The 144,179-nt window shown below is 39.0% G+C and overlaps 3 protein-coding genes and 1 pseudogene across 15 annotated transcripts; 1 reads left to right on the top strand and 3 right to left on the bottom strand.

Annotated features, from left to right (window-relative positions):
* Positions 1–3,253: 3,253 nt before the first annotated feature.
* LOC308630952 (UDP-glucuronosyltransferase 1A8-like) lies at positions 3,254–25,569 on the bottom strand (annotated as a pseudogene). The gene is made up of 3 exons: positions 25,260–25,569; positions 4,400–4,947; positions 3,254–3,262 (listed from the first exon to the last, which is right to left on the bottom strand). The product of its transcript is annotated as a UDP-glucuronosyltransferase 1A8-like (transcript).
* Positions 25,570–38,141: 12,572 nt separating this feature from the next.
* On the bottom strand, positions 38,142–39,065 carry LOC308630951 (UDP-glucuronosyltransferase 1A8-like; the record flags this gene model as incomplete). The annotated part of the gene is made up of 1 exon (XM_081261759.1): positions 38,142–39,065. One exon carries the CDS (start codon positions 39,063–39,065, stop codon positions 38,142–38,144), a length of 924 nt encoding a protein of 307 aa, XP_081117885.1.
* Positions 39,066–61,728: 22,663 nt separating this feature from the next.
* Positions 61,729–65,852, bottom strand: LOC308630950 (UDP-glucuronosyltransferase 1A9-like; the record flags this gene model as incomplete). Its single annotated transcript, XM_081261758.1, has 2 exons — positions 61,729–61,821; positions 64,998–65,852. The coding sequence occupies 2 exons, from the start codon at positions 65,850–65,852 to the stop codon at positions 61,729–61,731; spliced, it is 948 nt and encodes a 315-aa protein (XP_081117884.1).
* Positions 65,853–74,374: 8,522 nt separating this feature from the next.
* On the top strand, positions 74,375–141,991 carry USP40 (ubiquitin specific peptidase 40). Of its 12 annotated transcripts, none has more exons than XM_081260963.1 (33): positions 74,375–76,891; positions 78,235–78,452; positions 81,055–81,122; positions 82,290–82,403; positions 84,196–84,360; positions 86,179–86,325; positions 89,673–89,816; positions 91,941–92,069; positions 97,330–97,425; positions 98,331–98,438; positions 99,989–100,289; positions 103,185–103,266; positions 104,751–104,922; positions 107,850–107,934; positions 109,060–109,130; positions 109,794–110,116; positions 112,421–112,544; positions 113,900–113,957; positions 116,459–116,512; positions 117,488–117,576; positions 120,339–120,425; positions 125,430–125,466; positions 127,239–127,303; positions 128,995–129,069; positions 131,518–131,638; positions 133,724–133,818; positions 135,185–135,303; positions 135,981–136,046; positions 137,056–137,266; positions 137,411–137,506; positions 138,779–138,873; positions 139,648–139,792; positions 141,750–141,929. In XM_081260963.1, exons 2-33 carry the CDS (start codon positions 78,254–78,256, stop codon positions 141,777–141,779), a joined length of 3,771 nt encoding a protein of 1,256 aa, XP_081117089.1. In that variant the 5' UTR covers positions 74,375–76,891; positions 78,235–78,253; the 3' UTR covers positions 141,780–141,929. The 12 variants fall into 12 exon arrangements, 7 of the variants coding, with proteins under 7 accessions (XP_081117089.1, XP_081117090.1, XP_081117088.1 ...); XM_081260964.1 differs by lacking the exon at positions 74,375–76,891 and adding an exon at positions 77,034–77,267; XM_081260962.1 differs by lacking the exon at positions 74,375–76,891 and adding an exon at positions 77,034–77,495.
* Positions 141,992–144,179: the final 2,188 nt, after the last annotated feature.

Raw genomic sequence — 144,179 nt, 5'->3', positions numbered from 1 at the left:
GCAACAAATCCTCTGAAACGGAAATGAGGACAATGACTCCATTCACAATATCCCCCCAAAAAATAAAATACTTGGGAATCAACCTAACAAAAGAGGTGAAAGACCTATACAATAAAAACTACAGAACCCTAAAGAGAGATATAGAAGAAGACCTCAGAAGATGGAAAAATATACCCTGTTCATGGATAGGCAGAACTAACATCATCAAAATGGCGATATTACTAAAAGTTCTCTATAAGTTCAATGCTATCCCAATCAAAATACCAACAGCATTTCTTATAGAAATAGATAAAACAATCATGAAATTCATATGGAATAATAAAAGACCCAGAATAGCAAAAACAATGTTAAGCAGGAAATGTGAATCAGGCGGTATAGCGATACCAGACTTCAAACTATACTACAGAGCAATAGTAACAAAAACAGCATGGTACTGGTACCAAAACAGGCGGGTGGACCAATGGTACAGAATAGAGGACACAGTAACCAATCCACAAAACTACAACTATCTTATATTTGATAAAGGGGCTAAAAGCATGCAATGGAGGAAGGATAGCATCTTCAACAAATGGTGCTGGGAAAACTGGAAATCCACTTGCATCAAAATGAAACTGAATCCCTTTCTCTCGCCATGCACAAAAGTTAACTCAAAATGGATCAAGGAGCTCCATATTAAATCAGAGACACGGCGTCTGATAGAAGAAAAAGTTGGCTATGATCTACATACTGTGGGGTCGGGCTCCAAATTCCTCAATAGGACACCCATAGTGCAAGAGTTAACAACTAGAATCAACAAATGGGACTTACTCAAACTAAAAAGTTTTTTCTCAGCAAAAGAAACAATAAGAGAGATAAACAGGGAGCCTACATCCTGGGAACAAATCTTTACTCCACACACTTCAGATAGAGCCCTAATATCCAGAGTATACAAAGAACTCAAAAAATTAGATAATAAGATAACAAATAACCCCATCAACAAATGGGCCAAGGACCTGAACAGACACTTCTCAGAGGAGGACATACAATCAATTAACAAGTACATGAAAAAATGCCCACCATCGCTAGCAGTCAGAGAAATGCAAATCAAAACCACCCTAAGATACCATCTCACTCCAGTAAGATTGGCAGCCATTATGAAGTCCAACAACAACAAGTGCTGGCGAGGATTCGGGGAAAAGTGTACACTTGTTCATTGTTGGTGGGACTGCAAATTGGTGCAGCCAATTTGGAAAGCAGTATGGAGATTTCTTGGAAAGCTGGGAATGGAACCACCATTTGACCCAGCTATTCCCCTTCTCGGTCTATTCCCTAAAGACCTAATAAGAGCATGCTACAGGGACACTGCTACATCGATGTTCATAGCAGCACAATTCATGATAAAAAGATTGTGGAACCAACCTAGATGCCCTTCAATAGATGAATGGATAAAAAAAATGTGGCATTTATACACAATGGAGTATTACTCTGCATTAAGAAATGACAAAATCATAGAATTTGGAGGGAAATGGATGGCATTAGAACAGATTATGCTAAGCGAAGCTAGCCAATCCTTAAAAAACAAATGCCAAATGACTTCTTTGATATAAGGGGAGTAACCAAGGACAGGGTAGGGACGAAGAGCTTGAGAAGAAGATTAACATTAAACAGGGAAGATAGGTGGGAGGGAAAGGGAGAGAGAAGGGAAATTGCATGGAATTGGAAGGTGAGCCTCAGGGTTATACACAATTACATATAAGAGGAAAGGAGGGGTAAGAGAAAAATAATACAAGTGGAAGAAATGATTTACAGTAGAGGGGGTAGAGAGAGAAAAGGGGAGGGGAGGGGAGGGGAGGGGAAGGGGGATAGTAGAGAATAGGATAGACAGCAGAATACATCAGTCACTAGAATGGCAATATGTAAATCAATGGAAGTGTAACTGATGGGATACAGCAATTGGTATACGGGGTAAAAATTGGAGTTCATAACCCACTTGAATCAAACTGTGAAATATGATATATTAAGAACTATGTAATGTTTTGAACGACCAACAATAAAAAAAATTTAAAAAAATAAATAAAATAAAAAATAAAAAATAAAATGCCAAAAAAAAGAAGGAGATAAAAATGCTTATGCAAATAAAATGAAATTTTTTTACTGATGGACATTTAAAATATCTATAGAGTAATGCAAGGATACCGGGAGGAGGAAGGGAGGGAGGGAGAGGAAACCAACTGGGGAATGAAATGAACAAATTATGTTTTGAGCATGTGTGACTATGTAACAATAAAGCCCACTGTTCTATATAGTTACAATATAACATTTTAAAAAGTCACCTCAAAAATAAATTCAAATTAGGCAGATTCAAATATATGCCAATTCAATGAAACCATTTTGTGTTACCAGATACATATTCTTCCAGGTGATTGGACAATGCTGATTAGTGAAAGTAATTAAATATTAACACCTAATTGTATCTCAAAACAAAAAAACCTCTGAATGAGTAAAAAGGATACATCTTCCTGAAAAGCAAGAAAAAAAAAGTGCCAATGTTCTCAAATTAATGAAAACATTTATTTTAGCCTTAAAACAAATAGTTTGGTTTTATTTTTTGGACCTTGACAAAACAATTTAACCTTTTATGAAGCAGCATACATAAGGACAATCACCTAGGAAATTTAGAAACACAGATAGTGAGCCACACATATTTGAGCTTACCACAGAGCAACTTACTGAGAACACAGTAGTGCCGAATAAGCAGATAAGTCAGTGGAAAAAAACTGAGAGTGCCGATACAAATGCAAAGAGCATAGAAAATAAAATATATATATATATATATATGCAGTTCAGTGCAATGGATGAAGAAGGGAATAAGGATCAAAAGGAGTTGGGACATCAGGCTATCGGTTGACACAACAAATAAAATTAGATGTTTGCACTGTGGATTTAAAGGCAAAAAGAAAAAAAATAGCAATACTGGAAGAGTTGAAAAATTAAAACATGATGTGGAAAAATGGTTCTACATTCCAGGTCAGGAAAGACATAAATGAGTTGGGATCCAGATCTCTTAAAGAAAACCTTTACAATTTAACTCCCCAAAATTGAAAATCCTCCATGGCAAAAGATGAAGAACAGCTCCTGAAAATTTATTCATAGCAAATATTTTAAAGGGGGATTAATGTTCACATAGAAGATTTAAAGAACTAGTTGTAAGAAGACAGACGCATTAAAAATGACCAACAAATGTGAGCATGAAATTATGAAGAAATGCAAATGCTCAACATATCTGTGGAAAGAGAAAGCAAAAACCAAAGCAGTTACACTCAATGTTTTGCCCAGAAATTTGACAAAACTTAAACTTAAAGGTTGAATATCTGGAGCTGGAGAGGGCATGTAAAAGCAACAGCTCTCATACACTGCTGATCAAAGAGGGGAGTTCCTTAAGACTCGAAAGTTATTTAAACATAACATGAGATAGCATCTAACCAGCAGCTCTACTCCTAGGATGTTCCTCAGATATAAGGAAAACAGCAAGAATAGGGAAACACAAGAGCTGGCAGAAAATATTCTAGAAAAGTTGAAAAAATAAAACATGATGTGGAAGAAAAAATAAAGGAATGCGTTTTACACATTTACAATGTGGTTTACAGTCTTGTTCAAAGATGTGGGAAAAGTTTAAATATCTATCACTACTGGTTGATTCAAAAGAAAAACTGTTTAAAGCTTTCAATGCAATTACTAAATGAACACATTATAAGTATTAGATTGTGAGCACGACAACAATACATTGCCAAGTGAAATACAAGGTAAAGAACTCATGTACACTTTATTATTAGATATACTTATTTATATTTTAAAACCTTTATTTTTATTTATCCATTTTTATGTTATGCTTAGGATAGAAAACAGCACCTCGCACCTGCTAGGCGAGCACTCTACTTAGGATCTCACACTGCATCTTGCACATGCTAGGAGAGCACTCTACTGCTGAGCCACAACCGCAGCTCCATTATTAGATATTACTTAATAAAATATTTGTAAGGTTTGCTTTACATACATGAAAACATATAAAATAATTTCAAAAAAAAAGAAAGCAGGCATAAAAAACTGCTCAGAACAGTTTCCTATAAAATTGGCTAAAAGGAATATCTTGCAGGTGTTTCTTGGGGTTTTTCTGTGGAAGATTTAGAGATTAAGCTGAGAAATGACACAAATCCCATTACTGATATGCACATAAATATCAATGAGGACAGCTTTATAAAACTTGCTAATCCACAGTTAATGAATAGAAACAAAACAATTGTTAACCCAGGAAAAAATTACAAATACAATGGATATTAATAAAGAATCACAGCTCAGGAAAGAATCTTTCTTAACGCCCAAAGCCAGGGTTCCCTCAGTGTGCTAAGGGAGACACACGTACCTTGGCCAGTGGCTTCCCCTGGTGGCAGTTGATTCCACCAATGAAGATCATGTTGGGCATCACAGGTCTGGGATAGTCTAAAACAAAGTCAGTTCGCAGCAACCAAATGGATACTTGGCTGAAGAGATCATATGGTGTGACAGGGGCTTGGAGAATTTCAGAGGCGCTTTCCAAGGTGGTTTTCAAGAAATATGAGCAAAATAAACGCTCCGCTAAATGGCTTATAAGGTTCTCTACTCTCTGCTTAAAAGTCATGGCATCTGAGAACCTCATTAAAAATCTGGGAATGTAGGACAGAGGACTGGGGCACTGAGCACCTTCTTCAAGGTAATGGCAGAACACTCCCCTGGTGAAGACCACAGATGGGAGTGAAAATACTTGGCAATAATTAGACCACACATGCACGTCAAAAGCATCCACAAACACTGCATCAAAAGAGCTCTCCTGTAAGTATTCTACTAACTTCTTGTCATTAAACAAACTCCTACAATGGGTAAAATGTAGTTCAAAAAAACCATTGGATGAACCAAATAATGTAGACAATAAACGTTTGTCCAGATTTTTCTTTTTTTTTTTTTTACATTTTTTTTATTGGTTGTTCACAACATTACAAAGCTCTTGACATATTATATTTCATACATTAGATTGACATGGGTTATGAACTCCCAATTTTACCCCAAATGCAGATTGCAGAATCACGTCAGTTACACATCCACAATTTTACATAATGCCATATTAGTGACTGTTGTATTCTGCTACCTTTCCTATCCCCCTGATTATTTATCGCATTACATAGTTCATGATATATCATCTTTCATACATTAGACTCAAATTGTGCTTTGAACTCCCATTTTCACCCCAAATACAGATTGCAGAATCACATCTGTTACATATTCGCATTTTTACATAATGCCATATTAGTGACTGTTGTATTCTGCTACCTTTCCTATCCCCTACTATCCCCCCTCCCCTCCCCTCCCCTCCCATCTTCCCTCTCTACCTCCCCTGCTGTTGTTCAATTCTCTCCCTTTTTTTTTTTCCCTCCCCCTTGCCCCTCATAACCTCTTATAATTTTATGTATCCTTGAAGGTCTCCTACCATTTCCATATGCTTTCCCTTCTCTCTCCGTTTCTCTCCCCCGATTCGTCTTTGTTTACTGTAGTCTTTTCCTCATGCTCTTTCTTCATGTTCTGTTCTTAGTTTTTCTCTTTATATCAAAGCAGACATTTGGCATTTGTTTTTTAGGGCTTGGCTAGCTTCGCTTAGCATAATCTGCTCTAATGCCATCCATTTCCCTGCAAATTCTATGATTTTGTCATTTCTTAGTGCTGCATAATACTCCATTGTGTATAGATGCCACATTTTTTTTATCCATTCATCAATTGAAGGGCATCTAGGTTGGTTCCACAGTCTAGCTATTGTGAATTGTGCCGCTATAATCATTGATGTGGCCGTATCCCTATAGTGCGCTCTTTTAAGGTCCTCAGGGAATAGTCCGAGAAGTGCGATAGCTGGGTCAAATGGTGGTTCCATTCCCAGCTTTCCCAGGAATCTCCATACTGCTTTCCAAATTGGCCTCACCATTTTGCAGTCCCACCAGCAGTGTACAAGTGTACCCTTTTCCCCACATCCCCGCCAACACTTGTTGTTGTTTGACTTCATAGTGGCTGCCAATCTTACTGGAGTGAGATGGTATCTTAGGGTGGTTTTGATTTGCATTTCTCTGATTGCTAGAGATGGTGAGCATTTTTTCATGTACTTGTTGATTGATTGTATGTCCTCCTCTGAGAAGTGTCTGTTGAGGTCCTTGGCCCATTTGTTAATTGGGTTATTTGTTATCTTATTGTTTAATTTTTTGAGTTCTTTGTACATTCTGGATATTAGGGCTCTATCGGAGGTGTGGGGGGTAAAGATTTGTTCCCAGGATGTAGGCTCTCTATTTACCTCTTTTATTGTTTCTCTTGCTGAGAAAAAACTTTTTAGTTTCATTAAGTCCCATTTGTTTATTCTTGTTGTTAACTCTTGGGCTATGGGTGTCCTATTGAGGAATTTGGAGCCTGACCCCACAATTTGTAGATCGTAGCCAACTTTTTCTTCTATCAGACGCAGTGTCTCTGATTTGATACCTAGCTCCCTGATCCATTTTGAGTTAATTTTTGTGGATGGCGAGAGAAAGGGATTCAATTTCATTTTGTTGCATATGGATTTCCAATTTTCCCAGCACCATTTGTTGAAAATGCTATCCTTCCTCCATTGCATGCTTTTAGCCCCTTTATCAAATATAAGATAGTTGTAACTTTGTGGATTAGTCTCTGTGTCTTCTATTCTGTACCATTGGTCTACCCACCTGTTTTGGTACCAGTACCATGCTGTTTTTGTTACTATTGCTTTGTAGTACAGTTTGACCTCTGGTATCGCTATGCCTCCAGATTCACACTTCCTGCTTAGAATTGCTTTTGCTATTCTGGGTCTTTTGTTTTTCCATATGAATTTCATGATTGCTTTGTCTATTTCTACAAGAAATGCCATTGGGATTTTGATTGGCATCGCATTAAACCTGTAGAGAAGTTTGGGTAATATCGCCATTTTGACGATGTTAGTTCTGCCTATCCATGAACAGGGTACATTTTTCCATCTTCTGAAATCTTCTTCTATCTCTCTCTTTATGGTTCTGTAGTTTTCATTGTATAAATCTTTCACCTCTTTTGTTAGGTTGATTCCCAAGTATCTTATTTTCTTTGAGGATATTGTGAATGGAGTGGTTTTCCTTATTTCCATTTCCGAGGTTTTGTTGCTGATATACAGGAATGCCTTTGATTTATGCGTGTTGATTTTATACCCTGCCACTTTGCTGAATTCATTTATTAACTCTAGCAGCTTCTTTGTAGACTCTTTTGGGTCTGTTAAGTATATTATCATGTCATCCGCAAATAGCGATAGTTTAATTTCTTCTTTTCCTATTTTTATGCCTTTAATTTCTTTTGTCTGTCTAATTGCTCTGGCTAGTACTTCGAGAACTAAATTGAATAGAAGTGGTGATAGAGGGCATCCCTGTCTTGTTCCAGATTTTAGAGGAAATGCCTTCAGTTTTTCTCCGTTTAGGATGATGCTAGCCTGAGGTTTAGCATATACAGCTTTTACAATGTTGAGGTAAGTTCCTGTTATCCCTAGTTTTTCTAGTGTTTTGAACATAAAGGGATGCTGTACTTTGTCAAATGCTTTTTCTGCATCCATCGAGATGATCATGTGGTTCTTGTCTTTAAGTCTATTGATGTGGTGAATAGCATTTATTGATTTCCGTATATTGAACCATCCTTGCATCCCAGGAATGAATCCTACTTGATCATGGTGCACAAGTTTTCTGATATGTTTTTGTATTCGATTCGCCAGAATTTTATTGAGAATTTTTGCATCCAAGTTCATTAGAGATATTGGTCTGTAGTTTTCTTTCTTTGAAGTATCTTTGTCTGGTTTTGGGATCAAAGTGATGTTGGCCTCATAGAATGAATTTGGAAGAGCTCCTTCTTTTTCTATTTCTTGAAATAGCTTGAAAAGTATTGGTATTAATTCTTCTTTGAAGGTTTTGTAGAACTCCGCTGTATAGCCATCTGGTCCAGGGCTTTTCTTAGTTGGTAGTCTTTTGATGGCTTCTTCTATTTCTTCTTTTGTTATTGGTCTGTTTAAATTGTGTGTGTCTTCCTGTCTCAATCTGGGCAAATCATATGCCTTAAGAAATTTATCGATATCTTCATTATCTTCTATTTTATTGGAATATAGGGTTTCAAAATACTTTCTAATTATCTTCTGTATTTCTGTAGTGTCTGTTGTGATATTGCCTTTTTCATCCCGTATGTTAGTAATTTGAGTTCTCTCTCTTCTTCTTTTCGTTAGCATGGCTAAGGGCTTGTCTATCTTATTTATTTTTTCAAAGAACCAACTTTTAGTTTTATCTATCTTTTCAATGGTTTCTTTTGTTTCAATTTCGTTGATTTCTGCTCTAATTTTAATTATTTCTTGTCTTCTACTATATTTGCTGTTGTTTTGCTCTTCCTTTTCTAGGTTTTTGAGGTGTTGTGTGAGTTCATTTATCTGTTGTTTTTTTCTTTTTTTGAGGTAAGAACTCCAAGAAATGAATTTCCCTCTTAAAACTGCTTTCATTGTGTCCCATAGATTCTGGTATGTTGTGTCTGTGTTGTCATTTGACTCTAAGAATTTTTTCATCTCCTCCTTTATGTCTTCTACAACCCATTGATCATTCAATAATATATTGTTCATTTTCCATGTGATGTATGATTTTTCCTTCCTTCTTTTATCATTGATTTCCAATTTCATTCCATTATGGTCAGATATGGTGCATGGTATTATCTCCACACCCTTATAATTACTAAGAGTTGCCTTATGGCATAATATATGGTCTATCTTTGAGTAGGATCCATGTGCTGCTGAGAAGAACGTGTATCCACTTGATGATGGTTGATATATTCTATATATGTCGGTTAAGTCTAGGTTATTGATTGTGCTGTTGAGTTCTATAGTTTCTTTATTCAGCTTTTGTCTAGAGGATCTGTCTAATGGCGAGAGCGGTGTGTTGAAGTCACCCATAATTATTGTGTTGTGGTCTATTTGACTCTTGAACTTGAGGAGAGTTTGTTTTATGAACGTTGCAGCTCCATTGTTTGGTGCATACAAATTGATGATTGTTATGTCTTGTTGGTGGATGGTTCCTTTTAACAGTATATAGTGACCTTCTTTATCCTTCTTGATTAACTTAGGTTTGAAGTTGATTTTATTCGATATGAGTATGGCCACTCCTGCTTGCTTCCGAGGGCCATATGAGTGGTATGATTTTTCCCAACCTTTTACCTTCAGCCTGTGTATATCTTTTCCTATCATATGAGTCTCCTGAAGGCAGCATATTGTTGGATTTGTTTTTTTGATCCAGGTTACTAGCCTATGTCTCTTGATTGGTGAATTTAGGCCATTAACATTTAAGGTTACAATTGAGATATGATTTGTATTTCCAGTCATGCTTCTTTATTTATTTATTTTAGTTTGGCTAGTTTTGCTTTTTGGTTGTTTTCCTCCCCCTTTACTGAGATACCTCCTGCTGTTAGTTTTGGGCACTATTTATCAAATCCTCTTCTTGTAGTGTTTTGTTCAAAATGCTTTGCAGAGCTGGTTTTCTTGCTGCAAATTCTTTTAGCTTTTGTTTATCATGAAAGATTTTAATTTCATTGTCAAATTTGAAGCTCATTTTTGCTGGATATAGTATTCTTGGTTGGAATCCATTATTTTTCAGCGTTTGAAATACATTATTCCAGGATCTTCTCGCTTTCAAAGTTTGTGATGAGAAATCGGTCGTTAACCTAATTGGTTTACCCCTGAAAGTAATCTGCCTCTTTTCTCTCGTAGCTTTTAATATTCTCTCCTTGTTCTGTATGTTGGCTATCTTCATAATTATATGTCTTGGGGTTGGTCTATTATGGTTTTGAATGTTTGGGGTCCTGTAGGCTTCCAGGATTTGGCAATCCATTCCATCTTTCATCTCTGGGAAGTTTTCTAGAATTATTTCATTTAATATGTTGTCCATTCCTTTGGTTTGAAACTCTGTGCCTTCTTCTATCCCTATGACTCTCAGATTTGGTTTTTTTATGACATCCCATAACTCTTGAATAGATTGTTCGTGGGATTTAAGCATCTTTTCTGTGTTGACTATATTCTTTTCAAGTTGATAAACCTTGTCTTCATTATCTGATGTTCTGACTTCTACTTGATCAAGTCTATTTGTAATATTCTCGTTTGAGTTTTTAATTTGGCTTATAGTTTCCTGCAATTCTAGGATTATTGTTTGATTTTTTTTTAAGATCTCTATCTCCTGGTAGATCTCGTTCTTTGCCATTTGAATTTGTTTGTTTAATTCATTTTCAAAATATACTTTTATTTCTTGGACTTGCTGTCTCATGTCTTCTCTAATATTCCTTTCCATTCGAGTTAGGTATCCCCTGAGTTCTTTCCATATCCCTGTTTCTGAAGTTTCTATGTCCTCTTGTAGAATTGAGTTGTCTTGCATTGTTTGAAATCCTTTTTTCCCTTGTTTTCTCATGTTGTCCACGTTACTTTCCAGTTCTTTTTGATTGTCGTGTTTCTGCTCTCTTCTATAGATTTGTTTTGTTTCTGTATTATTCTGATGTCTCTCCTTTGTGTTGTTGAACTATGCCTGCTAACGTGGGTTCTGCTGGGAAGGAATTCCGACGTCCGAGCTCCAGTGACGACACTACTCTGCTATGACGGGCCCCAGTCTCCTTGCCGGGGTGCCCTAATGGGGGGGGGGGTGACTGGACTGTCTCTGTTTGGTTTCAGCACCCGGTCGTGGCAGGCAGGCAGACTCCCGCCGCCCAGTATCTCAGGCCGTGGGCAGGTGATCCATCGCCAGCGGGAGGGCGTTCTCCTACCGCCCAGTTACCCTGGCAGTGGATGAACTGTCGCCGGCGGGCCTGCAGTTTACAGCTGCCCAGTCACGAGAGCCTTGCCTCTAGTCTCCTGTTCTCTCCTGCTAGGCTTGGGTTCTCCTGCTAGACCAGATTTCCCCTCAGTGATGGTTCTCGGCAGTTCAAGCTATACTCTGGGCCTGTTTTGTTGCAATCTGTTTTGTTGCTGCAATCTGTCGGAGAGTGGCGGTGGGTACTTCAGCCCTCTAAGATGGTGGCCGCTGTTTGCCTTAGCGGAGTGTCCCTTGTGGGGGGCGGGGCCTTACCGGCTTCCTTCCCCGACTGCAATCCCGAACTCAGCCCGGGGGTCAGTGCGGGCTTGGGCTTGGCTGGTGGGATACCACCGTGTCGCAGCCACTTAATTCCCTGCTGACTGGTTAACCCCTTCTCTGCGGCGCCACGCCTTCTGTAGCCTCGGGGCAGGCCGCGCGTATCAGACAGCCTGGATCTCCGGGGTCACACCGTTGGCTTTTGGGATCCCCGGCACTCTATGGTTTTGATTTTTTCTGCTTGCCCCTCCCCCAGCGCTGGCTAGGCAGCTTTTGTTTTGTCCACTGATGGGAGGGGGTGTTGAGCGTCAGGTGCCTCTAGCTCCCCTTTAGTCTTTATGCAGGCTCACTCTGATACTGCCTCCCCCTGAAAAGCTAGGAGAGATTTTATGCGAAATCCCCCTAAGTTAGGGGGCTGGGCTGGGTCACACACACCTGTTTTGTTGCTGCAATCTGTCGGAGAGTGGCGGTGGGTACTTCAGCCCTCTAAGATGGTGGCCGCTGTTTGCCTTAGCGGAGTGTCCCTTGTGGGGGGCGGGGCCTTACCGGCTTCCTTCCCCGACTGCAATCCCGAACTCAGCCCGGGGGTCAGTGCGGGCTTGGGTTTGGCTGGTGGGATACCACCGTGTCGCAGCCACTTAATTCCCTGCTGACTGGTTAACCCCTTCTCTGCGGCGCCACGCCTTCTGTAGCCTCGGGGCAGGCCGTGCGTATCAGACAGCCTGGATCTCCGGGGTCACACCGTTGGCTTTTGGGATCCCCGGCACTCTATTGTCCAGATTTTTCATTTGAGTCTCAGCGAAAACTTTGAACATATGTTGCAACTCCTCCATAGTGTAAGAAGTTAAATAAGTCTTCATGGTAAAATTCAATGTCTGTCCCAGTTGCCAACTCACCTTTGGCATGACAGCAACCACCTCATGTCCTCTGTGGACTAGTGTCTCCACAACTGACCGCATGGTAAACCAGTGGATGCCATCCATGGGCACCACCAGCAGCTTGCCTGCCTGGGCAGAGCCAGATACCAGCAGCAGACACAAACACAGAGGAAGGGCAGCAGGCAAAAGTCCAGGAGCCATGGGATAGCTGAGCTCCCGCAATCCAGCAGCTTGGACACAAATCTCAAAACCACAACAGGCAGAAGTACAAGCATTTTATGTACAGCAGTAATCCTGCATTCATCAATTCGTAAAGATATTTATACACTGCCAATGATTTACTCAGATAAGCAATGATTAATGAGTGACCTGTGTCTACATACCTAATGGGTATCCTTTCCAGAGAAGAATAGCTTATCATAATGTCAGGGGAGAATCACACCTCATACAGCAATGTGAGAAAAGAAACACAATATAGAGCAATGACTTTGGACTTTACAACTCAAAAAGATGAAAGGAAAGTAAATATGAATAGAGGCTGAATTGGGGTATTTTTTCCAGAAGCAAAATTTGGTTTTATCTTCAGATTGCCAAAGGCTCTTTTCTCAGAAACATATTGGCAACCCAGCTTCAAAGAAAACACTGAAGGTCCTCAGTCCTCCTCAGTGGCAGGAGCTTTATTCACAAACAAAACTGCCCTGGATCAACCTTTCTACACTTCCTGTTCTGTTTAACCCAGGTTTCATGATCCATTTCCAAACCTTCTGAGGCCTCTAAAATGGTACAGTAGCATTCAGAGCACCGTGGACCATGACAGGAATTTGTTTTATGGTTATGCTCAGGTGTAAGTATACAATTAACATTAGGTTTACCCTTTGAGTTTGGATACATATATTTGTGTAAATGAGTATATACACATACACACACACACACACACAAAACACACACACGTATATATTTGCCAATATGTAGGGTTAGGTTTAGGGTATAGGTTAGAATTATAATAGCGTTTTTCTTACTTGGTTTTTTTTTTTTAATTATAGGTGACAGTAGAACATATTTTGACAATCATACACACATGGAGTATAACTTCTTTCTTGTGGTTGTACATGATGTGGAGCACACTGGTCATGTATTCATATTTGAACATAGGAAAGTTACTTCTGATTCATTCTACTGTCTTTTCCATTCCCATTCCCATCCTCATTCCAGAGATTTGATCCTCTGTGGCTACCATCTTTGGTAGCTCACTTTCCCTTGACACCTCCAGAGCAGTAGGTCATCACCTACTCAGTGCTGGCCTCACCATAATGCTGATGCCTCTGGCTTTCTGAATGATTTCAGGTATGGCCAGAGATTCACACCTCTGCCATGGGCCCACGACCCATGGCCCTCCTTCAGGGATCAGTGTGCTTGTGTCCCACACTCCACTGAGCACTCCTGTCGCACAGGACAGACATTCTTCATGTTCTCACCCTCCTCCCACAGGACCCACACCATGCCCTGCACAGAGAAAGAACACACGCACAGTTAGTTGTACTGGACTCGACTGCACTGGGTAAAGAACATTCTATGGAAGGCCTTCGATGTCCTCCCATAAAAGGAAAGCAAGCGCAGGCTCCATTTTCTTCTTTTTAGTGTGGAAGCTCGATCCATGTGATCGGCTAGCCCATCCTGTCCCAATTTTAAAAAATATTTCCTGTATTCTGTTGGTTTCTTTCATCACTCTATTTTTTTGGCATATAGTACTCAGCCAGCCCATTCCACCGAGGGGAACACCATTACCACCACCGGCGCAGCACATGGGCAGGGAAGAACTAAATATACAGCTGAAAGGTTTGATGCTGTTGCTTTCTCTGTGCCCAGAGACACACAGGTAACACAGCTGAGGTTTGAGTATCCACTATGCCTCCCAATACCTGCTGTAATCCAGAGCTAGAAGACCCAGCAAGAAATCCCTCCATCTCAAACACCTTAAAAAAGGCTAACTTCAGATTGCTTAATGCTAGTTTTTTTCTCATTTCACTAGTATTATCCTCTGTTTTGATTTGATAGCACTCCCCTCACTATTTGATATTGCACCCCTTAGTTCAAGTTTATGCATGCTTTTCTTTAATGTAATGTGCTACTTGGAAGTCTGTGTCATGCTCTCAGCATACACTGAAGATGAGAGAAGCTAATGAGCAGAAACACCAGCAAGCTGCACATAAGCCTCTGATGCCAGGATTCAGAGAGATGAAGACAGGTAGGCACTAAGGTAAGTGGAGACTCCACCTGGGCTACCTGTTACCAAAGAATCACAGGAAAGAAAACAATTGAGGTGCTCCCTGGAAGGATCCTCAAGGTCTGCCGCATGTTTCTTCACCCATCTTAGAGACTGGACGGCTGTCACGAGCCATCCATGGGATGTGTGTGTGGAATATTGTGCATAGTAGCCAAATGAGGGGATAGGCCTGGCACTGGGAACTCCCTGTCAGGGACTGATCACGTGATGCAGGTGAGCCTCCTCCTCTAGCTCTGCCTAAGACCCTGAACAGCACCTGAGATGGGTGTGACTTGCCAAGATGTCAATCAGTCTGCTGACCACAAGACATCACAAAGAAAGACTCCATCCTGGAAACCTTATTCCTGCCTCTGATGTCCCCACTATAAAACAAAGGGAGTGAGCTCAGGCTCTCTTTCCAGCGCTTTTTCCAGCATGGAAGCTGACCCTGAAGGTCGAAAAACCCTCCCCACCCCTGATTTGAAAATCATCTCTGTGTTGTGTGGCTTTTGCTGTTGCTTTTTCAGCTTAATGTTGCAGCCACCCGCTTAAACCCAGTTTGCATGGGTCGAGGACTAGAGACGGCCAAAGTGACGATGTTTACTATGAGTAAGAGGTAAAGCAGGATCCACAGAGGGATGTGGAAGAGCTGGTCTCCCCCTAAACAGACTGCATACAGAAGGTGCTCTAGGCTAGAGCTGGAATGCCCCCAAAGGCCCATGTGTTTGAGGACTGGTCCCTAGTGTGGCACCACTTCATGTGGGGGAAACTTCAAGAGTGGGGTCTACTGGGAGGTCTTTGTGTCTTGGAGGATCTGCCCTTGACAGGACAGTTGGGCCCCAGCCTTCCCTACCTTTCTTTCATGGCCCAGTGGCCACCAGGTGAACAGCGCTGTACCACCACATGCTCCCCACATAATGTGCTTCCTCACCACAGGCCCAGAAGCAATGGGGCCAACCAATCGAGACTCGGGTGTCCACATCTCACCTTTCCCACATTGATCTTCTCAGGTTCCTGCTGCCTTAATGGAAGCCTAGCAAGGAAATTCAGGCCCTGGGAGGCAACTCCCCTCTGCCTGCTTTTGCATGCTGGAGGCCTCCACAGAGCTGGGAGTACAGGAGACTGGGCTGCAGGCCCGCTGAGGTGACAGAAGCAACTCTGCCTCAGGGACACCGTCAGTGTGATGACCAGCCCCCTCCTGAGGAGGGAAGAAGTGGTGAAACCCAGACTCTTGGGCCACCTGGGGTCCGTTGCTCTCCCTTCTGCCAATATCTCCAGGACAAGATGACTCTATTTCCTGGGCTGGTGTCTGCTTGGGAGGAACTCGTCACCACTTAGAGCAAAAGGTGGAAGAGTGATGATTCCCTGAAGGCTTCTTGTCACCGAGCTTCCTGATGATGATGGCCAGCTTTAGTGGCTCCTGTAACAATGACCAGGTGTCCCCCTTGCTGGGAACTAAAGGGTCCCCTGTGACTCAGGACTTCTAATGTCTGTGGAAATCTGGGAACATTTCAGGACAACCACTGTGAGTTGTCACCTATGTGCAGGAGAGACTCAACACCATGTTCCCAAACAGAGTAACAAGGAAAACACACAGCTGATGCTGGACTTAGTCCTGGTGTCTGCTAGTCATTCAGGACATGTGACAGGGTATCCACGAATTTAACCAGGGACTCTCGTCACGTTTATTCCTCACTAGACCTCGGTCACGCAAACCCTCTGCTTGGGTCTAAAATGGTGCCACTCAAGGCAGCTGTCCATCTCACACTGCTGGCTCAGTGCTCTGCCCACCCACAGGTACCAGGGCAAACACTGCAACACTAGACACTCACAAAAATTGATGCTGCCTTGCCACGCAAGCCCCTCCTAAGGGGTCTTGCTTTTTATTTTTTATGTCTTTGCTATATTCCAATTTCTAGAATTCCTCTTACCTTTCATAAAATTAAGCATCCATGTTTCTTGCATTTTTCCTACTGTTCCTTCATTTCAAATCTTGAGAAGCACTGATGCTAACAATTTAATTTCATGATGCTCTTTGAATGGGACGTGCTAACAGACAAGATGCTGTGCATAGCTACAGTCCCTTCAAGGGTCAAATGTCCAAATCATCATCTAAATTACCCAGTGGCAACAACCTCTTCCCAACCACCCTTGCCTCGCCACCTGCCCCACCGCCAAAATATCTAGCAAAGTCTACGGGAGAAGGGGCCAACATACCCTGCAGGTCCTCACAACACACTGGGGTAAAATACCCTTGGCAAAACATTCACTGTTTTCGTGATTTTATTTTATTTTATTTTAAATATTTATTTTTTTGTTTTAGGTGGACACAGAATCAAACCCAGTGCCTCACGCATGCTAGGCAAGCACGCTACCACTTGAGCCACATCTCCAGCCCTGTCTTAGGGATTTTAAAGTGAAGAATTCTGTGTCTTTCTGGACAGTCATGATGCTGTGAACCACCACACCCCAGTTCTAGATTCTCATCACCCCAAAAAAATCCTTTGAAGCAGTGACTCCCATTCCCTGCCCCCTCAGTCTCTGCTGTCTCTCTGAACTTGCCTATTCTGGGTATTGTATAAATGAGATGGATGATACATTTGTGGCCTTTGGTGTTTGACCCCTCACTTCAGGTGTTTGCAAGTTTTGTATATTTTGTAGCTTGTATCCATATTTCTTTTCTCTTTGCAGGTGAATGCCGGTTAATGTGGTTCTCTTGTTTGAATGCATCATGTTTTTAATCTGTTCATCCACCAAGATATTGGTGGGTTGTTTTGCCTTTTCACTGCTTTGAATGATGCTTCCATGAACATTCATGCCAGTATGTATTTTGGTACCTGCTTTGAATCTGGGGGCATAATCTTGGGAGTGAACTTTCTGGGTCAGATGGCATTTCTGTGTCTCACCAACTAGGGAACCTCCAACTGCTTCCACAGTGGCTCTACCATATTACATGCCTTCCAGCAATCCAGGAGGGTTCTAATTTCTCCAAATCCTCAACATTTACTTTAACTTGGTTTCGATTCTAATTTGATATTTTGGATTTTATAGTGTTTTCATCATAATAGGATTTTTAACTGCAACATAATTTCTTCTTGCATTTCTCTGTTCCTGAGCAACTTTCCTTATATTTGTTATACACTTCTATAATCTATTTGGAGAAACGTCTACTCAAGGTCTTTGGTCTTTTCTTAATTAAACTATTAGATTCTTTGATTGTTTTAGAGACTAGAACATTATCAATACACACGATTTGTATTTTCTGCTCTTCTGTGGGTCTCCATTCTACTCTCTAGGGTATGATATTTGATTCTCAAAACTTTTTCATTTTTGCAAACTGCAAAGTATCCATATTTATTGTTGCTCTTACTTTTGCTTTTGGTGTCATGTCTGAGAAACCATCGCCAAATCCAGTGCTTTCTTCTAGGACTTTTATGGTTGTCGTTTTCCTGTTAATGTACTATGATACACTTTAAGTTAATTTGTATACATGGTGTTGCCTAAGGGTCCAAGATCATTCCTGTCTCAGCAGAATCTGTTGAAGAAACTGTTTTTTCCTCTTCAGGGGTCTAGCACTGAATTGGAGTCAACATACTTTATATACAACCAGAGATATGAAAAATCATGCTGTATATGTGTGATAAGAATTGTAATGCATTCTGCTGTCCTTTTTTCTTTGATTATTGATTTTTTTGTTTTTTTAAATTAATGACAGCGGAATGCATTTCAATTCTTATTACATGTATAAAGCACAATTTTCCACATCTCTGGTTGTGTATAAAGTATGTTGACACCAATTTGTGTCTTCATACATGTATTTTGGATGATGATGTCCATCATATTCCACCATCTTTACTAATCCCCTGCCCCTCCTTTTCCCTCCCATTCCTCTGCACTATCTAGAGTTCATCAATTCCTCCCATGCTCCCCCTCCCTACCCCACTGACTCAGCTTCCTTTTATCAGAGAAAACATTCAGCATTTGTTTTTTGGGGATTGGCTAACTTCACTTAGCATTATCTTCTCCATTGCCATCCATTTACCTGCAAATGGCATGAATTTTTCTCTTTTATTACTGAGTAATATTCCTTTGTGTATATATGCCACATTTTTTTAATCCATTCATCCACTGAAGGGCATCTAGGTTGGCTCCACAGTTTAGCTATTGTGAATTGTGCTGCTATAGACAGGGATGTGGCTGTGTCCCTGTAGTGTGCTGTTTTTATGTCTTTGAAGTATAAACCAAGGAGAAGGATAGCTGGGTCAAATAGTTGTTCCATTCCCAGTTTTCCAAGGAATCTCCTTACTGCTTTCCATATTGGTTGCACTAATTTTCAGTCCCACCAGCAATGTAGGAATGTGCCCTTTTCCCCACATCCTTGCCAACACTTATTGTTGTTTGTCTTCATAATAGCTGCCATTCTGACTGGAGTCAGATGATATCTCACTCTGTTTTGATTTATATTTCTCTAATTGCTAGAGATGATGAAAATTTTTCAAGTATTTGTTGATTGTATATCTTCTTCTGAAAAGAAGATATACAATCAACAAATACTTGGCCCATTGTTGATTGGGTTATTTGGATTTTTGGTGCTTTGCATTTTGAGTTCTTTATATACCCTAGAGATTAGTGATTTATCTCATGTGTGATGGGTAAGAATTTGCTCACAGGGTGTAGGCTCTCTGTTCACCTCACAGATTGTTTCTTTTGCTGGGAAGAAACTTTTTAGCTTGATTTCATCCCATTTATTGATTCTTGGTTTTAATTCTTGCACTATAGGGATCTTATTAAGATAGTTGGAACCTAATTCCACATGATGAAGATTAGGGCCAACTTTTTCTTCTATTTGATACAGAGTCACTGGTTTAATTCCTAGGTCCTTGATCCACTTTGAGTTGAGTTTTGTACATCGTGAGAGATACGGGTTTAATTTCATTTTGTCACATATAGATTTCCAGTTTTCCCAGTACCATTTGTTGAAGAGGCTACCTTTTGTCCAATGCATGTTCTTGGCAACTTTGTCTAATATAAGATAATTATAGTTTTGTGGGGTAGTCTCTGAGTCCTCTATTCTGTACCATTGGTCTACCAGTCTGGTTTGGTGTGAATACCATGATGTTTTTGTTACTGTGGTTCTGTAATATAGTTAAAAGTCTGGTAGAGTGATGACACCTGCTTCACTCTTCCTGCTAAGGATTGCTTTAGCTATTCTGGGTCTCTTATTTTTCCAGATAACTTTCATGATTGCTTTCTCCACAATTTATTTCAGGAAACACAGAAAGAGGCAGTACTTTCAAATTCATTCTATGAGGCCAATATTACCCTGATCCCAAAACCAGGCAAAGATACATCAAAGAAAGAAAACTCCAGACTAATATCTCTTATAAAAATAGATGCAAAAATTCTCAGTAAAATTCTGGCAAATTGAAAACAATAACATATCAAAAAGATTGTGCACCATGATCAAGTGGGTTTCATCCCAGGGATGCAAGGTTGGTTCTACATACAAAAATCAATAAATGTAATTCATCACTTCAATAGACTCAAAGATAAGAATCATATGATCATCTCAATAGATGCAGAAAACGCATTTGACAAAATACAGCACCCTTTCATGTTCAAAACACTAGAAAAACTAGGGATAAGAGGAACATATCACAACATCATAAAGGCTATCTACGCTAAGCCTCGGGCCAGCATCATCCTAAATGAAGAAAAATTAAAGGCATTCCCTCTAAAGACTGGAACAAGACAGGGATGCCCTCTTTCACCACTTCTATTCAACACAGTTCTTGAAATGCTGGCTAGAGCAATTAGACAGATGAAAGAAATTAAAGAGATATGTATAGAAAAAGAAGAACTTAAATTAGCACTATTTGCTGATGATATGATTCTATACCTAGAAGACCCAAAAAGTTCCACCAGAAAACTTCTAAAACTAGTAAATGAATTCAGCAAAGTATCAGGATATAAAATCAACACCCATCAATCAAAGGCATTTCTGTATATCAGTGACAAATCCTCAGAAAGGAAAATGAAGAAAACGACCCCATTTACAATAACTTCAAAAAATTAAGATACCTGGGATTCAACTTAACGAAAGAGGTAAAAGATCTATACAACGAAAACTACAGAACCCTAAAGAGAGAAATCAAAGAAGACCTTAGAAGATGGAAAGATCTACCTTGCTCTTGGGTAGGCAGAATTATATTATCAAAATGACCATACTACCAAAAGCACAATACAGATTTAATGCAATTCTGATCAAAATCCCAATGGTATTTCACTGTCATTAATTTTTTTAAAAAATCAATTAAAAAACAACTGAATGTATGTGGATTTACATCAGGATTCTCAATAGTATCCTGTTTGTGTGCAAGAGGCAATTTATTTGTGCTCTGGAAATTAGAGTGTATGCAAGAACTATTGATGTTGCTGTGCAATAATGATATTTTAATAATATATTTCAGTTTTTTCTACTACATGAGTTTTAGGTTGTCGTGAATTTCCTTTACAAAAATGTCAGTCTAAGTGGTTTTTAAAGAAAGAAGAAAAGCATACAAATGAATTATCAGAGAAAATAATATATTGCAAAAATATTGAAAATTATTTTACTTAAGGATAGATATAAGAGAGTTCAACACAATAGAGTCTCTCCTTTGTGTATGTTTGAAAACTTCGGTAAAAAGTTGAAAAATATTATCTCACAAGAAGCTAGGGATTTACACATGAATAGCTATATTTAAAACTGGATTTGGGGAATAGAGCCAGAATATGAGAGAAATCAGGGAAGCACAAACCTTTTATGATGGTGTAACTATATCCCAGCCCCAGTTCACCAGAGCTAAAAGTGCCCTGAAAGTATAGAGAAGGACCCCAGTCATCAATTCTAATGAAACTCACCAATAAATGCAAAAGACTAGAAGTGATTATTTTTCCCATTAAAACTACTTTAGTTCTCCTGAATGATGATCTATGAGCTCTCAAGTGTTCAGTCACACCAATGCAATTCCTCTGAAGAGACTCTTGGATTTTGGGTTATAAGATGCCATCGTTAAAATTCCCTCCGTGGCACTTGAACAAGGCACACAAACCCATGCCCTTGACACACACACAAACATAGGTACACAATCACACATTCAATCACCAATGCTCCTTTTCACTAGACAGATGCAGTTCAGACCATGACCCCTCTCCTCCAGCAATACAAACACTGAATGCTTTCCTGAGAGACACCTACTCCTCTGAAACAAGGATGCAGAAACACACACATTTCATAGCTCTTTGGATGAAAGTTTACACTTGTACATGTGCTGTACCCAGGATCTTAATCAAAGGGCCCTCTGAAAATTTTGCTTTATGTTATATTCATAAATGATACATGAATACATAATCTTCCAATATGTGAAAACTCGTGCACACACACACATCTTCTATGCACATATAAAACCAAATATTTTATTTACTCTTTAAAACTATAAGTGTATTGTATAAACCAAGCATATTAAAAACTCTGTGAAGTTCCATATGTTCCATATTTTATAGACATTTCTATTTGATGGTGATATAAAATCCTATGCAGCTCTGTATCTCTAAGCCACTCTGGTGACACCATGGGCCATGTCAATCTCAGTGTTCATTCAGGAAATCTAGGGTGGAGGACAGGGCATGCAAAGGGCCTGGGTGTTGCTTGGAACTGTACTGATCTAGGACAAAGGGGAGAGAGCTTTTAAATGGATCAGCTTTTTATGGTCCTGCCACATGCATCTCCTTGCTTGGTCTTAGCAAGAGCAGGAAACCATGCCTGGCTTTGACTCACCTACAACTGTCGCCTCCCAGCCTTTTACAAGGAGCATTATATTGTGTTTCTACCAGCTGGTCAAAGAAAATCTTAAAAAAAAAAAAAAAAAAAACCCTGCCAAATGCAGAAAGCTGTGTATGGTTTTCACACCCCTAACACTGTAGTCTCCCATCCTTTTAGAATGAGAATTCTTTCACTATCCCATCAGTTGGCTAAAAGGAGACTTTTACTAAATACCTGTGAATATATAAGAGAATGGAACTGTTACAAACTCTACTGAACATGCAACAGATGAAACACCCATAGTCCATCCCTAATAAAATCATACACTGAGATAACATAGCCTGCTCCACTATAATCTAGTTACACTACTTTTGTATTCATCAAGACCTTTTCAGTTGCAAAGAATTGAATCCCACTTTAAACTGCCTAAATCACAGTGTTTTTCAGGTATTGGGTCCAATAAATATACATGGTATTACACAGATAATAAATATTGGAACTGAAAAAGAAAAAATAGGAATAAGCTGGACATAAAGTTGCAAAAAATTGTTCTTTAAACTTCAGAAAATGAAAATTGCCTTTTCTCAAAAAATGACTAAACAATTTTAAGAAAAAAGATGTTATGTAAATAAAGTACCTGATAGATATTTTAAAAGACATATGCACAAGTAAAAATAAATACATATTCTTGAGTGAAAAAAGAAAAACTAAACTTTTCAATCTTTCTCACATAAGTGAAAATATGTAATGTAATATTCACTGAAACGTCATAATTACTTTCATTTTTCAGAGCTCAACAAAATGACTTTAAATTTTATAAAAAAAAGAACACGTTATGAGAATCACATGATAAATTAGAAATATGAATAGGCCTATAAGCCTTGTCCACCCAAGTATTCAAATCTTCTTAATCAAAACACATTCTGCAGCATAAACGGAAAAATGAGGCAGTGGAATAAAACAGTTCTGAGCACACACCAGCACACAGAAAATTACAATAATATGTATATAGAGTAATTAACGTGACAGATAATGGAATTAGTATTAAAGTGAGTGCTGATAGTAGACTATTATATAACAAAATGAAAAATGCTCTTAACACTGGAGAACAAAAAGCAACAAAACATAATCTGGAAATAATGTGTCCATGAGTCAGATTTGGAAAAACCTAAAAGGTTGAAGTAGAGAAAATTATACGGAAGAGTTAACCAATTGGAAAAATATTCATAGCACATATAAAAGAGCTGTGCTATGTTCCTAATAACACAGGGCCACATTCGTGCCACATAAATAGACACACACACACACACACACACACACAACAAATGAAGAACAGAATTACGACCAAAAGAAGTTGGGACACAGGACTATCCTTAGAGAAAACTAATACAATTAGATGTTTCGACAGTGTACTTAAAGGTCTTTTTGCAAAAAGAAAACAGCAACACTGGAAGAGTTGAAAAAAATAAAACGATGTGCAAAAATGTTTCTACATCTCAGGTAAGGAAAGACACAAACAAATTGGGATCCTGAACTCTTAAAGAAAACCTTTATCAGTTTGACTCCCGAAATCAAAAATCCTACATGACAAACATAAAGAACAGCTCCAAAAAATTTATTCATACCACATACTAAAAAGCTGGATTAATATCCAAATAGAGAATTAAAGAAACTAGTTCTAAAAAGACAGATAGCCATATTAAAAATGGCTAACAAATGTGAATAGTAAAATCCCAAGAAATGCAAATGCCTAACATACTATGGTAAGAGAAAGCAAAATCCAAAGCTTGATATTCCATCCATAAAATTAACAAAACTTAAAATTATAACATCTGGAGCTTAGAAGGTATGTAAACGCTACAGCTCCCATACACTGCTGATCAAAGAGGAGGGGTTGCTCAAGACTCTGAAGGTTAGTTAAGCATAACATGAGCACAGCAACTAACCAACAGCTCTACCCCTAAGACACTCCTAGGATACAAAGAAAACAGCAAAAGTAGGGAAACACAAGAGTGGAAAGAGAATACTTCAGAATGGTTACTGCAGTCTTCTTCAAAGAGGCAAAAAGCAGAAAAAACCTTTAAATATCTATCACCATTGGTGGGTTCAAAAGAAAAAGGTCCTTAAAGCTTTCAATGCAATTACTAAATGAACAAGTTAACTTTGTAAGTAATGAATGGAGAACATGACTACAATACATTGCCAAGTGAAAATGCAAGGTAAAGAACTCATGTACAAAAAAAAATGAATTTAAAAAAAGAACTCTTATACACTTCACTATTAGATATTATTGAATAAAATAGGTATAAAATAATAGGTATATAATAATATAATAGGTATATTATTGAATAAAATAGGTATAAAATAATAGGTATATAAAAAAATAATAGGTATATTATTGAATAAAATAGGTATAAAATAGGTATAAATATCAATGAGTCCAGCTTTATAGAATTTGCTAACCCACACTTAATGAACAGGCACCAAACAATTGTTAACCCAGGAAGAAATGCCAGATACGATGGATATTAAAGGAATCACAGCTCAGTAAGGGTTCTTTCTTAACGCCCAAAGCCAGGTTTTCCACAGTGTGCTAAAGGAGACACAACATACCTTGGGTAGTGGCTTCCTCTGGTGGCAGTTGATTCCACCAATGAAGATCATGTTGGGCATCACAGGTCTGGGATACTCCAAAACAAAGTCAGTTCTTAACAACCAAATAGATACTTGGCTGAAGAGATCACCTATTGTGACAGGTGTTGGGAGAGATTCAGAGGCAACTTCCAAGGCAGTTTGGAAAAAATAAGGGCAAAATAAATGTTCTTCCAAGTATATTAGATGATTCCTTACTCTCTCCATGAAACTCAAAACATCTGAGGACTTCGAGAAAAATCTGGGAACATAAGACAGAGGACTGGGGCACTGTGCACCATCTTCAAGGTAATAGCAAAACACTCCCCTGGTAAAGACCACGGATGGAAGTGAAAAGTATTTGGCAACAACTAAGCCACACACATCAAAAGGATCCAAAAACACTGCATCAAAAGCGCTTTCCTTTAAGTATTCCACTAGCTTCTTGTCATTAAACAAACTCCTACACCGTGAAAAAGTGATGTCAAAAAATGCTTTGGATGGACCCATTGCCAGACCATACATACTTTTTTCTGTAGTTTTCCACTGAATGTCAGCAAAAATCTTGAATTCTCTGTCCAAGTCCTCCAGAGTGTAAGAAGTTGAATACGTCTTCACCGTAAAATTCAGTGACTGTCCCAGTTGCCAACTCACCTCTGGCATGACAGCAACCACCTCATGTCCTCTGTGGACAAGTTTCTCCACAACTGACCGCATGGTAAACCAGTGGCTGCCATCCATGGGCACCACCAGCAGCTTGCCTGCCTGGGCAGAGCCAGATGCCAGCAGCAAACTCACACACAAAGGAAGGGCAGCAGGCAAAAGAGCAGGAGCCATGGGATAGCTGAGCCCCCAACAATCCAGCTACTTGGACACAAAGCTCAAGGGATACAGTAGGCAGAAGAAGTCCAGGTACTTAGATACCAGAACAATTCATGTGGGTGTGCTCATCAATTTGTGAAAATGTATTATGCCTGCTGTCAATCATTAACTCAGAGGAGACTTGATTAATGAATAACATCTGTTGAACTACACGACTTATATGTTCTCAAGGTTTATTATCTTTGCCTCCTAGGAGCATCATGCCCTGTATCACAATGTGACTTTAATAACAGAATTACTAGGCAATGGATTGGGACTTTGTCATCTGGAAGGATTAAAAGGCAAACCTCAATAAACATTACATTTTAGAATTTGTTCAAAGTAAAACCCAGACTTTCTCTTCATAGCACCAGAGACTCTTTGCTCAGAATGAAATGGGAGATCCAGCTTCAAAGGAACTCCTGGAAGGGCCTCAGTCCTGACCTGCTCCCGGCCAGTGAATGTGGTTCACCACTGAATGTGCCATGGACTCACACTGCTGCTGTCTCTTCAACTTTCAACAGGAGTCATGCTCCATTCCCAAACCCTCTGAGGCCTCTGAAATGCCACAACAGGATTGAGAGCCCGCTACATTTGACCCTATGTGGCCACCATCTATAGGAACTCGCTTTCTCTTGACTCCTCCAGAGCAGCAGGTTATCACCTAGTCAATGCTTGCCTCAGCATTATGGAGAAGACCTCTGACTTCCCATATGATTTCATGTCCCAACCAGAGACTTAGAGATCTGTTGTGGATCCAGGACCCATGAGCCCTCCCTGAGGGATGTAAGTGCCTCTCTCCCACACTCTAGTGAGCATTCTTTGTGGACACAGGACACACAGTCTCCATGTTCTCACCCTCCTTCCACAGGACCCACACTGTGTCCAGCCAGAGAAAAGTACACAGCAACAGTTTGTTCCACTGGACTCAGCTACATTAGGCCATTTTACATACCTTCACAGGTGAGCACAGTGGCATTTCTCCAATAATACCACAGGGAGAGTCAAGAGAGCGATTCCACAGCCAAACTAGGGGCATCACCCTTGTTAGGAACACACTGCTTTGGCAACTGTCATGTTACATCATTGTCTTTAGAGACTCAGAAGGAGGAGAGTGACAACAGCAATACGTGTGATCTGGAGTCTCAGAATCCACCTCCACACAGAAAGCTCAGTGAACAATCATCCTCAGACCAGGACATCTTTTGACACTCCAACACTTGGGCATAAGCCTGAGGCCACCCAACCAGTCTGCAGAACTGAGTCACACTTGGCTTGGAAGGGGAGGAAGAAGGTCTCACTCTGACAACGCCAACCCTCCTCCTTCCCCAGACATCCACACCACCACACAGGATGCTCTCCCTGGAGCATGGCTCCACAGAAGGAAAGGAGACCTGCGGCCATCACCCAGCACCCTAGCATTCCATGATCCCTCCAGGACCCCACTCCACTATCACCTCAAAGGCAACCCTGGTGGAAATGGCAGTGAGGAGGCGGTGATCACGGTGACCAGCGTGTGCACCTTGCTGGACCTTCAGTGTTGCTGTCAGCTAAGATGCTTCAACACAGAGACAGGCGAACCTCAGACCAGCAGAGCTGGTTGCCATAAAAAGCCCAATGGGAAGTTCAACCTAGCTTTGGTCCTAGATGGTTCCTTTCCTGCCCAGCTCAAAGTTCATCACATTCACCTCACCAACACAGGGATGGTCCCACTTTCTGGATTCCAAATTGTCAAAGGGATTACAAAGCCTTCAATTAGAAAGTCAAACAGTATCCCTAATCAGCAAAAAATCAGGGCCAATGACAGACCTCTCATAGAGAGATTCCCATCTCTGTGCATTTAAGACAAGTGTGGAGTTAGGCCTGCTACACCTCCAATACATCCAGCCACAAGGTACCCAAGGCTCCCCTCTGAAACAGAAGCATTCCTGAATTGTGCATGAGCATAGCCTCAGGCCATACCTTTCCTAAGAAAGGACTCTGAATAACCTCAGAACCCAGCCTGCACCCTCTGCCCAACAGCAGACCCCAAAGGCTAGAATGGCCACCCAGGTTATATATCATATAATCATCCTCTCCAGAAGCCACTGCAGTACTCAGCCAGGAGCCCCACTTGGTAGCACAGTCCAGATAATTGCTTCAAGAGAGAGTGGAGCTCAGCAACTACCACCCCTGGTGTCAGAACAAAGGCATGTGGCTCACATGACTGAAGAGTGATCAACAGGCCTGCCCACCTATTGTGGTAACTAGCTCATCCTCTAGAGTCACAGTGTAGGGAGCCAGATTAACATGACCACAGCCATCTTCATTCATAACCTGGCCTGATGAATAAACCTATCCAGTCCCTGCACAGTTACACTGCATACCACAGAAAAACAAAACCACTATGGTGTCACTGGAGTGGGTCATGGAAGACCATAACATTGCCAGAGGCAAGAACGTGCCTGGCATCTTTTATTCTAGATCAATAAAACTTCAAGGGTCAAATGTCCAAATCATCATCTAAATTACCCAGTGGCAACAACCTCTTCCCAACCACCCTTGCCTCGCCACCTGCCCCACCGCCAAAATATCTAGCAAAGTCTACGGGAGAAGGGGCCAACATACCCTGCAGGTCCTCACAACACACTGGGGTAAAATACCCTTGGCAAAACATTCACTGTTTTCGTGATTTTATTTTATTTTATTTTAAATATTTATTTTTTTGTTTTAGGTGGACACAGAATCAAACCCAGTGCCTCACGCATGCTAGGCAAGCACGCTACCACTTGAGCCACATCTCCAGCCCTGTCTTAGGGATTTTAAAGTGAAGAATTCTGTGTCTTTCTGGACAGTCATGATGCTGTGAACCACCACACCCCAGTTCTAGATTCTCATCACCCCAAAAAAATCCTTTGAAGCAGTGACTCCCCATTCCCTGCCCCCTCAGTCTCTGCTGTCTCTCTGGACTTGCCTATTCTGGGTATTGTATAAATGAGATGGATGATACATTTGTGGCCTTTGGTGTTTGACTCCTCACTTCAGGTGTTTGCAAAGTTTGTATATTTTGTAGCTTGTATCCATATTTCTTTTCTCTTATGCAGGTGAATGTGGTTCTCTTGTTTGAATGCATCATGTTTTTAGTCTGTTCATCTACCGAGATATTTGTGGGTTGTTTTGCCTTTTCACTGCTGTGAATGATGCTTCCATGAGCATTCATGCCAGTATGTATTTTGGTACCTGCTTTGAATCTGGGAGCATAATCTTGTAAGTGAACTTTCTGAGTCATATGGTATTTCTGTGTCTCACCAACTAGGGAACCACCAACTGCTTCCACAGTGGCTCTACCATATTACATGCCTTCCAGCAATGCAGGAGGGTTCTAATTTCTCCAAATCCTCAACATTTACTTTAACTTGGTTTCGATTCTGTTTTGATATTTTGGATTTTATAGTGTTGTCATCATAATAGGATTTTTAAGTGGCAACATAGTTTCTTCTTGCATTTCTCTGTTCCTGAGCAACTTTCCTTATATTTGTTATACAGTTCTATAATCTATTTGGAGAAATGTCTACTCAAGGTCTTTGGTCTTTTCTTAAGTGAACTATTTGATTCTTTATTTGTTTTAGAGACTAGAACATTATCAATACACACGATTTGTATTTTCTGCTCTTCTGTGGGTCTCCATTCTACTCTCTAGGATATGATGTTTGATTCTCAAAAGTTTTTCATTTTTGCAAACTGCAAAGTATCCATATTTATTGTCGCTCTTACTTTTGGTTTTGGTGTCATGTCTGAGAAACCATCGCCAAATCCAGTGCTTTCTTCTAGGACTTTTATGGTTGTCGATTTCCTGTTAATGTACTATGATACACTTTAAGTTAATTTGTATACATGGTGTTGCCTAAGGGTCCAAGATCATTCCTGTCTCAGCAGAATCTGTTGAAGAAACTGTTTTTTCCTCTTCAGGGGTCTAGCACTGAATTGGTGTCAGCATACTTTATATACAACCAGAGATATGAAAAATCATGCTGTATATGTGTGATAAGAATTGTAATGCATTCCGCTGTCATTTTTTCTTTGATTATTGATTTTTTTGTTTTTTTAAATTAATGACAGCGGAATGCATTTCAATTCTTATTACATGTATAAAGCACAATTTTCCACATCTCTGGTTGTGTATAAAGTATGTTGACACCAATTTGTGTCTTCATACAAGTATTTTGGATGATGATGTCCATCACATTCCACCGTCTTTACTAATCCCCTGCCCCTCCTTTTCCCTCCCATTCCTCTGCCCTATCTAGAATTCATCAATTCCTCCCATGCTCCCCCTCCCTACCCCACAGAGTCAGCTTCCTTGTATCAGAGAAAACATTCAGCATTTGTTTTTTGGGGATTGGCTAACTTCACTTAGCATTATCTTCTCCAATGCCATCCATTTACCTGCAAATGGCATGAATTTTTCTCTTTTATTACTGAGTAATATTCCTTTGTGTATATATGCCACATTTTTTTAATCCATTCATCCACTGAAGGGCATCTAGGTTGGCTCCACAGTTTAGCTATTGTGAATTGTGCTGCTATAGACAGGGATGTGGCTGTGTCCCTGTAGTGTGCTGTTTTTATGTCTTTGAAGTATAAACCAAGGAGAGGGATAGCTGGGTCAAATAGTTGTTCCATTCCCAGTTTTCCAAGGAATCTCCATACTGCTTTCCATATTGGTTGCACTAATTTTCAGTCCCACCAGCAATGTAGGAATGTGCCCTTTTCCCCACATCCTTGCCAACACTTATTGTTGTTTGTCTTCATAATAGCTGCCATTCTGACTGGAGTCAGATGATATCTCACTCTGTTTTGATTTACATTTCTCTAATTGCTAGAGATGATGAAAATTTTTCATGTATGTGTTGATTGCATGTCCTCTTCTGAGATGTGTCTGTTCAGGTCCTTGGCCCATTTGCTGATTGGGTTATTTGGTTTTGGGGTGTTTTGTTTTGTTTTGTTTTTTGGTGCTTAGCTTTTTGAGTTCTTTATATACCCTAGAGATTAGTGATTTATCTCATGTGTGATGGGTAAGAATTTGCTCACAGGGTGTAGGCTCTCTGTTCACCTCACAGATTGTTTCTTTTGCTGGGAAGAAACTTTTTAGCTTGATTTCATCCCATTTATTGATTCTTGGTTTTAATTCTTGCACTATAGGGATCTTATTAAGATAGTTGGAGCCTAATTCCACATGATGAAGATTAGGGCCAACTTTTTCTTCTATTTGATACAGAGTCTCTGGTTTAATTCCTAGGTCCTTGATCCACTTTGAGTTGAGTTTTGTACATCGTGAGAGATACGGGTTTAATTTCATTTTGTCACATATAGATTTCCAGTTTTCCCAGTACCATTTGTTGAAGAGGCTACCTTTTGTCCAATGCATGTTCTTGGCAACTTTGTCTAATATAAGATAATTATAGTTTTGTGGGGTAGTCTCTGAGTCCTCTATTCTGTACCATTGGTCTACCAGTCTGGTTTGGTGTGAATACCATGATGTTTTTGTTACTATGGTTCTGTAATATAGTTAAAAGTCTGGTAGAGTGATGACACCTGCTTCACTCTTCCTGCTAAGGATTGCTTTAGCTATTCTGGGTCTCTTATTTTTCCAGATAACTTTCATGATTGCTTTCTCCACAATTTATTTCAGGAAACACAGAAAGAGGCAGTACTTTCAAATTCATTCTATGAGGCCAATATTACCCTGATCCCAAAACCAGGCAAAGATACATCAAAGAAAGAAAACTCCAGACTAATATCTCTTATAAAAATAGATGCAAAAATTCTCAGTAAAATTCTGGCAAATTGAAAACAATAACATATCAAAAAGATTGTGCACCATGATCAAGTGGGATTCACCCCAGGGATGCAAGGTTGGTTCTACATACAAAAATCAATAAATGTAATTCATCACTTCAATAGACTCAAAGATAAGAATCATATGATCTTCTCAATAGATGCAGAAAACGCATTTGACAAAATATAGCACCCTTTCATGTTCAAAACACTAGAAAAACTAGGGATAAGAGGAACATATCACAACATCATAAAGGCAATCTACGCTAAGCCTCGGGCCAGCATCATCCTAAATGAAGAAAAATTAAAGGCATTCCCTCTAAAGACTGGAACAAGACAGGGATGCCCTCTTTCACCACTTCTATTCAACACAGTTCTTGAAATGCTGGCTAGAGCAATTAGACAGATGAAAGAAATTAAAGAGATATGTATAGAAAAAGAAGAACTTAAATTAGCACTATTTGCTGACAATATGATTCTATACCTAGAAGACCCAAAAAAACTCCACCAGAAAACTTCTAAAACTAGTAAATGAATTCAGCAAAGTATCAGGATATAAAATCAACACCCATCAATCAAAGGCATTTCTGTATATCAGTGACAAATCCTCAGAAAGGAAAATGAAGAAAACGACCCCATTTACAATAACTTCAAAAAATTGAGATACCTGGGATTCAACTTAACGAAAGACGTAAGAGATCTATACAACGAAAACTACAGAACCCTAAAGAGAGAAATCAAAGAAGACCTTAGAAGATGGAAAGATCTACCTTGCTCTTGGGTAGGCAGAATTATATTATCAAAATGACCATACTACCAAAAGCACAATACAGATTTAATGCAATTCTGATCAAAATCCCAATGGTATTTCACTGTCATTAATTTTTTTAAAAAATCAATTAAAAAACAACTGAATGTATGTGGATTTACATCAGGATTCTCAATAGTATCCTGTTTGTGTGCAAGAGACAATTTATTTGTGCTCTGGAAATTAGAGTGTATGCAAGAACTATTGATGTTGCTGTGCAATAATGATATTTTAATAATATATTTCAGTTTTTTCTACTACATGAGTTTTAGGTTGTCGTGAATTTCCTTTACAAAAATGTCAGTCTAAGTGGTTTTTAAAGAAAGAAGAAAAGCATACAAATGAATTATCAGAGAAAATAATATATTGCAAAAATATTGAAAATTATTTTACTTAAGGATAGATATAAGAGAGTTCAACACAATAGAGTCTCTCCTTTGTGTATGTTTGAAAACTTCGGTAAAAAGTTGAAAAATATTATCTCACAAGAAGCTAGGGATTTACACATGAATAGCTATATTTAAAACTGGATTTGGGGAATAGAGCCAGAATATGAGAGAAATCAGGGAAGCACAAACCTTTTATGATGGTGTAACTATATCCCAGCCCCAGTTCACCAGAGCTAAAAGTGCCCTGAAAGTATAGAGAAGGACCCCAGTCATCAATTCTAATGAAACTCACCAATAAATGCAAAAGACTAGAAGTGATTATTTTTCCCATTAAAACTACTTTAGTTCTCCTGAATGATGATCTATGAGCTCTCAAGTGTTCAGTCACACCAATGCAATTCCTCTGAAGAGACTCTTGGATTTTGGGTTATAAGATGCCATCGTTAAAATTCCCTCCGTGGCACTTGAACGAGGCACACAAACCCATGCCCTTGACACACACACAAACATAGGTACACAATCACACATTCAATCACCAATGCTCCTTTTCACTAGACAGATGCAGTTCAGACCATGACCCCTCTCCTCCAGCAATACAAACACTGAATGCTTTCCTGAGAGACACCTACTCCTCTGAAACAAGGATGCAGAAACACACACATTTCATAGCTCTTTGGATGAAAGTTTACACTTGTACATGTGCTGTACCCAGGATCTTAATCAAAGGGCCCTCTGAAAATTTTGCTTTATGTTATATTCATAAATGATACATGAATACATAATCTTCCAATATGTGAAAACTCGTGCACACACACACACATCTTCTATGCACATATAAAACCAAATATTTTATTTACTCTTTAAAACTATAAGTGTATTGTATAAACCAAGCATATTAAAAACTCTGTGAAGTTCCATATGTTCCATACTTTATAGACATTTCTATTTGATGGTGATATAAAATCCTATGCAGCTCTGTATCTCTAAGCCACTCTGGTGGCACCATGGGCCATGTCAATCTCAGTGTTCATTCAGGAAATCTAGGGTGGAGGGCAGGGCATGCATAGGGCCTGGGTGTTGCTTGGCACTGTACTGATCTAGGACAAAGGGGAGAGAGCTTTTAAATGGATCAGCTTTTTATGGTCCTGCCACATGCATCTCCTTGCTTGGTCTTAGCAAGAACAGGAAACCATGCCTGGCTTTGACTCACCTACAACTGTCGCCTCCCAGCCATTTACAAGGAGCATTATATTGTGTTTCTACAAGCTGGTCAAAGAAAATCTTAAAAAAAAAAAAACCCTGCCAAATGCAGAAAGCTGTGTATGGTTTTCACACCCCTAACACTGTAGTCTCCCAGCCTTTAGAATGAGAAATCTTTCACTATCCCACCAGTTGGCTGAAAGGATACTCTTACTAAATACCTGTGAATATATAAGAGAATGGAACTGTTACAAACTCTACTGAACATGCAACAGATGAAACACCCATAGTCCATCCCTAATAAAATCATATACTGAGATAACACAGCCTGCTCCACTATAATCTAGTTACGGTACATTTGCCAACACTATTACTTTTGTATTCATCAAGACTTTCAGTTGCAAAGAATTGAATCCCACTTTAAACTGCTTAAATCACAGTATTTTGCAGTAATAGAGTTCAATAATATACATGTTATTACACAGATAATGAATATTGGAACTGAAAAAGAAAAAATAGGAATAAGCTGTATATAAACTTGCAAAAATTGTTCTTTAGAAAATGCTCGGACTAACCCCCAAAAACCTAAAATCAGCATACTACATTGACACATCCACATCAATGTTTATAGCAGCATAATTCACAAAAGTAGACTGTGGAACCAACCTAGATGCCCTTCAATGGATGAATGGATTTTTTTAAAAATGTGGCATTTATACACAATGGAATATTACTCAGCACTAAAAAATAGCAAGATCATGGCATTTGCAGGGAAATGGGGGGCATTAGAGCAAATTTTGCTAAGTGAAGTTAGCCAGTCTCTAAAAAACAAATGCCAAATGTCTTCTCTGATATAAGGGGGGTGACTCAAAATGGGGTAGGAAGGAAGAGCATGAGAAAAAGATTACCACTAAATAGGGAAGAGATGTGGGAGGGAAAGGGAGAGAGAAGGGGAATTGCACGGAAGATGGAAGGAGACCCTCATCGTTATACAGAATACATGTATGACGATGTGAGGGGGAAAAAAAAGAAGTGTGTCACATTAGATTGGGAGGAGAGAAGTGATGGGAGGGGAGGGGAGGGGGTGGGGGGAAAGGAAGGACAGCAGAATAAAATAGACGTTATTATTGCTGTGGGTATATAGGAGATTGCATGACCAATGTGATTCTGCAACCTGTACACTCAGAAAAATGAGAAATTATACCCCATCTGATTCAAATGTATGATATGTCAAGATCATTGTACTGTCATGTGTAACTAATTAAAACAAATTTAAAAAATAAATAAAGTTCAGAAAATGAAAATTGCCCTTTGCACAAAAAAATGTCTAAAAATAAATTTTAAGAAAAAAAGATGTTATATAAATTAAGTACAGGATGGACATTTAAAAAGACATATGTATAAGTAAAAAGAAATACATATTCTTGGGGAGAAAAAGCAAAAATAAACTTTCCAATCTTTCTCACATGAATGAAAATATTTAATGTAATATTCACAGAAACCTCATAATTACTTTTATTTTTCAGACCTCAACAAAATAACTTTAAATTTTATGAAAAAGAACACGTTATGAGAATCACAAAATAATTTGGAAATATAAATAGTGACTATAGGACTTGCCCTCCCAAGTATTCAAAAGCTTCTTAATCAAAACACAGTACTGCAGCATAAACGGAAAAATAAGGCAGTAGTATAAAACAGTTCTGAAGCACACACCAGCACATAGAAAATTACAATGATATGTATACAGTGTAATTAAAGTGACAGATAATGGAACTAGTATTAAAGTGAAATGGAACCACTATTTGACCCAGCTATTCCCCTTCTTGGACTATTCCCTGAAGACCTTAAAAGAGCATACTATAGGGATACTGCTACATCGATGTTCATAGCAGCACAATTCACAATAGCTAGACTGTGGAACCAACCTAGATGCCCTTCAATAGATGAATGGATAAAAAAATGTGGCATTTATACACAATGGAGTATTACTCAGCACTAAAAAATGACAAAATCATGGCATTTGCAGAGAAATGGATGGCACTAGAGCAGATTATGCTAAGTGAAGCTAGCCAATCCCTAAAAAACAAATGCCAAATGTCTTCCTTGATATAAGGAGAGCAACTAAGAACAGAGCAGGGAGGAAGAGCATGAGAAGAAGATTAACATTAAACAGGGATGAGAGGTGGGAGGGAAAGGGAGAGAGAAGGGAAATTGCATGGAAATGCAGGGAGACCCTCATCATTATACAAAATTACATATAAGAGGAAGTGAGGGGAAAGGGAAAAAACAAGGGAGAGAAATGAATTACAGTAGATGGAGTAGAGAGAGAAGATGGGAGGGGAGGGGAGGGGAGGAGGGATAGTAGAGGATAGGAAGGGCAGCAGAATACAACAGACACTAGTATGGCAATATGTAAATCAATGCAAGTGTAACTGATGTGATTCTGCAATCTGTATAAGGGGTAAAAATGGGAGTTCATAACCCACTTGAATCAAATTTTTGAAATATGATATGTCAAGAGCTATGTAATGTTTTGAACAACTAATAATAAAAAAAAATCCTAAGGGAAAAAATAATAAAGTGAGTTCTGAAAGTAGACTATTATTTAAGAAAATAAAAAATGCTTTTAACACTGGAGAACAAAAAAACAACAAAACATAATCTGTCCATGAATCAGATTTGGAAAAACCTAAAAGGTTGAAGTAGAGAAAATTATAAGAAAGAGTTAACCAATTGGAAATGTTGACAAGATAAACAGTAGATTCAGGAAAAATACTCACTGCACATATGAAAGAGCTGTGCTATGTTCCTAATTTCACAGGGCCCCATTATTGCCACATAAATACACACACACACACACACACACACACACACACACACACACACACACTTCAGTGCAATGGATGAAGAATGGAATTAGGATCAAAAGAAGTTGGGACACAGGACTATCCTTGGAGAAAACTAATACAATTAGATGTTTCGACAGTGTACTTAAAGGTCTTTTTGCAAAAAGAAAATAGCAACACTGGAAGAGTTGAAAAAAATAAAATGATGTGCAAAAATGTTTCTACATCTCAGACTGCGAAAGACACAAACAAATTGGGATCCTGAACTCTTAGAGAAAACCTTTACTAGTTTGCCTTCCCAAATTAAAAATCCTACATGACAAAACATGAACAGCTCCAAAAAATTTATTCATACCACATACTAAAAAGCTGGATTAATATCCAAATAGAGAATTAAAGAAACTAGTTCTAAAAAGACAGATAGCCATATTAAAAATGGCTAACAAATGTGAATAGTAGAATCCCATGAAATGCAAATGCCCACATACTATGGAAACAGAAAGCAAAACTATAGCTTGATTTCTGTCCAGAAAATTCACAAAACTTAAAATTTATAACATCTGGAGCTTAGAAGGTATGTAAAAGCTACAGCTCCCATACACTGTTGATCAAAGAGGAGGGGTTGCTCAAGACTCTGAAGGTTAGTTAAGCATAACATGAGCACAGCAACTAACCAACAGCTCTACCCCTAGGACGCTCCTTGGATACAAAGAAAACAGCAAAACTAGGGAAACACAAGAGTGGAAAAAGAATACTTCAGAATGGTTACTGCAGTCTTCTTCAAAGAGGCAAAAAGCAGAAAAAACCTTTAAATATCTATCACCATTGGTGGGTTCAAAAGAAAAAGGTCCTTAAAGCTTTCAATGTAATTACTAAATGAACAAGTTAACTTTGTAAGTAATGAATGGAGAACATGACTACAATACATTGCCAAGTGAAAATGCAAGGTAAAGAACTCATGTACAAAAAAAAATTAAATTAAAAGAAAGAACAGATGTACACTATATTATTAGATATTATTTAATAAATAGGTGTAAAATTTGCATAGATATATGCATACATATACAATAACTTCAATAAAAAGAAAACATGCATACAAAACTGCTAAGAATACTTGCCTGTAGGATTGGCAAAAAATATAATAATAAAATGGTTCACATCCTAATATGTTTCTCAGGGTTTTTCTGAAGCAGTAATAGAAAGAGAGCATAAAAATGACATGAATTGGGGCCTGGGGATACAGCTCAGTTGGTAGAGTGCTTGCCGAACATACACAAGGCACTGAGTTCAATCCCCAGCAACACCAAAAACAAACAAGCAAACAGATTAAAAAAAAATGACATAAATTCCATCACTGATATGCACATAAATATCAATGAGGCCAGCTTTATAGAATTTGCTAACCCACACTTAATGAACAGGCACCAAACAATTGTTAACCCAGGAAGAAATGCCAGACACGATGGATATTAAAGGAATCACAGCTCAGTAAGGGTTCTTTCTTAATGCCCAAAGCCAGGTTTTCCGCAGTGTGCTAAAGGAGACACAACATACCTTGGGTAGTGGCTTCCTCTGGTGGCAGTTGATTCCACCAATGAAGATCATGTTGGGCATCACAGGTCTGGGATACTCCAAAACAAAGTCAGTTCTTAACAACCAAATAGATATTTGGCTGAAGAGATCAACTATTGTGACAGGTGTTCGGAGAATTTCAGAGGCGACTTCCAAGGCAGTTTGGAAAAAATAAGGGCAAAATAAATGCTCTTCCAAGTATATTAGATGATTCCTTACTCTCTCCATGAAACTCAAAGCATCTGAGGACATCAAGAAAACTCTGGGAACATAAGACAGAGGACTGGGGCACTGTGCACCATCTTCAAGGTGATGGCAAAACACTACCCTGGTGAAGACCACGGATGGAAGTGAAAAGTATTTGGCAACAACTAAGCCACACACATCAAAAGGATCCAAAAACACTGCATCAAAAGCGCTCTCCTTTAAGTATTCCACTAGCTTCTTGTCATTAAACAAACTCCTACACCGTGAAAAAGTGATGTCAAAAAATGCTTTGGATGAACCCATTAGAACACTATACATACTTTGTTCTGGAGTTTTCCATTGAGTATCAGCAAAAATCTTGAAATCTCTGTCCAAGTCCTCCAGAGTGTAAGAAGTTGAATACGTCTTCACCGTAAAATTCAGTGACTGTCCCAGTTGCCAACTCACCTCTGGCATGACAGCAACCACCTCATTTCCTCTGTGGACGAGTTTCTCCACAACTGACCGCATGGTAAACCAGTGACTGCCATCCATGGGCACCACCAGCAGCTTGCCTGCCTGGGCAGAGCCAGATGCCAGCAGCAAACTCACACACAGAGGAAGGACGGCAGGCAAAAGAGCAGAAGCCATGTGATAGCTGAGCCCCCAACAATCCAGCTGCTTGGACACAAAGCTCAAGGGATACAGTAGGCAGAAGAAGTCCAGGTACTTAGATACCAGAACAATTCATGTGGGTGTGCTCATCAATTTGTGAAAATGTATTATGCCCGCTGTCAATCATTTACTCAGAGGAGCCTTGATTAATGAATAATATCTGCTGACCTACGTGACTTATGTGTTCTCCAGGTTTAGAATAGCTTATAATCTTTGCCTCCTAGAAACATATGCCCTGTATCACAATGTGACTTTAATAACAGAAAAACTAGGCAATAGATTGGGACTTTGTCATCTGGAAGGATTAAAAGGCAAACCTCAATAAACATTACATTTTAGAATTTGTTCAAAGTAAAACCCAGACTTTCTCTTCATAGCACCAGAGACTCTTTGCTCAGAATGAAATGGGAGATCCAGCTTCAAAGGAACTCCTGGAAGGGCCTCAGTCCTGACCTGCTCCCGGCCAGTGAATGTGGTTCACCACTGAATGTGCCATGGACTCACACTGCTGCTGTCTCTTCAACTTTCAACAGGAGTCATGCTCCATTCCCAAACCCTCTGAGGCCTCTGAAATGCCACAACAGGATTGAGAGCCCGCTACATTTGACCCCATGTGGCCACCATCTATAGGAACTCGCTTTCTCTTGACTCCTCCAGAGCAGCAGGTCACCACCTAGTCAATGCTTGCCTCAGCATTATGGAGAAGGCCTCTGACTTCCCATATGATTTCATGTCCCAACCAGAGACTTAGAGATCTGTTGTGGATCCAGGACCCATGAGCCCTCCCTGAGGGATGTAAGTGCCTCTCTCCCACACTCTAGTGAGCATTCTTTGTGGACACAGGACACACAGTCTCCATGTTCTCACCCTCCTTCCACAGGACCCACACTGTGTCCAGCCAGAGAAAAGTACACAGCAACAGTTTGTTCCACTGGACTCAGCTACATTAGGCCATTTTACATACCTTCACAGGTGAGCACAGTGGCATTTCTCCAATAATACCACAGGGAGAGTCAAGAGAGCGATTCCACAGCCAAACTAGGGGCATCACCCTTGTTAGGAACACACTGCTTTGGCAACTGTCATGTTACATCATTGTCTTTAGAGACTCAGAAGGAGGAGAGTGACAACAGCAATACGTGTGATCTGGAGTCTCAGAATCCACCTCCACACAGAAAGCTCAGTGAACAATCATCCTCAGACCAGGACATCTTTTGACACTCCAACACTTGGGCATAAGCCTGAGGCCACCCAACCAGTCTGCAGAACTGAGTCACACTTGGCTTGGAAGGGGAGGAAGAAGGTCTCACTCTGACAACGCCAACCCTCCTCCTTCCCCAGACATCCACACCACCACACAGGATGCTCTCCCTGGAGCATGGCTCCACAGAAGGAAAGGAGACCTGCGGCCATCACCCAGCACCCTAGCATTCCATGATCCCTCCAGGACCCCACTCCACTATCACCTCAAAGGCAACCCTGGTGGAAATGGCAGTGAGGAGGCGGTGATCACGATGACCAGCGTGTGCACCTTGCTGGACCTTCAGTGTTGCTGTCAGCTAAGATGCTTCAACACAGAGACAGGCGAACCTCAGACCAGCAGAGCTGGTTGCCATAAAAAGCCCAATGGGAAGTTCAACCTAGCTTTGGTCCTAGATGGTTCCTTTCCTGCCCAGCTCAAAGTTCATCACATTCACCTCACCAACACAGGGATGGTCCCACTTTCTGGATTCCAAATTGTCAAAGGGATTACGATGCCTTCAATTAGAAAGTCAAACAGTATCCCTAATCAGCAAAAAATCAGGGCCAATGACAGACCTCTCATAGAGAGATTCCCATCTCTGTGCATTTAAGACAAGTGTGGAGTTAGGCCTGCTACACCTCCAATACATCCAGCCACAAGGTACCCAAGGCTCCCCTCTGAAACAGAAGCATTCCTGAATTGTGCATGAGCATAGCCTCAGGCCATACCTTTCCTAAGAAAGGACTCTGAATAACCTCAGAACCCAGCCTGCACCCTCTGCCCAATAACAGACCCCAAAGACTAGAATGGCCACCCAGGTTATATATCATATAATCATCCTCTCCAGAAGCCACTGCAGTACTCAGCCAGGAGCCCCACTTGGTAGCACAGTCCAGATAATTGCTTCAAGAGAGAGTGGAGCTCAGCAACTACCACCCCTGGTGTCAGAACAAAGGCATGTGGCTCACATGACTGAAGAGTGATCAACAGGCCTGCCCACCTATTGTGGTAACTAGCTCATCCTCTAGAGTCACAGTGTAGGGAGCCAGATTAACATGACCACAGCCATCTTCATTCATAACCTGGCCTGATGAATAAACCTATCCAGTCCCTGCACAGTTACACTGCATACCACAGAAAAACAAAACCACTATGTTGTCACTGGAGTGGGTCATGCAACACCATAACATTGCCAGAGCCAGGAACGTGCCTGGCATCTTTCATTCTAGATCAATAAAACTTAATGCATTCTTGCTTGGGTGAAGGCCACCTTGCTTGTGACCACTACTATATAAGTCCACTCCCTGGGAATGAAGTTGCAGGGATCTACTGGTCTACTGCTTCCCTTGACCAAGAATTTGTTCAAAATTCCCCATTATTCTCAAAGCTTCAATTCTAATTTTCTATGAAACTTGTTGGTCTCTTGACATCTTCTGCTTATGGCTGAGATTTCTTTTCTTTTCTTTTTTTAAGAATTTTTTTAAAAATACTTAGTTATAGTTGGACACAATACATTTTTTATTTTTTATTTTTATGTGGTGCTGAGGATCAAACTAAGAGCTGCTGAGAGCCATAGACAAGTAAGAATGATGCATGGCATTTTTGGTTGAAAGGTGACCCTGCTCAGGGATTAGGGTGGCTCCAGATTTAGGGTAGATCCTGCTGGATTAGGATGGCTCCTGGTTTAGGGTGGATCCTGCTGGATTAGGGTGGCTCCAGGTTTAGGGTGGATCCTGCTGGGAATAGGGCATATCCTGCTGCCTCAGGCATCCACTCCCTGAGTTCCCATGGAGTTCTCAAGGGGTTCTGAGAGTATTGGTATGCAGAGCCTGGGGGAGGGAGAGTATTTTTCCCAGAACGTGCATGTAGAGTGCCCGTGAGAGTTCAGGAATAAAGAGTTGCTGTTTGAATCTACAAGGCTTTCTGGTGGCGGTTATTTTGTGCCCAGCCAGACTGCAGCAAAAAGCCACAGCCTCAACCCCATGGCTGATAGTTCTTTATGTAGGATAACCCTAGAACACCCAGGATAAACTAATAAGTAAATGAAGAGCTATGCCTCAAGAGAACCAGTGGATGTCAAAGCAGGCAGTTGTACCCTGAAATGCATACACACAAATGGGAAATAAAAAATATTTAAGTAAATGAATCATGATAACTCCCAAAAAACTAATAAAGTTGCAATCATTGATACTAAGGAAATGAAACACTAGATCATGGCTGAAAAAGAATTCAGAATAATGTTCAGAAAAGTCAGCGAATTACAAAGTCACATGGGTAGAATTTTTTGGAAAATTTGGGAAACACAAAAATAAAATAAGAAGTAGCAAAAATTTAACATTTAAAAAAACAGAATTCCAACAATATGTCCAACACAATGAAAACTAAGTGAAAGTTGAGGTAGCTATAAGTTTATCAAGCAAAATTGACTTTAAGCGAATAATTGTACAGGAGACTCGAGATGGCAGAACAGTGAGGCCAGCACTACTTTGCTCCTTGACAGAAGTGCAATTAACAGATACCTCTCTGCATGGAGGAATTAGAGGTCTTCTATGATGCCAGACTCTTGATATCACCATTATTGTTAGAGAGATTTGACACCATGTTCCCAAACAAAATCCCACTATCATCAATGTTTCCTTCTCACAAAATCGATGCTGTTAAGACTATGACACCTATTCTTCAGCAATACAAATACTGAATGCTTTCCCAAGGGACATCTGCCAATTTCAAACACACTCCATAGGTCTATGGATGAAAATTTTTACAGTTATACCGGTGCTATACCCAGGCTCTTAACCAAAGGGCTCTCTGTGATCTTAATTCTTCTTTGAGAACTGTGCTTACTATACATTTATATTTATAAATGTATATAGTCACCCAATCTATTAAAGTTTGAATCCATATATGTCCTTTAATACATATATAAAATCAAATATTTTATTTTTAAGAAATGAATGTTATAAAAAAACCAAACATATTTGAAACTCTATATGGTTCCATGTTTTATAGGCATTCCTAAATGATGGTGACAGAAAATCATATACAGATTCTGACTTCCTAAAACCCTCTAGGTGAGCCACCCTGACCTTGCTGTGGGTTCAGGAAAGTGCAGGGCCCCACCCCAGGGCAGAGGGCAAGAGCACAGGCAGTGCCTCCTGGTGACTGGCACAGTGCTGATAGAGGGTGAAAGGGAGAAAAGCCTGTTGAATGACTCCACTTGTTAAGATCCTGCAACATGTATCTCCTTGCTTGGTCTTCCCGAGAGCAGAAAGATATACCTAGCTTTAACATGCCTGAAGGCACAGTCCCCCAGGCTTTTAGAATGAGCATTAGGTCATGATTCCACAGGTGAAGAGAAGAACCTCTCCAACACCTGCCAGCCTGGGAGAGAATAGGGTTATGCCTCAAAGTATACTGAACAGGCCAGAAGACAGAACTACAGATAAAAAGGCACAGTCCATCCCTAAGATGCTGAGATAATGTATGAATTGTTCCTCACGAACTTAGCCACCATGCATTTTCCAAGAACATTAGTTTTGTATTTGTCAAGATTACTTCAGTTGCAAGTGACTGCATACAATTTTAACTTGCCTGGACCACTAATGTACTCATGTGTTTCAGTGAAGCAAAATAAGTGGTGAAAATACCAGCAGGGAGAATGATTTGCAGATGTTGTTCCATACCAAATCAATCTTACAAACTAAGAAAAAATATAGGAATATAGCTAGATATTAAGTAAATGCACAAAACTGCCCTTTAATTACAAATAAACAGTTCAAAATAAATAAAACTAGCACTGTGCACAAATAATAAAATGCCTAGAAATATACTTTAAGAAGGAGATAAAATGCTTATGCAAACAAAATGATTTTTTTTTTTTACTGATGGACATGCCTGTCGTCCTTCATTCTAGCTCAATAAAACCTAATGCTCAAGGGATACAGTAGGCAGAAGAAGTCCAGGTACTTAGATACCAGAACAATTCATGTGGGTGTGCTCATCAATTTGTGAAAATGTATTATGCCCGCTGTCAATCATTTACTCAGAGGAGCCTTGATTAATGAATAATATCTGCTGACCTACGTGACTTATGTGTTCTCCAGGTTTAGAATAGCTTATAATCTTTGCCTCCTAGAAACATATGCCCTGTATCACAATGTGACTTTAATAACAGAAAAACTAGGCAATAGATTGGGACTTTGTCATCTGGAAGGATTAAAAGGCAAACCTCAATAAACATTACATTTTAGAATTTGTTCAAAGTAAAACCCAGACTTTCTCTTCATAGCACCAGAGACTCTTTGCTCAGAATGAAATGGGAGATCCAGCTTCAAAGGAACTCCTGGAAGGGCCTCAGTCCTGACCTGCTCCCAGCCAGTGAATGTGGTTCACCACTGAATGTGCCATGGACTCACACTGCTGCTGTCTCTTCTACTTTCAACAGGAGTCATGCTCCATTCCCAAACCCTCTGAGGCCTCTGAAATGCCACAACAGGATTGAGAGCCCGCTACATTTGACCCTATGTGGCCACCATCTATAGGAACTCGCTTTCTCTTGACTCCTCCAGAGCAGCAGGTCATCACCTAGTCAATGCTTGCCTCAGCATTATGGAGAAGGCCTCTGACTTCCCATATGATTTCATGTCCCAACCAGAGACTTAGAGATCTGTTGTGGATCCATGACCCATGAGCCCTCCCTGAGGGATGTAAGTGCCTCTCTCCCACACTCTAGTGAGCATTCTTTGTGGACACAGGATACACAGTCTCCATGTTCTCACCCTCCTTCCACAGGACCCACACTGTGTCCAGCCAGAGAAAAGTACACAGCAACAGTTTGTTCCACTGGACTCAGCTACATTAGGCCATTTTACATACCTTCACAGGTGAGCACAGTGGCATTTCTCCAATAATACCACAGGGAGAGTCAAGAGAGCGATTCCACAGCCAAACTAGGGGCATCACCCTTGTTAGGAACACACTGCTTTGGCAACTGTCATGTTACATCATTGTCTTTAGAGACTCAGAAGGAGGAGAGTGACAACAGCAATACGTGTGATCTGGAGTCTCAGAATCCACCTCCACACAGAAAGCTCAGTGAACAATCATCCTCAGACCAGGACATCTTTTGACACTCCAACACTTGGGCATAAGCCTGAGGCCACCCAACCAGTCTGCAGAACTGAGTCACACTTGGCTTGGAAGGGGAGGAAGAAGGTCTCACTCTGACAACGCCAACCCTCCTCCTTCCCCAGACATCCACACCACCACACAGGATGCTCTCCCTGGAGCATGGCTCCACAGAAGGAAAGGAGACCTGCGGCCATCACCCAGCACCCTAGCATTCCATGATCCCTCCAGGACCCCACTCCACTATCACCTCAAAGGCAACCCTGGTGGAAATGGCAGTGAGGAGGCGGTGATCACGATGACCAGCGTGTGCACCTTGCTGGACCTTCAGTGTTGCTGTCAGCTAAGATGCTTCAACACAGAGACAGGCGAACCTCAGACCAGCAGAGCTGGTTGCCATAAAAAGCCCAATGGGAAGTTCAACCTAGCTTTGGTCCTAGATGGTTCCTTTCCTGCCCAGCTCAAAGTTCATCACATTCACCTCACCAACACAGGGATGGTCCCACTTTCTGGATTCCAAATTGTCAAAGGGATTACGATGCCTTCAATTAGAAAGTCAAACAGTATCCCTAATCAGCAAAAAATCAGGGCCAATGACAGACCTCTCATAGAGAGATTCCCATCTCTGTGCATTTAAGACAAGTGTGGAGTTAGGCCTGCTACACCTCCAATACATCCAGCCACAAGGTACCCAAGGCTCCCCTCTGAAACAGAAGCATTCCTGAATTGTGCATGAGCATAGCCTCAGGCCATACCTTTCCTAAGAAAGGACTCTGAATAACCTCAGAACCCAGTCTGCACCCTCTGCTGAATAACAGACCCCAAAGACTAGAATGGCCACCCAGGTTATATATCATATAATCATCCTCTCCAGAAGCCACTGCAGTACTCAGCCAGGAGCCCCACTTGGTAGCACAGTCCAGATAATTGCTTCAAGAGAGAGTGGAGCTCAGCAACTACCACCCCTGGTGTCAGAACAAAGGCATGTGGCTCACATGACTGAAGAGTGATCAACAGGCCTGCCCACCTATTGTGGTAACTAGCTCATCCTCTAGAGTCACAGTGTAGGGAGCCAGATTAACATGACCACAGCCATCTTCATTCATAACCTGGCCTGATGAATAAACCTATCCAGTCCCTGCACAGTTACACTGCATACCACAGAAAAACAAAACCACTATGCTGTCACTGGAGTGGGTCATGCAAGACCATAATGTTGCCAGAGCCAGGAACGTGCCTGGCATCTTTCATTCTAGATCCATAAACCCTAATGCATTCTTGCTTGGGTGAAGGCCACCTTGGTTGTGACCACTATATAAGTCGACTCCCTGGGAATGAAGTTGCAGGGATTTACTGGTCTACTGCTTCCCTTGACCAAGAATTTGTCCACAATTCCCATTATTCCCCAAATCTTCAATTCTGATTTTCTATGAAACTTGTTGGTCTCTTGACGTCTTCTGCTTATGGCTGATATTTCTTTATGTTGGATAATCCTCTAATACCCAGGATAGACTAATAGGTAAATGAAGAACTATGCCTGTATGAGAACCCTATTGAAGTTCAGAACAGGAAGTTAGCTGTACCCTGAAATGCACACATACCAAAGTTAAACCAAAAAAATTTTTTTGAATAAGTGAATCATGAACACTCCCAAGAAAACTAATAGAGTTCAAATTATTGATATTATAGAAATGAAGATCTACAAAATATCTGAAAAAATCAAAATGATTTTTAGAGATGTCAGTGAACTACAAGTTATACGGCTGAAATTTTCATACAGTTTGGAAACACATTAAAATAGCAAAAAGTTGCAAAAGAAAGAAAGTAAATGAAAGAGAACCAGCTAGAATTCCTCAATAGGAATGACACCAAGACTAAAGTAAAAATGCAAAAGGGAGCTTCAGTAGCAAAATTGTTCCAGAAGAAGAATAAGTGATCTGGAAAACTGAACATTGAAATGATCTAATGAGGGGACAAAAAGAAAAGAAGAATGAAGAAATCTTACTGGTCTTGGGACACCATGGAAATCCTATAGATCTTAGGACATCATAAAAATCTTTTTGTTATAGTACTTGCTGAAGGAGAAAAAAAGATTACTGGTCATAAAGCATTGATAAAGAAACATTGGCTGGGGCTAGGTTTGTGGCTCAGAGGTAGAGCACTTGCCTAGCACCACATAAAAATAAATAAATAAAGGTTATGTGTCTAACTACAACTAAGAAAAAAAATATTTTAAAAAAGGAACATTGGCCGGAATCTGCTCCAGTTTGAGGACAGATTATCTACACAGGTACAGGAAAGACCTAACAATATGCTTTATATAGGAGAATCACCTCACTTTTAAGAACACACAGTGATGGAAGTAAGAGGATGCAAAAAGAATTCTACACAATGAAAACTAAGCAAAACCAGGGGTAGCTTTATGTCTATCCCACAAAATTGAATTTAAGTGGATAATTGCAGAGGCTGAAGATGGCAGAATAGAGACACCAGCATTAATTTGCTCCTATAAGGATAGAAACAAAGCAACAGGTATATAATTGTAGAGTTAAATGGCTGTGGGAGAGCACTGGAAATAAACTATTTCAACTTCTAGGATTTCTCTTTCCTTTAATGAAATTATGTATCCATAATGAATTGGAATTTTTCTTTTTTTATTGGTTGTTCACAACATTACAAAGCTCTTGACATATCATATTTCATACATTAGATTGAAGTGGGTTATGAACCCCCAATTTTACCCCAAATGCAGATTGCAGAATCACGTCAGTTACACATCCACAATTTTACATAATGCCCTATTAGTAATTGTTGTATTCTGCTACCTTTCCTATCCCCTACTATCCCCCCTCCCCTCCCCTCCCATCTTCTCTCTCTACCCCATCTACTGTAATTCCTCTCCATGTTTATTTTCCCATTCCCCTCACAACCTCTTATATGTAATTTTGTATAGCAATGAGGGTCTCCCTTCATTTCCATGCAATTTCCCTTTTCTCTCCCTTTCCCTCCCATCTCATGTCTCTGTTTAATGTTACTCTTTTCTTCCTACTCTTCCTCCCTGCTCTGTTCATAGTTGCTCTCATTATATCAAAGAAGACATTTGGTATTTGTTTTTTAGGGATTGGCTAGCTTCACTAAGCATAATCTGCTCTAGTGCCATCCATTTCCCTGCAAATTCTATGATTTTGTCATTTTTTATTGCTGCATAGTACTCCATTGTGTATAGATGCCACATTTTTTTATCCATTCATCTATTGAAGGGCATCTGGGTTGGTTCCACAGTCTAGCTATTGTGAATTGTGCTGCTATGAACATCGATGTGGCAGTATCCCTGTAGCATGCTCTTTTAAGGTCTTCAGGGAATAGTCCGAGAAGGGCGATAGCAGGGTCAAATTGTGGTTCCATTCCCAGCTTTCCCAGGAATCTCCAAACTGCTTTCCAAATTGGCCGCACTAATTTGCAGTCCCACCAGCAATGTACAAGTGTACCCTTTTCTCCACATCCTCGCCAGCACTTGTTGTTGTTTGACTTCATAGTGGCTGCCAATCTTACTGGAGTGAGATGGTATCTTAGGGTGGTTTTGATTTGCATTTCTCTGACTGCTAGAGATGGTGAGCATTTTTTCATGTACTTGTTGATTGATTGTATATCCTCCTCTGAGAAGTGTCTGTTCAGGTCCTTGGCCCATTTGTTGATTGGGTTATTTGTTATCTTATTGTCTAATTTTTTGAGTTCTTTGTATACTCTGGATATTAGGGCTCTATCTGAAGTGTGAGGAGTAAAAATTTGTTCCCAGGATGTAGGCTCCCTATTTACCTCTCTTATTGTTTCTCTTGCTGAGAAAAAACTTTTAAGTTTAATTAAGTCCCATTTGTTGATTCTTGTTATTAACTCTTGTGCTATGGGTGTCCTTTAAGGAATTTGGAGCCCGACCCCACAATATGTAGATCGGAGCCAACTTTTTCTTCTATCAGACACAGAGTTTCTGATTTGATATCAAGCTCCTTGATCCATTTTGAGTTAACTTTTGTGCATGGCGAGAGAAAGGGATTCAGTTTCATTTTGTTGCATATGGATTTCCAGTTTTCCCAACACCATTTGTTGAAGATGCTATCCTTCCTCCATTGCATGCTTTTAGCCCCTTTATCAAATATAAGATAGTTGTAACTTTGTGGATTAGTCTCTGTGTCCTCTATTCTATACCATTGGTCCACCCGCCTGTTTTGGTACCAGTACCATGCTGTTTTTGTCACTATTGCTCTGTGATATAGTTTGAAATCTGGTATCGCTATACCGCCTGATTCACACTTCCTGCTTAAAATTGCTTTTGCTATTCTGGGTCTTTTATTTTTCCATATGAATTTCATGATTGCTTTATCTATTTCTACAAGAAATGCCGTTGGGATTTTGATTGGCATTGCATTAAACCTATAGAGAACTTTTGGTAATATTGCCATTTTGATAATGTTAGTTCTGCCTATCCATGAACAGGGTATATTTTTCCATCTTCTAAGATCTTCTTCTACTTCTCTCTTTAGGGTTCTGTAGTTTTCATTGTATAAATCTTTCACCTCTTTTGTTAGGTTGATTCCCAAGTATTTTATTTTTTTTGAGGATATTGTGAATGGAGTGTTTTTCCTCATTTCCGTTTCAGAAGTTTTGTCGCTGATATACAGAAATGCCTTTGATTTATGCGTGTTGATTTTATATCCTGCCACTTTGCTGAATTCATTTATTAGTTCTAGTAGTTTCTTTGTAGACCCTTTTGGGTCTTCTAGGTATAGAATCATGTCATCTGCAAATAGTGATAATTTAAGTTCTTCTTTTCCAATGTTTATGCCTTTAATTTCTTTCGTCTGTCTAATTGCTCTGGCCAGTGTTTCAAGAACTATATTGAATAGAAGTGGAGATAGAGGGCATCCCTGTCTTGTTCCAGATTTTAGAGGGAATGTCTTCAACTTTTGTCCATTCAGAATGATGCTAGCCTGAGGCTTAGCATAGATAGCTTTTACAACGTCAAGGTAAGTTCCTGTTATCCCTAGTTTTTCTAATGTTTTGAACATAAAGGGATGCTGTACTTTGTCGAATGCTTTCTCTGCATCTATCGAGATGATCATATGGTTCTTATCTTTAAGTCTATTGATGTGGTGAATAACATTTATTGATTTCCATATGTTGAACCATCCTTGCATCCCAGGGATGAATCCTACTTGATCATGGTGCACAATTTTTTTGATGTGTTTTTGTATTCGATTCGCCAGAATTTTATTGAGGATTTTTGCATCTAGGTTCATTAGAGATATTGGTCTGTAGTTTTCTTTCTTTGAGGTGTCTTTGTCTGGTTTCGGAATCAGGGTGATGTTGGCCTCATAGAATGAATTTGGAAGAGCTCCCTCTTTTTCTATTTCCTGAAATAACTTGAAAAGTATTGGTATTAATTCTTCTTTAAAGGTTTTGTAAAACTCCGCTGTATACCCATCCGGTCCTGGGCTTTTCTTGGTTGGTAGTCTTTTGATGGCTTCTTCAATTTCATCCATTGATATTGGTCTGTTCAAATTGTGTGTATCCTCCTGACTCAGTCTGGGCAAATCATATGACTTAAGAAATTTATCGATGTCTTCACTATCTTCTATTTTATTGGAATATAGGTTTTCAAAATAATTTCTAATTGTCTTCTGTATTTCTGTAGCATCTGTTGTGATATTGCCTTTTTCATCCCGTGTGTTAGTAATTTGAGTTCTCTCTCTTCTTCTCTTCGTTAGCATGGCTAAAGGTCTGTCGATCTTATTTATTTTTTTGAAGAACCAACTTTTAGTTTTGTTAATTTTTTCAATAGTTTCTTTTGTTTCAATTTCATTGATTTCCGCTCTCATTTTAATTATTTCTTGCCTTCTGCTACATTTGCTGTTGTTTTGCTCTTCCTTTTCTAGGGCTTTGAGATGAAGTGTGAGCTCATTTATTTGTTGGTTTTTTTCTTTTTTTGAGGAATGACCACCAGGCGATGAATTTTCCTCTTAAAACTGCTTTCATTGTGTCCCATAGATTCTGATATGTTGTGTCTGTATTTTCATTTATCTCTAAGAATTTTTTGATTTCCTCCTTTATGTCTTCTGTAACCCATTGATCATTCAGTAACATATTGTTCATTTTCCATGTGATGTAGGATTTTTCCTTCCTTCTTTTATCATTGATTTCCAGTTTCATTCCATTATGATCAGATAAAATGCATGGTATTATCTCCACCCCTTTATATTTACTGAGGGTTGCCCTATGGCATAATATATGGTCTATTTTTGAGAAGGATCCATGTGCTGCTGAGAAAAAAGTATATCCATTTGATGCTGGTTGATATATTCTATATATGTCAGTTAAGTCTAGGTTATTGATTGTGATATTGAGTTCTATAGTTTCTTTATTCAACTTTTGTTTGGAGGATCTGTCCAATGGTGAGAGAGGTGTGTTGAAGTCACCCATAATTATTGTGTTGTGGTCTATTTGATTCTTGAACTTGAGGAGAATTTGTTTTATGAATGTCGCAGCACCATTATTTGGTGCATAAATATTGATAATTGTTATGTCTTGTTGGTGAATGGTTCCTTTTAACAGTATATAATGACCTTCTTTATCCCTTTTGATTAACTTAGTCTTGAAGTCGATTTTATTCGATATGAGGATGGCCACCCCTGCTTGCTTACGAGGACCGTGTGCGTGGTATATTTTTTCCCATCCTTTCACCTTTAGCCTGTGTATGTCTTTTCCAATCAGATGTGTCTCCTGGAGGCAGCATATTGTTGGATTTGTTTTTTCAATCCATGATACCAGCCTATGTCGCTTTATTGGAGAGTTTAAGCCATTAACATTCAGAGTTACTATTGATATATGGTTTGAACTTCCATCCATGTTTGATTGTTTATCCTTTTTTAAAAAAAATTAGTTTGTTTCTCCATGATTATCTTTCCCCTCGCCCTCTGTCTTTACTGAGGCACTTCCCACTGATGGTTTTGGTTATTGTTTTTCATTTCTTCCTCGTGTAGTGTTTTGCTCAAAATGCTTTGCAATGCTGGTTTTCTGGCTGCAAATTCTTTTAACTTTTGTTTATGATGAAAGATTTTTATTTCGTTGTCATACCTGAAGCTTAATTTTGCTGGATACAGAATTCTTGGTTGGCATCCATTGTCTTTCAGTGTTTGAAATACATTGTTCCATGACCTTCTTGCTTTCAGTGTCTGTGATGAAAAATCCGCTGTTAACCTTATTGGTTTACCCCTGAATGTAATCTGTCTCCTTTCTCTTGTAGCTTTTAATATTTTCTCTTTGTTCTGTATATTGGATATCTTCATAACAATGTGTCTTGGCGTTGGTCTACTGTGATTTTGTGTGCTCGGTGTCCTGTATGCATCTTCAATTTGTATATCTGTTTCCTTTTTTATTTCTGGAAAGTTTTCTGTAATTATTTCATTCAGCAGGTTACTCATTCCCTTGGTTTGAATCTCTGTACCTTCTTCTATCCCGATGACTTGTAAGTTTGGGTTTTTTATGTTATCCCATAACTCTTGGATGTTTTTCTCATGATTTTTTACCAGCCTTTCTGAGTTGGCTAGACTCTTTTCAAGATGATATATTTTGTCTTCATTATCTGACGTTCTGGCTTCTACTTGCTCCACTCTGTTAGTGATACTCTCAATTGAGTTTTTAATTTGGTTTATCATTTCCTTCATTTCTAGAATTATTGTTTGATTATTTTTTATAATCTCTATCTCCTGATAAAGATGCTTAACTTCTTCTTTTATCTGTTTATGTAATTCATTCTCAATGTGTTCTTTCACTGCTTGAATTTGCTGTCTTGTATCCTCTTTAAGGTTCCATTCCATCTGTCTAAGGTGTTCCTTGAGTTCTTTATATGACCATTTTTCTGATGGCTCTAGGTCCTCCTGAATATTTAGGCTGTCCTGCATTGTTTGTACTCCTTTTCTTCCTTGCTTTTTGAAGCTGCTCATGTTACTTCTTGTTCTGTTTGACTGCTGAGTTACTGTTTACTCCTATAAATTTATTAGATGCTTGGGAGGAAAGGTATTAGAAGGGAAGGGAAGAAGTCACTAAAGAGAATGAGAGTAAGGAGGTAGAATTCAAGGAAGGGGGATAAGAAAAATGAAAAGACAAAAGAAGAAAAAAATAGGAAATAAAAAAAATTTTTAAAAAATAATAATAAAAAAAATTAAAATTAAAATTAGAAGAAAAAAAATTTTAAAAAAATTGTAAAAAAAAAATTAAAAAAACAACAAGAAAGAAAAATGAAAATGAAAGAAAAACCCAAATCAAAAAAAAAAAGAGAGAAAAGAAAAAAAGGAAAAAAAAAACTAATAAATGCAGTCCTAGAGTTTGATTAACTTCTCTTCCAGTAGGTGGCGCTGTGCCCACCAGGTCAAGTTTCTCCTGTTAATACGAGGGAACCAATCACTGTGCAGCAGCTCCTCCCAGACTGGGCGAGTCTCCAATCCTGAGTGCCTAGGGCCTCCTCTTGTGTCTAGTCACTTCCCACTTTTCCTCTAGCCAGGCCCCTCTCATCACAATACTGGCTACATGCTAGGTCTGCTGCTCCCGGGACCCCTGTTTTCATGAACGACTGGGCACACTCTTCCAGTTTGCCATTCCCTCAGACCCTAAGTTTGTAGAGCTTGGGGCTGAGAATCCTCAGCAAATTTTACTTGCCCTCCGGTAGCCACTCCCCCGGTAGCTGGTGCAAGAGACCTCAGCAGTCAGCCCTGGTGGGAGCGGTAGTCCCGCGCCGCAGGTCCCGCACCACCTCTGATTCCCTCGGGCTGGCTGTAGCACTCACGGGAGAGCTGGGAGGGGCCCTTACGGGAGAGCTGGGAGGGGCCCTTAAGGTTTCCCCGATGTGTGGAGAGGGAAGGCTAGGGGATTACACACCTGTAGCCGCAGGTTTCAATGAAGTTATCTCCTCCACCGCAGTCTGATGACGTCAGTTCTCTGCCATGGTGGTGTCTCTTGCAAATGGCGACAGTTCGTTTCCCTTTGCCGGGCGACCAATGCAACGGGTGGGTCCTTACTGTCTCTCCCGAGCCCCGTTTCAAACCTGTGGCCACTCTTATGAAGGCTCGGTAGGCATTTACCTCCGTAGGATGAGAAGGGCTGACCAGTTGTTTCAGCCGGATGGATTAATGCTGAGTCACAGCTGTTTGTCTGCGGGAAGCAGTTGAACGGGAGCTTGAATTCAGCCGATCAGGGCTCAGTGTGTGTTCTCGGATCACTTAGATTTTAAATTGTCACTCATCTTATCAGCTGTTTCATTTAACTCGGCAGCTCACTCGCGCGGTGAAGAGTCTGCTCTGTGGTGCTCCGTGGGAGGCGGTGGCGGCGGCAGCGGCCTTCGGGACCCCCGGGGAGGGGGTGCGGGCTGGGGGAGGGGAGGCAGCGCCTCGGGGCCGTGCGGGCCGGGTACCGGACACGCGGGAGAGCGGGCGGGGTGGGGGAAAGAAATTGAGATCTAGATTTAGGGACTGAGCTTGGGAGGAGAGACAGCTGGGGAGAAGCAAAGCGGAAAGGCGGAGAGGAGAAGGAGAAGGGGCCGAGGGAGCCAGGCAGCTGGGGCTGCAGCCTTACTGCTCGTGCTGAAGTCGTGATGGACTCACTCCACCTTGGTTGGAGTCGTGGCGGATACACTCCACCTAGGCCCCCCCTTTCTTGACACGGTGCTGGGTTTTTGTCGACAGATCTCCTTTAATGATCTTTACCTCATCTTTTCAGACGCGGCGGCGCGGAGCACGGAGCGGCTTACTCACTTCCCGCCGCCATCTTCCCCTGAATTGGAATTTTTCCTGCTGTTTCTTCACAATAGATATATTGAGACAAACTACTGTGAAGTGTGTGATTCCACGAGGAATGTATCTTCTTACCTTTGTACAGAACATATTATCAGACAAGATGCTAGGGTCATATATCTCAAATCCTCTTCTATGTTGCCCAATGGTAACTACCTCCTCCTAGCTGCTCCTGTCTCACCATCATTCCCCACCACCAACAAAGCCAGTCAATCTAGTGGGGGAAGGTGCCTGCCTACCCCACCACTGTAGATCCTAACCTGTCATCCTACACCTGGGCTCCAGCACAATCCCAGTAGTTTCTACCCTTCCATCCCAACCCTGGGAACTGAAATATGAACTGGACAGTTATTCCTTCAGGGTAATCCCTGAGGTTCCACTGTGCAGTTTATCAGGCAGACCAGTATAGCTTTGGAAAAGATGTACAAGATTCCCTTTACCACCTCCTTCCTGGGAGAAAAAAACTCAAAATTCATTTGTCAGATCTGTTTCCTTTCCTACTCCTTCAAGCATTGATTAAACATATAAGTTCCTCTCTCTACTAGTAACTGGGCTTTATCTTCCTGGCCAAGATTATGCTCATATTTTAAAAATTTTTAGTTTTTGATGGACCTTTTTAAAATTTATTTATATGTGGTGCTGAGAATCAAACACAGTGCCTCACACATGATAGGTAAGTGCTCTACCACTGAGCCACAACCCCAACCCCAGGCTCATATTTTTTTTTAATTTTCAATTAATCCTTTCATCATGAAGAAAGGGAGAATCTAGAATTATGCCCACAGGCATTTTCTGTTCTTGTTGTTGTTAAGTAAAGCATCACAGATTCTGCTCAGCCCCACTCAGGAGATAGAATTTGATCCTGATGCTCAATGAAGTGTTCTATTATCTCCAGAGACTAGAAACAGGTCAACCCTCTCACCCCGTAAAATCTAATCCCACACAAATCATAGGAACCCCACTGCTCCCTTTCCTGACACTGAAGGTCTCAGAAGGTAGATTTGAGCTTTGGAAAATCAACTGGTTAAAAGACAGGTCATTGGCAACGATTTCTACCAACACTGTCTGCAGGTCTCTTTGGATTCTTCATGGAAGTGCTCCAATCTGCTGGTCCAAGATTTTGACATGAAGCAAGTGTCTTTCTTCCTCTCCAAACAACTTTTTGCAACCAAGTCATTTGGCATACCCCTTTCCTAAAACCATGTTTACAATCATCCAGCAAACAGGGTACCAGCACCACGCAGGTACTTATTGCCATATAAAGCCAACTGTGGATCTGGCCCTCATGGAGTTAGAGCACTAGAACCGGTGAAGACATTCTGCAGAGAGCTGTGAAAGAATTTATTGGTTTTCATTGTGATAAGTAGTATGAAAATGTGCACAAGGCACCATGAGAATCTGCCACTAGAATGTATAGCCCTCTCTGGGGATTGTGGAAAGTTTCCAAAAGACATAGTGTTGGAACCAGAGTCAAAATAATAAGTGAATTTAGGTCAGCTGTGAATGGGGAAAGGGGATTCAGAGAGTGAGCAGCAGGTATGACAGCTGCAAAGCAGAGTGGAATATGGTGATCTGAGAGACCAGAAGGAGGCAGTGTAGCTGGAGCATAAGGAGGGGCACTGATGAGCTAGAGAAGCAGGCACTAGAGTGAGGATCACGTAGGACACCAACCCAGGAGAAAGTGAAAAGTTACAGCATTTTTAAAATTTAACTCATTTTTTAAGGTGATCAGGCACACATTATTCAAAGAGAACATGGTGATAGGTCAGGGACCACTGCAATAGGGTCCTATAGAGGGGAGTGGGGGGAGATCTCAACTTCCACTTTTTAAAAGGATAGATGCCATGAAACATTTTTTTAAATTTTTTATTGGGGCATTATAATTATACATAATACTAGGATTACTTTGCCACTTTCTAGCAAGCACATAACAGAATTTATCAATCACATTCTCCAGTACCTTCCTTTTCCCTCCCCCTCCTCCATCTCCTTGGTCCACTTGCTCTACTCTACTGATCTTCCTTCCATTATTATTATTATTCTCTCATATGTGAAAGCTAGAAAGAAAAACTTAAAAGGAATTCTCTTAAAAAGTGGATGTCAAGAAAATAGAAGGTCCCCCATAGAGTAGTAGAAGGGGATCAAGAGGGAAGGAGAGGGGGCACAGAGAAGTACTAAAGAATAAAATCTAATCAACAAATGGGCCAAGGACCTGAACAGACACTTCTCAGAGGAGGACATACAATCAATCAACAAGTACATGAAAAAATGCTCACCATCTCTAGCAGTCAGAGAAATGCAAATCAAAACCACCCTAAGATACCATCTCACTCCAGTAAGATTGGCAGCCATTAAGAAATCCAACAACAACAAGTGCTGGCGAGGATGCGGGGAAATGGGTACACTTGTTCATTGTTGGTGGGACTGCAAAATGGTGCAGCCAATTTGGAAAGCAGTATGGAGATTTCTTGGAAAGTTGGGAATGGAACCACCATTTGACCCAGCTATTCCCCTCCTCGGTCTATTCCCTAAAGACCTAACAAGAGCATGCTACAGGGACACTGCTATATCGATGTTCATAGCAGCACAATTCACGATAGCAAGATTGTGGAACCAACCTAGAAGCCCTTCAATAGATGAATGGATTTAAAAATGTGGCATTTATACACAATGGAGTATTACTCTGCAATAAGAAATGACAAAATCATAGAATTTGGAGGGAAATGGATGGCATTAGAGCAGATTATGCTAAGTGAAGCTAGCCAATCCTTAAAAAACAAATGTCAAATGTCTTCTTTGATATAAGGGGAGTAACCAAGGACAGGGTAGAGACGAAGAGCTGGAGAAGAAGAATAACATTAAACAGGGATGATAGGCGGGAGGGAAAGTGAGAGTTAAGGGAAATTGCATGGAACTGGAAGGTGAGCCTCAGGGTTACACACAATTACATATAAGAGGAAAGGAGGAGTAGGAGAAAAATTATATAAGTGGAAGAAACGATTTATAGTAGAGGGGATGGAGAGAGAGTAGGGGAGGGGAGGGGAGGGGAGGGGAGGGGAGGGGAGGGGGGACAGTGGAGAATGGGATAGACAGCAGAATACAACAGTCACTAGAAAGGCAATTTGTAAATCAATGGAAATGTAACTGATGTGACACAGCAATCTGTATACGGGGTAAAAATGGGAGTTCATAACCCACTTGAATCAATCTGTGAAATATGGTATAATAAGAACTATGTAATGTTTTGAACAACCAACAATAAAATAATTAAAAAAAAAAAGAATAAAATCTTCCAAATTATGCTTTGTCCATGTATAAGCATACCACAATGAATTTCAATTATATATATATTTATAATGTATAAACATGCCACAATGAATTCCAATTATATATGTATAATTGTAATGCTGTGATATATTAAAAGAGTTAGAAGAAATGAGGTAATGTGGAAAAAAATGTTTGCATCCTGATTCAAACAAATGAACTGTTACAAGGCACTATTTTCCTCTTTTTTCTTAAACTGGGGTAAAATACACTTGGCAAAACATTCACTGTCTTCACAATTTCAAAGTGAAGAATTCTGTGGCATTCAGAACAGTCATAATCTGTGCAACCACCACTCTCTAGTTCTGGGATATTCGTCACCCAAAGGAAATCCTTACCCATGAAGTGGTAACTCCCCATTCCCTGCCCCCTCAGTCTCTGCTGTCTCTCTGGACTTGCCTATTCTGGGTATTTCATAAATAGAATAATACATGTGTGATCTTTGGTGTTTGTAAGACTCATACTTTGTAGCACGTATCCGTACTTCATTTCTGTTTGCAGGTGAATGCTGTTCTCTTGTTTGAATGTATCATGTTTTTATCTGTTCATCCTCTCAGATGTTTGTGAGTTGTTTTGCCTTTTCACCGCCAAGAATAGTGCTTCCATGAACATTCATGTACAAGTATGTATTTCAGTACTTGCTTTTAATTTGGGGGCATATACTTGGGAGTGGACTTCCTGGGTCTTAAGGTATTTCTATGTTTCACCTTCTAGGGAACCACAAACTACTTCTGTTACAGAAAATTATGGCAATGGAAAGAGACAAGCGCACTTGGAGATACAGAAGAGTCAGGTTTATTCAGCACTGGTATGGGCTCAGTGGAGTCTTCTCCAAAAGCTGAGTGCAGCTCTTTGTTCTCTGAACCTTTTATATAGTACAGACTTCTGCGTTTCAATACTTTTTCATGCAAGTAGCCTTGATCCCGCCCTCTTTCTCCAGGCAGCTCTGGTTCCTCTCGCAGCTGCCTAGCAAGCTTGATTACAAAGCAGAAAGGAGCAGGTCCCAGCTATCAACAGAAATGAAACAGGAGTTGCCACTTCACTTCCACAGTGGCTGTATTAATATGCCTGCCAGCAATGCACCAGGGTTCTCATTTCTCCACATCCTCAACACTTATTTTACTCTTTTTTTTTTTTTTTAGTGTTCTCACCCTTGTGGGTAAATGATATCTTATGGCTTCTACTTACATTTCACTAATTACTAATGTTCTTGAGCAACTTTTCTTATTATTTAGTTCTACAACATATTTGGACAAATGCTGGCCCTTTACCCATTTTTTAAATTGGGTCATTTCAGCTCTCTGGTTTAGATACTAAAACTTATCAGATACTTGATTTGTAAGTACTTTCTTTCCTTCAGTGAGCTACCTTTTCACTGTCCTGTGTGTGGCACTTAATGCAGTACAGTTTTTATTTTGACTGAAGTGGAAATTATGTTTTGATGTTTTTCCTTGCACTTTTTGTGACATACCTGAGAAAACATCATCAAGGTCATGAGGATTTAACACTATGTTCTCTTCTAAGAGTAAAGTTTTACCTTTCCTGTTGAAGGCTTAGATTCATTTTAAGCTAATTTTTTATATGGAGTGAAGTAAGGACCTAACTTCATTCCTTTTCATGTTCATACTCAGTGATTCTGACAACATCTGTTGAAGAGACTACTGTTTCCCAGTTCAGAGGTCTTGACACTCTTGTTAAAAAAAAAATTAGTCAAATATGTGTGGATTTACTTCTGGATTCTCAGTAGTATCCATTCATCAATGTCAAACAGACAATTTTGAGGTCCTTGAGGCAATTTGGTTATACAATGGAATATAGATAATATTTGAGAATTATTGATTTTGCTAAATGTAATAAGGATATTGTGGTTATGTAGGTTATGTTTTTTTTCCATTTAAGAAATAATTTAGTATTTTATAAATTTCCTTAACAAGAAAGACAGCAAAAAAAAATTTTTAGAGAGAGGAAAGTAAACAGATGAACTGGTTGGTATAGCACAGTATTAAAAATTATTTTATCTAAAGTTGGATATGTAGATGTTCATGAAACTTATAGCTCCTTTGTGTATGTTTAAAAAGTTTACCAAATGTTAAAAAAAATAATCTTGGTAAGAGGCCCTGGGCTAACACATAAATAGCTAGATTTGAAATTGGATTTTGGCATGGAACTAAAATATGGAAGAAATGGGATGAGCACTCTCTTACTACTGTGTAACTGCATCCAAGCCCCAATTTTCCAGAGCTATAACTACCCTGAATTACATAGACTGAAACTGATTTCCTCCCAATGGGACTGCATTGCTCTGGAACTCACCAATAATTCCAAAAGACTGGGAATAATTGCTTTTTCCCCATTAAAACAATTTTAACATTCTCCCAAATGATGATCTGTACCTTGTTAAAGAAGTCAATGAAATCCTTGGTTATAATTCCTCTGGATAGACTCATGGAATTTTGTTACAGGACACCATTATTAAATCCCCTATGTAGGACCTTAGACACACAAACACGTGTCTTTGAAGCACATGCACACGTACATAAACAACAACACACACTGACATAGAGTTTTCTTCTCAACAAATAGATGCAACTCAGACTATGACTCCTGTTCTCCAGCAACCCAAACACTGATTTTCAAGAGAAAGCCTACCTGCCTGAATCAAAGATGAAGAAATACAGATGGTTCATTGTTCTTTAGATGAAAATTAATATCTATAGTTGTGCTACATCCAGGCTCTGAGTCATAAGGCCCTATGAGATCTTAATTTCTCTTTGAGAATCATACTTACTTTATATTTATAAATGTATACAGTCTCCCAATGTATACAAGTTTGCATCCACACATATCCTTTAATACATTAGAAAACCAAATGTTTTATTTTTAATATGAGTGCTATATATAAAATCAAACATATTTGAAACTCTATATGGTTCAGTGTTTTATAGGCACTTCTAAACAATGGTGATATAAAATCATATACAAATTCTGTCTTCCTAAAACCCTATAGGTGATACCATGAGCCATCCTGACTTCACTGTGGGTTCAGGAAGGTGCAGGGCCCCACCCCAGGGTAGAGGGCAGGAGCACAGGCAGTGCCTCCTGGTGACTAGCATAGTGCTGATAGAGGGTGAAAGGGAGAAAAGCCTGTTGAATGACTCAGCTTGTTAAAATCCTGTAACTTGTATCTCCTTGCAGATACCTGTAGAGAAAACAGGACTATGTTACAAAGTTCAGGACTTTGAACAGGCCAGAAGCCAGAACCATGGATAAAAATACATAGTTCATCCTTAATAATATGCTGAGATAATATATGAAGTGTTCCACAAGAAATTATCACAATACATTTTCCAAGAAAAATAGTTTTGTATTTGTCAAGATTTTTTCAATTGCAGATGACTGAATACCAATTTGATGTGCCTGGAGAAATACACCCATGAGTTTCAATAAAGCAAAATAGTTGGTGAAAATACCAGTAGAGGGAATGACTTGCAGATGCTATTACATACCAAATCAATCTCAAAAACTAAGAAAAACATAAGAATGTAACTAGATATTAAATGAATGCACAAAAGCTGTCCATTACCAATAACCACCAGTTCAAAAGAAATTGCTCTGTGCAGAAATAATAAAATGCCTAGAAATATATTTTAAGAGGGAGATAAAATGATTATACAAATAAAATGAAACTTTTTGCTCATGGACATTTAAAATATCAATAGAGTAATGCAAAGGAACCAGGGTAGGAAGGTAGAGAGGGAAAGGAAATGAACTGGGGAGTGAAACTGACCCAATTATGTTATGAGCAAGAGTAATTATGTAACAATAAAGCCACAATTATATACAGTTTTAATACACCAGTAAAACTTCACCTCAAAAATAAATTCAATGTAGGCCAAATCAATGAAACATATGTATAAACAGATATATATTCTTTCAGATGTTTGAACCATGCTATTATTAAAAATAATGTAAACACCTAATTGTGTATCAAAAAACACTCTGAATGAATAAAAAGAAATACATCTTCCTGAAAAGCAAGAAAAAAGAAAAAAAGTGCCAATCTTTCTCAAATTTATGAAAAGATTTAATATTAACACAAATGGTTTGTTTTTATTTTTTGGACCTTGACAAAAACAATTTAAAATTTTATGAAGCAGCATTCATAATGACAATCCCCAGCAAAATTTAGAAATACAGATAGTGAGACACACATATTTAAGTTTACCACAGAGCAACTTAGAACACAGTTGTGACACATAAGTAGATAATTCAGTAGGGAAAAAACTGAGAGTGCCAACACAGATGCAAAGACCATAGAAAGTTAAAAATAAATATATATGCAGCTCAGTGCAATGGATGAAGAATGGAATTAGGATCACAAGAAGTTGAGACATCAGACTAACCTTTGAGAAACAAATAAAATTAGATGTTTGCACTGTGTAGTTAAAGGTCTATTTGCAAAAAGAAAAAAGTTAGCAACACTGGAGGAATTGAAAAAAATAAAATGATGTGAAAAAAATTTTTCTACATCTCAGGTCAGGAAAGACACAAACAAGTTGGGATCCAGAACGCTTTAAGAAAACCATTACAATTTAACTCCTCAAAATCGAAAATCCTATATGTCAAAAGATGAAGAACAGCTCCAGAAAATTTATTTACAGCACATATTTAAAAGCTGTGTTAATAATACCCAAATAGAGGATTAAAGAAACTAGTTATAAAAAGACAGATAACCATATTGAAAATGATTTAACATATGTGAATATGAGTCTGGCGCAGTGGCGCAGGCCTGTAATCCCAGTGGCTCAGGCTGCTGAGGCAGGGAGATTTCGAGTTCAAAGCCAGTCTCTACAAAAACAAGGCACTAAGCAACTCAGTGAGACCCAGTCTCTAAATAAAATATAAAATAGGGATGGGGACGTGTCTCAGTGGTAGAGTGCCCCTGAGTTTAATCCCCAGTGTGCATCCCCCCCACCGCAAAAAAGATTGTGAGTATGTCTACCACGCGGCCTGCGCAGTGGTTTCATTAATGAGGTTCTAGGCATAAAGTTAGTTAGAAGAGATCGAAATAAAACACACAGACAGTACCTTATTTATATTGCTAGGTCCGAGAAGGCTCACCTCTCTGGTTCCCACCTCTAGCCGCCCAGCAGGGCAGCAAGGATTACTCAGGGCTAGCAAGAGAGAGAGAGAGAGAACACGCCTGGGAGTAGCCTTTTATTTGGGAAACAAGAGATTCAGGGGAGAATTCCATCCAGTGAAGGTTGAGGGGGGGCTGCACTCCAAGGTCAGGGTCAGTGATTGGGTCCCCGGGGTCAGTGGTCAGGCACACCCCCACACGGATGGGCTCTCTCATCAGGAAAAGGTCGGGAAAGCTTCGACAGAGCCAAAGCGCCTCAGGCCCTTAACGGGAGTCACCCAATCACGTGTTAGAATGGCTTCCCACAAGTATGAAATTCACAAGAAAAGAAATTCAAATGCCTAACATATCCATGGAAACAGAAAGCAAAAACTGAAGCATTTACACTCAATAGTCTGTCCGAAAATTGACAAAAGTCACAACAGCTGGAGCTGAAGTGGGTATGTAAGAGAGTTCTCATATACTACTGATCAAAGAGGGGGGTTGCTTAAGACTCTGAAGGTTATTTAAACATAACATGAGCACAGCACCTAACCAGCAGCTCTACTCCTAGGATGCTCCTGGGATACAAAGAAAACAGCAAGAATATGGAACATATGAGTGGGCATAAAACATTCTAGAATGGTTACTATAGTCTTGTTCAAAGAGGCAAAAAGCAGAAAAAATTTAAATATCTATCACTATTGGTTTATTCAAAAGAAAAAGGTATTTAAAGCTTTCAATGCAATTAACTAAATGAACATGTTACCTTTATAAGTATTGGACAGTGAACATGTCTACAATACATTACCAAGTGAAACCTGCAAGTACACTTTATTATTAGATAATATTTAATAAAGTAGATGTAAAGTTTGCATTACATATATGAATACATATACAATAACTTCAATAAAAGAAAAACATGCATACAAAACTGCTCAGAACACTTTCCTATAGTATTGGCAAAAAAAATCATTAACATACTAATGTTATTCTCAGAGGTTTTCTGAAGCAGTAATAGAAATGAAACTTAGAAATGACATGAATTCCATCACTGATATGCACATAAATATCAATGAGGCCAGCTTTATACAATTTGCTAACCCACACTTAATGAATAGGCACCAAACAATTGTTAACCCAGAAAGAAATGCCAGATATAATGGATGTTAATAAAGAATCACAGCTCAGTAAGGGTTCTTTCTTAACGCCCAAAGCCAGGTTTTCCGCAGTGTGCTAAAGGAGACACAACATACCTTGGGTAGTGGCTTCCTCTGGTGGCAGTTGATTCCACCAATGAAGATCATGTTGGGCATCACAGGTCTGGGATACTCCAAAACAAAGTCAGTTCTTAACAACCAAATAGATATTTGGCTGAAGAGATCACCTATTGTGACAGGTGTTCGGAGAATTTCAGAGGCGACTTCCAAGGCAGTTTGGAAAAAATAAGGGCAAAATAAATGCTCTTCCAAGTATATTAGATGATTCCTTACTCTCTCCATGAAACTCAAAGCATCTGAGGACATCAAGAAAACTCTGGGAACATAAGACAGAGGACTGGGGCACTGTGCACCATCTTCAAGGTGATGGCAAAACACTACCCTGGTGAAGACCACGGATGGAAGTGAAAAGTATTTGGCAACAACTAAGCCACACACATCAAAAGGATCCAAAAACACTGCATCAAAAGCGCTCTCCTTTAAGTATTCCACTAGCTTCTTGTCATTAAACAAACTCCTACACCGTGAAAAAGTGATGTCAAAAAATGCTTTGGATGAACCCATTAGAACACTATACATACTTTGTTCTGGAGTTTTCCATTGAGTATCAGCAAAAATCTTGAAATCTCTGTCCAAGTCCTCCAGAGTGTAAGAAGTTGAATACGTCTTCACCGTAAAATTCAGTGACTGTCCCAGTTGCCAACTCACCTCTGGCATGACAGCAACCACCTCATTCCCTCTGTGGACGAGTTTCTCCACAACTGATCGCATGGTAAACCAGTGGCTGCCATCCATGGGCACCACCAGCAGCTTGCCTGCCTGGACAAAGCCAGAAGCCAGCAGCAGACACACACACAGAGGAAGGGCGGCAGGCAAAAGAGCAGGAGCCATGGGATAGCTGAGCCCAGAACAATCCAGCTGCTTGGACAAAAAGCTCAAGGGATACAGTAGGCAGAAGAAGTACAGGCACAAAACATACAACAAGAACAGGCATGTATTCATAAACTCACTTTAAAAATATTATACCTAGTGCCAACAATTTAAGCAGAAGAACAATGATTTATTAGTCACACTTACTGAATTACCCTTTTGTTTTCTTTCCAAATAAGAATAGCTTATCATATTTGCACAGGAGAAAAATCATGCACTCTAAAGCAATATAAGCGTAGAACAGAATTTAAAGCTGTGATTTTGGACTTTGTAACTCAGCAAAACTATAAAGGAAAGTAAATTTGAATAAAGAATGCTTTTTTGGTTTTTTTTCCAGAAGCAAAATTTGGACATCATCTTTAGACTACAAAAGGCTCTTTGCTTAGAAATTGGCCACCCAGTTTCCAAGAAATAATGGAATTGTTGTTCACAACTAACTCTGCCATACCTAGGTATTCTTGCTTGTCTTGCTCTCTTGGTAGCAGGATTCATGTCCATTTCCATATGCTCTGAGCCTCTGAAATGCTGAAAAATACTGATAACCCACAAAATGAATGATTCCAGGGATTTGGTCCTATATAACTGATGAACCCAGTCTAATTCCATCTTAAGTTTGGGAGCCATCTCATCACAAAGTTATGAAAAGTTAATTTCTATTTTACTATAAATTATTGCAATTTGTTAACCAGTAAACAGCGGTAACAAGTATTTCCCATTCCCTTCCCTCCTATCTCCCCTCGTTCCTTTTCTCTATTCTACTTACCTCCCTTTGGTTTTCATGAGATTCTACCCACCTTTCTTTTCCTTTTTCCTCTCTAGCTTCCACATGACAGAAAATATTACAGCCCTTAACCTTCTGAATTTGACTTATTTCACTTAACATGATGGTCTCTATTTCCATCCATTTTCCTGCAAATGCCAGAATTCCATTTTTCTTTAGGGTTGAATAAAACTCCATTGTGCATCTATATAGTACATTTTCTTTATCCATTCATCTGTTGATGGACACCAAGGCTGGTTCAAGAGTTTGGCTGTCATGAATTGTGCTGTTATAAACATGGGTATGCACGTATATCACTGTAGTATGATGACTTTAATTCTTCAGGAATTGAAGAGAGAAGTGGTATAGCTGGATCGTACGGTGGTTCCATGCCTAGTCTTTTGAGGAGCCTCCATACAGATTTCCATAACAGTTGTACTAATTTACAGTCCCACCAACAGTGTAAAAGTGTTCCTTTTTCTCCACATCCTCTTCAGCATTTATTATTATTTGTATTCTTAATGACTGCCATTCTAAATTGTGTGCGATGAAATCTCAGTGTTATTTTTATTTGCATTTCCATAATTGCTAATAATGTTGAACATTTTTCCATGTATTTGTTGGTCCTTTGTATTCCTTCCTTAGCTCATTTGCCCATTTATCTATTGGGTTATTTGATTTTTTTGGTATAAAGTTTTTTTGAGCTCTTTATATATTCTAGGTGTTAATCCTCTGTCAGAAGAGTAGCCAGTAAAGATTTTATCTTATTCTGTGGGTTCTGTCTTCACATTCCTAATTGTTTCCTTTGCTGTGCAGAAGCTTTTAAATTTGATGCTACCTCATTAACTCCTGGCATTACTTGCTGAGTTTTAGGCATTCTTATTGAGAAAGTCATTGCCTGTGCCTATATGCTGGAGTGTTGACCCTATATTTTCTTCTAGGAGTTTCATAGTTTCTGGTTTAATTCTGAGGTCCTTGATTCATTTTGAGTTGATTTTTTGTGCAAGGTGAGAGATGAAAATCTAGTTTCATTCTTCCACAAATGAAAAACCAGTTGTCTGGCACCATTTGTATAAAAGACTATCTTTTCTCTAATGTATATTTTTGGCATCTTTGTCAAGGACTGGATAACTCTATCTGTGTGGATTTGTCTCTGTGTCTTCTATTCTGTATAATTGGTCTATGTGTCAGTTTTTATGCCCATACATGCAGTTTTTGTTACTATAGCTCTGTAGAACAATTTGAAATCAGGTACTATGCTGTCTCCAGCTTTGCTCTTTTGGCTTAAAATTGCTTTGGCTGTTCTGGGTCTTTTATTCTGGATTTTAGGACTATTTATCTATGAATGTGAAGTATTTCATTGGTATTTTGATGGTAATTGCATTGAATTTGTACATTTGTTTTTATAATATGACCATTTTAACAATATTGATTTTGCTTATCCATGAACATAGAGTTCTTTCCATCTTTTGAGATCTTCTTCAATTTCTTTCTTCATTATTCTGTAGATTTTACTATAGAGGTCTTTCACCTCCTTGGTTAGATTTATTCCTAGATTTTTTTTCTTTGAGATTATTGTGAATGGAATTATTTTCCTGATTTCTTTTTCAGCAGATTCGTTATTGGTATATAGGAAAGCTATTGATTTTTGAATGTTGATTTTGTAACCTGCTGCTTCACCACATTTGTTTATTAGCTCTAACAGTCTTTTGATGAAATTTTTGGATCTTCTAGATACCGGGTCATATCATCTGCATATAGTGATAATTTGACTTCTTCCTTTTTAATTGTTATCCCTTTTATTTCCATTTCTTGCCTAATCTCTCTGGCTAGACAGAATTTCCTTTCTTTTTAAGGCAGAACAGTATTCTATTATATTTATATTCTGCATTTTGCTTTTACAATCATCTATGAATGGACTCTTGGTTTGCTTCTAGTGCTGCTATGAACATGGCTATACAACCTCGATTAATTTTTTAATGTTAAACCAGCCTTGCATCCCTAGGACAAACCCCACTTTGTTTTATGCATTATCTTTTTAATGTTATATATCTTTATGTTTATTGAATTTGATATGCTTTTGCTTAGAGTGCATACATCTATGATCCTAGGTCTTTAATTTTCCTTTCTTGTAATGTTTTTACCTGGTTTTGGTCTTAAAGAATGAATCACGGAGCTGGGATTGTGGCTCAGTGGTAGAGCGCTCACCTAGCATGTGTGGGATGCCCTGGGTTTGATCCTCAGCACCACATAAAAATAAATGAATGGAATAAAGGTATTTTGTCCAGCTACAACTAAAAAAATAAATATTTTTTAAAAAGAATGAATCATGAAGTTCCTTATGCTTCTATATTCTTTAATAGATTGTAGGGAATCAATATTATTTTCTGCCTTCATGTTTGATAGAATAAATAATGAAATCATGTGGGCTTAAAGTTTTATTTATGGGAAAGTTTGAATTCCAAATTTATTTTCAATTTATAAGACACAAAGCTTATTTCCATACCAGTTATTTCTCAGTTCTTGTAACTCTGGTAGCTAGTGTCACTTGAAAAGTTTGCTGTTTCATCCCAGTTGCAGAATTATTGGCATAAATTTATGAGAGTATCTTTATAATTTTAATATGGGCAGAATCTGTAGTGATATTACCTCTTTCATTCTTTATAATAGTAGTTTAATTCCTTTATTTCATTTTTTCCTGATATGGCTGGCTAGTTAATTGATCTTACTCCAAGAATCAGTTTTTGGTTTCATTGGCTTTTCTTTATTGTTTTTGTATTTTGTACTTCTTGATTTCTACTCTGAAGTAAGTCTCTTGTGAAAATGTATAACTTACAACCACATTTCCTTTTATTTTTCCTTTTTTATTTACTTTTTAGTTGCAAATTGACAATTCATAATGGTATAAATTTATAGGGTTCAAAATGATGTTATGATGAATACAATGTGATGAAATCAACCTAGTTAACATATTTGTCACATCAAATAACTAATATTTATTGAGGTGAAGACATTTGAAATTTACTCTCAATATTTTAAAAATGTACACTCCACTGTTATTATCTATATTCACTAAACTGTGCTATAGATATTTAAAAAACCATAAATATCCCTGGTATCGAAGATTTTTGTACTCTTTGATCATATTCTTCCCTTTCCTTGTCTCATTCGAGATGAGGATTTCATTTTTTCCCCATTGAGCATAATGTCAGCTGTGGGCTTCTCCAAAGTGGCCTTTACTGTGTTGAGGTACACTCCTTCTCTAGCTAACTTGGTAAGAATTTTTTATGATGAAAAGATGTCAAATTCAGTCAAGTGCCTTTTCTGCATCTACTGAGATGACCATATGGATTTTGTTCTTTACCTAATGTTATACATGCTGTTTATTGAGTTGCATATGTTGAACCATGCTTAAATCTCAGGAATCAGTCATGGTGGATGATTCTTTTCAAGTGTCATTGAATTTGTTTTGGCAGTATGTCATTGTGGAAGTTAGTATCTATGTTCATCAAGGATATTGCTCTATAATTTCTTTTCTTTTGATGGCCTTTTCTGGGCTGGGAAGTACTGGTCTCATTAAAAAGAGTTTGGAAGCATTCACTCTCTTTGATATTTTTAAGAATTTAAGGATTAGTAAGTCATTCTTTAATGTTAGCTAGAATTCAGCTACAAAGCCATGAGATCCTGGGATTTTCTTTGCTGGGAAGTTTTTTTGTTTTGTTTTGTTTTTTGTTTTTTAATTACTGATTCGATATCCTCCCTTGTTATTGATCTATTCAGATTTTCTATCTTTTCGTGGCTCAGTCTTGGTAGATTATATATGTATAGGAATTGATCCATTTCTTGTAGATTATCTAATGTGCTGAATAGTTCTTCATAATAGTCTATTATGATGCCTGCATTTCTGTGGTATCAGTTGCAATATTTCCTCTTTCTGATTTTATTATTTTGAATTCTCTTTTTCTTAGTCTTTCTAGCTAAGCTTTTCAATTTTGCTTGTTTCATAAAAACAAATGGTTTTGTACTGATTTTCTGGTTTCCATTTCTTTTCTTTCTGTTCTAATTGTTATCATTATTTTTTCCTGTTAATTCTGGGCCTTTTTGGTTTTCTTCTAATATTTTCAGGCAAAATGTTAAATTTACTATTTAACAAAATGTTAAATCTGTTATTTCAGATCTGTATTCTATTTTGATGTAGGTATTTATTTATGGCTATTTACTTTCCTCTTAGAACTTTAAGTTTGTTATGTTGTACTTCCATTTTTGCCCCAATATTTAAAAATTTTCTTCACTGAACATTGCTTGTTCAGGATCATATTGTTTAATCTTCATGATGTTGTAAATGATCTGAAATTCCTTCTGTTTTTTATTTCTAGTTGTATATGATTGTGATAAGCAAAACTATTAGGTATCATTTCAGGGCATGGTGGTGCATATCTGTAATCCCAGTTACTTGAGAGGCTGAAACAGGGATAGCAAATTTAAGGCCACTTGGGCAACTTAATGATAAATAAGCAAAGGGACATAATAATGTGTTCATGAACTAGAAAACCTAAAGCTGTTAAAATGTCAATTTTCCCAAATTGATCTATATAGATCCCATATAGCCCCAGTCAAAATTCCAGCAAGCTTTTTTTAATAGAAATTGGCAAACCAGGGGCTGGGGTTGTGGCTCAGAGGAAAAGCGCTCACCTACCATGTGTGAGGCACTGAGTTCGATCCTCAGCACCACATAAAAATTAAATAAAGGTATTTTGTCCACCTACAACTAAAGAATAAATATTTTAAAAAGAAATTGGCAAACCAATTCTAAAATTCATATGGAAATGTAAAAGGATCTAGAATAACCAAAGCAACTTGGAAAAAATAAAGTTAGAGATATAACACTACTTCACTTAAAGACTTATTAAAAGCTACAGTAATCAAATATTTTACTAACATATTGATGGAACAGAATAGAAAGTTCAGAAACAAACACATAGATATTATATGTATATATATATTTTTTTTAACAAAAATGCAAAGATAATTCAGTGAAGAAAAGGATAGTCCTTTCAGCAGATATCTATGAGCAAGAAAATAAGAAAAGACATTATCTCTGTGATCTTCCTTTCAAAAATCTATAAGCCTAGTATGTCCATGATTTAAAAAAAACAGACAAACTCAAACCATGGGACATTCTACAGAGTACCTGGCCAGTACTCCTCAAAATAGTCAAGGTCATAAAAAACAAAGGAATTCTGAAAAACTATCATGGTTTGGAGGGGTCTTAAGAAGCCATTATGACTAAATGCAATGTCATGTCCTGGATGGGATCTTACAAAAGAAAAAGGACATTAGGTAAAAACCAATAAAGTCTGAATAAATATATACTTTAACTTCACATAATGTATCAATACTGGTTCATGAATTATGATAAATGTGCCATAATTACATAATATTTAACAATGAGGGAAACTAGGTACAGGGCATACAGGAAATCTCTACTATTTTTTGCAACCTTGCTGTAAATGTAAATATATTCTTTAAAAAGTTTATTGGAAAAAAAAGATAAAACACAAACTGAAAGAAAATATTTGCCAAGCATATGGTGATAAAGAACTTGTACCCATAATATATAAAGAACTTTTAAATTCAATAATGAGGAAAAAACAATTTTTCAATGAGCAAAGATTTGCACAGGTATCTCCCAAGGAAGAGGCAAATAGACACATGAAGACACTCAACATCATTCATGATCAGGGAAATCAAATCAAACTTCAATTTAATTTTTGCACCCATTAGAATGGCTAAGGTCCAAGTGTCACCATATCAAGTGTCAGCTTGCAGAAGGGCTGCACCTCTCAGATTCTGCAGGCAGAACTACACAGTGGTTCTGCCTCTTGGGGATACTTTTTGGCAGTTTCTTAAAAAGGTAAACATCCACCTGCCTTATCACCCAGCTATTCCACTTCTTAGTATTCATCCATGAGAAAAGAAAGCATACTTCGTATATTGCTTATACAATTTTTAAGTTTTTCTGTACATTGTGATATTTCCACATCATAAAAATACTTTCTGGCTAGCAGCAGAACACCCCTTCCCAAGTGAGCCATTGTTAGAGACAGCAAAAAGCCAACCCTTTATAATTAAGAGCCACTTTGAAATTACTTAAAATAGTTAATCCTAAACCTTTTACCCCATTCTATCTTGCAGAACCTCCAATAGGGCCATGGCCTAGGCCCTTCCTGCATTCCTGCCTTTCTGCCCTGGGTATTTCAAGCCAAAGTGTGAACAAGGCACCATTTTCCCATAACCCAGAATCCACTTCTATCAGTCAGAGTGCTATCAGAGAAGCAGGGCCACTGTGGACACAGATGGTTAAGAATTGAGAGAGGGATTTTGAGAGCCAGATCCGCCCACAGTCTTGATAGGGACTGCAGGATGGTCTCCAAGGAGGCTGATGGGTGCAAACTGGGGGAGAATAGGACAAGATGAGACCCACCAGAAGAGACCAGAACCATGAGGTGTTCTCAGTGCCTGCAACCTTGACAGTATGGGTGTCCCATGGAAGAATTTGGCATCCTTCCTCACAGGTTAATCATACACCTGTCCCAGGTATGGGAGGAGCCAGGGAAAAGTGGAGGAATGTTGGTCCAGCTGCTATTTTGTGCCCATGAGGAAAGCCCATGGACGAGTGACAACGCATGTGAGCTACAAACACACCTGGCCTGAACTTCCACCTGCTTTGGTTTAAGACCAAATTTTTAGACCAAAATACCCATGTGACTCACCCTAACCAGAAGCATCCAGAGAATGCAATGCTGGGAAACAAATTTGAACTTCGCCCAGTCCACACATGACCTGAGCTGAAAGGGAAGTTGTGCATCCTATAAAATAGGGGTCTGTTAGTAGAAGTGATGCATCCTGGGTGGGCAGGTAGCTGTGATGGCTACCATCTCTAATTCTTAGTAATATCTCCAGTGCCAGATACATGGAAAGTGTTCAAACACACTCACGCATACAAATGTATATGTACAGCCAGACAGGACGGGTGGCAGGCAAGCAACTACTTGGCTTTAGAGAGAACAACAATCAGTGGTTAAGAGTACAACCCTGGATTCATATCTTGCTTCTATGACTTAATTGATATATAACCTTGTAAAAATTATCTCCCAATGCCTTAGCCTCCTCATCTGTAAAATGGAAATAATATCAGTTCTCACTCTACAGGGTTGTTATGACAATTCAGTGAAATAGTGCTTGGAAAACCTATGCATCTGCCTGCCACAGAGTAAATTCTCACACCTTTTAAACAGCAGTACTAATCTTTCTTGATAGTCCCTCATGTGATAGGAATACTTGGGTAAAACTTTCATGGATCCAGTCTAGTCAACAGCTTTGGAGATTTGACTCTAGTTGTCTGTGGACCAGATTAAATAAAGAATTAAAACTTTCATTATAAACTACAAAGTCATATGCCACTATTATTAGTGACAAAGGAATAGTTTTTAGTGTTAAATGCTCTGAGGGCTACAGGATAGATAAAGCCCAATAACATGGAGATACTGTGATGAGACTCCAAGGACATAGGCAAAAAGCTTCAAAGAAATAGATCATATATAGTTTAGTGAGATCTGGAAAGTTTTCATGGATGAGTTAAATTCAGATTGTCAACAAAAAAATAACAACTTTGAATTTTAAAAAAACTGGTTTATTTTGAGCCCAATGACCATGCTTTGGGAACATAAAGTCAAGTTAACAATACAAGCTCCCCAAGGACATGATTCCCTAAAGGACATGGTTCTTCCATGATGAAATCATGCAAGTCTTTCATAACCCCCCCAAGTAGGTAGGGTCATCAGGTAGTCAAGTTACATAAAAAAAGGGGGAATCTTCCAGATTCAGATGCTGTTTTCAATTAAAAAAAAAAAAAAAACGGAAATTTCCTTCAGAAGTCAGGTGCTATCTCCTTCCCGGCCTGAAGATTTAATAGAGGACAGAGGTCCCTCAAGTTTGGCATATGCTAATCCTGTAGACACAAAAATGCTAGGTCAGACACAAAAGCTGATGGTCAATGACTGTTGAAGGGACCTAAAACAGTCCAGTACAACTCAGTCTTCTTAGTTTAAATACTTCATCTCTCCGCGAGGTTTCGATACTCCAATGGGTGAAATTCAAACAAACCAAAGTTCTCAAACACAAACATGTCCTCTTTGGAATTTTTAGCTTGCAAGATGGGTTTTGTGCTGAACAGGGTTGAAGGGAGACCCTTCGAGGATGAGACCAGAGACACAGGAAGGCCTGTGACATACCTGGAAATGTTTTGAACTGGAGAAGAATGGGTTGTAAGATAAATAGTAGTGTTGGGACCACAGCTGGACTAACATCAAAATGAAGAGGCTACAGTAGACCATGGAGAATCATTGGTGATTCTTTAGCAGGGAAGTTTGAGCTCAGAGGGCACATCAAATGGATCTCCTTGTGATGTGCAGGACGGGATGGAAAAAATGGGAGTCCACTTAAAGGACTGTCATCCTAATGCTCAGGTGAGTCAGTGGGACAGTGCAGAGGCAAGGGAGTGGAAGAGAAAGAACTTTATTATGAAGAACCAGCTGACTGGAAGATGGCAAATGATCATCCTAAAGGACCATCTTGCCAGAAAGCTGATTCAGGAACAACTATATAGGAGATGCAGACTGGTGGGTACATTCTCACAGGTGGAGGTCAGTAGTAAGATGACATATATCTGGGATTTTTGTTGTTTTGTGGGGGGCAGGGACTGAACCTACGGGCACTTAACAAGTGAGCCACATCCCCAGTCCTTTTTTAATTTTTTTAATATTTACTTTTTAGTTTTGGGTGGACACAATATTTTTATTTTTATATTTATGTGGTGTTGAGGATTGAACCCAGTGCCTCATGCATGCTAGGTGAGCACTTTACCGCTGAGCCACAACCCCAGCCCTGCCCCAGTCTTTTTTTATATTTTGTTTAGAGACAGAGTCTCAGTTGCTTAGGGCCTTGCTAAATTGCTGAGGCTGGCTTTGAACTCATGATCCTCCTGCCCAAACGTCCCCAGCTTCTGGGATTACAGACATGCACCACCATGCCTGGCTACACATCTGGTCTTAATTACCTAGTCACAAGATGTTTTTCAGTTCTTCAAATCTCAAGGAAAAAAAAAAAAGTTTATTTTTGTCCTCAGCTTTTCTTATTATTGATTAGTTTGTCTATATGCACTTCCTGGTGTTATATACAATGGATAGGCTAGAGGGGTAACTGCCCAGAGACTCTGTTATTCTATCACCACACTCACAGTAATGAAAGAAAACATACTTGACCCCATTATTGTGAAAGACAGGTTTGGGTGAAGTTATATATGGAGCTGAGCGATCTGATCTTAATGTATGGCTTCCGTGGGAGAAGAGGAGCCATGGAAATGGAGCAAACATTATCCAGGCAATACTCTTTTTTTGAGTATGGGATTCATGGACAAGTCAAAGTTTCACATACCCAAGACTTGAATCCTGGATGAGGGGAAGGATGTGGTATTAGGAGGCCATTCATTCATTCAATAAAAACTTGTTAATATCTGGTAATGTGCCTGGCACCGAGGAGGTTCGGCTGTTTACAAGGCAAAGCCTGTGTCCTCATGGAGCTTTAATTACCGCGGTCATTCCTGATCAGGGCATGGAAGTCTGCAGAGTATCTATTGGGAACAGGGAGACGAAGCAGAGCAAGCAAAAGAGAAGTGAGGATAGAACAGCAAGGAGCCAGGCGTGGAGTCACGAGGAGGGGGTCCTGGGGGGGGGGGGCAGGTACCCAGGCTTTGTGAAAGTTGAGGGCAGGCTCTTCCTGCCAGCCCTGTGCCCCCACTTCCTTCCAGCCAAAGCTCCCTGAACTTCCCAGTCACACCAATCTCCCGCCAATGTTGCAAAAAGAAATTCCTTGGGTAATCTCGCTTGGGTTCTCCCCTTCCAGCTTCCGCCACAACTTCCTGTTCTCAGTCTCTCAGAGCTTTAGCTGAGGCCAAAATTATCCTCTTCCGGTCTCCCACGTTCACCTCTGAACGGAAGCTGTATTAGATAGGGAAGGTCCCGGAAGTGCAGCCTACTCGAACTTTGAAAGAGCCCACAAAAAGTCCTCAGGGGGGGAAAAGGAGATCATTTTGAGGGTTTTTGTTTGTTTGTTTTTGCTTTTACTGCCTTCTTACGTACATTACTTACAATTTGTGAAGATGAAACAGACGCTGAGGAAGGTACAAAGTTTCAGGGGCACCCTGGGAGGGGCGGCGCGCGAGGCACACTGGGAGGTGCGGCACACGGGGCAACCTGTGAGTCTCGGCGCAACCTGTGAGTCTCGGCGCGCGGGGCACCCTGGGAGGCGCGGTGTGTGTTCTTACCAGCGCTTCCGGAGACCCGCCCTCGCCAACATGGCGGCGCCCAGTTGGGGCACGTCAGATTGCTTCAAGTTTTGGCTGGGGTTGGGGTCTGGGCTTTAGGCAGCAAGTGGGACCAGCGCTCGGGTCCCGAGAGGGACGTGGGAAACTAGGGACGGTGGTGTGGCGCTGCCTGACTAAGGCGAGCGAAGAGCGGCCCGGGCCTGTCCGGGGTCGAGGCGCGCTCCTGAATCGGGTCGGTGATTGCGGGCCTCGGGGACTTGCGCCCGGTTGTGGGCCTGTGTCCCGTGCAGGGCTGGAGGGCAGGAACGCCCGAACCTCGGTCGTGGATTGAGGGAGTCGGGAATCCAGACTTTGACCTCGAGGCCAGACCCTCGAGTTCCACTTCTTGCACTTTTCTTCTGAGGAATGAGTTGAAAAGGATAATTGTCCTCCGGGTTTCCTGTCTCTTGGAAACGGCTAGGTGCTTTGTATTTCTCTTCTCCAAGGACCCTCCGCCACACTCGATGTAGAGTTAGGCGCAAGTCACTTGGGTCCCCGGGGCTGACATTGGTGCACGGGAGACCTTCAGACTGCATCGTTTCAATGGCAGTCTTCCTTACCCCGAGCCCTCCTCCCTGCTCTCTAGTTTGAGGACAGTATACTAAACTACTATAAAGACGATTAATTTGATGCATTTTATCATTAAGATATACTCGGGTACAAAGTCCTGAGGCGAGCGAGAAGCAGAGATTTTAGTAAATGAATGATGGTCCCAAGGCCTCTGCCAATTCTCAGAACCTAGGCGTTGCCACCGCTGAAGGTGGATTAGGTTTGGTGATGGGTTTTCTTTCTTTCAATGATGATGCAAATATGCCTTTTTAAAAATAGCCTTCATTTTTTGTGGGCCAAACTCTGCATATTAAGTGCTCTGTTTTTATTATGTCATTTGTTTAAATGACCCCTACAGGACATATGGTATCCCATTTTACCCATGAGAAAACGGGCTAAATAACTTGCCAAGGGTCACACAAGTTAGTTAGGATACTGACAGGGATGAAAAAAAATTCAGATTTTCCTGTTTCCAAAACACAAATTACATATTTTCAAAAGAACCGTAACAAAATGGACAACTGTAAGTGTAAGGTAGGGAGATTTGGGGGAAGCTTGTTTTTTTTTTTTTTTTTTTAAGCATTCATATAACATATCATTTCTTTCTAAAGGATAGTATTTAGTTTCACAATGTTTGGGGACCTATTTGAAGAGGATTATTCCAGTGTGTCAAATAATCAGTATGGAAAAGGGAAGAAATTAAAGAATAAAGCTTTGGAGCCACCTGCTCCCAGAGAATTCACCAATTTAAGTGGAATCAGAAATCAGGGTGGAACCTGTTACCTCAATTCCCTTCTTCAGACTCTTCATTTCACACCTGAATTCAGAGGTATGCTGTATTACATACATTTGAATAGTAATATGTACCATCCTCTTTACATGTAATTAATTATACAAAATCGCAAATAGACAAAGGATCTTAAAGATGTGTTCCATGCTATGTGTTTGTTATTGCAAATATAAGGCAAATTGGTGGTTCTTTCTACAGAGAAATGTGAGGCTTAAATTATAGCTAAATGTATTCTGTGTGATTATAGTGTTTAATCACAAAATTTAAAATAAGATAATATATTTCCTAATTCCCACAGTTTAAAATGCAAAATAAAGACAATTCTGTCACTAGTAGTAGAATTTATCATTGTTATTTCTATGTTTGAGTTGAAAACTTTCTCCAAAGTAACAAACACTTAATCCAATTTTACCTAAACAATTATATTCTAACTTTAGAGTGGTAGGATTGTCACTTTATTTATACACATTCACAGTTGTTTGTCTTTTTTCTGAATTCTGGAAAGCTCTGACCCTGATCTGATCTGACTTGAATTTGTTTAATCTCAGAACCATAACCAGTGTGAAGCCATTCAGAGTCTTTAGTTATCTCATTTGGGTGAATATAACACTTCCTTCATATTCTTAAAGTTTAGAAATTCTGAATTCCGAAAATCCAAAGTCTTTACTGTATGGGATTAGCTATGTTAAAAGGTAATTTATTGTGAAGATAAACGAACTCTCCCAGAAATCAACTCTGAATTCACTGGACCCTCGGTTTCTTGCCTGTGTCTCTACATGTTTGCAGCTTTCTCCACAAGACTCTTACATCTGTGTTTCTTTGATTCCAGTATGAGCATTATTTTGCCTTCACAAGGCCCTAATTGGGACACTCCCAACTGTCACACGACTTTGGAGCTCAGATGTCCACAGGGTCTCCAGATTCTGAGGATAGACAATCTGAATCATCCTATATCTGAGTATATGATCCTCTTCCTACCACTACAAAATTTATCAAATCTTCATGATGTCTTCTGCTTCTAAGCTTAGAAAGACTTTCTCCTCCAGAAATTTAGTATATATTTACCTTTGACCCCTTCCCAGGACTGTTTTAATGGATTGAACTGCATTATAGGATTTAAAAGTGGTACCTCTTGTCCTTGACCCCATTTCTGTAAAAATATCTCCTTGCTGAAGTCAGTGAATCTTCTTAGAAACTATCAGTATTAATAACCAGATTCCTACCGGATGTGGTGGCACACACCTATAATCTCAGCAGCTTAGGCTGAGGCAAGAGGATAGGGAGTTCAAAGCCAGCCTCAGCAAAAGTGAGGTAGGTGTTAAGCAACTCAGTGAGATCCTGTCTCTAAATAAAATACAAAACAGGGCCTGGGATGTGGCTCAGTGGTCAAGTGCCCCTGAGTTCAATTCCCAGTAGCAAAACAAACAAACAAAAAAAAAAAAAACAGATTCCTAAAAGGGATAAAACTTTTTCATGTTTTTATGTGGTTGAACTTAAAAGTTAACTTGAAGTAGAAAACTAACATCAAGGAGAGACTGAGGAGGAAAGTGAAGGGATGGAACAGGTCATGGAGAGTACCAGGAGGTAGGAGTAGGGCAGAAAGCCCCAGGTCAGCTTCTACTTGGCTGGCCAAGCACATGCTTTGATATCATAGTGTAAAGTGTACTCTTATATGGCTTAGTATGGTTCTGATACAGATGAAGGGGGATGCGATTTAGAAACAATAAGAACTACAGAGCACTGAGGAGAAAACAAAACTTTTGGAAGAGTAATTTAAGGAGTAAGGCTAGGTTAGGTTCCATTGTCCTCCTGGTACACTCTCCCACAATAGATAGAGTAGTGAAAGATGATTATAAAAGTCCTTGTATGGTTTTGTGCTTTAGCCTGTAGATTTTTTGTTAATTTTTTTCCTTGTCCCATCACTAGTAAGGAATTTAACTTTCACCACACTAATTGCTAGAGCAGTAGGGATTTTTAGTAGAGACACACTCTCCCCTCTCTAATCTCCCTGGAATGTTGCCAAGTTTCTCTGAAGGAATTTCTGCCAGTTTGTATACAGACTTTTAAAAAATTCAGATATCTCCCCATTGGTTCATAAACTTACATGTTGGATTATAAAAAATTCTGGAGCCTGGCCTGGGGCTGCCAGCTTCTTTTTCCAGATAGGATCACTACTACCATCTGTTATTACCCTCAATATGGAAAAGATGTTTTTATACCAATAAAACGAAGGGAGCAATCTCCAGGTAAAAGATGGTCCTGCCAGTGAAATTCCCATTGGGAGGCTCCTGTGATGTGAAAATACAGACTTGCAACATTTGTACTTTCTCAAGGTTCCTCCTGGCTGCTGTCAGTCCTACTGCCATAGGCAATGGGAAACAAAGAGTCAGTGTGATTGGTAATGGTTCTATGTGCAGAAATGAGTGATTTTTTTTAATGGATCTTCCATACTGAAGCCTTAATGTACCACTTTATTTTCTTAAAGTCAGTGATTTTAAAACATTACAAGAAAACAAAATGTATAGATTAAGGGTGTAAATATCATAACAATCATTTCTGAATCTTTAATTTTATTTTATGGTAGTCTTGGCTTTCTAAACATTTTTCTAAAATGAAATTTGATTCTACTTTTTTTTATTAGAAGCTTTATTTTCTCTTGGCCCAGAAGAACTTGGTTTTTTAGAGGATAAGGATAAACCAGATGCAAAGGTAATAAATTTGATTTACTGGGGCATTTTGGAGTATTGAGGAAATGTTTCTTAATTATATTTATTGCCAAGTATGTCTTTATTTTTATAAGGTGGCCTGTACTTAATTAGCAATGACATTTTCCTTCCAAAAAAGAACTACTTTTCCAAATATAATGCTGCTATTGCTTTATAAACATACTTCACAGTGCTATATTTATGCTGTTTATTCTTACTTCTGATATTTACAAATTACTCACACTAGCTCATCCAAACATCTATTTAAAATATTTACTTGCAACAACGAAAACAACAAAGACCAGTATTATTTCAGTTTGGTACTCTGAAAATACATTAAATAAGGAATTTGCTTATTATTTTATATATTCTGTAGTAAAATCATATTTAGTGCAGATCTAATGATGTTCTTCCTGCTTAAACTTCATTCAAACAGAAGTCTCTCATCACTTTCAGGCTCAGATTTATACTTCTTAACAGTAGTATTTCATGATGCAGCCCAGTACTTCTCCAACCATGTGGCAAAGGACCATTTTTTGTGTTTTTTTCCCCCAGTTTGTTGCAAATCAATATTTTCCTAGTATATTTTTTAAATGTCATGGAAATGTAAAATTGCTGTACAACTTTCTAAATGCATATTCTCCCTTTTAGCCCTTAAAGTCTGACCTGCACACTGGTCCCTGAGAATCATTCATTGCTCAGTCTGCTGGGCCCTCCTTATCTTGAATAAGACAGGAATAGACATGGAGCCAGCAGAGAAGGAGGCAGGGTGTGATTTGTCCCATGAGTGAGAGATGTGTGCCTAGAAAGTTCCTACATTCATCTTTTGGAATATATCTGTTCCAAAAATATCTTACAGAAAAATGAACTATTAGAAATTCTAAGTGCTGTCAATCTATGATCATTTGGGTGGTTATTAGGGCCTATGTGAATTTAAATATTTACCTGAACTGTGCCAAGGTAGAGAACTCCAGATAACATAACTTTTAGGTCTGAATTAGAATTTTCAAATAACTGAATTCTAAGTGGTTCTCTCTTTAAGATGAATAATTTATGAACTTTGTCCTAAATGAACTAGGAAATTAGAGAAAACTAGTATGCATTTCTTTGAAGAACCCTCACTTGGCCCTTGAAAGAGTTCATTTTGAAATGCATTCATTTCTCACCCCAGGTTCGAATCATACCTTTGCAGTTGCAGCGCTTGTTTGCTCAGCTTTTGCTGTTAGACCAGGAAGCTGCATCCACAGTGGAGCTCACCAACAGCTTCGGGTGGACTAGCGATGAGGTAAAGGGCCCTGAGTAAGTTGCCAGCAGTAGAGAAAAAAAGTGAATGCTGATATGTCATGTTATCTGACTTCCTTTAGTTTTGTCTTAGAGTCTCAACATGTTTGAATGTTTCCTTCTCACAGTAAGTAATTATAATCACAAGTGTATTTTTGCATACTCACAGTGTAGGTGACACCACATTGTCATCAGAGAGGTAGGACATGGACTTTGAAGGGAAGTGGCGTGATAGTCCCTAAATAAGTGTGTTAAATTTGAGGTATGGGGCTGCCACCTCAAATTAATTCCCTTTTCCTTCCCTTTAAAAAAATTAACCATTTAATTGAGCTATACATGCCATAAAATTCACTCTTTCAAAGGGTACAATTCATTGTTTTTTAGTATTTTTACAGAGTTGTGCAACCATCACTACCATCAGTTTTTAAAAACCTTTTCACCAGCCAAAAAAGAGACCCCATATCCATTTGCAGTCACTCCCCCATCATCCTCTTCCCCTAGTCCCTGGCAGCCACTAGTCTGTTTTTTGGTCTTGTGGTATTTGCCTGTTCAGGACATTTCATGGGAATGGAATTGTGCAATATGGGACCTTTTGTAATTGGCTTGTTTCACTGAAGATAATGTTCTCCGTATTCGTCTAGAGTTTGTGTTCATTCCTTCTTACTGTCAAATGATATTCTGTCGGTGGATACTACACATGGTGTTTTATGATGTAGTCCTTTGTTGATGGCTTTTCCTATTTATTTGTTTGTTTTGGGGTACTGGGGATTGAACACAGAGGTACTCAACCACTGAGCCACATCCCCAGTCCTATTTTATATTTTATATAGAGACAGGTTCTCAATGAGTTGCTTAGCACCTCGCTTTTGTGAGGCTGGCTTTGAACTTGTGATTCTCCTGCCTCAGCCTCCCAATCCCCTGGGATTACAGCCGTGCGCCACCAGCCCGGCTTCCCTTTGTTTTTGATAGTGAGCATCTACTAAGTTACTGGTTTTATAATTCTTAAAACTATGAGGACCTTTTCTATTTTATTTTTTCTAAGTAAAATTTTAAAGAATGAAGTTTAACTGCTTCAAGTTTTCTGTTCCCTATCAAAGTCAACAATGATATCCACATACCAAGATCAGAAGTCACTTCTCTGTCCCCAGCTCCTCTCAGTTCCCAGGACCCACCCTCCTGTTTCTTCCTTGGCAGATCTTTCTCCTCATCTCTGCCCCTTTAAATGGCAGTACACACCCTTGGCTTGGTTCATAAATTGTTCTTAAGGAATGCTAACACTTAGCTCAGATTTAAGCACATTCCATGTGGAATTTTTCTGAGTATTATGTTAGTTTTATTTCTTGTTGTTTTATACTTCAAAGCAATAAATTCTATACCTTCTCTAATGTTGACAGTTACTCATATTCACCAGCCACTGTGACTTAAGTGAGCTCCACCTATGCACACGTTGCCAGCTCTGAAACAGTGGTCAAAACCTGTTGTGCTCCTGTTTTCTCTCCCTGTGGCACAGCCATGTGTGCAGTTCCCCATGTGATGTGGGCACTTTCCTTTTTAGTGGAGTTATAAGTTCACAACCCACACGACCTACACATTTATTTCTGTAGTAGAAGTAAAAGCAGGTAGTGACCTCTTAACCTGCTCTTGGCTTGTTTTGCTTAGTCATCCTTATATCTGATCAGTTCTTATCTTTGAATTGCTTTATAGATAGGTTTTTGTAAACTAGTATTGTATTCTTAAAATCTGTTCTTAAAAACTTGAAGAACAAAATTACTTTTTAAAAATTACCTGTTTTGTAGGAAATGAGACAACATGATGTGCAGGAACTGAATCGAATTCTCTTCAGTGCTTTGGAAACTTCTTTGGTTGGGACCTCTGGCCATGACCTCATCAATCGTCTGTATCATGGAACCATTGTTAACCAGGTTGTTTGTAACGAATGTAAGAACATCAGTGAGAAGCAGGTGAATTCACAAGAGTGTTAGTAATAAATTATATTGTAAATTACAGTTCATGTAATTAAGTCTGATAAAAATGTTTATTTTTAGAAATAATTTATCAGTTTTTTCTGTTTACTCTGACTACCCCTGAATCATCAGTTAATAATACAGTTCCCCATGTGAACTGAAAGAAGCAAATATCTTAAAACAATATTTTACTCAGTACTCTACTGTTTAAAAAAGAGTTTTGGGGGGAAGTTTGAACATACAAAAATTGGTCTCTTCGGAGAATCCAGTATCATCATGGTTAGAGTATTGTAAATAAAATTAATTAGGTAAAAAAAAAATACTGAGAATATTTAAATTGACAAGTATCTGTAATTAAATATTAGAGCTAGTTTATTAATATCCTTCAGAAAGTTTATCTCATATATGTGCTTATGTTTATGTATTAAATATAAACTTCATTACACAATAAAGCTTTTATAATTCTCTTTACTAATGTAACCTTCAGTTCTTCTAATAATACTGATTGTTCATTTAATATGATTGGAAACTAGATATTAGAAGTTTGCTCATGTAAATATAATAATCTCTGTGCTTTACAAGTCTTATACAGCTAATTATTTCATCACTGAACTCTAATAAAAATCTTCTTTTGTTATGGCAAGAGTAAAGAAAGTTTCTGTATTTGTATAAGAGAGAAATGCTATTTTCTAAATGTGTTTGTTGCACTTTTGGAAATATAAATATGTTACTTATGTTTTTGTATGTGTAGGTATATGTGTACATATACCTACACATACACATATACCTGCATATATATATATATATATATATATATATATATATATATATATATATATATATATATATATATATATATTTTTTTTTTTTTTTTTTTTTTAATTTTCTAAGATGTAGTTGGGGAACAATAAAAACAGTGCTACTTGGCCCTTATTGCCTGTGCTAATAGAAGCTCTTTTGGTCAGCCTGGTTTGAAAATAATTAATAGATCATATTTCTTTGAATTACTGTATGATTGACTTAGTGCTAATGTAATAATTCACACAAAGTACTTGTGAAATACAATGTATAGAAAGCACATTATAAATTGTGGACTTTAATTTTTCACACATATATTGTAAACCTAAAGTGTTAGTTTTAATACTCGAGAGTTTTATCATGAACTAAATAGTGCTTTCTCCTTTATCAGACCTCATAGTCCCTTAAATAATGCTGTTGCATACACACAGAGAACCATAAATGATTTATACTTGCCAAATTATAATAGCACTTATTACTAAAAACATATTATAATTCAAATATTCTTATATTAGAATAGATAGATTTCCTATTTGCAAAATTCCACCCTCCTTATTTTCATAGAAACACTTGTTTATCATGGCTGTACATAATTATTTTCTTATAACTTCTTCAGTGTATCTTAAACCAAGCTTAGCAAAAGAAATTGAAGAAATAGAATTTATGTGAGATAAAATTCAACCCTGCCTTTGCTGTTAATAATTCTAAAGACTGAAACAGTGCTAATGAACTTTGCGCGGGTGTTTTGTATTTATGTCAACTATATGTTTTATTGCATCTAAACTTACAAATATCTTCCTTTATCAATGTTTTCTTGATACATTTTATACTAAATGATAGCTTGATTTAGAAAGGAAAATTTTGTGTTATGAATGTCATAGTAATGAAGACAACTTCCTATGTACACTGTTTTAGGAAAGATACATCTGATTATTCCCAGTGTATGTTTGAGTTGGCAATGTGTTTGTAAACATCTGTGAAATTGTTTTTTCAATATTGCATTCTTGTATACTTCAGGAAGACTTCTTAGATCTAACAGTAGCAGTCAAAAACGTATCTGGTTTGGAAGATGCACTCTGGAACATGTATGTAGAAGAGGAAGTTTTTGACTATGACAACTTGTACCATTGTGGAACTTGTGACCGGCTGGTTAAAGCAGCAAAGGTAATAATGCCTTCCTTTTTCCAGGGTGCCCACAGAGAACTTGGTGGCAGCCAAGTCACCGGAAGCCACCTGTGTGATAAAGACTGAAGGATACACTTGAAGCTCTTGGCTCAAGAATAGAAAAGACATTTTATTTACTATCTTGTCTTTTCATTTTTTTACAGTGAAGAATTTTTTAAATCTTTCATCCTAACAGCTGTCTGAACTTCTTTTTCTCCCAAGAAAAAATGTTTTTATGCCTCAATTTTTCTTAAGCTGCTTTTTTTGGATAAATTCCTTGCTTTTAGCAAATCGCTATTATGAAGGAGATAGTAGTATTTCTGTTTTTATTCCCACCATCAAGAAGCTTGCCGAGCGTTCCTTTCTGTTTCCTGCTACTAAAATAGGTGGCTCTCTTTAATTTCTCAATATGCAATTATTTTCTAACCCTGACATACGTCCTCCTTCACTTGAGCACATTCCATATGCACTTTCCCACTTGTGGGTCTTGACCTTGTTAGTCATGGTCTTCAGAACAGTACTTCTGGATTTCTTTCAGGATAGCAAAGCAAAATAGAAGATGGAGAGACAAGATGAAAGCAACTGATTTCTTTTATAGTGTGAGCTAAGAGAGAAAAGTAAAATAAGTCAGTTAGCGTAGACTTCTGATATTTCTCAAATTTGTCATGTTCCTACTTAGAGTCATTTGTAGATATAATTCATAGTTATCCTAGCTTCCAGGAAGGAAGAGCCGCTTTGACAAGTGAAATGAGAGTCAACTCCCATTTAGCTTAATGGAACACCTCCCCAGTGTTATTTTCATACATCATAAATTTTGCCCATTCCAGCTCCTTTATGATGTGGCTGTGATTTATTATATCAGCACTTTGGCATTGCTGAAAATCGACCATATGTTGACATTTTGTCCCAGTTTTGATATAAGTTCTCTGTGCTTCACTAGCTGAGTCCTTCGAGTCCAGGGTGTCTTTCACAGGACAGATTTTAGAAAAACATTTTTTGTTTTTTTTAACATTTGAGTTGGTTTTTTATTTCTCCATTTTATCTTGTAGCAACCATATGTATTTCCTTTTCACCATTCTTTCACAATTGTATGTGATTTCTCAATATGGAACTTTTGTTTTTTTCAGTAGTGAGGATTGAACTGAGGGACATACCTGAGCTATACCCCCAACCCCCAACCCCTTCTTATTTTGAGATAGGGCCTTACTAAGTTGCCCAGGCTGACCTTGAACTTCTGATCCTCCAGTCTCAGTCTCCCAAATAACTGGGATTACAGGTGTGCAACACCATGCCCAGTAGAATTGTTTTTTTTTTAAACATATTTTTATGCAATTTCCACCAAAAACATTATCAATGCTAATAAATTTCTAGGTATTAGTAATTCACTGATATTAATATAAAAGGTGCTTATTACAGATTATTTCTAAATGTCTGATATGTCTGTGTGTGTATAAATTCTTAATGCCATTTGCCATTCCTCTGGCTTGAATGTGCCATCTCTGCACTTCTCTGGCTCTCCTCTCAGCTCCTTGTTCCTATGAGCAATGAAGCATCAACCCTGCTGCTGTAATTTTTTACCTAGGTAGTTAACTGTCCCACTGTTACTAGATGATGTGATAGACTCTTCATAAACATTGTAAACTTATAGCTCAGTGCGGTCAATAGTTATTGAGCATTATTGTAAACAGCTACCACAAAAAATATACCTGTGTAGTGGATCCATGATGCCAAAGACACATAGCGCTATTCCTATGGCTGACAGTTAACTGAACTTTTCCAACAAATAAAATGAACATTAATTTAAAATGATAATACACAATACTGATTTTGTATCCTGGAGATGATAGAAGTAAATGTAATAAAAAAGTAAACCCTGTGGCTATAGCTTTCACAACAGTCTTTGAAACCAGGAAGAAGTTTACACTGTTTAATATATGTTTTCATATATTCTACTCATTATTAAACCTAGAGAGAGAATTACCATTTGTTTACTCATTTTGTACTTCACCTGTGGTGTTAGAACTACTATCTGATAAGTATGAATCTCAGCGTTTGGAAAAGTCTTAGATACTTACACATTTTTTTGTTGAACTTAATTTGCATTTTAATAAAACAGGAACCCTTTGCTAACCCTAACCTTCTGCTAAACAAATACAGTTTTTTAATATACCTAATATTGTTGGTTTAATTCTTTTTCGGTGGAATTTCTCTATTGTGGTGTATTTTTCTAGTTGCCATGTATTTGTTGCATTCTGAATTTAGGTTTTGTGTGCTCTTTGAGTAAATAGAGATTTTCCTGTCCTTAGCAATCTTTTCTAATCATATAATAGCAGAGTTTCTGTGTTATTTTGGATGCATCCATAGAGCTTGTCTGAAAATCTGCCAAGTTATTTTATGGCTGGGACTTTTTTATTTAGCTTTTTTTACCCACTAGATTTGTGAAATTATTATTTTAAATATATGCTTAACAGTGTTGGGTTCATATGATTATGGCCATTACTAAGAGGTCTGGGGACAAGTGATGACTTTTTTTTTTTTTTTTTTTTTTTTTTTGGTACTAGGGGTTGAACCCAAGGGCTCTGAGCCACATCCCCAGCCCTTTTAAATTTTTATTTCAAGACCTGTTCTCATTAAGTTGCTTAGGACCTCCTAAAGTGGCTGAGGCCGGCCTCAAACTTGAAATCCTCTTTCCTCAGCTTCCTGAGTCACTGGAATTACAGGCATCCACCACTGCACCCAGCTAAGTGATGACTCTTAAATAAAAATCATCTTAATGTACTACTTAGTTTTAAACTAAGGAATTAAAACAACAAAAATACCTTAATCTGCTTTTGAATTTTAAAGTAGCAACTATAAAACCCTGATCAATAGGTCTTAACCATTGGGATTACAGTCCTTTTAAAAATCTAATTAAACTGTGGATCTTCTCCCTAGAGAAAACGTATACACTTAAACTTTTTCTAATTCATATGTTCAGAGCTCAGGTAAAATATGATTATGAAGGAGCAAGGGAAAAGGCCAGGAATTAGGCAGAAAATAGGAGCAGATGGAGAGAGATAATAAGCAGTTATAACACGTTCATCAAGTAGGATTTTAGAATGGCAGCTCTGAAAACAAAAGTAGCTTGTGAAACTTTTGTGAGCATAAATGAGTGATATCAATCACCCTTAGTCCCATAAAATAAATGACATTCCTCAAGATATATTATTGAACCCATTGTTAATGACTGTATGTGAGTTAAGGACCTGTTTCTCCTAAAGCTTACAGGTGTTTTTTTCATACTTTAAGTAACATTATCCTTTCACATAACTGCTTTTTTAAAACTTTGTGAATTTTTCTTTTAACAGTCGGCCAAATTGCGCAAGTTGCCTCCTTTTCTTACTGTCTCATTACTAAGATTTAATTTTGATTTTGTGAAGTGTGAACGCTACAAGGAAACTAGCAGTTACACGTTTCCTCTCCGGATCAATCTCAAGCCTTTTTGTGAGCAGGTTTGAATTATTTTATTTTTAAATTCTTTCTTTTCCCCTTCTATACTTGAATCTTTTATTGACCTGATGGAAGTTTATTGCAGAATTCCTGAACCTTAGCCCTGTTAACATTTTGAATTTAGTCATTCTTAGATGTGGAGGACTGTGCTGTACATTGTGGGATGTCCACCAGCATTCCTGGCCTCTTTGGACTGGGATGTGGCTCAGTGGTAGAGCAGTTGCTTAGCAGGCCCAAGGTCCTAGCTTTGATCCCCAGCACCAAAAAAAAAAAAAAAAAAAAAAAAAAATCACCTGGCCTACTTAATAGATGACAGTAGCATCCCCACTCCTCTCCCACTTTGGCAATGAGAATGTCTTCAAATGTGGTCAAAAGTCCATATATCCTGGAGATGGGGTTGTGAAATTGCCCTGGGCTGAGAACTTCTGATTTGTTTACAGTCCTTTTGAATCTAAAGTGTACAAGTTCTCTGTTCTCTATTAAACTCTTCTTGAAAAATCTTTGAGATGAAAATTTTAAAACAAAATTTAAAATGATCCTGCTTTTAGAAAAATTACCATTAATTGGTACTTTGCTATTTGGATTTAGTTTATTTTAGATGTGATAATGAATTACGTGTCTAGAAAGTGAACAGACAAATGGAATTTTTCTAGTCCAGAATTTGTAATCCTTAAGACACAGGAAAGAAAACGTGTTGAAAGCAAGTTAATTATAAAAACAAACTACTTTATGAGCCACTTATAGTTTTTATATCATTATTATATATGCTAAAATCAGAATGATGAGACTGGTATATTTCTTATTATAAATCATTCTTATTTTATTAGGAACAGAATATTTATTAGCTAGGTATTCAATATCTGTGAAAAAAAAGTAATCCTTTTGTTAACATTCTTTAATTCAAACTCTTCACAGGTGGGCCTAATTGCTCAGCTTTTTGGGTTTTTTTTAATGTTTGAATTTTCAGAGATTCTAGTATTCTGTGGACACTTAGCCTATTACTGGCATACTCAAAATCAATGATTTTCCCAGGGTTAGTTAATATATTCACTACTCTTTTTATAAAAAGTATTTCATCATGTGATTTAACATACTTCAATATAACAGATCTGAAATAAGTAACTGACCACTTATCTAGGACATCCACATCAATTTTGCTTTTGAATTTCTATTAGTGTAGAAACACCTTGCATCTTTGTGTATCTCTCTCCTGTCTTTTGCCTAAATCAGACATTTTCAATTACTGTCCACTCAAAAACTATAATATTTTAATCAAATACATTCCTCTGGTAACTAGCATCCCTCAGCAGACACCCATGTATGCATTTACATCACAAGTTACACTGGTCTAGTTTAGATGGCACAATCAGAAGGGAGCTTATGTCAAGTGCTTCAGACCCCTGGAAAGTGAAAACTAAGGCTTTCTTGTTCTTCTGCATCAGAAATTTAAAGTGTCTCTTAATCTACTGTAGTTGTTTCCATTTGTTTTGTTTTTAATTGCCAGTGTAGAAGTTTATCTCTTGGGTTACATGTAAATATAAAGTGCATTAATTAATTAATTATAGAAAAGTTTGATCATAGAATTAATAAAGCAGGAAAGAACTTCTTCATTCTACATATTGCCTGTAAACAAGAACAACTATTGTTCACAATTGCTAAATTCCTATTCTGTTCAGATGACTGAAATGTCTGGAGGGTTAATAGTTGATCTGACTCTGACTCTGTGGGCCAGCCTGGTTGGAACATAGGACAGTTTCGTCAAGTATAGAACATGTGTGTTTCACATCATGATAGATATGTACAAAGATGGTTTTCTCTTGCTAAAAACCTCTAGCTTACATGATCTCAGCCCAAACTAACAGCTTTTTCAGATACATGTGTTCACGTTTAAGTGAGAGGCAAAAATAGATGAATGTAGTGTGTTTAGTAGTTGAGCAATGAATTTAAAATTTTTTAATTTTTAATTTAAAGCCAGTCTTTTAAATTTATCTTACCTTTAAATGACAGTGATATTCACTGTAATTTCTAATTAATTTCAATACTTGGAATTCTTTTTCCATTCTACTTACATATATTTTAGCACCTTATGTTAAACTATCCATGTTTATTTTCCTTTTTTCCTTTAGAGTGAATTAGATGATTTAGAATATATATATGACCTCTTCTCAGTCATTATACACAAAGGTGGCTGCTACGGAGGACATTATCATGTATATATTAAAGATGTTGATCATCTGGGAAACTGGCAATTTAAAGTAAGTGTACAAAATCATTTAGAAATATCTTTCGATGTCTTGGTTTTTCAGTTCCTTTTACAATATTTTGTTGATGATCTTTTGCCATTTATTGTATACTCACCCTGTAGAAAACTTTGATAGGCATTAAGTTAATTCAGATATGTTTTAAATTTTTATTTCTAAATAATTTTACATGTACAGAAAATACCACAGTAGTACAAATACTTCCTGTGCACTCTTTACCTAGATTCTCTAGTTGTTAACATATTGCCACATGTTTTAGTTAGCTATTTCATCACTGTGACTGAAAGACCTGACAAGAACAGTTAGAGGAGGAAAAGTTTATTTGCGGGCTCACAGTTTCAGAGGTCTCAGTCCATAGATGGCCAACTCCATTGTTCTGGGCCTGAGGCAATGTAGAACATCATGGCAGAAGGGCATGGAGGGAGAAAGCAGCTTAGAATATGGTACCAGGAAGCAGAGAGAGAGAGAGAGAGAGAGAGAGAGAGAGAGAGAGACTCTTCTCAACAGGCACAAAACATAAGCCCCAAAGCACACCTCTGGTGACCCAATTTCTCCAGCTCTACCCTATCTGCCCACAGTTACCATCCAGTTGATCCATATCAGTGTATTAATGCACAATGATTAAGTCAAGGCTCTCATAACCCAATCATTTGTCTCTAACCTTTCTTTCATTGTCTCACAATGGGAAATACCTCATATCTAAACCATAACCCCACATTCGTGCATGTGCACACACAGAAATGTATACATTATTAACATCATTGTTAGTGTTGAACCAAGTAAATGGAAGACATTAGACTCCTTTACCTCTAAATACTAGCTGTTTATCCACCAAAAACAAAGATATTCTCTTACATAAGCATAGATAAAAAACCAAGAACTTTTAATACTGGTACATTACTATTGCTATTGTCTAGTGTATAATTGTATTCAGGTTCTACCAGTTGTCTAATCTATATCTTATGAAAATGTTTTTCCCACTCTAGTGTCAAATCCAAGATCATGTGTTAGATTTAGTTATCTTTTTTTTTTTTTTAGGTCTCTTTTACTCTAAAACCATCTCTCAGCTTTACAGTTCCTCTGTTATGACAAACTATGGAATTTTTCCAGCAAATAAAATGAGCATTGATTTAGATAACAAACAGTATGGATTTTGCATCCCGCAGATTGTAAGTGAAAATGTACAAGGCTTTCACAGTAGGATTTAAAGCCAGGACAAATTTTATCCTATTTAATGTAATATGGCTGCAATGTCATGTCTTCTGTGGTTGCTCTTTAAAACAGCACTCATTGACTATCACTTAATGACATTTGAAACACTGGTCCTTCCTCAGGACCATAAAACAAAACGAAAAATGTAAGTCCTTCTAGATGGTTTTCTGTGAACGGTATAAGAATTTTTCCCCAAAACATTACCCATTACCACCTATTGAATAATTGCTTTTCTCCACCAACTTACTGTGTCAGTTCCATTAGATCTATTGTTCATTAATGCAGGAGTCTTATTTTTTAGATCTCTATTCTGTTCTATTCATCCTCCTCCTGGGCAAATACACACTTAATTGCCATAGGTTAATTTTAAATCATGCCATCTGGTGGGACAAGTCTCCCTACATGCTGCTCTTCAGGATTGTCTTACCTATCTTGTTTATGCTTCTGTGTGTCTTCCTAGAATCACCTTCCCATATTTTCACATATGCACATGCCCCTGCATGCGTGCATACACAGGGGTTTTGAGTCTTCATATATGAACAAGATACATCTCTTTAAAGCTCCTTTGGTGTCTTTTTAAGTTTCATAATTTTCTCAGTGAATTGTAGAGGGTCTGGGAAAGTGCTCACTAGAGTCTACTGTGACATTAGAATACATTTCACATCAACCCTATGCTCTTCACCAGTTTCTAAAATGAAGCTAAGTCAATCACATTCTTCCATTTCTTTGACCTTACTGCAGTATCCAGTTCTGGATTCAGAAAGCTGTGCAGACATTGCTGTCAAATGCTATGCCACGTTTGCCAAGACACCACCATTTTGGGCACCTTCCCGATCAGATAAAATGAAGCACCTCTTATCCTTGGTGATTATTAGAGGAAATTTTTCCCTTCATTCAGTACTAAGGTCAAGGCAGTCCAGTTTATTTCCCTTTATTGTGGAATAATTTTTTTTCCATATTATGCTTCTAGTGAAGTACGTGTAGCCCTTTAGGATTTCCAACTTTTTGCTGCAGTCTATCATTGTGGTATGTAAAAACTATATACAGTCATCCCTCAGTGTCTTTGGGGAATTGGTTCCAGAACTCCCCATACCAAAAATCCATGGATGCTTAAGTCCCTTGTTTTTCAGTTTTCTATTCCATTCTATTCTTTCTCCTGGAAAAAAAATGGCAATAATATTTGCATATTACCTACACACACATATGCCTATATATATGTATACTTAATCTCCAGGCTATTTATAATATATAATGTAAAATACCTAGCAAATAGTCACTATCCTGTATTGTTTTGGGACTAATAAAAAGAAAAAAGTCTCTACATGTTCAGTACAAACATTCTTTTTTTCTAATATTTTGATGCACAGTTGGCTGAGTTCACAGGTATAGATCCCATAGATACTGAGCATCTGCTGTATTTGTTGTCTCCAATTCCAGTTCCTGGTATATAGGTCTTTAGAATTTCTTGATGGAAGTTATTTTATTCATGATAAGCCCCTTTCCACCTTACGGTGTTCATGCTAAAGAGTCCACTCTTACATGCCTTAAGATGGGGCCTGGTTGCCATATGAGATGCAGAATCCATACTGTGTTTTATCTAAATCAATGCTCATTTTACTTGCTGGGAAAATTCCATAATTTATCATAACAGAGGAACTATAAAACTAAGAGATGGTTTTAGGCTAAAAGAGACCTAACACATGATCTTGGATTTGACACTAGAGTGGGGAAAACATTTTCATAAAAGACATAGATAGGACAATGGTAGAATTTTAATATAATCATACATTAGACAATAGTAGTATGCCAGTGTTCAAAGTTCTTTTTTTGATCTATGCCTTAAGATGGGGCCAGATTGCCCACTGATGAGAGGGGTGGAATTTACATCCCATCTCCTGACCTTGGGGAGTGGGAAAAGACAAGAGGATTGAGTTCACCAATGGCCAGTGATTTAATCAGCGCTGCCTCCACAGTGAGCTTCAGTGCTTGAGTAGGGCTGGGGTTTTGGCTCAGTGATAGAGTGCTCGCCTAGCACATGTGAGGCCCGGGGTTTAATCCTTAGCACCACATAAGAATAAATAAAGATATTGTGTCCAACTACAACTAAAAAATAAATAAATAACCATTGAGTAATGAGTTTTGGGGAGTTTCCATGTTGGTGACACATCTGTGTACCGGGAATGTGGCTCCCTGGACTCTGTGGGGACAGGCTTCTCTACTCGCCACCTTTCTGGACCTCACCCTACAACCGCTTCATCTAGATGCTCATTGGATTCCTTTATAATAAACTGTAGCATAGGTTCCTGATATCTGTGAATTGCTCCACTAAATTATGAACCTGGAATAAGGGTTGTGTTTACCCTAGAATTTGCAACTGATCAGGTGGAAGTGTGAATAACCTGAAAACCCCATTTATGGTTAGGGTACCAAGTGGGAGTCAGTCTTATAGGACTAAGGCTCAACCTGTATAATCTGTTTGGGTACAGATAGTTTGTGCCAGAATTGAACAGAATTGTGGAACATTTGGTGTCAGAGGATTTAGAGAATTGGTACTTTTTTTTAAAAAAAACTCAACTCTGTGCTTTGGGTAAGCCTTAGGTTTCCTCTCCCAAACCCTGTACTATTTGAGCATCAGAGTGGAAGCTCAGTATCAACAAGGTTGGTGTCTTAGTCCATTCAGGCTGCTACAACAATACTTTTTATAAACAATAAAAATGTATTACTCACAGCTCTGGAACCTTCCTTAGAAAGTCCAACATAAAGGTGCCAGCAAATATTTTATATCTGCAGGATTTACCTACCACTTTATAGATGGTACCTTCCTTTTTTGTTTTGTTTTGTTGGTATTGAGGATTAAACCCAGGAGTGCTTAACCACTCAATCACATCCCCTACCCTTTTTATTTTTTTAATTTAATTTTGAGACAGGGTCTCACTAAATTGCTTAGAGCCTCTCTAAGTTGCTGAGGCTGGCTTTGAATTTAAAGTCCTCCTGGCTCAGCCTCTAAGTTGCTGGGATTCCAGGAATGAGCCACCACCACTGTGCCCAGCTACAGATGGTGCCTTCTTGCTATGTCCTCAAACAGCAGAAGTGGCATACAAGCTCCCTTGAATCTCTTTTATAAAGGCACTAATCCCATCATGAGGGCCCACCCTTATGACTTAATTGTTTCCTGAAGATGCCATCTCTTGATACTATTGCATTAGGGTTAGGTTTCAACATACACGTTTAGGAAACAAAAACATTCAGAGTGCAGCAGTTGGGATGCTAGAAGCCTTTACTCTGTATTTCCTACCTGGATTTCCATTTCACTTCTCAACCTCAGAGGGTATTCCTAATGTGTAAGTTTAAAAATATGATTTGTTATGTTTTGCTTTTACTTTAGCATTTTTAGTAATTTTGCAGCTAGATGGTTAGATCTTCTGTTATTTCTTGATTTTTTTTCCTTGTGTTAATTTTTAAAGTCTCCTTGTATTTATAGTTTTAAGCCAATTTAAAATACTTTTGCAAGCTCTTACATATGAAAAAAGAGTCAATAAAAATTGCTCACCAGGGGAATTTTGACACATTCCCCAATGCCATTATCAAATGGGGTTTAAACTTTTTGAATATCAATCAGGAAATGAAAAGAAGTGTTTAAATTGAGCCCACACAAATGGATTGGAGTTTTTAGGCCAATATGAGTGAGTGAGAACATGGTAGATGAAACCAGAAAATATTTGGAACTGAGTGATGATGATGATAGTTCAACATACCAAATTATCACATGACTCAGCCAAAGCAGTGTTTGGCTAGAAGACATTGGTGCCAGTGTATACCAGATTCTAACCTTTACCCAGTTTGTAAGATAAAGCCAGAGCTATCAAGTAATTTACTCAGAATTGCTCAACAAAACCTGTATTTCGAAACCAGGTTGGCCTGACCCAATGCATATTGCAGATTATTGTTTTCTACCATCATTTCTCCAGTGGCATAGACACTCCTGTTTTATTAATTCCTCTAAGAGATTTGTGATAGAAAATCTTATTGCTTTCCTTCCTAGCAGGAAGAAAGTAAGCCAGATGTGAATTTGAAAACTCTTCAAAATGAAGAGGAGATTGATGATCCATTGGTGATACTACAAGCAGTAATATTACAGGTAGGTTGTGTCTGTGTATTTGTGCTTATATAGCTATCATAAGTGGGTGAGCTTATTTATATGACATCAGTCACATTATTTAGGGACAACTCTAAAAAGGAAAATGGACTCACTTTAACTTAACCACCCCATTAAATGCCTTTAACCACCCCTTTAAATGCCCTAACTTCAAATGCAATCACATCATTAAGTATTGCAGGCTAAGGATTTAACCTATGAATTTGGGGGAGACACAGTTCAACCTATAATAGTCACATCTTGTCCCCTTCCAGAACTTGTATACTTTGAAATATTCAGATAAGATGTTAATAATATTTTTTACTTAAATATTTCTTCTAAAAATCATATATAATATCAGGAATTTATCAAACATCAGGATACCCTTTGGATATAGTTAAAATGTGGCACATAGTAGGAATACCATCTATAAAGTGGTGAGTCCTGCAGATACAAAATTTGCTGGAACCTTCAAATACAGATAGACTTTAAAAAAATAAGATTTTCTGAACCTAGGTTTAAGCTGCTTTTCCGAAAAAAAAATTATAATGAATAATTACGATTTATTTTATTTCATTACATTTTTTTTCTTTGCAGTACAGGAGCTCAAATCCAGGGATATTTTACCACTGAGCTATATCTCCAGGCCTTTTATTTTTTGTTGTTGAGACAGTGTCACTAAGTTGCCCAGGCTGGCCTCCAACTTAATATTCTCATGCCTCAGCCTCCTCAGTAGCCAGTATTATAGGTATATGCTATCATATTATGGCAATAATAATGATTAATCCACTTACGTATTTTTGTTCTAGGCACGTGTAATTACATAAAATCCTGTTGATCCCTCAGAATTTGTGTTGCAATTATTTCTCATCAGACTTGTTTAAATGACTTTGTGTTTATTTCATAAGGAGGAGAATAATCTAATATCTGTTGATCAACTGGGCCAGAAACTGTTGAAAAAAATGGGAATATCTTGGAACAAGAAGTACAGAAAACATCATGGGCCACTGAGAAAGGTAATACATGGCGTCAACATAGGAAATCCTAGTCCCAGGATATTTTGTTATGTTCCTAACAATTTTAATTTCTAAGATATTTTAAGTAGATAAAAATAAAATCAGCATTTTTGTTCAAAAATAGCTATAATTCAGCTATTATTTATAAAGTATTAGTTATTAAGTTATTTATCAACAAGCAAAAAAAGAAAAAAAACAAGGAAGTCGCCATTATCACAGTAGCAAAAACAAATTATCCCAAAGCTCTAACTTCTAGAAACTTATCTCATTTCCTAGGCTAAAGACTCATTGCAGAAACTGATATTACCAGAAACAAAAGATAAAAACTTGACTGAAAATAACCAAACAAAGCAACAGAACATTTAATGAACATTTAGGAACTGTTTTGTGTAAAAGCAAAGCACTTACCCACTGCAATAATTGTTTAAGAGCATCTTTAATTAGACCACCAAAAATCGATTTTCTGTTACCTGTATTATTTTGGAAAATTGTGTTGTTTAGGGAATTTGCCTTTTTATGTATGGTGTCAAATTCATTGACATAAAGTTATTCAAAATTGGCATCCCAGGATTATGCTTTTGCCATCTGTAGAACCTGAAGTTATTTCAAAACCCTTTTTCATTTCTCATATTAATTAGTGTTTTCTTTTCTTGCTAGGGTTTGTCAAGTTTATTTTTAAAAAATCAACAGCCAGGGCTGGGGTTGTAGCTCAGTGGTGAAGCACTTGCCTAGTGTGTGGGGGGCACTGGCTTCAATCCTCAGCACCACATAAAAATAAATAAATAAAATAAAGGTATAATGTCTGTCTACAACTAAGAAGAATATTTTTAAAAAATCAACAGCCTTTGATACAATAGGATATGATTGTATTGATTTTCTCTACTGCTTGTCTGTTTCTATTTCATTGATTTTAGTCCTTAATGAAGTATTTTTTTTTTAACTTCTGTTTCATTTTATTTCTTTGTGGTACAGGAGATCAAAGCCAGGGGTACTTAACCACTGAGCCACATCCCCAGCCCTTTTTAAAATTTTCTTTGAGACAGGGTCTCACTGAGTTACTTAGAGTCTCACTAAATTGCTAAGGCTAGTCTCAAACTTGTGATCCTACTTCTTTATCCCAACAGATCTGTCTGGATCAGTAGTTTCAGATTATCTCTGATAGTGGTGCACTGTGCAATTGCCATTGTTTTGTGCTTTGTTTAGGTAGCTTTTAAATATTTCAAAAGTTTTTGTTCTACCTAATCCATTTCATTTAAGTACTTTTTTAAAAACAGCATTAATTAGAATGCTTTTTAGATTGTAGCATGGCAGCTTTCTCCCTTGATATAACTATTAAACAGTTTCACAGAATTCTCTTCATTTTTGCTAAATGGCTTCTTATACCTAAATGGATGTTTTCCCCTTCGTGGACTGGGCCAAAAATAAAGATGAAGTTAAAAAAAAAAAATTTTAAACCACAGAAAGGAAGAAAACATTTTTTAAGGTCTAATTTAAAATTTTTTTAATTAATCCAGCTTTTTTTTTTTTTTTTTTTGTCTGATTCTGCATAGTTCTTACAGCTGCATTCTCAGATGTTCCTTCTAAGTTCAGATGGAAGCACAGTTAGTTTACTGAAGAAAGATCCTGTCCAGTCTAAGTCTGACTTCCAAAGTACTGATCAACAGAGTTTCCACTCGCTGGCTTTAGAAGCCCCAGGATTAAGTGATAGCACTGCCTGTTCCCACTGGTTTGATATAAATGACTCTAAAGTTCAACCAATCCAGGAGAAAGATATCGAACAGCAATTTCAGGGCAAAGAAAGCGCCTACATGTTGTTTTATCGGAAATCCCAGTTGCAGAGACCCCCTGAAGGTATGGAAAGAAAAGTTTTCCTGTTTAATAATTTTAGAAGGTAAACGTGGAATACTGTTGAGTTTTTGCTCTTTTAATAGAAGGCTTACTCTGGAAACAAAAAGTAATATATTATGCCAAATAAAATCTAAAAATGTATCTTTTTTTATAAAGATTATATATTTCTATTTAAATTTATCCTCATAATAATATGAGGTCACAGTTATAAGATGTTTGAAATTGGATTTCCTTGGGTCACATGATCTTTTCCCATGTTGGCAGTCTGAGTGTGATCACACTAGGTTCAGACGCAACTGCCACTCGGCAGCCTTTGTGTTAGCCTTGGTCTTATTTTCTCATCTCCCCTTAATTTTCCCATTTATTTTTGCTTTTGCCTCAAAGTAATGTCCTCTGATCAGTGGAAATTTCTTTGAAGCTCTCATTATTGAGCCAAGAGAGCTTAAACCATGGAGGTTAATAACCATTTGCGACATTTAACAGTAAAGGGTATTTTTTTAATTGAAGCTGTTAACATGAATAAATCAGGAAGACTTTTTGATCATTTCCTAAACATAAAAAAAAAAAACGCTAAGTAGGGAATCTTTTTTAGATTGAAACATAGCTATGATTAGAGATGAAGAGAATGTTCTCAATGAGAATAGTGATCATTTTTTATAAAAAATAAGAGTAAAGCAGTTACAAATTTGCATTAGAATCAAAGGAAATTATCTTTCTAGATCTGAAACAATTATATGACTGCTGTTAACCAAAACTGCTTTGTATTTTTCTGAGAGAAAAAAGGCATGGTAATGGTTCTGATAGAAATACTGTGGATCAGAATTCATGATTATAGAAACAGAAAGGGAATGTCTTTGGATGGAGTATTAGTCTCTTACCAGATTGACAGTGAGTGTGAGCATACTTGGACTTTGTACCAAACAACAGCTTCTGGGTAGCTGAGAAATTGAATAAAGGTCCAGTCAAAGTCTTGATGGACTTTGGGGAATAAAGGGACAGAACTTCACAAAACAATTCTAAAATTTACTTAGAGATAATAAAAATTGAAGAAGGGACTACTGGGGCTGTTTATAGTATAAGAAAAAACATGTCTATAAAAAACTGTTTAGCAATGAAGACAGATCAATGCTAACGCTAAAATCACTGAAACCTCAGTGAGCCCAGGAATCAATCTCGGCATGTCAGAGGCTTTAATCCAAGGGAAGAAACTCCTTGGATAAATGGGAAAGTGAATTACTTAATAAATACAACTGGGAAGTTGTTTTGTTGCTAGGGAATTAACTAAGACATTTTCCTCTATTCTACCAATCACTCAAATGATATGATAGCTCCTTTATATAAAAATGGAATCTTAAAATATGAAAACTTGGGCTGAGGATATGGCTCAAGGGGCAGCGCGCTTGCCGGGCATTCGCAGGGCGCTGGGTTTGATCCTCAGCACCACAAAAAAAAATAAAATAAAATAAAGATGTTGTGTCCACCGAAAACTAAAAAATAAATATTAAAAAAATTCTCTCTCTCTCTCTTTAAAAAAAAAATATGTAAATTTATTTGATTTTAAGATAGAAAGAACCTTTCTAAACTAAAAGACTAAGAAAAAGTGACAGAAACTTCAAATGACCAAGATAATAGAGGGGGCTGGGGATGTGGCTCAAGCGGTAGCGCGCTCACCTGGCGTGCGACCCGGGTTCGATCCTCAGCACCACATACCAACAAAGATGTTGTGTCCGTCGAGAACTAAAAAATAAATATTAAAAAAAAAAGATAATAGAAAAAAGTAAAATACATGACAGATTTATTTTCCCTATCTGTAAAGTGCTCTTCCATGTATTCTATGATGCTCCATTGTAAATTGGGAAAAGTTTATTACAAAGCAATGTACAAAAGAAGAAATTCTTATTCTTCAAAATTATTTCTAACCCAGCCCATAATCAGAAAAACTTAAAATAGGAAGGAGATGCTTCTAGTTTCCTACCATGTCACACATTTTTGTGAATCTGGTTCCCAGCAGCCGACACTTCCTCTACAGCTGCTATGTATGAAAACGGATACAAACAATCAAATGTGTATATTTTTAAAAGCCTTAGGGCTGGGGTGTAGCTCAGTGACAGAGCACTTGCCTTGCATGTGTGCGGCACTGAGTTCCGTCCTCAGCACCACATTAAAAAAAAATAAAATAAAGGCATGCTGTCCATCTACAACTGTATTTAAAAAAAAAATTAAGAGCCTTAAAACTACCTCATCCTTTAAACCAGTAACTCTCACAAGTTTGACATGAAGTCAACAGAGCTGTGTATGAATATTATGTTCAAAGATGTTTGCTGCCTTATTGTTTTACAGCAGGGACTAGTTGAAAAACTACTGCAATGTCTAATAGATTAATTATGCTACTTACATAGAATAGGCTACTATGCAATTATTTATTTAAGGCTGTGGAAAAATACAATTTATGAAATCAGAAAGCAAGTTACAAATACATCAGCTATAATCCCAGTTATTTTTTAAAAAATACATGTGTTGTGCATGTTTGTGTGGTGTGCATACATGTGTGTTTTAGGAATGAGATTACATATAATACTTTAAAAAATAATTTCCAGAATTTTTACAAGAACCAATTATTACATGTGTAATTGGGATGAAAATAGTGGGTTTTTTTTTTTTTTTAATTAAAGAGGGGTGAAGGAGTAGAATCCTTCTAGTTTGGCTCAAAAGCCAGCTGCCTTTCATTTGTTCTCCTTCCTTTCTTAGGTTGGAAAGCCAAGGTCTGGGAAAGTCAGCATCTACACAGCTGGTTGGCAGCACTTTCTCTGCCCCCGCAGCTTCCTAAATTCTCACATTGCCTTTCCAACACCCAGATTTCACTTATTCAGCACAATTAATGATAGGTTTTGTTCACAGCTCTAGCTAACCCAAGATACAGGGTCCCCTGTCACCTGCTGAAAGAAATGGATGCAGCCAACATTGAACTGAAAGTGAAAAGGTAATTTAAGTTGCTTTTAGAGTTTGAGTAATTTTTCTGGAGAATGCAGATCTAATTTAGGCCTTATTCATTCAGTAAAAGAGTACTCAACTAGTTAAAAAAAAACCTGTTTGGCTGTTGAATTTTTATAGTGGAGGTATCATTTGCTTTGGACTGACCCTTATCTGTAAAACTGAACATAAAATGGCTATTGCCAAGTAGGGACCAAAGCCTAAGAAGACTTGGGAAATAGGCAGGCACACAGTTGGGCAAAGTGAATTACACCTTGCCCTGGCCAGGTTATCCCTTGGGTATAAAGAAAGTTTGTCCTTAAAACCACCCTCATTTTTAAGTAGCTGTGGAGAACTGAACATAAAGTGACAGGAGATCAGAGATGGGAAGATTTTCAAAAGGAAGGAAATGTAGATTCTGTGAACTGTTAGGTTTAGTATCAGTCTTGGACAAAAACCCATAATGGATTCTTGAAGCTATGGCTTATAAGAATTTGACATGTCAGCATTCTCTTAGGGCTTGAATCCTGAAGAACTGGGTCTTATTTGCTCACTGACAGGGCCGTAGGTATCAGGTAGGGAAATGGAAGTTTACACATCTCCTTGTGAATTCATGGGGCCAATTATGTAGTGGGAAGGTGTTCATCATTTTAATCATGGACTTGGATCTGGGATAAAAAAAAATAGCAGGAACATTGAATGATACACCAAAACCAAAGAAACTCTCAAAAGAAATGAAGAGGGCTGGGGTTGGGCTCAGCACTTGCCTGGCATGTGTGAGGCACCGGGTTCACTCCCCGGAACCATATAAAAAAATAAACAAAACAAAGGTATTGTATCCATCTACAACTTTAAAAATATTAAAAATAAATAAATAAAATCTATCCAAACCTTAAAAAAAAATGAAGACACTAAATAATATAAATGGAGTGCTAGTTGGGGTTTTTGGTTTGGTTTGGTTTGGTTTGGTTGGTTGGTTTTTGTGGTGCTGAGGATTGAACCCAGGGGTACTTTACCACTGAGCTATGTCCCCAGCTCTAATTAGTTACCCAGGCTAGCCTTAAATTTGTAATCCTCCTGCCTCAGCCTCCTACATGGCTCAAGATGTTTGTGCCAGCAACTGCACATATCTTATGCAAGAGCCCAAGGAGTCTAGTAAAGTTGGGATGAAGCAGAAGTCAGTTACATGAGCAAGTGTCTAGCATTTGTCTACAACTATAATATAATCTCAGGATTGGAAGGTTTCAGGTGTCAGCATTTGTTCAAAGAAATGTGATTAACAGTGCAGGGAAATAATTTTCCCTTGGAATTCCTGGGAATGTTGCTGATGATTGAAAATCTAAGATGTATCATTTTGGCAGGTAGAAGAAAAGGATGGTACTTAAGTAGAATGGAGAATTTACTTGTATTGTAAAGCAAATATTTTGGTTTGAGATAAAACACAGTGTCATTATAAAAGCATAGTGTTGATGTATTTTGTGTGCTTCTTTGAAGGGCAGAATGTGATTCTGCAAACAATGATTTTGAATTGCATCTTCACCTGGGCCCTCATTATCGGTTCTTCAATGGGGCTCTGCACCCAGTAACCTCTCAGGCAGAAAGTGTGTGGGATTTGACCTTTGACAAAAGAAAAACTTTAGGAGATCTCCGACAGTCAATATTTCAGGTAAATTAGCTTAATGGAGGTTTTTAAATCCATCTTGAGCTGGCTTCTACATTTCATCTTATTTAGGTTAACAGCTGTTTTTCAAAGCTGCTTAGGAAAATCCTACATCTTCAGTTCATAGAAAGGTGAACCAGCAGTTCTCCCCTATTCCTGTGCACTTCCCTTCAGCAGCTTTTCAAATAGAGCATTGGACTGGCACCTTTTATTTGGGGTTCCAAAAAGTATATAGTTTCTTTTTGGGAGAAATAAATGAAAGAGAATTATTTTTCAGAGGGAATGAGATGGTGAGCATATTGATTAAGACCAAGAACCACTAAACAAATAAGAGCAACTAATTTTGTGCCTTTGGGTATATAATAGCATTTATTAATAAGATTTTTTTTTCTTTTGTGTGGTGCTAGGAATGGAATCCAGAGCTTTGTGCATGCTAGGCAGACACTCTTAACAGTAAACTGCACCCTCTAGCCCTAAGACTAGTATCTACTAATGAAGAAAAATATCTATTAGTCTCTAGTTTAAAATATCATCATAATCATTGTCTTAATTGTTTATCCATCTATGTTTTAATGATGATGATAATGATGACAGCAACAGTGGTGCTGTATATTTTACTTACAGTGCTTTCACATGAATTTTACAATTTGGTTCTTTAACCTTCTGAGAGCAAGCTAATTTCATTTTGAGGATGAAAGAAGTTGTAATTTACAGAAACCTATATTGCCATTGCTCAACCTTGCAGGACAGTGGTGCGGTTCTGGTCTTCCCCTCTTCATCTCTTGTTCTTTTCCATGGTCATGATTCTTCACCCCACACTATTTCTTGACCAAGAAAAAGGGAAATAGAAAATGTAAGCTTTTTGGGTTTTGTCCCCAAAATAAATGAATTTACAAAACAGTGGTATCCCTCACAAATTATCAGCTTTCTTTTGATTTTTTTTTCTACTAAGAAAAGCAAACCAATTTTCTTTTTTAAATATTTGATTTTTGTGTATGTATGTGTGTGGTGCTGAGGATTGGATCCAGGGGGTACTTTACCTCAGCATTTTTTTTTTTTTTTTTTTTTTGAGATAGAGCTCACTAAGTTGCTTGGGGCCTGACTATGGATTTGAACTTTCAATCCTGCCTCGGCCTCCTGAGCTGCTGGGATTGTAGGCATGTGCCCAGTCCTTTTTTGTTCTAATTAGTTATGCATGACAGTGGAATACACTTTGATACTTCATACATAAATGGAGTATAACTTCTCATTCTACATGCTGTAGAATCAAACCAGACGTGTAGTGATACATACAATAAGATAATAATGTCCGATTCATTCTACTATCCTTCCTCCCCTTCATTCCCCTCTGCCTAATCCAAAGTAACCCTGTTCTTCCCTAGCCCCCGCCTTATTGTGAATTAGATCTGTATATCAGAGAAAACATTTGGCCTTTGGTTTTGGGGGATTGGCTTATTTCGCTTGGCATGATATTCTCCAACTCCATTCATTTACTGGCAAATGCCATAATTTCATTCTTCTTTAAGGCTGAGTAATATTCCATTGTGTATATATATAACCTTTTCTTTATTTATTTCTCTGTTGAAGGGCACCTAGGTTGGTTCCATAGTTTAGCTATTGTGAGTTGAGCTGTTATAAACATTGATGTGGCTGCATCACTACAATATGCTGATTTTTTTCCTTTGGGTATAAACTGAGGAGTTGGGTAGCTGAGGAATCTTCATACCACTTTCCATAGTGGTTGCACCAATTTACAGTTCCACCAGCAGTGTATGAGTGTGCCTTTTTCCCCATATCTTGCCAACTTCTATTGTTCCTTATATTCTTGATAATTGCAATTCTGTCTGGAGTGAGATGAAATCTTAGAGTAGTTTTGATTTGCATTTTTCTAATTGCTAGAGTTTTGAACATTTTTTAATATATTTGTTGATTGAAATATTTTTTCTTCTCTGAAGTATCTGTTCTGTTCCTTAGCCCATTTATTGATTGATTATTTGGGGTGTGTGTGTGTGTGTGTGTGTGTGTGTGTGTGTGTGTGTGTATGAAGTTTTTTGAGTTTTTTATATATCCTGGAGATTAATGCTCTGTCTGAGGTTCATTGGTAAAGATTTTCTCCCATTCTGTAGGCTCTCTCTTCACATTACTAATTGTTTCCTTTGCCGAGAAGCAGCTTTTTAGTTTGAATCCATCCCATTTATCAATTCTTGACTTTACTTCTTGCACTTTAGGAGTCTTTTTAAGGAAGCCAGATCCCAAGCCAGCATAGTTTTATTTTTATTTTGAGACAGGGTCTTACTAAGTTGCTGAGGCTGGCCCTGAACTTAGGATTTCCTGTCTCAGCCTCCCAATATCTGAGATCCCAGTTGTATACCACCAAGCTGGGCCTTCCTTTTTGTGCATCTAGAGAATAAGAATTAGCGGGCTGGGGATGTGGCTCAAGCGGTAGCGCGATCGCCTGGCATGTGTGCGGCCTGGGTTTGATCCTCAACACCACATACAAACAAAGATGTTGTGTCCGCCAAAAACTAAAAAATAAATATTAAAATTCTCTCTCTCTCTCTCTCTCTCTCTCTCTCTCTCTCTCTCAAAAAAAAAAAAAATTAGTGTGGGCTGGAATCAGTGCCAATGATATAAAAAAGTGTGGCTCTCAGGGCAGAAATTTGTAAGCTGGCCTGCTGAGCGGTTTGCTTTCTGATAAAAATAATTTTCATGTAAATACAGTCATTCAGATGTGGAAGAGATCAAGAATGGAAGAGGTTAGCCATCTTTAGATTTGACTAATATAATGAGAATATTGTCTTATTTCCAAATTTTTGGTGTTGGGTAGGGATGGGATGTTCCTCTTCTTGCTTTCTATGTAAGTCGGCACAGTGTTGTTCTTATTAAGTCTGAAAATGTATTCATATGTTACTTTTCATTTTTCTCTTCCTCAGCTACTAGAATTTTGGGAAGGAGACATGGTTCTTAGTGTAGCAAAGCATGTACCAGCAGGACTTCACATTTATCAGACACTCGATGGTAAGATAATTATGAAAACACAACTAATTTTGTTTAAGTTGTAGATGGACACAATACCTTTTTTTAATGTGGTGCTGAGCATTGAACCCAGTGTCTCTCACATGCCAGGCAAGCATGCTATCATTGAGCTTCAACCCCAGCCCCACAACAACTAATTTTATGTATTTATTTTTGTGGGATTCACCTGTGATTTCCTCTTTGCTAGTATTTCCCCCACCTACTACTTTTGTAACTACATAGCTACCATCACACTGTAAGCTTTCAAAAAGAAATAATCTAATTTATAATGTACCAAATTTATGTATGTGAAATATTCCTAACAAAAGTAAGGCACCTTCCTTCCTTCCTTCCTGCTTCCTTTCTTTTCTTTTTTTTTTTTTTTTTTATTGCTGATGGACCTTTATTTTATTCATTTATGTTGTGCTGAGATTGGAACCCAGTGCCTCACATGTGCTAGGCAAGTGCTCCACCACTGAGCTACAACCACAGCAAGTAAGGCAAATTTCTTAAAAATGTTTTTTAAATGTTTTAGTATTTTTACAATATTACCATGAACTTTTGCACAAAATGGTTTAAAATAATTTGAATCTTATTTATGTGGCTTGATTTTCCTCTACACAACTCTCAGCCTAAGATTTTATAGCAAAACAAAAGTGTTCCGAGAGTTTAAAAGTATTTATTTCCTTTAAATAACATAAACAATGTTAACAACAGTAGTAATAGTAACATTTATTCATTTTGGACTTCTCACTATACCAAATCTTGTGATAATAGTTTCATGTTCATTTTTCTTTGATTTTCACGAACTTCTTTTACCCCCATTTCATAAATGAAAACACTGAAGCTGAGAGGCTTGAGGCACACACTTATAGCTGGTTGGTGGTAGAGCCAGGGCTGCTGCTGCCTGCATCTAACTCCTGTTCAGTTCCTATTGCAGCGCTGTGCACTGCCGCACAGTCGGGCTTTGTCCTGGCTAGTCCTGCCACCATGCTTGCAAAGTGATGTAACAGCATTTTAAAGTAAAAATAAAAATGATATTATGATAAAATATTTACATGTCCCAGCTCTTTCCTCAGCTAGATCGTTTCTGATGATCATGATTAATGGTATCACTACCCTTTCTAGGAGATGAACTGTCGCTGTGTGAAGTTGACATTGCTGATGGGGAAGACATCTTTGTATGGAATGGAATGGAGGTAAAAAAAAAAAAAATCACTGAAAAAAATGATAATTTTGGATTTTTAAAAGTCATTGTAATGAAATTTTATCCACTACATGTGAAGGCAATTAGACATTAGAAAACTCCTGAAATATCCCTACATTTTAGTCCAGTCAGTGGTAATTGCATATCAAAGAGAGACTTATTGAGACTTTCCTTGTGTCAGGCTGTGTGTCACATGCTGGATGCGGAGGTCAGTCAGCTTCCTTCAGGCACTCACAGCGTGAACAGCACCATAAGTGCTGTAGTAGGGCGGGCATAGCACCTGCTGGTGTCAGAGGGCTTGGCCAGCTGTGTTGAGTTAGGGAGGGTGGAGCCTTGGAGGAGGAGAGTGAGCTTCCTGTCTCAGAAGACGCAACCTTGGGCCTTCTCCTCACACCCACTGATAACTCATTAACCTCCATCTCCAGTCCAGATTTCTCTCCTAAGAAAGAAAATAAGGATATGAGAAGCTCTTAAACAAAATTTTTAAGTTGTTCCTCTGATACTTAGAAAAAAAATTTGAAAATTGAAAATTTTATTTCACTTGGGAAGAGATGAGGTTTGGGGTTTTGTTTATTACAAGAGTAGTATATCATTACTAGTGATGATGTTAATTTGACAAATACGAACTATGCCAGGTTTTTCCATACTGTTGCAGGTTGGAGGAGTCCAGATTGAGACTGGGATTGACTGTGAGCCTCTGCTGTTAAACATTCTTCATCTGGAGTCAAGTGGTGAAGGCAAGAAGCGTGGGCGACTGATAGAATCGCCACATGTCTTTCCTGCTAATGCGGAAGTGGGTACTGTGTTCACAGCTGCGGCCATCCCAGCAGGCATCATCCTTGTGAACAGCGCCGGGTCTGCAGATGAAGAGAGCTGGACCGCTGTGCCCGAGGAAGACATGAAGAAGACGTTCAGAGAGCAGGGGCTCAGAAACGGAAGCTCCATTCTAGTTCAGCCTCCTAATAGTGAGGATAGGAGGTAAAAGATGAAAAGGGAGAATTTCTCTAAGTTATTTTAATGATAGTATCATCCAATAGAACTCTAAAGCTTTATTTTAATAATAAGAGTTAAATATTTATTTCTAGACATATTCTAAATATTGTATATAGGGATGTCTTATGCAACTTAAAGGGGTAAAAATGTTGAAAAGTGATTTTCTGATAAATATGGTAACAAAAATAATATAGATATTCCTGGTTTTATAGCCTATATGTGATCTAAATTTGTTGGCTATAAAGCAAAATCTTATTAAATGAATTCTGATTAGCATAAGTTATAAAAAATAAAGGCATATTCTCACAGAAAATTCCTGAAATTCTACATGAAAAAGGTATTAAGAGTATGGCTAAATTATGTTCGGATATTTTTTTAAAATATATTAATTGACAATCTTTATTTAATTTATTCATTTATATGTGGTGCTGAGAATCGAACCCAGTGCCTCACACATGCTGAGCAGGCACTTTATCACTGAGCCCCAACCCCAGCCCTATGTTTGGATATTTGGGTTTTTGTCTTATATTTTTGTTGTTTTGTTTTTTGGTGCTGCATCTGGAAGCCAGGGCCACACCCATACGCTAGGCAAGCATTCAATCAACCACTAAGCTGCACTCCTAGCCCTGGATATTTTTTTCATAGAGACCTGTAAGGCAGTTCAGTTTTTTTCTTATCATCTCTTTATGATACTGAAGAACCTTCTGGCTGCCCAGTTAGAGAAGTTAGCTGCAGAATCACCCCTGAAGCCCTGTGGTCATGTTTGCACTGTGCCACTTTTGTTACCCACATGTGGGCCAATACATTTCTATGGCCAGTGTGTCCTACAAGCATAGCCCTGTGGACTGAGTTTGTTTTATATGACATTTATCACTGATACTCTTTTGAATAGGTGTCTTGCAGACATGTGTTTCCCCATCTTGTTTACAAGAAAGTTTATTATATAATCATTTATAAAGGTGATCTGCGTTTACTAGGACTTAGAGAGTAAGGAAGGGAACACAGAGGAGACCTGAGGTAGCAGCCCCGATGCAGCATCAGTCACTATGGCCTCCAGTAGCTTTCCTTTTCTTCTGAACTCAACCCACTGTTTTGAAGGGTTTTTTATCTTTTTCAGAATAATGATTGTTTTGTAGTTTTTTCCTGCTTTCTCCTCTTTCCAATGTTTGTAGATGTTTTGTAAATCTCATTTGATGGTTACCTAATAATAATCTTTGTGTGCCTGGCAAACAGCACACTTTGCCTCTCCGAGCCTGATAGGACAGCAAGATGCAAGGGGGGGGGGGGGCGGGAGGGGAAGGGTGAACACTTGGGAGCCAGCTGCCTGGGTTTCTTCCCAGTTTTTCTACTTATTGCCACAGTGACCTTGGACAAGTAGTTTCATCTCTCTGTCTGTTCAGTTTCTAATGTAAAACAGAGGTGATAATTAGTGAGAGCTTTTTAGTCATAAAGAACTAAGTCCTCAGAGCATTTGCACACAGTGCTAAATGTTTTTAGTTAACATCTTCAGCAGCAGCAGGAGCAACAACTGCATCCAATTTTCTACTTTCAAGATAATCTTCTAGGGAACATCTTGCACTTCAAACTTTGTTGTATTTAGGATTGCTAACTTGAGGTGGAGTCCCAGGGTGGAATAATTGAAATAAAGGATAGAATTGTGTTTTAGGGCGCTGATAAAATGCCCCAAAAGGACTTCTGATGGCTCATTTTTTCTTATGGCTGAAGGAAGATTTGTTAGAACATAATATTCTGCTGCCAACTGCTAACATAATAAAAAAAACAAAATTCTTAAAAAATGAAAATACAAATATATAGTATATGCAATGCATGTAGCACTCCTGTGATGTAGCTGATGTGACACTGTTGTGCAGTGACAGTTCACTCACTTGTATTGGCTGCCCTGTTATATCTGAATCCCAGGGTATGGGCCTTGGCAGTCTTTCAAAGGTCCCCTAGGGTTTTCAGTGCATAGGCAAGAGTGAACAACTGAATGCTCACTTTCCAACATTTCCCCTTGAAAACTGTGGCACAGAATATTTGCACAATTTTAAGTCAAAGAGTATTTGAAAGCTATAAGATTATGGACTGAATGGATCATTGCCTAACATTACCCTAAAAAGAGCTAACTTTTATAGAGACAACTCAGTAAAATATAATCATCTTTCACTAGTCTCTTTAAGGCATACATACAGAGTTTTGGAAGTGTGCCTTAAAAAGGCATTAATTTTCTGATTCATAAAAGCGCCACAAAAAGACACATTTTTAATGTCTTTTTACCTTTACCTACAGTGTGTTGCCCAAAGAAGGGAAGTGGATGAATGGTATGAATGAGATCAACTGGATCCAGGTTAAAAATTTATGCGAGCTAGAATCTGAAGAAAAGCAAGTTAAAATATCAGCAACTGTTCACACAGTGAGTAGATAGATCATCATTAAAATTTGATAGTTTTTCAGTTAACAGAATTTTTATTTAGACAGCACTGTTTAAATTTCAGAACAGTTCTCTCAGTAGACTTCTAAATCTTAAGGAATCAATTTTTTCATATTTAACACTTAATTATTGCCTCCCTGTACTAGCCATGGGTCTATTCCAAGGAAATATGTCCCGTTCCCCATCCCCCATCCATGCCCCCGCCCCCACCCCCATTTTTTTCTTCCCAACTCCAGAGCCTAAAATTAGAATGTGGGAATTGCCTATTTAGTCAGTTCATGGAATCCTCTAGTTTTGATGAGTACAAAATGCTTTCTCAAGGGTCTTCTCTGTATTTTTTAAAATCAGGTAGATATGTGTGTAAATGTGTATATGTGTTTTGTTTTTGTGTTGTGGGTTTTCTTTTTATCTCAAATTGCTCTACCTTATACTCTGCTTTATGTAAAGCCCACTACTCTTAAAAGGAATTCCTTCCAGTTTTCCATTTGAAGAAGATGATACTGATTTCTTTAAACATTATCTTTTTATACTTATATAGTCCCAGTATAGTTTTGTTTTTTGTTTTTTGATTTTTTGGGTTTTTTCCTGTAACAAGTTAAAAGAAACTTGTTAGAATGGTGTTTCCTTTTACATCAGTTTTATAATTTCTTAAGGTTCAGTGCTGATACAATAGAAGGGAGAGTACAAGACCAGGGTACTAACACTCAGCAGACTAGTTCCTGACCCTAAGTTGGAGACTTTGGTGAAGTCCTTTATTACTTCAGTCTGTTTCTTCTTGACCCCATATTAGATACTGGTGGAAGGTTAGAGGAGATGGTGTGTAACATCAGTTTTACCACTAAATGTCCATCATTTTATGGCCTACAGGAAATTAGCCTAAACTAGGTATTGTGCATTTTTACGTCATTTATGCTTTTGGGCCCTGGAATGTGATGATTGCCTCCAGTTTTTTTTTTGTTGTTGTTGTTCGTTGTTTTTGTTTTTGTTTTTTTTGGCTTTGATCAGAAAGGTGAGTGGCTTCCTGCTTTTCAGCTATAACTGTTTCTTTAGTCCTTTTTGTCCCAGTTAGCACCATTTTAGTAAAAATTACTAAGATCTATTCTGACTAAAAGGAACTAATTTTAAACATTTAAAATTTTTAAAAAAGATTTATTCTGAGCTTTTGCTATTGATCTTGTAGAATTTCAGAGATGGGAAAAAGCTTTTTTCAAGTTGGAAAAATACGTGCCAGATGGTTCATGTCTCAGCTGATGTAGGTGTGCACACGCTGCTGGTCTTCATTGTCATCTCCTACTGTTCAACTTATACACAGTCATTAGTTTATTTCTCTATTTTAGGTGGTGTTTGATATTCGAATTAAAGCCATAAAGGAATTAAAATTAATGAAGGAACTAGGTAATCATTTACATTTGCTTTTAGTTTTTGGTAATTTAGTTTGGATTTTTTTGTTGAAAAATATATGGGAAAGTGCAAAAATAATTTAGGAAAATCTCATGCACGTACCACCCAAAATGGACAAATGTTAACATTTTGTCATATGTTTGTTTTTGTTTGACACATTATAAAGTCCTTCGTGTTCTCCTTCTCAGACCTATTCTCCTTCCCTCCCCAGATACAACCAGTATTTTTGATTTGGGTGTGTATATAGACATTTATACATATTGTACCATATATTATAATTACATATGTGTGTATACATATATATAGACAGATTTGACATACTGAATACAACATTCTGTAACCTTACTATTCACTCCGCATCATGTTTAACAGCTTTATTGAGATATAATTTATATACAAAATATTTACTTTTCTTTTTTTCTTTTTTTTTTCTTTTTTTTTTTTTTTTTTTTTTTTTTTTGGTGCTAGGAATTGAATCCAGAAGCACTCTATATACCCCAGCCTTTTTATTTTGAGATAGGGTATTACTAAGTTGCTGAGGCTAGCCTTAAACTCATGATTCTTCTGCCTTAGCCTACAAAGTTGCTGGGATTAGAGGTATACGCCATTGTGCCTGGCTAAAATTCACTCATGTGTAATTCAGTAATTATCAGTAAATGTATAGAGTTGTACACCAATTCAGTTTTTTTTTAATATTTATTTTTAGTTGTTGGGCACAATACCTTCATTTTATTTTTTATTTTTATGTGGTGCTAAAGATCGAACCCAGGACCTCGCATGTGCTAAGCAAGCACTCTACCACTGAGTCACAACTCCAGCCCTACCAATTCCATTTTAAAACATTTCTGTCACCCCAAAAAGATCTCTTATACCCATTTGTATTCTGAGCCCATATCCAGTGACTAATCCACTTTCCATCTCTTCAGACTTGATTTTCTTGACATTTCATACAAATAGAACCATACAATCTTTGTGTGTGACTTCTTTTACTTACCATACTATTTTTGAAGTTTGCCCATTATTTAGCATTTATAAATAGTTTATTTCTTTTTATTGCTGACTAGTGGTCAACTGTATGGACATACCACATTTTATTTGTTTATTCACCAGTTGATGGACATTTGGAATACTGCTGTAAACATTTGCATGTAAGTCTTTGGCTATTTATTTTCAGTTCTTTCAGGTAGATGCACAGGATTAGAATTCCTGGGAAATTTATGTTTAACTTTTTACGAAAACTGCCAAATGGTTTTCCCAAGTGCCTGAACCTGTGCGTTCCCAATAGCAGCGTGTCAGCATTGCAGTTTCTTCATACCCTTGCCAATATTTGTACTTATCTTTTTATTATAGCCATTCTAGTGAATGGGAAGAAAAATTAAACATTTTTACAAAGACAAATGTCCATAACCAAAAACTGGCCACAATCCAGATGTGCATGAGCAGGTGACTAGATAGACAAATTGTGGTATAGCCAGTCGGTGGGGTGCTATTCATGTCTGAAAAGCAGCAAACTCCAAGTTCTGCCACATGCAAAATATGTGTGAATCTCCAGTCATTATATGAAAGAAAGTAAATGTAGAAAAGTATATTCTGTATGATTCCAGGAATGTGAAATTTTAGAAAAAGAAAATTTAAGTCATAACCACAGAAGGCAGACAAGGGATTGACTGAAGTGTGACACAAGGGAATTTTGGGGATGATACAGATTTTATCTCGGTTTGCTGGTTTTGCTGAATGTTTATATATTTATCAAACTCTATGAACTCTACACTTAAAATGGATGTTTTATTGTAGGTAAATTATAATACCTTGGTAAAGTTCATAAAAAGTATCCATTTTATTAAAATGAATGCTTCGTTACCTTGTCCTGTAGCTTCTACTCTTCCTCATGTAGCAAGTGATTCTCTTAAACCTGTGAGCTAGAACTTGTCACTCCTGTGCTCAGGGCCCTGTCGTGCTTCCCTTGCACATAGGTCAATTCCTTAACGCAGCCCACGGGAACCTGCATAACCTGACCGCTGCTCACCCTGGACCTCACTGCAGTCCACTCTTCTGCTTTCTCATCACATACCCAGCAGGCTGCCTTCTTGAGGTTTCTCTGTGCTCTCCAGTGAGGAGCCAGCCCTGCTGGCACTGATGCAGAGACAAAGCATTTCAGTCCTCAAAAGTTTCTGATGTTGTAAATAAATGTATAAGTGTTAGCTTTGCTATTTTTTTTCTTTTCTCTACATGTATAACCAACAAAGAGTTTTAAAAGTTTTGGCAGATTTTTAAGTCGTAGACCCATTGGAACATTTCCACTGATTATTAAAATGGATGCACAATTCTATTGTGTTTCTTTAGTCCAAACTGCTGTGCAGAGTGAAGGCTGCCCAAATGTGGGGGTCTTTTGTTCTTTTTTTTTTTTAATTTGGGTTTTTTATTCTATTTCTGCTAATTAACACTAGCAAAGAGCATCTCTCTTTGGTGAATAACATGCTTATTTTTATTTATAGCTGAGAACAGCTGTTTGAGACCTATTGATAGAAACGGGAAGCTCCTTTGTCCAGGTTAGTCTTTTTGGTAGCTTTCATCCACTGTTGGTAGCTGACTTCAACTCATTCCATCCTTGTCTCTGTCTTCCCCTAAGCAATGGCTTCCAATACCTAATGCTCTCTTTTTTGCTTATTTCTTTTTTCTTTTGTTCAGGTGGAGGGTGGTGTGGGCATTCAACCCAGAGCCTTGTACATGCTAGGCAAGCAGTCTACCACTGAGCCTCACACCTAACCCCCTGCTACTCTTAAATTACTTTCATCGAGGCATCTTATCTATGTGTTAAGAAAACCTTAACATTTTTGTTCTCTGAAATGAAACACTTTCTGATGCTCTAGTTCTTGTTTTAGTCATGGTTTGGATCTCATTAACTCTTTCTAGTCTTATTTCTTCAGTTTTCGGTGGGTCATTCCTGCTTTTATTGTTATACTGTATGGAACAGAGTCTTTGGTTCTCACCTAACACCTTTCATTAGATTGGTGATTTAGTCATGGATGAGCCTATCATTATTTGGTTCTCACTGACACTTGAAACATGGAAGAAGTTAGTCCATTGTGATGGATTGAGTCTGAACATCTTTTAACCCAGATACACAACAGCTATTTGACCAAGTCATTTTTTTATTAAGTATAAGTTTTAAATACTCATAGCTGCCTGTCAACTTCTTAGTATTATACAGATAATAATAAAGTATGAAAATTGAAAATTAAACATAGCCACTATCTGTGTAATTTTTTTGCATGAAGTGCAACTTTTTATTTCTTTTTTAATATTCTTGGGTGGTGGGGGTAATGTGAAAATTCATTACTAGTGTTGTGATGCTGAGGATTGAACCCAGGGCCTCACTAATGCTAAGCATGTACTCTACCACCGAGCTACACCCTAGCCTCTTTCTTGACCTTCTTAATTTTCAAAGACTATCTACTTTGATGTAATATTTTGCTGAGACATGGGAATTCAGAACATCATCATTTTCTCAAAATTCTTTATAGTGCCAGATGGTTCCACTTTGAAGGAAGCAGAAGTGAAGATGGGGAGTTCTTTGGGACTGTGTCTTGGAAAAGCACCAACTTCCTCTCAGGTACAGTAAGATACCTTTAGGTATCCCCCTTCCCTCATCAGAATGTCTGAATTTGTAACTAGTAACCTACTCCAGTAATACTGGTGTTACCTAAAAGTTTTTTGTTGTTATTGTTCTTACTGCTTTAGGAGTATATCCATATAGTTTCCTGTGTTTAAATAAAAAATGTTATGTGAAAGTATATTTATAAGGTTCTTTCTCTGTAAAAATTTTATTTTTAAAGGGGATGTTTAAGGTTGAATGACCACCAGTTCCAGCCACTTTGTTTCATAAATTCTGAGATGCACTTTCCCCCACATGTTAACATCTATGAAATTAGGAGGCTCCTGTGTCAGTGGCATTCTGCAGTTCTGCTGGCATTGTTGTGGTGTGGTTTTTTGTTGTTGTTTTTAGCGGTACAGAAAATGATGAGTCTTAGCAGTCAGCATCTTTTATTTAATGGAATACAATATATTGATTTTGGATTTAAAACTACTCTCTGCAATAATGTAATAGTTATAGTAGCCTCCCTTCCCCCTCATCTTTATCAGTGTTCATTTTCTGTGTAAAATGCTATCAGGTAACATTGCCAGAAGCCCTACCTAGTTAATAAACTTTTATTATAGTCCAGAAGTCATAATGATATCCTTATTGATAATATCCTGTATCAAGGTAGTCTGAACTCATGTCAGGTTCCCCCAGGGCTCCTGAATCCACTTTATTAGTTTCCCTTGTGTTTTTTTTTTAATTGGTGCATTATAATTATACATGATAACAGAAATCACTAACCATATTTGTACACGCATATAATATAATTTGATCAGTCTTATTACCTACCTTCCCTTTCCCTCTCCCCTTCCCTTCACCATCTGCTCGCTGCACTCTACTAATTATTCTATTATTGTTATTATTATTTTAATTAGTGCATTATGAATATTTATACATATATAACTATTTATAAATATAGACACACACATGCATACCGGATTCATGTGGTATGTTCATACATAGACATATAATAATTAGGTAGATTTCCTTCCTCTATGCTTCCCCAGGCTCTCCCCTCCTCCCTTTCTCTCCATCCTTTTCTACTCTATTGGTCTTCCTTCTATTTGTATAAGATTCCCCTTTTTGTTTTGGTTTCTTTTTAATTCCTTTTTTTTTCTTTCTTTTTTTGGTGCTGGGAATCGAACCCAGGGCCTTATGCATGCAAGGCAAGCTACCAACTGAGCTATATCCCCAGCCCTTTTTTTCTTTCTTTCGTTCTTTCTTTCTCTAGCTTCTGCATATAAGAGAAAACACTCAATCCGTCACTTTCTGATTCTGATTTATTTCACTTAGCATAACATTCTCCCTAATAATGCAAAATATAAAGAACTCAAAAACCTTACCACCAATCACAACCCCTTTAATTTTCTTCCCCCTTAAACACTAGCAAATAGCAGGACCTGATAAGCTGACAGGAGGACAAACATGACAGGCAAGGTTGAATTAGAAAGGTGGGGTAGGGTTGTCAGAACCTGGATTGACAAGAGGTATGTTATAGTTTTCCTATGGGATCTTGGGAATTATTATATGTGGAATCCTTAGGCAGAAAATCAAACCACAACCAGTGGTTCGGAGAAGAAACAATTAATGTTTATTGTGTGTAGTAACTGCAGATTTCTCTGGGAGTGACTTGGGTCAGAGCTGGATTTTTTTTTTAATTTTTTTTTTTTTTTGGTTATACATGGACATAATATCTTTATTTTGTTTATTTTTATGTGGTGCTAAGAAACTAACTCAGTTCCTCACAAGTGCGAGGCCAGTACCTTGCCACTGAGCCACAATCCCAGCTCCAGAACTAGATATCTTAGTAGAAGAAATAGTGCCTGTCTGGGCATGGTGGCACACACCTATGATCACAGCCACTTGGGAGGCTGAAGTAGGAGGATAACACTTGCAGGCCAGCCTCAGCAATTTAGTGAGACCTTGTCTCAAAAAATAAAAACGTCTGAGGATGTAGCCTAGTAGTAAAACATCCCTGGGTTATATCCTTAGTACAAAAAAAAAAAAAAAAAAAAGAAAGAAAGAAATAGTACCTGTGATAGATGTTTATGAGGAGTAAAAACATTAATGATGAAGCATTTTATATCGCTAGGTGAGTTATTGTTTAAGATGCACTTTCCCCCACATGTTAACATCTATGAAATTAGGAGGCTCCTGTGTCAGTGGCATTCTGCAGTTCTGCTGGCATTGTTGTGGTGTGGTTTTTTGTTGTTGTTTTTAGTGGTACAGAAAATGATGAGTCTTAGCAGTCAGCGTCTTTTATTTAATGGAATACAATATATGGATTTTGGATTTAAAATTACTCTCTGCAATAATGTAATAGTTATAGTAGCCTCCCTTCCCCCTCATCTTTATCAGTGTTCATTTTCTGTGTAAAATGCTATCAGGTAACATTGCCAGAAGCCCTACCTAGTTAATAAACTTTTATTATAGTCCAGAAGTCATAATGATATCCTTATTGATAATATCCTGTATCAAGGCAGCCTATGACATTAAATGTCTCAGCACAGTCTCCTTTTACATAACTTGAGGGTTTTCATTTTGATTTGTTTGTCTTTGCAGTACTGGGGATGAACTCATGCATGCTAGGCAGTGAGTTACCACTGAGCTACATCCACAGAACTGAGTTTTTATTAATGTTTCTTGCACCTGGGCTTTTGGGGGAAGTGAATAATGCAATCATATGATTTTTAAGTTCAGGTTAAATTGCATCTATACTTCTGGCTTGCTCTTAGCTGTTCCTGTTTTTTGCTTGGGGGACTAATATTCAACCTGGGACAGAGATGGAGGTCATAGTAGAAGAAACATTGTCTGTGAAAGATGTAAGTAATTTACTTTTTGGTTTGGGACACTCAGTATTTGGTATGGGGAGTGGTATCCTGCGCTAGGTCCTAAGATGAGGTTTACATATGTACTTGTAAGAATTATGTGTGTTCACTAGAGGTGTGGTTCAGAGAACTTGAAAATTAATTGGCAAGCCAGCTGGGGATGTTTAAGGAAGATTGTTTCTACTGTGTTTTTTTTTTTTTCCTTATCTAAATATCAGTAATACTTATTATAGAAATTTGGGGAATGCAGAAATTGATTAAAACAAAATTCCTCATATTTCTTATCCCACTAATAGTAACATTTCAGTATATTTTCTTCTGGTGTTTTCACTTTTTTTTTTCCTTTCTTTTTTAGTTGTAGACAGACACAATAGCTTTATTTATTTATTTTTATGCGGTGCTGAGGATGGAACCCAGTGTCTCACACGTGCAAGGCAAGCACTGTACCACTGAGCTACAGCCCCAGCTGTATATACACACTTTATATACACACATAATGACACATACACAGATATGAATTATATATATGAATGAGTATGATAGAACATGAATAATTGTATTGGTATCATCGAGAACTGGGACTTTTGGTATTGTAAAACAAAGACACAGATAAAAATAAGTGTGGTTAAATAAAAACCTCTACTCCTAAATTTGAATTAAAAGAGTCTGAATAAACTTCACCTATTTTTACTTTTTAAAAATTGTTTGTTTTGTTTTCTTTCTGGCTCTGTTCCCTGACATAGCTTAGAAACAAAACAGCCCTAGCACCCAGATTATGATTGCAAAGTACCATTTCATACTAAAAGGAACCAGGCACCTTGAATTAAGGGCTGGTTCTGTAGCCCTAGTCACAAAATGTGTAACATGTTGCCATCACAGAAAGTAATGAAGCTACTAATAAAGACTTATTGGAATTATCAGAGAGACTTAGGAGTCTAGTCATTAAAGATGAGACAGTTTGAACATTAGGGAGAATAATAATTAAAGTGTATACTAGGTAAAATTATTATAGAAATTTAGAATATGTAGAAATGGATTTTTTAAAAAAATTAAAACCCCTCATCCCTTATCTGTGTATGAATGTAAAATTCATATATATTCCCTATCTACATATGTAAAATCTTGATAGCACACACATAAAATCTATGGGCAGGCTCATAATGACCATAACAGGAAATATTCATTGGTACCTACCATGGATAAAAGAGAAGAGAAATAAGCATTTATCTCATTTTTCCTCTGTAAATTATACCTCAAGGTGGCTCACTAGATAAAATTTTTCTATATAGAACATATTCCAGCCAATAAAGAAGAAGGAATTTTAGAGCATCAGTTTTTCAATTTCTAATTAATAGGTCAAGACAACGATCTTTAAACACTGAGAATAACCCAAAGAAGTGCAGCTCTTAGACACTCTAGAAGCTCTAGGATACCCTTACAAAAACAAAAAAAGGGCTGGGGCTATAGCTCAGTGGCAGAGTGCTTACCTAGCATGTGTGAGGCACTGGGTTTAATCCTCAGCACCACATTACAAATTAACAAATAAATTAAAGGCATTTTGTCCATCTGCTACTACAAAAAAATATATATATATTAAAAAAAAAAAACCTATGCGTCTTATCGAGCTACTGGATCTGACCACCAATTTTTTTTAATTTTTATATTGTTTTTAATATATATATATATATATATATATATATATATATATATTTTAGTTGTAATTGGACACAATACCTTTATTTTATTTATTTTTATGTGGTGCTGAGGATCGAACCCAGGGCCTTGCGTGTGCTAGGCAAGCGCTTTACCACTGAGCCACAACCCCAGCCCCCACATATTTATTTATTCATTGTACTGGGGATTGAACCCAGGGGCATTTAACCACTGAGTCACATTCCCAGCCCTTCTTATTTTTGTTTTGAGACAGGGTCTCACTAACTCCCTTAGGGCCTTTCTAAGTTGTACTTGAACTTGTAGTCCTCTAGTCTCAATATGCGTGCACCACCGTGCCCAGCCTGACTAAAGAGAAAGTAGGGAAATTTGAACTGGGTATTTGTTGTTATTTACAAATCCTTAATTTGAAAAACTTTTAAGTTCTGAAGACGTTAATCACTTAAGGTTTATATTTTTAAAAGAATCCTTATCTTTCAGAAATGCATGCTAACTATAGATGAAATAATATGTTATCAGGCATTTGCTTTTATTTTCCCCATTTTTTTATTGGTGCATTATAATTGTACATAATGACAGTGGCATTTACTTTTAAAGAATCTAGGGAAGCTGAACACAGTTGCACACACCTGTAATCCCAGCAGCTCAAAAGGCTAAGACAGGAGGATCATAAGTTCAAGGCCAGCCTGGGCAACTTAGTGAGACCCTATCTCAAAAAATAAAAAGGAACAGAGGGCTGTGGTTGTGGCTCATTGGTAGAGCGCTCGTCTAGCATGCGTGAGGCACTAAGTTCGATCCTTAGCACTATATAAAAATGAAATAAAGATATTGTGTCCACCTACAACTAAAAAATAAATATTTTTTTAAAAAAGGAATGGGGATATGGCTCAGTGGTTAAGCACCCTAGGCTTCAGTCCCTAGTACCAAAAAAAAAAAGAAGAAGAAGAAAAAGAAGAAGAATCTGGGGGAAGGACAGGAGGTGGATGTAAACAAGACTAGACATGGCAATAATTGAAATCATGGGTACTTGAGGAGGGTCATTTTACTAGTCTCTGCATGCAGTTGAAATTTTCCATGATAAAACATTTTTTACCCTTATTCTAGACTGTAAATATGTTCCAAATTTTTCATTGGCCTTTCGTGTGTCTGTACGTACGTACTGGGGATTGAACCCAGGGTGCTTAATCACTGAGCCACATTCCCAGCCCTTTTTATTTTTTATTTTGAGACAAAGTCTAGCTCTGTTGCTGAGGCTGTTTTGAACTTGGGATCCTCCTGCCTCAGCCTCCCGAGTGACTGGGATTACAGGCATGTGCCACCACATCCAGCTTTTATTGGCCTTTATTAACATGTATTTTTTCATTTCAAAGAAACCACAAAACTATTCTGAAGAGTGACACACATCCTTTTTTTCCTGTGCTCTCTCAGCCCCACTGGGGTTCCATGTAGCTCTTCCTCAGGCTTCAGGGGGCCCCCTCACTGCTGCGTCCATCCACGAGCATCCAGTCTGTTCTCACCCTGCTGTGTGCATCCTGTCTGCTCCCAGCACTCCACGCTGTTGCTGGCTGTACTAGGAGTTTTTGTCTGTCTTCTGGGAAGTTAACGAACTGAGAAGTTAAAGCTCTTCAGGTTTTCCTTCCAGTCCACCAGCCCACCTTTCTCAGCAGCTTGTTCTTTCCCCCTCTCCCCCTTGCCTTTTGAGCATTCTGCCTAGCCCCAGAGCATCCAACTGCCACCTAGGCTGTCTGAAATCCAAACTAGAGCACATCCCCAGCAGGACTCCTGGCCTCCTGAAATGTCCTCCACACATGTTTTTCTCTTCTTCAGCTAATGGCAGCTCCAATTTCCTATTTGCTCTGGCCAAAACCTTTATGCCCCCTTGATTCTCCTTGTCTTACTTCACATCCAGTTTTTCAGGACCTTCTGTTGGTTCTGCCATCAGAATGCTGCTAGGATCTGGCCACATCTCGCTCCCTCTACCGCTGTGTCCCTGTTGAGCACACCACTGTCACTCATCTGCACTGTTCCACAGGTTCTTAACTGATCTCCTTGCTTCTAGCCTTGAACCTCCCAGGGTCCATTTTTATAAGGAAATTGAGTGATTTACTGTTTTGTTTTCAAAACTCTAGCCCCTACCCCACTGCTGGCCTCCTTGCTTTCCTCCAAAGCCCTTAAGTTTGGGTCCCCTGCCTGGAACACAGTTAAGATGAATGTTCTTTTGTTTTTGTCCCTTAAGGAAAGCCTTTAAGGCTGCAGTTTTCTTTGAATATAGCTTTGTCCCCGTCACCCATGCTTTAACTATTGTGTTATCATTGGCGTTATTTTCTAAATAACCTGTAAACACATACTTATACAACTAACCATAAATTTATTCCCAGTTTTTGAACTTCAGGGGGTTAAAAGTCTCTGCTGATCACCACCTCCCTTATATAGAAGGCACTGAGATGACCTGACATGTGCTTATCGATAGAGGTGTCCTCCCAGAGCACATGCCAGGGTACATAAAGGAATGAAGAACTCACTTTGTGTGTATCATGCCTCATGCACATACTAGACCTTTTTAAGTTCACTTAAAATATTTTAAACATCTAATACGACATATAAATCTGTTTTATTCTTTGAACTGCTAAGATATATCTTCATTTTTTAAATGTTCACCCATTAATAGATAATTTGATTAATGGCCACTGTTTTCTTATTCTGAGCAGTACAAGAGTGACCATCCTTATTTTTATTTCCTTTTGCTCTAGGGTAGTATAAACAAAATTTTATTTACTTTTGACCCAAGATTTACTTTGGAACGTTTTTCCCTCAAAAAGTTAGAAAGTTGTTCTATTAAAACTTTTGTTCATATTTTCACATTTTTGCATTGTACCATGAGGGCACAACTTACACAATTCTTTCCTCGTGAGTTTATGTGTGATCATTTGTTTTTAATGGCTTCTAAATAAAGGTCAATCTCCTTTTATAGGATTCAGAGGTTATTATGTATCTGTGAAACCAGCCTTATCAATAATTTGATCAAATCACACTGTTAATCCTCATGGGAAGGAAGTCGTGGCAGAGACACAGAAGGCAGTAAATGAAACTTGGAGCTGAGTCCTGGTTGGAAACACCAGGAAATGTTTCTCCTCCCTGAACTGACCCCCTCTCAGCTCCTAGGAAAGAGAGCTGGCTTGTCGGTCATCTTAATTCTATGTGCCTTTGTCTATCCAAGAATGATGAATATAATCAGACTTAAGGCCCAGGGTTCAAAAAGGGTGTTTCTTCTTATACTATAATTCAGAAACAAAAACTAACTTTTTTTTTTTTTTTTTTTTTTTTTAGTGTTTAAAGATAATGCTTGAGAAATCTAGTCTGCCAGGTAAGTTATTTATCATGATGACATAATCTTATCCACATTCTTCAAACAATTATCTATATAAGCCTAATAAAAACTTTTCAAACTTTCTTTTTCACAAGGATTGTGGAAAAAAAGTTTTATAGACTGCAGGAAAAAAAAAAAGTAGTTTAAATTTCTGTGTGTTCATAATGAATTCTCCTGGTTCTATTTACAAACTAAAAGAAAGGTAGTTTTAGGGTTAGCCTAGATAGAATCCAGCAAGGATGTAAAAGAAAGAAAGCTAAGATTTTTACCACCTGGAGTTATCCACATCTAGTTCCACTGAAACATTTTTAGTCTTATTGATTCAGAATTTCAGTGCATCTATTTCATGTCAATATATGTGTATAATAGACTAGGGAATGGAATATGAATGGAAAAAATTAATCCAGAGTAACTTACAGCAGCTTCCTGGGTGCAGTCATGTCACTGAGCTTGATGAGGAATCATGCTGCTTTTATTAAAACAGTTTGTCCCTCAGACACCATTGAAGTTGGCACTAGTGTGTTATCTGGAAGGGATGTTCACGTGCTCTGGATACAGGGCTGTCCTGTAGAAGTACACAGGCAGTGTCTCATTGAATCTCATTGAATCTCAGCAGTAGCCCTCCCTCGGGGGATGGTCACCCGTTCCCATTTCACAGACAAGGAAACAGGCTGTGAAGGCTTAAATGGCTTGCCAGAGTTCCCCAGCCAGTAGCTAGGCCTCTGCTCTCAAGGTCCAGGTTCTTCCCACCTACTATGTTGTGGACTAATGGTGCTCACTTTTAACTGACTAGTAATTTTATAAGGTACTTAAATTAATTTGAAATTGATACAAATCTTTCTGAATTTAAAACTAATGGTTAAAAAGGAGCTACAAAAAAGTTGCTGCAGGGGTTCAGAGACTGGCTGGTGGAGATGTGTTTATTCCTTTGCCCATTAGATGGTTTTGGTGCTACAGCATCTTGCTCATCAAATAATAGCTGGGGTTTTTGTTTGTTTGTAATAATCAGGGTTTCTAATTTTTGCCCCATTCAACTTTTTCCCCATTCAAAAAAAGTTCTTGTTTGGGGAGTGAGCAGCAAACAAGTGTACTGAAAAAGAGAGATCTGATTTAAGTCTATTTAACATTTATAAATTTTCTTTCACATCAGTTTCATTCAGATACTCTTCAGAAAGTTCTAGTGCTGTGTTGTTTGATTAACTGCTAATAGGAGGAATTTTCTTGTACAATTGCAGTTGCTGAGCAATTTTAGCATATACTTCAGCTATGACAAAAATCATCTTTAGTGCTGGGGTTGTGGCTCAGTGGTGGAGCATTTGCCTAGCATGTGTGAGGTACTGGGTTCAATTCTCAGCACCACATATAAATAAATAAAAATAAAAGTCCATTGACAATTTAAAAAATTGTTTTTACAAGAGATTTGATACTTATATATATGTATAGTGATATATGATCTGTATATATGTATACATGAAAAGAGTAAGGGTACAAAGTAAATATTGTATAATAGAAGCAAGTGTTTTTAGTCATAAATACATATATGAATATGTTGTTTTTATTCACAGGTTCTTGGTGAAAAAGAAAGCAAATTAACCAAATTGAGCAGGAAAACACAACTCTTCATGCTCTGGAAGAGATCATTTTAAAAACTAATGATTATTAGCAGATTAAGCCCCATTTGACATTCATTTATCCAGACTGGTTACTCCTACTGAATTCTTAAAACATACTCTCTGGGGTTTTTCATCCTAATATTGATTTCTTCATAGGAGATGCGTGGCATTTAAGAAAAATGGACTGGTGCTATGAAGCTGGGGAGCCATTATGTGGAGAAGTAAGAGGATTTCCATACCTTCTGCTCTGAAGATGATTGCGTTTCATATAGGATTTCCCCTTCCCGCCCGACTCATATAAAAAAATTTCTAGAGAAGACTTTCACTCTTTTTTAGGAAACAAAAAGCTAAGCAAGATCTATTTTCCCTTTCTTTGACTGGTTTTTCTGATACAGAGCAAGTCTGGGCTAGGTGGAGGTGTTTCTGACATCTGTGATCGGCCCTGCTGGTGAGAGAGCATGTCCTAGACCAGTGCTCCACCAGGAAACAGAGCACTTCAGAGAGCAGAGGACACTGGAGCTCATGAAAGCATCTAAAGCACACTCTGGGTGTGAGGGCAGTACTGGAGTTTGAACCCAAGGCCTCACACATGAAAAGTATGCACTCTTATCACTGAGCCACATTCCCAGCCCACACTGAATTTTTGACCCCTTCATATTTTAATCTCAGAGTTTCTCTATAAGTAAATGATGGTAGAATTCATCTTACCAGATAATCACTTGGTAGTGGTCCAAACTCTGGGTGCAGCCAAACTCTTAGGGTAAGTTTAGGAATAGTTTTATCACAGGATAATTTGAATCTTGTTAAGCTTCTTATTGTTCGCCCAAATAGCACCAAACCTCCCAGTCCAAACCCAGGGCCTTGGAAGGAGGCCAAGTGAAGCTTCTTCCCAGAAACACTGTGGTCAGCTGCCCCTTTCCAGCCTTCACCTGCCTCTGTTCACTAATACCTGCATTGAACAGTTGAGGGCAGGGGTGCTGGGGCTTCCTCTGGAATACTCTGCCCAAACAGTTGATAGGACAAGATCAAGAGAAGCCTCCTTTGAGTCTTGGTTTGGATATCAGAATATTGATTCAGATAGTGAATTATTCACTATCTGAATAATTATTTCCCCAGTCGGTATCAAACAATTCATCTAATATTAAAGTTATTCCCCTCAAAACTGTCTTCTAGATTTGCCCTTTATTTCCCATCCTAACCTTTTCAGACTAAAATATTGCTTACCATACCTACCTTTCCCTCCTTCAGGTTAGTCTCGTACTTCAGGAACCTGCCAGCCTTTCCAGCCCTTCCTTGGCCATTTTCCTGCTGGCTCCCATTTCAAGCCACCCTTTGCCTCTTCTCTACATGGCTTCCCTGGGCCCAGGCATTTCAACCACCTTGGTCTTGAGTGCCGCCTTTATTTTTGTTCCACATCCCTTCGGTTGGTGCCCACTTTTCCAAACTAATTTCTTTCCCATTTTTCTTCAACTGGTACTTCCCACTCAGATGTCAGTTTCTCAGCTCTTTGCTGAAACAAACCATGGTTATTGTCAGTTTTGACTCTGCCCTTGTTCTTTTCTTCATAAGAAATCCTCTTCTCTGGATCCCTCTAGCTTTCCAAATCCCCCACACAATTTTAGGTATGATTAAAATCTCATAGGGCACAAGTCAAGTCTGTCCTCACCCATCTCGGTTGTCTCCCTATTCTCAACCCTTTGAAGATACTTAAGGGTTTGCACACCACAATTTAATATGTAATGCCATTCTGCTTTTGTAGTCCTAGCTTACTTCCTTTGTCTTCAGTATCTACTTTGTTATTCACTTATTTATTTCTTGAAAATGTATTAGAGGTTAAAAAAAAAAAGAGCCTATGGTGTGTTTATTCCTCTCAGAAGTCTTAAGTGACAAAAAAGAATTTCTGTGTTCCCAGGATGCAACATTGCAAGAGCTTAGGATATGTTCTGGAGACACATTGCTTTTAATTGAAGGAAAACTTCCTCTTCCGGTAAGATTTTGCCTCTAAATAGACATTTTATAATAACAGTTATCGTTCTGAATACAAAGGTGTTATATTCTCATTGTGGGAAATTAGGGAAATATAGTCATAAAAAGAATAGAGAACTTTCCCAGAATCCTACCTATAAATATTTTATAGGTAGATATTTCCTTCCTATAAATATTTCTAAATAAAATTAAAATCAATTTTATGTAAAAATTTTATTTCATCCTTTTTATAGTTAACATTTTAACCTGATTATAAAACCCAGAAATAATTATATCCAAGGTAATGATTAACTGCTGTTTAATTCACCTATATTCCCAGTGTTGAATATTTAGCTTATTTAAAATTTTTTTGTTCTTACAATTAGTACTTAAATATAAAACCTTTTATCTGGGAGTGGTGACATACACTGTATTCCCAGCAACTCAGGAAGCTGAAGCAGGAGGATCTCAAGTTTGAGGCCAACCTGTAATTTAGCAAGATCATCTCCAAATAAACCTAACATCTCCATCCTAACCTTTTCAGACTAAAATATCGATTACCATACCTACCTTTCCCTCCTTCAGGTTAGTCTCATACTTCAGGAACTTGGGAATGAAGCTCAGTGGTAGAGCAACCCTGGGTTTAATTCTCAATACCATATATACACACAAAATAAAGGTGGAATTACTAACTCAAAAGGCGTGAACTCTTTAAAGATTTGATGCTACATATTGCCAAATTGTTTTCCTAACAAGTCTTACTAAATTAATAACCTTGTTGGCAAAGTATGTGAGGACTTATTTTATTGCTCTTTTATAAACATTGCATGTCACTACTGTTTTTTGGCTGGGGGTGGGGGCAGGGGGGCACTGGGGATTGAACCCAGGGGCTCTACCACTGAGCTAAATGCCCAGTCATTTTATTTTTTTATTTTGAGACAGGGTCTCACTAAGTTACTGAGGCTGGCCTTGAACTTGTGATCCTCATGCCTCAGCCTCCTGAGTCACTGGGATTATTTTTCAAAGGTGGAGAAAATGGGCCTTCTGCATAGTAGGAAAGCACTCTTGCCACTGAACTATGCCCCTAATCCCATAATTTATTTAACGAGTCTCTGTTTTTGAAAAACACTATAAAAAATATATAGGTGCTATTTTGCATATGTATGATAAATTCCTAGAACAGAAAATGTCCCACCAAAATTATGGCCTACAATAATGTGAACATCTTCTAAAGATGGACCGTAGGTCATAGTTTTTGCTCCCATAAAAAATTTACACTGATATACCCTGTATACATGGCTTCTTATGCATGCACATGTATCAGAAAGTAAATTGCTAAGTGTGGAATGGCTTACTTAAAGGACTTGGATTTTAAATTTTAACAGATATGACTAAATTCCTGTCCAAAAACCACAGGTCATGAGCTTTAAGTTTATTCATATTTTCACCAACATAGCATATTATTCGATTTTCTGAGTTTTGACAGTCTGCTAGGTGAAAAAAAAAAATGGAAATTGGGTGTTTTGACTTACATGTATTTAATTTAATTTAGGTTGAATATTTGTTAATCTTCATCAATTTAATTAAGAGATTGTACTATGCATTTTTTATATATATATTTTAAATATTTTACAGGAATGAGCTCTGTAACTACAACCTATTCTCTCTCTTAATGAATCTAATTTCTTCTGTACTTTAAAAAAAAAAAAAGAGGTGGGGCCAGGTGTAGTGAAGCACACCCATAATCCTAGTGGTTCATGAGGCTGAGGCTGGAGGATCGTGAATTCACATACAGCCTCTGCAACTTAGCAAGGCCCTAAGCAACTCAGCGGGACCCTGTTTCTAAATAAAATACAAAAAAGGGTTGGGGATGTGGCTCAGTGGTTAAGCATCCCTGGGTTCAATTCCCAGTACCAAAAAAAGTGGGAAGAACTAAATTAGTAAAACTGACTTTATGGGGCATGTATGAAGGCAATGGGTTTGTGTTTCATGTGGTTTGTTTCATTTAACAAATGCACTGTGCCGGGGTGCTCCCAGTGCCTGGAAGCAGTGGTGTGGCATCTCTAGGCAAAAACAGTAAGTATAATCATGGCAGTTGGTAAATTGAGAAGGAAAAATACAACTTTAAGTACATTTTATGCCATCCATAATTTTTTTTCTCTCTGTGGAAGCGTTAAGTGAAGATTCTCTTTAATTTTTGTACATCACAGCAATTAAAAATGTTTAGTTCTAGCTGGAAATGGTGGTGCATGTTGTAACCCTAGTGACATGGAGGCTGAGGCAGGATGATTATGAATTTAAAGCCAGTCTGAACAACTTAGTGAGAACCTGTCTCAAATTTTTAAAAAAGATCTGGGAAGTAGCTCAGTAGTAGAGCACCACTAGGTTCAGTTCACAGTATTGAAAAAAAAATTATACACACATTCATATAGATATATAGATACACACACACGCACTCTCTGTTTTTCAGGGTTTCCTGAAGGTGCCCATTTGGTGGTACCAGCCTCGTGGTCACTCAGGACACTGGGAGAGTCAAGACCAGCCTTGTACCTCTTCTCAAGGCAATGGCTGGAGAGCTGCTAGCACCCAAGGTGAGGACAGAATTAAATTTCCACAGCCAGCCTGTCATGGAGAAGTGAAATGCCGCTTCTGCTCTGGAGTCAATAGACATTTATTTGAAAAACGCAAGGTTGAAAACCAAAGCCTGTTTATTCCTTTTTAATAATAACAGCACCACCTGATCTCATGCAGTGCTTTGCAACTCTGTAAAGCACTATACCTTAATATTATATCAATATATGATACTTTTTCAAAGGTCTTTTAAATATCAGCTCTCAAGATCCTCAGAGCAACAGAAGCCCCCTTGTCACCATGTATCAGAATGTTGGGGCTTCGGCCTGTTCCATTGTCCACTGGGCAGAAGCCAGAGCTGGGATTCACATCCTGTGTGTTTTGTCGTTTTCCTCGCGCGCGCACACACACACACACACACACACACCCGCAACCGTCCCCAAGAACTGCTTCTAGGGACACCTGGCATTTCACTCCTTGGAGAAGAAATGCAGGAGTACAGTGTTGTCTCATTCTCGGGTGCAGTGAACACGCTGCAGTGGGCAGAGTCCCTGGCAGTGACCATACTGCCTTAGTGTGGGCTTCCACTTCCTCTGTCCACACCTTTAAATCTCTTCTGAAGGTAAAGAGACTTTGCTGGTGCTGGGCTGGGGATGGAGCACAGAGCCTCACACACACAAGGCAAGTGCTGTAGATACTGAGCCACACCCTGAAGCCCAAGAAAATGTTCTTTTAATAGGGCCAAGTTTTCAGGTATATTTTTCTTTTTATTGTGCTTTGCTTAATTATTTAGCTTTTTTTGTGCCTTAAGGTATTATGTATTATAATTCTATTTTTTTGAACCTCTTCAGAATGAACTTAATATAAATGAGTCAGATTCTCTACTTATTGTTTGAAGTTAGGTCTGTATATGTAGAGTAATAAAATATGTTAAAATAGCTATGAAATCGACAAAGTTATTTTTATTTGGGTTGCATTCGTTTTTGTAAACAAATCCTAAAAATGCTTGGGTAATAAAATAGTAATTACATGCAGAGTTGAATTATAGATTTTTTTAAAGCATGCATAATCAGTATGTTTCTCCATGAAATTAAGAAGATTCATTTTTGATAATGCCTCTTTGTTATAACTAGAGGGAAATGTTTCATCCTTTCAGGTAGCACCAACCTGCAGTTTCCTTGAGACACAAGACCACTCACAAACAGGGCTTTTTCGCTTTATTTACTTATAATTCATTTGTAATTTCTTATTATGTATTAGCAGTATAGCCAACAGTAAACAAAACATTTCATTAAGGCAAAAATGACAAACAATATTCTGAATTTAAAATTTAGCAGCTTTTGGGCTGGGGTTATAACTCAGTGGTAAAGTGCTTGCCTTACACGCGTGAGACCCTGGGCTCAATCCTTAGCACCACATAAAAATAAACAAATAAAAATAAAGATATTGTGTCCATCTACAACTAAAAAAAACATTTTTAAAAAAAATTAGCAGCTTTTATATCCAGAGAGCATTTTAGTTTTCCCATTTTTGGAAAATACTCAGAAAGGCCTTCTTATTATTTAGATTTTCTTCATTCCACAGTTATTGGGCCTTTAGTATGTGACACCCACCATATCAGGCATTGGGGAGACACACAAGACAGGTGGGCTGCACCCCTTGAAATTCCTGTTCTGTTTTGACAATGCAGAGGAAACTATATGTGCACACAAAAGAGGCTCCAGTTGAGATCAGAGTCATAAGAAAGAAGGAAGCCATGTCAAGAACACAGGCAGGGTGGCCTACCAGCAGTGTCTTCTTTGAGGAAAGGAAGAATTTGGAAAAGAACATTATAGATAGATATTACCAGGGTAAGCTCCCCAGAACATTCTGCCATCAGCGTGCTCCCTGATTGCTAATTCACCAGGCACTGAATCCTTAGGGAGCTGATTAAAGGGATTCAGATTTAGAGGTTCTTGAGTGACTTTTTAGTAAACCTGTTTACAATATCAAAATCCTTTACAATGTCAAATAAACCCATTATAATGTCAAAATATGGCAGTGTCTTTCAGAAATGTGAAATAAGTTTTAAATTCCTGCCAAACATCCACCTCTGTCCTTTTAAGGTGCCCCTGGCCATGTGCCTGCGGAAGTTTCTCTCTTCTACTTGGGAGACATGGATATCTCAGAAGATGCTGCTTTGGTGGACCTGAAGTCCCAGGTCAGACTTCTTCCTGTAGTGGGCCTTAGTGGTGATATGGCTTCTTCCAGTGAGATATTAATATGTTCTTCTATTTCCTTTCCCTCAATTACAGTCTGTTCTGATATGGCACTTGCTCTGTGCCATGTTCAGGGGTAAGTACCAGCAGGCAGCGGACACCGCGGCCAGACAGCCCCGACTCTGTTTCCGCCTTTGCCCTCGTGGCTTTCACTTATTGACGCTGACAGGCATGCTGTGCTTGTGTTTGAATCTACCCTTAGCAACTCGTGGCTTATGCTCATTTTTATTTTTTAGGGAAACGTGGTTTATTGAAACATCCATAAAGCATTCACTTGACATTGTTTTGTACCGTTGTGAGCCATATGTTAAATGTTGTTAGATACAAGTTGTGTTGTCAGTCTCCCATGGGGCAGGTACTAGCTTCTGTGTTAGGATGCTAAACTGGATGTCATGATGTTTTCTTGTGCGTTAATGAGCACAGAGAAGGCGAGTTGTGTCCAAGTGGAAAGGCCAAGTGGAGCATAACCCAGAGAGCTGAAGAAGCGTCTTGCTCTCATGGACAGATATGAACTTGCTTTTTACTTAAAGGAAAGCATGCAGGGCCTCTGTATGCCTAGCAGTGGTTGGTGTGTGGCTCATGTGTGTCCTCAGTGTATGAGATAACATTCTTTCAGAAAGCCAGTCACTACGCTGGTGAGGACAATTGGGAAGATGCTTGTTTTCTTGCATTAGGTTAATGAGTGTTTGGGCCTACTTACTGGAGGCAAGGATTTTGAAGTATTTCAGGATGAGAAGTAACCTGGCTGGGAGTGCACACAGCCGGGAACTGTGCAGCACGCAGAGCAGCTCTGCTCTTGTGAATCACACGTAGAACTCCCTGTGGAGTTTGAAAACATGATTAAAATGCAGCTTTTGGCTCATATGTAGAAACAGGCAACTAACCTATTTCTCCAGCCAATTCAGCAGTGAGGAATATGAAAATTTCTTAGGATTGACTTAAGAGTTAGCTATTCCTATTATTTTTCCTGGTACTGGGGATTGAACCCAAGGCCTCACTCTATCACTGGCACTACAGTGACATCCCCAGTCCTTTGGGGAATTTTGTTTTCGTTAATTTCATTTTGAGGCAAGGTTCTCACTGTATTGCTGAGGCTGACCTCAAACTTGCTGTCCTCCTGCCTCAGCCTCCTTTGTCTCTGGGATTACAGGTGTGCACCACTGCACCTGTCTCCTGTGAGTTCTTAAATAGACTTTCTCATTACTTAAGGTGTGCTTTCCCTCCGATGTCATTGTGTACTGCTCCATTCCGTTCGTTTAAATGAGTGTTTTTAAAACCAGTGAAGAAATGTCTTTTTTCTTTGTCTAGGCCAGAGCTTTAACCCCTTCCTCAGAGTTTGCTGTCCCTGCCCCAGCCCTCCTCAGAGCCTGGACGGTGGAGAGCGGGCGCCCTGGCAGGCTCTTACGCACTGACCGGCAGCGGCTCAAGTAGGTGTCTTGCAGGAAGTTTGCTGTGTCTCCCTGCTGCCCCTCAGGACTGGGTGGCCAAGGAGCCCCCATGAGGAGACTCTTCCTTTGAGTCAGGTGACAGCATCTGGGAGGCAGATGACACCTCTCACTGTTATTTAATTCTGGGATAACGTCATCTTTCCTCATTAAGTATAAATGTAGCTTTGTGTGTTTCTCCTGTGCTCCAGAGACTGTAACATAAAAAAATTTGAAGTGGAAGTTAGGAGCAAGCTGTCTCTCACTCAGGAAGTGTTTGCTCAGCCTTCTGGAACTTTGAATGAGCAGGTTGGGGGCATGGACAGTAACTGTCATTTGCCTTAGAAAAAGCATTCCTGTGGGATTCTTTTACATCAGTTCTGATTGTGAGCCAAATAGCAAGGGTGTGAGAATCTCAATCTTGGCCAAACAGTGGACCATTTCTCTGGCATCTTCGCAGAGCACGACCTCCCTGTTTAGTCGGGAATGACTCGGGTCTAAATAATCCCCACAGCAAGTATTCTGAGTTTTCCCCTTTTCCAGAAGTTTAAGCATTCTTACATAAGAAAACAGCCTTTTGCTTAAGGAAAAAATTTAAAACTAGCAAAAAAAAAAATCATTGTCTTGAAAAATCAAATGATATTCCCCCCCCAGTGTTGTTTTGTTCCACTTATTACCAGGGAATATAAACTAGGACGGAGACCGGAGATCTGCCTGGAGCCCCTTCAGGAGGAGGAGCAGCTGGGGTGAGTCTTCCTGCCCAGGTAGAGCCCTGTGCCCGTCTTCTCACCGCTGCTGGCCTCTCAAAACTCCTCAACCTTAACGTCCGAGTGGTGTTTCCCCACTACCTCTAAGTAGTCTAGCAACTTAAAACAGAGTGTATTCTGGAAATGTGTTAGGAGTTCTGGTGTCTGGAATTGAAACTCAGCCACCATAAAAACAGAGCCCCCCTTGCTCCCAGCTCCTGACCAGCCAGGCCCACTTCTGTTCCTGTCACCCACGCCACCCAGCGCGCTGCCCTGCTCTGGGTTAAAACACCATGTAACGGGACTGCAGTGTTGAGATCACGCCTCGTCTCTCTCCCCTTTTTCCCATCCACTTCTCACCTGTGGCTTTTACCTTGTATCCTGTAACAATGTCTGTGTGTCTAGATTTTTATCCCTCCCTTTAAATATACTCTTTCTCCTCCCCCTGCCCAGGACCTTTTCCTGCTGAGCTTTCTCTATCTGGCTCCCTTTCCCCAACTCTGAGCCCTGTATTTGTGCTCCCTGGCTGCCCCTCAGCATCCACATTTATAGTTCCTAATGTCAGGTACATAATTGTCTGCCTCAAACTGTCTTTTTTTTTTTTTTTTTTTTTTTTTTTGTAGCTTCCCACTTCTGTCTCTGAACCAGCATTTCCTGGGGGGCTCCATGGCTTGAACCTGTCAGGCTGGTTCCTGTTCCCTTCCCCGCAGGAGTGCAGGTCCTGCCCAGGCCTCAGCTCTGCCGCAGCTGCCCCTTTCCCCGCTGCTGCTGCTGCTGCCTCTCCAGGATCTGTGTTGGATGCAGGGTGGGGTCTTTGCTTCTGTTCTTCGTCAGGATTGAAGGAAATCCTGGGGAGAACAAAAGTTTCCTGCCAGCATTGAGGGTGTAGGGGAGTCTGAAATAAAACCCAAAAGAGTTCTGGGATGCTTTACCCCCGTGCCCACCCCACGCCCTAGCAGGCATTGTGTGCCTGGTTGGTTCTGAGCCTGGCATCCTGTTCTCTGTGCAGCCCCCAGGACGTACTGCTGAGGACGCAGATGCGCATCCCTGAGGAGAGGGCCTACGCCCCTGCTGTGGACTTGGTGTGGGACACCACCCGAGGCTGGACCACCGGCTCCCTGAGGCAGAGAGTGGCCGATTTCTATTCTCTTCCTGTGGAGAAAATTGAAATTGCCAAATACTTCCCTGAAAAATTTGAGTGGCTTCCTATATCTAGCTGGGTAATGCTATGGGGCTTTCCCAGAGGACTTGGGGCTTCCTGGCCTAGCAATTAGGGCAACTGCAGTTTCTCACAGTGATGGGCTATTTAGTAAGAATTTGAGGTTGAATTTTATTTTTATTTAAGATGTTTGATTTTCCTATAGAACCAGCAAATTACCAAGAGGAAAAAGAAGAAAAAGCAAGATACTTTGCAAGGGGCACCCTATTACTTGAAAGATGGAGACACTATTGGTGTTAAGGTGGGTTGGTTAAAAGCAATTTGACCACTCTGACAAGACACAAAAATCAAATAACACCATAGAGAAGTTTATCAGATCGTTGAGACACAATGATCCCCATTGAGATCATTTCAGATAATGGGTAAGAAAGAGAGAGGCAGACATGTGGTAAGAATAGTGGAACCTTGACCTGAGAACTGTAAGGGACAGTGGAAGGAAATTTAGACCAATTCCACCTGTGACCATAGATGTAAAAATTCTAATAATAAAACACTAGCAAACAAGCCTGGCGAGCATGTTTTAAAGATATTGCTATGTGATAACAAAATATATTTATCCAAAGAATGCAAGCATGGCAGTGTCGAGAATCTACCATGGGATCTACATATATATAGTAGCCTTCTCTCCTCTACCTGAGAGCGGGGCTGTCTATCCCATTGACTGAGGTGGTTTTTGTTTGTTTGTTTGTTTTATAGGGATTCACCATTTTTTAAAATATATACAACTTTGGAATAGGAATTGTAATCATGTCAGTTTATTGAAAGAGACGATCCTGGTTATGAAGTATTTGTCTCCCAAGGAGGTGCACCAAGCAGCAGTTATCCCTTCCCAAAGTCACTGAGGCTAACACCCCAAGAGTCACCCTTTGAAATGTGACCACTCAGGTGGGGAAGCCCTTAACACCAGACTAGGGCCAGGCCAAGGAACTGCCCTTTCCTGCCATGTGGCCTGGAGGCCTGCATTGTGGTCGAACTCCGAGGCAGGTAGCGGGAGGTCAGGGTTTACCACAAAAAGGATTCACAGGTAAAACTGAGACTGAGTGTAGGGAACAGGAGAGGGAAGCTCTGTCACTCATCCTGCAGCGAAGGAGCCCTGAGGGAAATGCCAAGGTCGAAGCTCACACTTCAGCTATAGAAACACATTGATTTAAAAAAGTAACAGAATTTATAAAACAAACAGCTGTTCCCAGCACAGCAGATTGGAGACCTGCTGGTCAACGTGCATGGTTTCCACCTGGGTCCCCATAAAGCCCCTTTTGTTTGGCTCAGTCCCAGTGGGAGCATTCGTAATGGAAGGCAAAGGTCAATGGCTAGAATTAATTTCCCTTGTGAAGCCCCCACAAGTTGTTCTCATAAAACACTAGAACATTTTACATCCCTAATAATCTGGTTTATATTAATCTGAATATTTCCTTTTGTCACTTTAGGTGATTTTTTAAACATACCTCTTTAAAATATAGGCTAAACGGACGTGGAGACGTTGCTCACTAGCTGTTTTACTCTTGAAATGTAGAACCTTCTGGTAGATGACAATGACGACTTCAGCACAGCCAGAGACGATGCTGAGAAAGAGAAGCAGGAGCTGCTACCTCGGGGGAAGAGGGACAGGTAACTGGGGCCTCGCACTCACCACGGCCTCCCCAGGCCCCTGGCTTCTTACTCCTGTTTGGAAAGTCTGGTGAGGACTTGTGCTGTGACACAGACCACTCTGCCACCCACCTTTTCATGCCTCCTGCAGATGGCTTCCTTATGGCGCTTCTTGTGGAGCGTGTGAAGTCCCTGGATAGCAGGAGTCATGGGGAGGCCTCCCACCTGCCCCCAGTTTGCACTCTCTTCCCTCCTCTCCTCTCCTGTCACCTCGCCCCGTTTCCTGGGTCTTTTTGCTCAGATATACCCTCAGGTCCCCACCACCTAAAATTCTAAGACTCCTGAGCTGGTGTGCCAAGTCCCACCCTGCCGCCTCCACACTGCTGCTCCTGGCTACCTCAGCCTCACCATCTTCTCCAACTCGCTTAAAGGTTCCCTAAAGCCTGGCTGCTCTGCAGTGGCTACTCTGTGTCCTCATCCTACTTCTCTGCACTGCTCAGTGCCTGTACCCTCCCCCAGTGTGCAGTGCCCCTTCCCACCACCAGGGCCTCCTTCCCTCCACCTGTCCCATGCACACTGGCTTCCTGCATGTCCTTTCCCCACATGGCCTGCTGGACTCACTTCCACCTTGGGTGCTTGCTCTGCCACACTCAGGTGTGCCCTGAGTCTTCCCAGAGTCCAGCCCCCTTCTGTCCTCCAGGCCACGCATACCCACCAGAATCTACTGGAGCACTCCACAGGCCTGCAACTGAATTCCTGAAGCTAGGTTCACTCTGCACAATGCTGCGTTCCCAGCTTCCTGCTTCCTGTCTCAGTGAGGCTCACTCTGTCCACACTCTCCACTGCTTCTGCCTCAGATCTACCTGTCCAGTCTGGCCCCTGCTCACCTCCTAATTTTCACCTCTTCCCACCCTCCACACCTTGGGCAGCAGCATACCAGGCACATGGCTGCAGTGAGAATGCTTTGCCCTCTGCTGTGGGACATCAGGCTGGAGGGGGCAGAGGCCCAGGCCAGGCAGGTCCATGTGGCTCAGAGTCCAGATATCAGTGTGGCTGGAGGGACTGAAGCAGGGAGTCCGTAGTTCTGAGCAGCTGTTGGGCTGCTCTGTGTTGGATGAGTCATGGGGGAAAGAAGCAGGAGAATTCTTGAGGCAACTGTCACACTCGACATATAAAGGTCACGTGTTGGGCAGTGAGGATGGAAGGATCTAGAATTCGAGCTCTCTAAGCAGGAGGTTTCCTTCTCATTCTCCGCTGTATCCCCAGTACCTAGAACAGTGGTCAGAGCATTGCAAGAAGTTTGTTCTGCAGGTGGGCGTGAACTTCCAGGCCCAGAGAGCTGTGTTGCAGTGTCAGGACACGGTGCTCTGCTTCCCTTCCCCAGTCCTTCCAGCGTCAGCTGCCTCCAGGGAAGTCATCCATGTCTCCTTGAACCGCGGGCACCATCCTTCCTGTTCTTCCTCTTGCGGATGGTTCCTGCAGCACTTTTTGCAAACAAAAGTTTGTGTAGCTGTCACCAAGAGTCTAACCTGCTGAGCCTAACCTGTCCTAGTTACATGGTATCAGAACAGTTGTGTCCTCAGAGCCACCACTCATGCCCTCCTCCATCCCAGCATTGTTGGGTATGTGGTGACCACGCTGATTATTATTTTCATTTTATTTTTCGGAGAGTTAATAGTCACATGCTGCCAAATGCAAACACAATGAAGTGCCTGCACCTGTCTCCCCAGACAGTCCCCCCCTCCAGGGACCAGCATGACAGTCACATGCACAGCCTTTGAGAGCACATGCTCTTCCTTCTTCCTTGACATGGGAATTTCCTGGTGCACTTGCTGCCCCTGGCACACGCTGGGAGTGTGGCACGCTGCTACAGTGTGCGAGTGGACCCTCATTTAGGAAATGACACCCAACTCGCAGACTGCGGATGTGGGCCCATCTGGGGCTCATTCTGTGAGTAGAGGGACTGGGTCAAAGGGTAAGGCTGTTGACAATCTTGGAAACATACTTGCAAATACATGAAGACCTGACAGGCTAACGCCCTGGAGGTCTGAGTAGACAGTTCGCAGAAAGGAAGCGCAGCCGCCTGCCAGCGCGGAACACTCACTCACTGATAAGAGACCACTCAGGTTGCCACACGCCCCAGCACTGCTGCAGAGGGAAGCGCACGGCTGGAGGCCTAGCAGGCACGCAGTGCCTGGGACAGTGTCCCCTGCTTGCAGGTGTGGGCTCAGAAGGACCCTGGGAAACAAGGCAGCTCCTACACTGTTGAAGCACAGGCCCACCAGACATGGACCCAGAATACATGGCAGCTTGATTCACTATGGCCAGGCCCCAGGCATGGTCCAGACGCACAGCAGGGGACAGATCTGAGTCATGAGTGTCCACAAACACATGCGCGCACACACAGACATCAGATTGAGCAAAAGAAGCCAGACACAGCACCCAGGTTACTCCTGGGGGTGGGAGGTCACAGCAAGAACTAACCTGCTGGGAGTCAGAGTGGCAGCACTCTCAGGGCTGACAGAAGCTACCTCACATCCCACAGGTGTGAGCGTTTGTGAGGACAGGTGAAGCTGTATGTAAAGTGTGTGCACCATGCATGTTAGAGTTGAGTTTAATGTGAAAAAAAGTAGGTGCTACTAGTAGGCTGGAAGAGACCCAGAGTCTGGCAGGCTGGGTGGCCAGGGTACGGCAACCGCTGTCCCCTTCATGGGGTTGGCGGGAAGGTAAACTGGAGTCCTCTGGGGGGCAATCTGGAAATACCAGTCCATGCTGCAGACATGTCCCTGTCGGCCTGATCTAACCTGACCCTTGATATTGGGATGTATGTTGGCGTCACCCTAGACCCTTCAGCACGAGGACCACAACCGAGCCATGATGGCTTCTGTCTCCCACAGCCAAGAAGTCCTTTGTGCACAGAGCAGTGATGTCTCCAGTGCAGGGACACCTGCCCGGCCCCGAGGACCAGAAGCTTCTCTGTCTATTCACGTTGGGAGCTTCAGATAGCACTTGCAACAGGATGTGTCCCAGCACAGTGCCCAGGCTCTGCACAAGGCCAGCTAACCATCAATGCCTTAGAAGCAGGAGAGTAGTTTGTGGGCGACGAGTTGGCTGCATCCTCGGATCTCAGATCCTCGTCTTCACCTGCCAACACAGGGACAGCTTTTCTCAGGCTGGGCAAACGTACTCCATAGCTCAGCTCCACAACATACCTTGGCCCATGGGAGTCAGCACAGACCCAGGTACTGTGCAGGAGCCACGCAGGTGTTGACCTCATGCCACACCTGCCAGTGGCCTTTTTTTCCAGGAAGATTACCACTTGTGCATTAACCACGGGTATGGACAGGTGGCTTATTGCTCAACTCAAGATAAACTTGTGTAAGATCCACATGTGTATAGTTGCTTCCACTTTAACCTGCATTGAAGTGGGTTCTGATGGTCTGTCCTATGCTGCAGGGGGCACTGTGTTTATATCAGAAGGAAAGGGTAACCTATGCCTCCCATCTCTGTCCCCCACACGGTTCTCTCAAGTGACACGTTTCTTGTTTGAGCTGTGGCTCTGACACACAAAGCACACCGCCACAGAGAAGGAAGCCTCAGGTGAGGCCCACCTTGGGGTCTGAGGTCAGAATACTCTTGCTGCTGCCCACAGCTCTTTGGCCTCTCCCACTGGAAGGCTGGTAGGAGGCAGGACCAGGGGACAAGGCCCCACAGTTGTGGGTTCCCAGATGTCTTGGGCAGGCTCGGTTGATTAAAACAGATGGGGAAAAAATGTAAAGTAAAACTTTTCCCCTTAATTCAACACAGGTAACTATTCAATTTAAATTAAATTTAAGGGATTTAAATAGCATTTGAGAGCTAGCACTGCATTAGAGTTGACCAATCTAGGGTGCTGGACTGGCAACATCTCCAGCACATTCCTGAGTTGTCATGTACATGCTCCCCCTGGTGGTCACCTGTATTTCAGTTCCCCATCAGCCCTCACTGCCTAACACTAACACAGCTGAGGGCCGACATGGGGAGGCACTGACCATGCAGCTTGGCACTTCGGCTACAGCCCTGGCTGAAGGCTGTCCTGCTGTGGCTGCTACCTTCTCAGCCCTGGATACTCAGCAGGTAGCCCTGCTTCCCCTTCCCAATCCCCCCAACACCAGGTGTCTTCAGTCTTTGTAGAAGCACTTGGGCTCAGATCTACAAGCCAGGGGGTTGTGCAACATGGAAGTCAAGGCCCAGTCCTCCAGACACGCCCCGAGGGGTGCGATGATGTGTGAACTAGGCCTCAGTCCTGTGGCTCCTGCCCAGGCCTGCTATCAGCTGCTGTGTCGGTTACTGAGGCTATTTTCCCAGCGTGCCTTCATCCCATCTTAATGTAATAGCTGAAACATTCTGCTTTGAGGAGCCAGAGGCCTTGCCAAACCTCTGAAATATTCTCAGTGCTGGCCAGCAGGGGGCACCCACCTGGGTGCTTGCTGGTTGTTTTGTTTTTGTTTTCCAACTGGGCATGGGGAGAAAGCTAAGATTTTAAGGGAAAAAAATAAACCATTTTTAAAGTTGTAGTCTTCCATTTCCTTTATACGCATCTGCTTCGTGTTCTACTTGCTTGAGATACGCTGTAGAGTCCTTCTTTCCCAAGCCCACGTCAAATGCTAAATAAACATGGCTTGCATTTAGAAGTAGCGTGCCAGTGGGGCTTTGGAAATCAAACAAGTATGTTTGGGTTTTAAATGAATCCAGATTCATGGGAAAACTGTAGTGGAAGAAACTGGATGTCTTCTGGTCCTCCTCCTTGTCAGGGTAGGCCTGGCGGAGGAGTGGAGCCGCAGGAAGTGTGTTTCTTCAACTGCGACGTTCTTCTGGCAACAGGAATGGGCAGGGCAGGGGCAAAAGTTACTAATAATCCAAACTTGTGGCTTCACTGACACTGGTTTCCCTTGGGAACAGACTCGACAGCAAGGGACCCGCGATGGCGGCACCTTCATCTATCAGGACAGGGCACTAGCAGCCCCTCAACTAGCTCCGCCCACATCTGAAGCCTGGCCCTGGTGGGGTTTTAAACAAGCATGTGGCACTGCGCCCAGCCCGTCCTCTTTAGGGAGGGACCGCAGGGCTGAGCGCCTTGGCCCAACCCAACTTCCCACCCCCCAGGCTCAGTTTTTTAACCTGGAGACCAGACCCCACCCCACGTGGCTTTCCGTTTTGCTTTTCAGCACCCAAAATTCAGCCCATATTTAGAGCAGCTGAAAAAAAATCTGAATTCAGTTTGGCAACCAGTATTTTAGTCAATGCGCAGGAAAGTTGATAAGGACTCGGGCTCGGCCATGAGGATC

Source organism: Spermophilus citellus (genome assembly GCF_964194105.1).
Source record: "Spermophilus citellus genome assembly, chromosome: 11".
NCBI classification, from domain to species: domain Eukaryota; kingdom Metazoa; phylum Chordata; class Mammalia; order Rodentia; family Sciuridae; genus Spermophilus; species Spermophilus citellus.
Note: the sequence above shows the minus strand (reverse complement) of the source record. Positions and strands in the feature narration are given on the sequence as shown.

What these genes read in the sequence shown, in the direction of transcription:
- USP40 (XM_081260963.1), top strand. Translation starts at nt 78,254, where the DNA reads ATGTTTGGGGACCTATTTGAAGAGGATTATTCCAGTGTGTCAAATAAT. An exon ending in TGGGAAACTGGCAATTTAAA is followed by an intron (nt 92,070 to 97,329) that starts GTAAGTGTACAA and finishes TTTCCTTCCTAG; the next exon opens with CAGGAAGAAAGTAAGCCAGA. An exon ending in ATCATGGGCCACTGAGAAAG is followed by an intron (nt 98,439 to 99,988) that starts GTAATACATGGC and finishes GATTCTGCATAG; the next exon opens with TTCTTACAGCTGCATTCTCA.